At 40.7% G+C, this 114,823-nt stretch overlaps 4 protein-coding genes and 1 long non-coding RNA gene across 9 annotated transcripts; 3 read left to right on the plus strand and 2 right to left on the minus strand.

Moving 5' to 3' along the window:
* Positions 1-4,255: 4,255 nt before the first annotated feature.
* On the minus strand, positions 4,256-27,990 carry ccdc186 (coiled-coil domain-containing protein 186). Of its 3 annotated transcripts, none has more exons than XM_044013446.1 (16): positions 27,872-27,990; positions 25,520-26,528; positions 25,067-25,193; positions 23,071-23,199; positions 21,285-21,497; positions 20,298-20,417; positions 19,448-19,552; positions 18,489-18,587; positions 17,041-17,127; positions 16,815-16,957; positions 15,460-15,715; positions 14,980-15,169; positions 12,608-12,688; positions 12,170-12,398; positions 7,496-7,715; positions 4,256-4,638 (listed from the first exon to the last, which is right to left on the minus strand). In XM_044013446.1, exons 2-16 carry the CDS (start codon positions 26,506-26,508, stop codon positions 4,555-4,557), a joined length of 3,072 nt encoding a protein of 1,023 aa, XP_043869381.1. In that variant the 5' UTR covers positions 26,509-26,528; positions 27,872-27,990; the 3' UTR covers positions 4,256-4,554. The 3 variants fall into 3 exon arrangements, with proteins under 3 accessions (XP_043869381.1, XP_043869380.1, XP_043869382.1); XM_044013445.1 differs by having other exon boundaries at positions 12,590-12,688; XM_044013447.1 differs by lacking the exons at positions 4,256-4,638; positions 7,496-7,715 and adding an exon at positions 9,619-10,868 and having other exon boundaries at positions 12,590-12,688.
* Positions 27,991-28,213: 223 nt separating this feature from the next.
* Positions 28,214-41,125, plus strand: tdrd1 (tudor domain containing 1). Of its 3 annotated transcripts, none has more exons than XM_044013441.1 (26): positions 28,214-28,361; positions 28,666-28,841; positions 28,997-29,034; positions 30,135-30,195; positions 31,013-31,127; positions 31,258-31,324; positions 31,446-31,526; positions 31,624-31,803; positions 31,900-32,043; positions 32,190-32,355; positions 32,467-32,556; positions 33,260-33,436; positions 33,518-33,625; positions 34,814-34,984; positions 35,895-36,152; positions 36,254-36,385; positions 36,652-36,759; positions 36,854-37,021; positions 37,118-37,468; positions 37,568-37,684; positions 37,755-37,883; positions 39,091-39,258; positions 39,388-39,798; positions 39,917-39,970; positions 40,077-40,120; positions 40,714-41,125. In XM_044013441.1, the coding sequence occupies exons 2-26, from the start codon at positions 28,679-28,681 to the stop codon at positions 40,783-40,785; spliced, it is 3,573 nt and encodes a 1,190-aa protein (XP_043869376.1). In that variant the 5' UTR covers positions 28,214-28,361; positions 28,666-28,678; the 3' UTR covers positions 40,786-41,125. The 3 variants fall into 3 exon arrangements, with proteins under 3 accessions (XP_043869376.1, XP_043869377.1, XP_043869378.1); XM_044013442.1 differs by having other exon boundaries at positions 37,758-37,883; XM_044013443.1 differs by having other exon boundaries at positions 33,284-33,436.
* Positions 41,126-41,676: 551 nt separating this feature from the next.
* Positions 41,677-61,428, plus strand: vwa2 (von Willebrand factor A domain containing 2). Its single transcript, XM_044013452.1, has 14 exons — positions 41,677-41,839; positions 48,033-48,097; positions 51,551-51,625; positions 52,920-53,053; positions 53,137-53,246; positions 55,324-55,524; positions 55,845-55,978; positions 56,282-56,411; positions 56,598-56,653; positions 57,312-57,419; positions 57,982-58,563; positions 58,951-59,502; positions 60,219-60,341; positions 61,141-61,428. Exons 2-14 carry the CDS (start codon positions 48,043-48,045, stop codon positions 61,269-61,271), a joined length of 2,391 nt encoding a protein of 796 aa, XP_043869387.1. The 5' UTR covers positions 41,677-41,839; positions 48,033-48,042; the 3' UTR covers positions 61,272-61,428.
* A 560-nt stretch (positions 61,429-61,988) lies between these two features.
* afap1l2 (actin filament associated protein 1-like 2) lies at positions 61,989-106,242 on the minus strand. Its single transcript, XM_044013450.1, has 19 exons — positions 106,178-106,242; positions 90,371-90,499; positions 85,066-85,131; positions 82,529-82,620; positions 72,626-72,737; positions 70,419-70,624; positions 70,150-70,329; positions 69,403-69,480; positions 69,211-69,295; positions 69,033-69,137; positions 68,142-68,353; positions 66,398-66,543; positions 66,185-66,296; positions 64,875-65,135; positions 64,511-64,796; positions 63,716-63,889; positions 63,432-63,619; positions 62,608-62,811; positions 61,989-62,531 (listed from the first exon to the last, which is right to left on the minus strand). Exons 1-19 carry the CDS (start codon positions 106,191-106,193, stop codon positions 62,505-62,507), a joined length of 2,679 nt encoding a protein of 892 aa, XP_043869385.1. The 5' UTR covers positions 106,194-106,242; the 3' UTR covers positions 61,989-62,504.
* LOC122759035 lies at positions 92,739-106,272 on the plus strand. Its single transcript, XR_006358224.1, has 3 exons — positions 92,739-92,861; positions 93,896-93,934; positions 106,210-106,272. It is a non-coding gene; the product is annotated as an uncharacterized LOC122759035 (long non-coding RNA).
* Positions 106,273-114,823: the final 8,551 nt, after the last annotated feature.

Below are 114,823 nucleotides of genomic sequence, written 5' to 3' on the forward strand. Positions count from 1 at the left end.
TATTATTTCACCTCAGTTTGGTCTTTGTGAACAGAAATTATGTCATTATTTAGTTATTATTATTATTATTATTATTTTCTCCAACTCATATACATACAACTGTACTGTGTTTGCAACAGTACATCAGCACATCCGCCATCTTGGTACGGTAACGTCTGCCATGTGAGCCAATACAAGTAGACAGTTTTTTCAAAATAAAATGCACTCGCACAGACATATAGTTGATTTAGATGAAATGATTATTACTTGAAATGAGCCTGGTTATGACAGTCATTCTGCAAATCAAAATTTTAGCAGTAAAATGATGAAGAAAAATCATTATTTTTATTGTATATATTGTTACATTTCGTGGTAAAGACGTAAAAGTCCAGCATTGCCCAATGTATTCAAGTCAAATATCCATATTTGAGTTTGATATGTATCACATGAGGGTGAAGAGCTTGAGATGGTTTGATCTATTGAATAAAATAGATGCTTTAACTGTGTTGGAAGCAACGTGGACGCATTCTCCAGCAATCACCTGTTTGCAGCCGTCTTGCATTACTAACTCTTTGTCGCTGTTGGCTTCATCTGTCTTGAGATATATATATATATATATAATATGTGAACTAATTTGACAATGGTTTGAGTGTGATGGGACATTTTATCTATATTTAAAAGTTATGCCATGCAACTTCATTTATTCATTTTTTAATTTAGAGTCTAAATAAGTACCTTTTGAGGCCTGGGGCTGTAAGTAACTTTGGCCCTATTAATAAAACTTAATTAATGTTTATTTGCAGCCCCAGTGAGAACCTTTCCTCTTTTCTATTTATAGGTTTTATGCAACTCCAGTGCCCTTAATAATAAATCAGGTTATTTATGAAAGAGGGAGGCTTTCAATGACACTAAAAAGACAGGTTGCAGAGAGACGTTTGCCCTTGAGTTGTTTTGATGCAGACGTGTATTAGAGTATTCCCATAACACTTGTGTTTAAATCATCAAAACTGAGTGACAGCGGTGCGGTTATGTGCGTGACCTCACCTTGCAGTGTGACAGGTTATCGCCACAACCACGAAGCAGGGAAAACCACATGTTAAGTGTCAAACTGATCTTCACGTCGGTAGACAACGGCAAAAGAAGACGTGACAACTGCTCAACATTCAAGAGAAAGTTCAGACTTGTCTCCTTTTTTTTTTAATCCCTGGAAACACCTTTATATACAAACATCATCCAGAATCAGTGTGTTTTTTTTAAAAAACAGAATTATACAGAATGACATATCTACAAATGTATATATCATAATCACAGTTTGAATATTCCACCAAACAGAGCAAGAGGGAGTCATTGCACAGGAGGAAGGAAACAGGGGGGGAAAAAAGGGACAAACTTTTCATTTTATGTCACATTTTCTCTCTCTCTCTCTCTCTCTCTCACTCACTCACACACACACACACACACACACACACAGTGAATCTTCATATCCATCGGGTGAGACACAATGTTCTGTTCATTCATGCACACAGCGCAGCAGCGTTGTTTTGTTTCGAGGCTGTGGAAAACGCAGGTGGCACACAAATCAGGAGAAGCATATTAGCATTCCTCAGAGAATTAGGAAGAATAAATGAAGGTAATAATCCCATGCCAGTCTTCTTGCATAGGTTGTGTTTCTTTTTCACCTTTTTGCACCAGAAAGACACAAACACTCCCAACTCTCCTGCCGCACGCTCACTCTTGCTAACATGTGCATACAGAAACCTAAATGTAATGCGATGAAGTTGCATAAGTCTCTTTGTTTTTGTTTTTTTGGAGTGGAAAAGGTTTAAGTTTAAATATCAAGGAGAGCAAAACATGTTTGCCATTGGTAACATGGTAAGAGGTCAGTTTTTGATCAAATAAAAAAAAAAGCATTAATACATCAAACGCAGAGAAGCAGCAGCAGCAGCAGCAGCAGCACCAGGACGGCTCTGAGAACCCCGTGACCTCAATCCCGGAAACTTTCATCTCTCCTTACATAGCCTCGGGGTGAAACGCTGAGGGGATCGGCCTGTAAGCGTTCACGGGCCATAAAAGAAACCATCACGACTAGGGTGAAAAAGAGAAAGGGGCTTATTCTCTGTGACAGCTTCTGCGAGAAAGATCAAATTAAGACCAAGTTAAGTATTGATGAAATGGAGGTGGTGGAAGTGGCTGGATCATACCTTTTTGACCTCCTTTTGCGTTTTTGATAAACTTAACAGACAGGAGCATTGTTACGTACGGCTGCGAGGGGAGTGAGGCTGACAGGTGAATGGTGTTTACGCCTCTGGGAGGAAAAAAACTTCAAAAACCCTAACAGACAGCTGGAGTGTGCACACAAAAACAACGAGGGGTTAAAAAATGCTCACGTGCTTCACACACACACAAACACACAGTTTGGACACTTAAATATTCTAACAGCATACTGCTACACCATCACATTCACAACAGAGCGGAGCCGATAGCTTTCCTGACGCGAGAAAGAACAGAAAGATCAACAGGGATATCTTAACACTTCTTCCCTTTTCCCCCACCAGATCACATCCATCCACTGTAACTAAATAGTCATTCCAATTTACAGAGTCAAGCTTAGCCTCCAGGGGGCGACACTGCTTTTTGCTAAAAAATGAAAAAAAAAAGAGGAAACAATTTCAATGGAAAGGGAAAATGAGCCTGTTGCACACTTGATTTATGACGTCAGTAAAAACCTTTCCTGAGTTAATGTTCTCAATCGCTATTTTCAGGTCTTCAATAGAACATCATGTCACTTCTGTAAATGATGCTCCCATTTGGAGTGGAATAGACAATGAAGCACGAGTGGACACCAGCGTGATTGACAGCTGGTGTCGTGGAGTTTGTCTGGCAACTGGAGGACTACATCCATTTCTTTTAATACAGTCTATGATCAAGTTTGCAGTAGCATCTGCTAACATTTAGATTAGCTGTATAAATGAAGTGTTACGTCGTCATATTTCTGATGTTTTTGACCAACAATTCCACAATGATCCTTCAGCATCTCACAAATTTTAGTGTGAACGATGCTGTAATCTTCTGCACCATTTCTCGACTGTGTTTCCAGCCTTGGGGGAAATCTGGGCCACGATGGAAAACTTGGATATGCACGTGCCATTAGTGGAAAGGTTGCTATCGCAGTATTGGAAACAGCTGCAAAGAAGCATAAACAAGGAAAACTTGTTTAGTCTAAAATAGTGTCGGGCAGTAAATCCTACAAAACACATGTCGATGTGGGCGGAGCTTATCAGAGATGGAGATGTCAGCCTGCGCTAATCTGGTGTGAGCGAGCTGTGAGCCACAAACTCTGCAGCCGCAGCTTTAACGATGTCCACGACAGGAACGTTTCAGTCTAGTGGGGGAAAAGCAAAAAAAGGTTTAAGGCCTTAATCCAAACGTTCTAAATTAAAACTAAGCTCATCATGTAAAAAAAAAAAAATGGCTACAACTGAAAACTGACATTATGCAAATAAGAATTTGAAGCCAACAAAATTGGAAATAAATAAAAAAAAGAGAGAGAGAATGAAAGAAAAACAATCACATTCAAATTGGCCAAAATCAAGACCAGCTCTACATTTGAACCATCGCATGACATTACACGGCATCAAGATTCTTTCATACGGTGCTGCCGGCGGCGTGAAACATGGCAAAGACGCAGCGTGCTTGTGTATGTCGAGCACCTTGCGTTGTAAAGATGAGTTAGAAAAACGCCTCACCAACTTGGTCTTTTTAAGTGCTGTGCAGAGCAGCTGATGAAAAAATGACAGCACACAAGGTCCCTGCGAGCCGGGGTCACCCCCCGCCACCCCCCTCGTTTCTTCTTCACTCCTGTGACTTCTTCACACAAATACATGTGGTTTATTGGCAGACGGACATCAGGAGACAAGCAGAGCGCACATGCTGGCTGACAATCAGTTCAACTTTGATTCACTGTGAAGGAGTGAAAATGTACCAGGAGATACTTTTCTTTTTTTAATATATATGTATATATGTATATATGTATATATATATGTATGTATGTATATATATATATATATATATATATATATATATATATATATATATATATATATATATATATATATATACATATATATATATATATACATATATTTAGGATAAACTCATTTACTGATTATTTCCCAGCGAGATTTTACTTTACATTCACAATGTATGGCATCTTCGGTCAATCATTTTACAAGGCAGTCTGCGTTTCAAGCCTGAATAGTTTCGTGTTGGCAAAGGCTCAGAGGAGATGGATGTTAGCCAGAGGAGGATTTGTTTTTTTCAGAGGAGGAAATGGATGTGGAACAATGCAGATGGAGTAATTAAAGTTCAAGTAAATGTTCCACGGGACGGACAGAGATTGAGGACTTCCATACAGCAAACATGAGCTGCTACTGACACTTATCAATCCTTCATATGTTAAGGTGAATAATAGCTGTGTGTATATATTTAATCTCTCGGATTAGGTTGTCCGTTCAAGAAAGGTTGTGTTGGAGATTCCTCAGGTAGTTGTTTTCTCTTCCTTGCAATGCGATCGTGTCACTTCCTCCTCACGCCGTCATCGGGGTCTCTCTGCTGTTTTATGAGCCTCTCGATCTCGGCCCCGAGTGTCTGTAGATTCTCCTGTTCGACACAAATCAGACTTTTAGACTCAAATCCAACATTTTCAGTGACAAGTTCACGTTCTACAGAGATGCCACTTGAAGGTTTGACTGATATTTATTGTTTTAACACCAAAGGGCCTTCGCACATCAACAGTTACGCATTTACACTTGCAAACAACCAATGATTAAGATGAAGTTAAAATGAGGTATTTAAGACAATCTCGCTTCCATTTCCTTTCTGACAACTGTACACGCTGCTATCAGTTCTTATACCACATGAAAAGTAATGGTTACAAGCTTTGGTGAAACCACTTTTCCATATAAGTTAACATGAAGCCCTAATTAGGCCTTGTCAGTGTCATTTTTACTGTGTTCTTGTTAGTTATTTCTTTTTACTGCCAATCATCTTTCGTCCACGAGAAAAGAAAATACTCCCACACTCAAACTCAACATGTTTTTTTCTTTTTTTTAACGTGGGCCAAATGGAAGACAAGCCTGACACAAAATAAACATAACAGTCCACTGCATGTTTGCAAAACATGAATGTTCATTTAAGCGCCGAAAAGTAAGAACATAAAAACAATGCCTGCACAGAAAAAAGGGACAAATATAGGGAAGATGTAAGAATACATGCAGCCAGTTACATGAATTAATAAATACTTTCGAATTCACTTTATGTTATGTGTATGATAAGTATTTGACATTGATGAGAGTTAAGGTCACACCTGAAACTCGTCGTTAAGCAGAGATTGTATTCTAGTACATAAAATGATGCATTTGCACAGCGACTGTAAATGGACATTAAGACTAATGGATTGCAACTCACTGGTATTACTAAAGCAAAAACACAACACAACCTATGTTGTATACAACTCAAATAGAATAAATAAATGCAGCGTGAAGGGAAGAGAACTCTTATGAGTCATAAGTGTATGCCGTTGATCCAGTATGAACTAATGAAAAGACCAAATTTAGCAACGAGATGGGTGATAATTGTGGAGCATTTAGCAGCTAATGAGACAGATACTTAGCTCAGGGATTGATGTCAAATGTCTATTAGCAGGAGCAGATGAGATCACTCAAAAACAATAAGTGGCTCCTTTGCACTGGCAGAATATTTTATTTCTGGGGCTGTAAAAATCAATCAATCATTAAAGAATTGATGATTTGAGAAAACACTGTTTGAGATATTGCACCTTTTTCTGACATTTCATGGACAAAACAATAACCATGAGAATGAAATGTTGTTAGCTGAAGCCATGCTTGAAACTTAAATCCCAAAATGTCGACATAGAGTACATAGGACATGGTGGGACAAATGGTCCTTTTATGAATGTTTTGACACAACGCAGAGTGTTACATAGAGGCAACGGACATTTTTGAACTAAATATGTAAAAGGTAGAAAGTCCTGGGAAAAACATCAAGAATAAATAAAAACGTGAGCATGATGTGAAGAGAGCTAAATAATGGCGCACTAATTTGTATGGAAACATATCAAGCTATGACTTAAAGCCGTGTCTTACCACTGTTTATGTCTCGAGGTGTCACTGAGCACGGTTTGTTATGGTGATGGCAGCGCCTGCATAATCCAACACTCAGTATGTTTACGTGATATTAGAAAAAAGGAATTGTGTTAGTGTGACTAACGCCAGACTTTCAATATTGAAGTCAGACTAATACACCCAGATAATGCCATTGAGAGTCGAGTAACAGAAGAAGCTGGTACACAGAAGAATAAGACAATAGAGACAAAATCATGGTGAAATTCAGCCCAGTACATTTTTGTGTGAATGCTGTCAGCTTAAAGAATTCTATTTTTTAAGTTAATGATGGAAAAACTGAGAATGGTGCTCGACATAACAAACAACCGCAAGCTAAATTGGAAACGGCACAATACTAACAAGCTGAAAGGGGGCATCGGCCTCTCGCTTAGTGGACACAGACACACTGGCTGAAATAAATTGATTCCCAACTCAAGACTCTGTACTGGGACAACAACAGCAGTCCGACTGAATTTAACTGTGCATGGAAACCTACTCAATGTGTGGCTCATTGGTGAAGCGTGACACTGGCACAACCAATTCATTATCCAGCATGGTCATCAAAGTTTAAAGAAAGAAAAAAAAAAAAATTGCACGCACACACACTGTAAACATGAGCGGAACTTTTCAAGTCTGGTTCCTTTCCACCTTTGACTTTACGGAGCTCCCCTTAATGTTTTGGGGTAAATATTTTTACTACACCACCGTAAACATCCATCCATCATCAACAGTTTTATCCTCACCATCGTTAAAACTCACCGCTGACACCACCCTCTCTCCCTCCTAGCCATGTGCATTTGTTTTCAATGGACCTGGCAAACCTGTAGAGCCAGCTCCATCCATTTGGCGTGGTTTTTTTACAATTTTCGCCATTCAAAAACAAACAGTCTGATTTTTGCTCGCTCATGTGTGGCCCCTCGCTCGGTCAGTCATTCTTTCTTCCTCCGCTTCCTCTTTTCTGCCAGCTCTGCCCTGATGAACATCTAAAATAAGGCTATTGCTGCCTTGATCTACAGTAGTGCTGTGAAGCCATTCGTTTCTCCCGAGACCTTGCAGGACCTCCTGATTCTGAGGAATCTGAGTCGGCGGCCCTGACCATGCAAGGCTGGTTTTCCGGACAGCAAGGGGAGAGGAGACAGCCCCCAGTGTCTCTGTCTCCCCACAACGAGCCATTTAACCATCACAATGACTCTGAAGCTGTTAAAATGGGGTAAAAATCCTGCAAAGTTCCACCTAGATTCATTTGAATGAACCTTGTCACATAATCGGCAACCTTGGCGTATGTGTGAATCCAGTAATTATGGTTGGATGATGTCTGCAGGGGGACAACTTACTTTCAGAGTAATGTTCTTCAGCAGTGTGTCCTCCAGCACAGCCTGCAGCTTCCTGTTGATCTCCAGTGACAGATCCAGAGTCAGGCCGCTGTCTGCTGGGTGGGAGGTGTAAAGCGAAGCCATAATGCCTCCCCGCCGGCTCAGGTGGGCCTTGTTAATGTCGGATGCCTCCGACGACAGGGCCCCCGTCTCCTCTCTTAGCACGTAGCTCTGGATAATTCTGTGGAGAGTGAGGGGGAAACGAGTCAATCCATGTTTTGTTTTTTTTAAAAAAAAGAAGCAGAATTGGAAAGAATGTACGGCATCAACCGTAGAGTGCTGAGCAGAGAAAATTGAGAGGGGGGGGGGATTTATGGACGAGCACACGGAGAGCTACAGGGCAATAAAACCGTTTCCAGCAGCAAAAGCAGCGGACGCTGTTGGAATAGTAATTCATATGGGATGGCTGATTGAACTCATGTAAATGGGATACATCCATTTATAAAGATTATTTCCCTGCCAGAAGGGGGAAGGAAAGGAGGAGAAAACTGGCATTAACACCGACTACCAGGAAAAAATCATCTGAATATTTGACAGTGACCACATTTATTATAACATTTTGTAACATAACAAATAAAATGTACTTTTTTCCTACCACATGTAAAAGTATTTCAGCCCTGTATAAAAATGCTTGCAGATTTGTTTTGAAAAACATGTTAAGTCCACATGAACATATGTTGCCTCTACATTTCCCCACAACTATTAATGCTGAGTAATAATAATAATAATTAAAACATTTTATATCATATTTGTGCTGCAATTCTACATTGAATGGTGTTATTTCGTAGATGTAGTGTGATAACATGTGAGCTTGTTTTCCCATTTCTAACCTGTGACCTGATAACATTACCCATTAAAAATGTTAATTGTATATAGGCTGTATGACTTTGCACTGGGATTCAATTTTAATAATAGTTTTCATCCGATTCGAATCCGTCCCTGCGTGTCGCGTCATTGTTCCCGCCATAATGTGCAAACAAAGACAAAGGGAATGAACACAAAGCTCTCGTAAAAGCAAGGAGAGATAATTAAGTGCATTAGGGTTTGAAACTTGTGAGTGATGGGATTAAATAAAAGTGGAGCGTTGCTTTTGTAAAGTCTTTTTTTTAACAGTCACCCACCGAGTGGCATTGTTTATATATAATTCAGAGTTGTGTTTAAAGAGGATTTCTTTTGTAGCCTAGTAATTGCAGGAATGGATGAGGTGTGAGCAAAGGGACGTTCCTAAATGTTTACGGAGATCCTGCAGCAAGAATTCCACTCAGTAAATGTCTGTATTTCAGACTTTTAATGTGAGGATTCTCAAGGGAGTAACTGGATTACAGACTAATACTGAAATCACTACTGCAACTACTGCTAAAACAAATAAAAGCTAGTGAACCACATACTTCACTTCCTGTGCTATAATGGCCTTGCTTCTTAATGTCTGGCAAATACACAAAATGACAAAAACAGAACTTGCTGGGTTTTTTTTCTTCAACTGCAAGTTTTGGAAGTGCTGAAAACATGCCAGTGACTTTCTGTTAAAGACATTTCAGGACAACAGGAAGTAAACAGAATTGTGATTAGTGTTTAGCATGCGGCAGCATGAGACACTTGGGTATTAAACTTTCTTAAAATACGAAAGCAATTATTGTTTTGATTGGAATGATGATGTTATATTTGATTACCTCTCCAAATAGAGGACGGTATCAGACATCATTATATTAAAATGTATTTTAGGCTCTCTTGTCTTTCACAGAAGTCGACACAATATGTACGCACGGCGTTAACTTGCATGGCACGACAAATGCATTCAAAATGAACAAAGTTCAAGAAGCACTGCAAAGAAGCAACTGTCCCAATCCACACACGCACACACAGACACAAGCACCTGGCTCTGCACATGCATGAAATGAGACTTACCTCTAACTAGACTTGCCAGGGTCCATATTTGGACCCCAGTTCCATCACGACAGTGTTTAGTAAAAACAAAAAAAAGTGACAGAAATTAAAGATGTAGCCACATGGTGTGCTGACTGGCATGCACAGCCCGGCAGAGGGGCGGGGAATTTGTGAGTAATAAGTGCTGGGATTTTTTTTTCTTTTCTCTCGCTGACGGTGCATGAGCAATGAGGGCAGCAAGTCAAGCATGCATGAAGTAATGGAGGCGATGGGTCGAGTTACAGTAGATCTTGTGGATTTGGTGCGTCAGACCAAAATACAAAGCCTAACTCTTAAAACCGGTGCCCAAAACGTGGCAAGAGACTGAGGGAAAACATTTTTGGTTCTTAAATGTTCTCTTTGGTTAATTGTATTTCTAAATCAAATAAGAGTTTCATGCTTTGTTGATATTTGTACAACTGTTGTACATGTATATGATAATAAAAAATCACCGCACTAAAGTTTGGCTAAAATACAGATCAAACGGAAAATCAATTACAGTGCCAACTGATGTCAAAGTGGCACCTTGACTGAACGGATCCACGATAAGATATTTAGACACAATGAGCAGCTGTGGATCGTCAATAGCCTGCGACGGATCATAAATAGCTCTCATTTGCAGTTACCTACACTGGAAAAGAGGTTGCTCTGCAGATAAACACCCATGTACACTCCTCCTGCTTCCTGCTAAGCTCGCATCCTGTTTCATCTCCATAGTCTTCAAGTCGCAACAAAAGCCTATATATAATAAATGATCATAACCACCAGGTGTGGAGGTTTGAAGGACAGCCCTTGATATGATTTATTGACAAAATAACAATGATAATAATAATAATAATAATAATGAAACCCTTTAGTGAATTCTCAATAAAATGAAGGGAATACAAATGTATAGCTGCATGACTACCTAATTACAGTTTGTTTTTTTGTTTTTTTTACTTTTTGTTTGTTATTATGCCGTCATAGTTTTGGGATCAATAAAGTATGTCCATCAATTTACAGTCCAAGAAATCATCTAGTTTCTTAAGTTGGGCATGACCAACAGCACCAAAAACCAGGGTTTCAGCCACTGATGCTATGGAGAGAAGTCCACCAGGGGCATGAAATTATCTTAAACTGACCCAGGACAAATTCAATTTCACTGCAGATTATGTGATTAGTTTTATAAATGGCAACCTGGGAGATTCATGCATTTCAACTGTTGGAAAAGTACATAAGACCTTTTTTTCCAGAACAAGCTGTGTCCAAAGCAGCTCCTTTTGAGAAGTGAATGAGCCAAAAGATGCAGTGTGTTATATAACCTAATGAATTTCTGCTACTATGCTTCTACTGCTATATCTCTGTCCCTTTATTACTCCAAAGCTTCAGGCTTACAGTGTAGCTTAGCTCAACCAGTGTTCACCAGGCTGCCCTGGAAGCAGAAGGGAAAGAAAGGCAGAAAGGACAAATTCAAAACTCCTGTCTGCATTCTAGGTAGTGCAGCACGTCCCCCCGCCCCCACTTAGCTGAGATTTGACAGAGCTAATTTTAGCCCTGCAACCGTGGGATTCGTCCTCAATTTTAACTCTTGAATGTAGGTTGAGGCTAATGGACTCAATCCAAGTGTAAAGCTGGGAAACAAGTGAGAACATGAAAAGACAAGATCCAGAAATGGGGTTTGACACATTGTCGATTGAGTGGTCTTTACTCATCAATGTATTGATTTGGATTTATGAGATTATATTATGTAGAAAAGTTGTCTCCACAGCCTAGTTTATCCTGGCATTGGTAACTGATTCTAACTACAGAAAAGTGGTGTTGTGATTAAAATAGTCCAAAATGTCCTTCACTCTGTCACTGTGGTTTAGGTGACACTATGAATATGGAAGTAGGATCGTTAAGGATCAATACCGCCCCACAGACTAGTGAAGTTTGTCAGGTTTGCAGGTATTAAAATCTAAAGGCGAGAGAGGAAGAGAGATGCAGGGAGCCGTAAACTGTCTGTTTCAGCATAAAGTGCCAATCAAGGTCAAGGACTGCAGTGCAGTGAGCCTAAATATTTGCTAGGATATACAGAAAAATGATTATCAACAAAAAGTACGACATTGCAATGTAATGCGTCCGCAATATACACTTCTTGCAAGTGCTGAAACTATGTTTAACCTCGCAACTAAAAAGGCACTGAAGGCTCTTTACATTCAGTTGTGCATTTTTCCCTCTGACACTTTTACATAAGGCAGGAAATTGCCCTCACTTGTCAGCTACACTGGAGCGACGACTGACGTTATCACATGAAGTGTTGCCATTTCTGTTTAAATGGAGGTTTGTGGGAGCACAAGCACCCACAGAATGTCTGAGACCTTCTAGTGCTTCAACCTACGAAGGAATGAGTGGTAGTTGAACGGATCTTGCATCTGTCCTGGAGCGTTCTTTCATTATTACTGGGCAGCTGTTTAATGGCTGCTTTTTCTTCTGTACCTATTACACAAGTGATGAGATGGTGACAACCGGCATTACTAACACACTACTGCTAAATGAAAACTACATGTGAGGTTTGATGCGTTGTGTCAGATGTGCCACGTTTGTGAGTTTTTCTTTCGCGTTAGCAATGCTGTCAATTTCCGAACGTCATCCGTCCACTAGTCACGTTTGAGTTCAACCTGCTCCTCAAAACCTGAGCTGAAAGTGAAGAGTTCGCTCTCTACTCCCTCTGCTGCGGTCTGTGTCACTCACTTGGTCTTTTTGCGTATCTCTTCCACAAGTTGCTTGATGTGGTCTTCCATGAACTCCATTTTTTCCTGCTTGCGAGCCAAAGCCTTTTGCAGACGGACAATGCGCTCCACCAGCACAGCCTTGTCCACCTGTGGGAAACTGTCCACGACCATCACCGAAGGACCCGACTGGCTCTCTGGCGACCGCTCTTCGATGCCACTGCTCCCACTGGGACGTGCATTCAGAGAGCCTGAGGAACGGAGGGGTTAGAGACACGAGTTAACTTAGCTCAACTTTGTATGAACTTCTTAACGGGGTCATTCACCCCAGTAGAGCAAAAAAAAAATGTATAATGTATCTTATATATACTGTATATGTAACTTAAAACCCATATACCCAACTACTCTTTTGATAATACTACTGCATGTGTTAAATACTAACCAAATCCAGGAGCAGTACCTGAGGAACTAGAGCGACTGCCCATACTGCTGACATCCCGGTCACAGCCTCCATTCTCAGTCTGCTCTAGTCTCTTACGGGCTGTGAAAGAGGAAAAAGCAAATAATTATTATCTGTGGAAAGATATGTCAACACCAACAAATTTGTAATACGAGAAGTATTTTAAGGACAAAAGTGGTGAAAATGTCTTCTTTGTCTGGCCAGTGGTCAAAAACCCAAGTATTTGGGTTGAATTGCATTTAGAAAAATGACACAAACAAGGAAAAGGTTTTATTAAAGAGGCTGTAATGAGGGAAAAAATTAAGCAAATTAATGACTGAACTGGTAAATCCATTATCTGTAGAGTAATTTACCGATTTGTGGACTTGTTCCAAAAACCAGCCTTGGCTGAGCAAAAGACAGATAATACTGACTGGGACTAGGACTTTGAAAATGTTCTGTAGGCGGGCGAAAATTAACTGCATATAAAATTCTTCTGACAAATGATTAGAGTCAGAGGCTCACCAGAAGACACAGTGAAAGTCAAAGCTAAGCATCACTGCTTGACTGAACTCGGTCGACACCCTCTAAGAAGGTGTCCGTCTACCTCAATAAATGTGATGCAGGCTGATTTTCAAGAAGACTGCATATTCAGCAAACCCATCATGCATCAACAAAAAGGCTTAAGATGACTACTGAAGTTATAAAACATGACTGCAGTTTGCAACACTAATGAATAATAATAGGCTCTTGTGAGAAAGAGATTGCTCAGTCCCACGTTCCGACTGGAAGTGTGCATAAAAGATAATCGAGCCAAATTCCATGCTTTAATGTTACCGTGTGTGCCCAGAGAGCAAATAAAGGGAGGTTGCTCACGGTACAAAGTTTAATGCCAGCGTGAGTGATCATTAGCTTTCTCTAAACCACACCTAACTGTACACTCCCATCTCCTGTGATTCTAATCACCTTGCACTATCTGCTCTTGATCTAAATGTGTGACCTGACTTTAAATCCAAGAGTACAAACAGTCTCTTTTAACCAAGCCATTTTTTACATTACAGATAAATGACACCGTAAAGTCAAAGTAGATGCGTTTCTAATTTTAACCTAATTTTCAAAGATTTGGTAAAAAGAGAGCATGCATTAATCCATTTTTGTTCCGTCAACTGCAGTAAAGCAAATACTAGGCGTCGAGTCACTCAGACAAGCAGTAGGTGGTGCATAAGTCAATATCACCACATAACAAGGCGCAACTAGATAAATCTGAATAAATCATTATTTTATTAATATTTGCTTTTTCAACTAAGTGGAGGATTACTGATGTTTCTTATCAGTCCACACATTTCTAACCCTCCAAACTGTTGTTTCTTCCTTTTGCAGCTATTTTTCCAGCACAGCAGAATGTGCTAGCGTGAGGGAAGTTGTAGTCACATGATCTCTGCAACTACTGAAACATGTCAGTCTTTAGATTAGACGTTCAATTACACTCCTACCCAGGAAACTTTCAAAAATTGTCACTCTGCAGAGGTATCATGTTTTCAATTAGTGCTCCAACCAAAGGTTTTAATCCTGTCAGGATATTTGCGCACACACACCTAAAGCCACCTCTTTCTGTGGCTAGATTATTAGTATCATCTTGATTGATTCGGTCACCTTGTTTATTTACATCCACATCTGTGCGCCTTTTTCTTAGGTTTTAATAATGAATGAAATCCATTAAGATGTTGATATAACTGAGGGAGAAGAACGCAAGAAACGAAGGTGGTAGGAGCAGCAGTTGATCCAAGCAACAGAGCAACAGATCAAATATCTTAATGGAGAATGTGACTATCAAACATTTTGCCCAACGACAAAATATACAGTTGTGACATGAGGAAAAAAAAAAAAAGAGTAGAACGACACTTTTTTCTGTCCATTTTTGTTGCTCATCCATGTCACAAATGTTTCAAGTCACAGCCGACCAGACTAATCCCCATCATCACCACAAAGCTGAAATGTCACTTTTAAACTTCAGTAATTGCAGCTTCTCAGTTGCACTGCTTCGAATAGCTATCTGTTGTACTTACTTGTTACCTGCTAGAATACAAAGTGATTTCAGGAAAAAGACTGGACTTTACTGGGTTAGGAAGTTAAACGCAGCTTTACGGAGATGTCAAGAATAGTTTGCTGTGTCAGAGAATCACTTTGTGTAGCATCATTTTAAGCCGCTTATGGGGTGGGGCATCACTCACCTGCCCAAAACCAAATATTTGTGTTTTTCTTTCTCTCCACACCTATCAAGCAAACCCTATTTTATTATCTCACCCAGCCCTGAGAGGGTTGGGACAGGTGAGATTAAGAATCACTGGTCTAAGCGACATGACAGAAGTAGCCATATCTGGATGTTTCCTGACCTTGTGTTAGTTGTTTTGTCAGATCCTTTATGTTGGCAGCTTGTTTCCTTTTCTGAGTCACCAGTTCGTCCCTCAGTTCCTCCACTCTGGTTTTCAGCTGGGTCACCTCTGTCTGCAGAGAAGTCCGCTCCTGCTGCAGGCCCTGCACCTCCTGCTGCCTCAGCACCTCCTCCTGCTTCAGCTGCCGTGACTGGACAAGAAAAAATGGCACAAAGGATGCGTTAACTACCGTGACGGAGTAGAATGATATTATGAAAGTGGATGTTTGTTCAAAAAACACAGAGATCAATGTGATAAAAAACATATTTTTTTCCCCACATTTAACGAATACTATTTTTTAGATTTTAGCTTGAATGTCAAGCCAGAAAATATCAAATTGACAATGGATTCCAAAATAGACACATTTCAACATCTGTATTCATCACTAGTCATACGTCATTTCTACACTTTCATCACTCCATGTAAACACAGTTGCCCAACCTTGTCATCTAGAAGCCTGTTGGTCTCCTCCAGCTTTGCTTGGAGCTCGGTAAAGCTGCTGCTGAGCTGATCCAGCTGAGACTGAAGTGCGTTGCTCTCCGACTGGAGCTGGGCGTTTTTGCTGCTCAGCTTCTCAGTGAAGCCCAGCAGCTCAGCCTCGCGCTCCCTGCTGCCTTGTATGTCGCGCTGGAGGTCGGTCATCTGGTTGGAAAAGCTGTCCGCTTCCTCACGGAGCGACGCAATCTCCTGTTTGTCTCTGTGTGACCAAAAGAGTGATCGGATATTAATAAAAGCAGCAACTCCCATTAAAAAGGACAATGATTATAAACTTCCTTGAGCGAGTGCACACACAAGGGTTCAAGTATTGAAGGGAGAAGGAACAAATTAAAAAACATTATAGATTTGATTTGACATCATCTTTTCAATGATGTGCAATGATGATCAAATTAGCAAATTATCTACAAAGAATAAAGCACGAAATATGACAGTCAGACACTGTGGCACCAAACCATTTCTTCCTGCCAAGAACTAAAAAAAATGTTGCATGTGGTGAAGGAAAACTCTGCTGGTTGAAATGACAGCCAAAAGGAAGAAGCATTTGCAATAATCACTGTGAGCTGGTGCCACCTACTTATGGCACTCTGGCACACACACAAAACAGCATTTTAAATAGTGGAAAATAAAGTTTCTCTATCAAGTCACATGCTCACGGCCAACAGAGCCATAAATCCACAGAGGAGCCTGACTCCCTTCTCACCCTATGTGCTATATCCATCCCTGGCCTATATTTAAAAAGGAAACTGATTTACATCCCGCACAGTTCTACCAAACGTAGTTATGTCTGACCACAACACACAGGCTATTGAAACTTCCACGACGGATCTTAACCTTTTTCTTCACAATAACTCAAAATGAACCATAATGGTTGATTATGTAAATAGTTATCAGCGGTTACAGTTAACAAGAGTTTATCAAATTCAGATGAATTTATTAAATGCATTAGTGTTGGTGATAACTTGTTCGGTGTATGATATTGTGTGTATCTGTGCATGTGTGTGTGTGTGTGTCTGTTCATGTGGCTTGTAGTTGAAATAGTTTAGTTTGTCTTAAGCATAAATACAGGCTAACAACCACCTAGTCAGAGTGGTTATCAGGTCAGAGAATGCTTCATCTTACTCTAACTACGTCTGGCTGCGTTTAAAAAAAATACTGGACGCCTGTCAGATTTGGGTTGGGTTTGGTCTAAATTCTCTCTGGCTCAGTTGGGTTTGGACAGAAAAATTAGACCAAGTGTCTATGTGTGAGCTTCCACATGATCAATGTGTGTGTGTGTGTGTGTGTGTGTGTGTGTGTACCGTTCATGCTGCTCCTCGAGCGCGGTGACCTCATCCAGCTTATCTCTCTGGCGGCCGATCTCAGCTTTCTGCCGGTTGATGATCTCCCTGTACTTGCTCAGCTCGTCCTCCCAGCGTGGACGCTCGTCCTCTAAACACTTTAACTACACAACAAGAGCCACTCGTTGAGCTGGAGAGGAACTGATATTATAAGCACACAAAAATGGCACTTGTGTGTAAGACTAACCTTGGTGCGTAACGTACAGAGCTCATCCATGCCCTCTTTGTAACTCCTCTTCAGGTCGTCCAGCTCCCTGGCTTTTACTCGGTGCACCTGCAGAATGCAGTAGGTTCTACATTAGACATATAATGCCCGTTATAATGCATTTTAATTCTGCTGCTTCTGTCTCCAAATCCACTTAAGGTTAGCCTCTACACATGACATGTGTGATTACATGGATTTAGTTCACATTAATAATTCAGTTCAGTGGTTTTTACGCATCAACTCAAACCTCAGTCACACTTAATGGAACACATATATCGGTGGGGGAAATAAAAAAAGGAAAATGTGACAGCAGCATCACTTCACTGCAGGTACATTTCCTGGCAAACCAACTGATGAATTCATTAGTGTTATTTTGCTTATGCACTCATTAAGCATGTGAAAGCCAAGCTTAATAATGTTTCATGTCATGCTTTTAAATAAAGCCATTAATGGCACTAGAGCAAGTCAACTTTTCCATGAAGCCATTAGTAGCCTGCGGTATCCAAGACAACGCGCCAGTAAAGCAGATGCCAGCAAATTTACTATCCATTTACACACTTCATAGTGTTTTGATGTAAACGCCCAACACAGTAATGGAAACTCAGCTGATTTATAAGTGTTATCTATTACTGAGCTGCATCATCACTTGAGCATAAACAAAGACTTGGACCAGTTTCATCACCATCCATCAGCAGGGCAGAGGTATGTGCCAAAACAAGGTCCACTATTAAAATACCTTGTGATGTGTGAGTGATGTGCCAGAAACATACAATGTGTCATCACTAGAAACACACGCCTGATACCACAAGTTTAATGTTTTCAGCCAAAAACATATGAATTTGTAGGATTTTGGAAGGCTGAGCAATAGGATGATAGGATGATTTCTTCTAGCTTCATTTTGATCATTTCTAGGCCACTCACTATATTTTCCAAAGGGAGGCAAAGAAAAAACAAGCCATTGTTATTGGACCGCCTGCGTGTATGCATGCGTGTCTGCAGAGTTAAGACAATTTAACCTTCTAATTGATGAAAACAGCTAGAAAACATTATTATGAGAAGGGCTGGCATCTCGGCCATCAATAAGAGGCTGAATAATTCTTTAGTAGAACAGAATGAAGATTTTTTTTATTCTTATTATTATAGATGTACTATTGAAATAATAGCAGACCTACAACGCGGTTTAGTTTTTTGTGTTTCCAGGGTGTCATCACATTGATGCTAATAGAAATGCAATTCACTTAAGAGATATGCCCGGGGACACAAAGCAAGAACATAAACTACTGATGTTTATGTTATTGTCACTCAGCTTTTCACTGTGGACATGATGGAAAAATGGGTCAACCGGGGCTTTCATGAGAAAGTGGGTGGTTGAATTCATGGGTTTACATGTGTGAGAAAGAGTGTGTGTCTGTGTGCACAGCGGTTGTCACCTCTAATTGGTCTGTTTGTTCCTGCTTGTGTTTCTCCAGCTCTCCTTTGGTCTCTCTCAGTTTAGCATCCAGTGCATTGGACTTGAGCTCTTCTGATTCCTGGAAGGAGAGAACAGTGATCGGTGAGAAATAAAATAAAAGGAAAGAAAAGATGTTAAGCGCAGTGGGATTAGGATGAAGCATCGATGAGGCTCCAAGCCTTAGTTTCAACGACAAAAAACATCTGGGTGTCATTTTTGATTCAGTTTAGTGCAACCACGTTTCAGTTTTATGAGCTTTGTTGAAAAGTATGACTTTCCAGTTTCCATAAAATGGAATATGGAAAATACGCTAATAAACATTGTTGTTATGTCTGTACCCTTTTCTGTTTCTCTCGTACATTTTTGCTGGCGGGCAGACATGGCTGAGATGAGATGGCAGAGTGAACAGCATTAACCACCAAGAAGTACTCACATTATGTACTTTTACAAGGAGGTTTTTTTTTTGGTAAAGTAAATGTACACTTAAACAGTGTTCATCTGAATGTAATGATGTAATGTAACAAGTTATTTATTTTGCAATGTAATGAGTTACATTTAAAGAACACGTTAACCAAACACACAAGGCTGATAAGAGGATGCAACTGTGTGTGTATGCTCTGCACACAGCTCAAACTCATCTCACAACCACAGACAGAAAACTCCAGCAGCTCTTTACTACCATCACAAGGCACAAATAAAAACTGTGACTCCCCTGAAACAAAATCAGTCCTGTTCACCTGTTCATATTCTCTCACACGGTCATGCTTGCCTGATTACAGCTCCAAATTAAGATTTTGATGAGCTCACAAATGCATCCACAGTACAATATTTTTACCATCTACACAAACATAGACTTGCAGCTTGATTTTGGGACAATTGTTGTTTATTCGCTTACATCCATGCTTGTGAGGAACGGTCTAAGCCACAGACACCACTGACCTGGTATGTTCGGATTATGTCCTGGCAGTTCTTGCGGATCTGCTCGGTCTCTTCTTTGGCCTGGGCCAATTTGGATGTGGTCTCTCTCAGTTTATCTTTAGTCTCCTGCACAAAGATTGGACACAAGCATGCATTTGTTTAGAGTCTGTGAAAGAAAAATTAAACATGCACGTACACATCGTGTGATTTACACACGACCGATACACATAAATAATCAGAAAAAGAAACACTAGTGGCTCAGCTCCTGTAGCCTCCAGCGACTTCTTTGGTTTCCTTCTCCTCCGTTTATAGTTGTGTAACTTGCTTTGGGGCAGTTAAAAATAAAACCATTATGCAGTAATAGGTTTTTTTTTTTTCAAAAATAGCTAAAGTGGTAATGATGACTTCCTCGCGAGGTCATTACTGTACAATTTTCACCTCATTTCATTTCGCTCCTGATTCAAAACACCTATCTAATTGTGTTTTTTTTAATTATGGTGTGGTTGTAGATCAAAATGACTGAAGGGGATGTCATTTGTACCCTAGAAACAGTTTGCAGACGCACTGGTAAACACATGTGGTAAATGACGACAATCGACATTAGCCAGAAAATTGAATGTGAAATACATATGCTGTACACTAAAGTGGAGCTGCAAAAACTGTATGTTGCTATGCAAATGTGGAAATATACGACACACTGTGTATTCAGTGTTATCATTTATTAAAATTTGAATGCATCACATCCGGGCTTAACTGCATCAAAAGTAAATATAGTCCTTTCTTCATTGGGTTCCTGACAAGTTTACAACCACTTTTTCCTATGAGGTTTCCTATGTGTCTCAGCATGATTTGTAATCAACAGACACATTACCTTATGTGCATCCGCCTCACTCTTGAGTTTATTCTGGGCCCATTTGACCTTTATCAGGTACGAGTTGATCTCCTCCTTCAACTTTTCCCCCTCGCGAGTCAACCTGATAACCTCGCTTTCCTGAAAAGACACAAAGATGAGTGAAGCAGGCAAACACCCCAGAAAAGCACATTGATTTTTGACTGAGCTGAGAAACTGATTCAATCTAATTAGTTCACAAAATGTTCATTAAGCCTCATCAGCCCTATCAGTGGTGTTTAGATGCTGCACACAAGAAGCGATTTGTTTTATGTCGAAGGCAACAGTAACATTCAGCTAGTAAAGTGAGGTGACTGCAAACACACTGCAGTAAAGAGGAGTTTCAGAAGTGAATTATACGGCTTAAACACCCGAATGTTTAACAGTTTAATGAAACTAATGCTTCTGGGCCCGCCCCCGCCTTGTGCTGCTGTATACACACAAACACTCCCTGATAATAATGATTAACAGAGCCTGTTTTCAGATGGATACAAATAATTCCACGTTGTTTCTGTTCTCAGAGACTAAACGGAGGGAGAATAATAACATCACCAACAACAAAAGACACCATCTTGATGTTTCCCCCCCTTTATATTGTTTAGTATTCACACAATGCACACATACTGTATCTAATCTACAGATAAGACCGAAACCAGTGGGATAAACACAGGTAATATGTGCATGCTGCAAACACAGTTTACCGTGTCTTTTAAAAACTTATATAAAGTACAAACATTATAAACAAAGTACAAACTAATGAGGGAAAGCACTGTAAGTTTATGATTCTGGTAGCAAATTACAATTTAATGCCAAGAGCACACTGTAAGTTTAGTGTAAGTTTTTATTTTGTCAGACATTAACTTTCCAGCTCAGTGAAGATAAAACCTGGGTAAGCAGACTTGTTATTGAGTCTTTATTATGTCATTATGTCATTAGAGGCTTTAAAAACAACTCTGTGGCAGTATTCACCTTGGAATCAAAGAGCTGCTGCAGTCTGCCTTTCTCCTGAGCCAGCTGGTTTCCACGGATTGCCTGACGGTCCACCTCCTTGGTGGCTTCCCTCAGTCTTTTCTCCAAACTCTCCTTATCTCGTCTCAGGTCGAGCGCTTCTTTCTCCCCCCGCACATATTTCATCACCATGGTCTCCTTCTCTTGGCGTGCCTCGTCACATTTCTTGTTCGCCTAAGAGGGATGTTTATATCGTTAAAATAGGTGTAGAACATTTCCCATGCTTAAGACATTTATACTTTGGACCTAAATAGGGGATTGAGGAAAAAGAGTGATTTTCCTACAGGAATCCTTAAAAGGAGATGGCTCCATTTAGCCTGCTGAGACTTCAACCTGGACTGGTACTAGGGATGAAGCTTGAGTAAATGTCAATTAAAAGGATGTATAAAATAAATATTAAATACATGCAACAGGAAACTACTAGAAAAATAAAGTCCAGTGACTAAGCAACATTAATCAGTGCAGACAGTTCACCCTCAGTGACTGTCTGGTCTTTATTTTCATTGCCCTCCCTACAAGTCTCACACCTGAGTGTTCATTCCTCATCCCATCGAGATGCTCAGGTGCCCTAATTTCTCACTTTGTCCAGATAAAGGTTGTATGCACACCCTGCCCAGTAGATCGCTCCTACATGGAGGCAAAAAAAACTGTTCTAACCGTTACACAGATCCCGTGTGTGCATGTGTCTTATAACAATACAGCAGGAGATAAAAGAAATGCAATACAGGGCTGGTAGCACAGAGTTTCTATAAAAATGACATGAACAAAATGTTTGAAACCACTCGGGGAACAGCTGATTAGGACTGGGTCACTGTCTTAATACAAGGAAGGTCTGATAAATGGGATGATCTCCAGAGGGGACAACTGAGTGCAAAATCTACCTCATAATGTTCACTGAGCAGTGAAATTAAAAATAGTGAAGTGTGGCAAAAGTGTCAAGAGGAAAAAGTATTGTACATGGTGATGGTTTCAGCCAGGTGTGTCAACTATTGGATGAAAAATGTGGTCTCTGGCAATATTCGCCCGACAACTTATTAAAAATGCAATGACATGAGTTTGATGTGCAAACACTGTAACTGTTCAGCTGTTAGCTTTGTGTAAACATTTTCAAACGAACCTCTGAATAAGATGGTATTCTATGACAGCGAGGAGTGTGATTTATTTTAGCTATTTCAGCGTTAGAAAAATATGAACGAGACAGGCGGTTTCTCATTGGTAATAATGTTTTTTATGCAGAGACATTTACTCCAGTTATAGTTTGTAATCCTACTGATACCATAGATGGAGATACTCTGCAGTTTGTCAGGGACAAACAAAAACATTTAGCACACCACAGTACACAGAAACATACCTTATTCTTGTCTCAATGACAATTGACTTTCTGGTTTACAGAGTGCACACTACTCATACATTTATTGATGTTGTATGTGTTGTGGATGACGGGGAGTGTGCAGAGTGCTGCATTGTGGTTTGAAAATGTCTTCAAGCTGCTGGCTCAGTGTGGTCCTCACACCACAGAAACTGTGTGCCTGAGCTCAGATACAGTAAATAAATCATTAACACAAATAGTGAGTATTCATCATACTATCAACCTTAAATCCCTAAATATTCCTACATAGGTAGTATATTCTTAAATTTTTATATCATTGTCCACAGCAAATGCAAGAAGAAAAAAAAACACCTTGAACCTTTTATGTTGTTTTTCATCTTCTTTCAATGAGTGATATTTTCTTTTTCCCAGTTATACCTGTTCGATTCGGTGGGCCATCTCCTTCTGCATCTGCTTGAGAGTAGCCTTTGTAACCTGGTCCTGATGGGTAAGCTTATCCCGCGACTCATTCACTTCCTTTAGTAGCTCCTCCACCCTGCCCTCCAACTGCAGGAACAAAAAGCATCAGCAGATAAAGCAACTTGTTGGGCCACATGCAAGCTTGGAACACACCCGGGCTAACCTGCTCTATTAGGAGGATATATGACCAAACATGCTGGAGGCAAAACTACTGAACACAGCACATGAAGATGAAGCAGTTCATTCCGTGACTCAGAATTAGACATCTATTAACTGTAAAAGAAAGACATTTCGACCGTGCCTGCTCCTTGTTTCTTGTATGCTGTGAGTTGCAGGACCTTAAGTGGTATTGGGGGTATTGTTGGGTCACTGATTGGTATTGTTGCATGAACACCAAATGAACACAAAGAATAATAACGTAAAAAAAAATGTTGCACACTACTGAATATTTTAAAGCTGTAATTTGCAACATCTGTTGTTTTTTTTAAAAAAAACCTGTATTTATTAAATGTCTTTTTTTCATCTTGTGATTTTGTGTTTGGTTAGGGAATTTGATCTGCCTATGATCTTTGCCACCCATTCATCCGTATGTGAAGGTCTGCCTTTGATTTTTGATACCCATTCATTTGTATGAATAGGTAGCATTTTTCTTCACCATGCTTACTCAAAATGCTCAGACAATTCCAGTTCCTTCGCAGTGACATTGCACATTTTGATGTAATGATTAAAGCGCACTAAACTGTGGGACAATTTTGGCTGCAAAATTTGAAACATGATGGATTCCAATATGTATTTGTATAAATACATGACAGAAACATGATCACTGTTGATCTGACAGTTTCATGCTACAAGAACTTTAATAAAAACATGGGAAAAAGAAGATGGATCAAAGCATACATTTGAGCGTATGTAATAGAAATCCCTCCTCGCTGCCTTTGCTTAAACAATGCTCATACAAATGCTGTTACCAAGAAGGCAAGAGTCATTTATTGTCTCCTCTATGGCAACAGCGTTGCGAGAACAGACCCTATGAATAGAGAAGCACTTGAAGTGGAATGCCAGATGGATAGCGTGCTTATTAAATCAGAGTGCAATGAAAACACAAAACAAGGATGTCACCTAAATAAGTGCAGTTGACAGTGATTTTTGGAGTGATAACATGGTGGTACACATATAAAACAAAGGGTAGGGCACAAACAGAATTTGGAAATTAATTCCAACTGCTGAATACTAGCAATCAACCTTATTTACGAGCTATACTTTAGACTCTACTGAACGGTGACCAGTGCTAACTCATCATCCGTCCTCTGGTTTGTCCTCTTACAGCAAGTGTTGGCTAATCGCCAGGATTTTTTTTTACATGTAACTTTGAAGAAATAAATAAAAGAAACTATGATTTGTTGAGTGTTTTACAATATGTTTTTTTTCTTAATAATCACATTTTTAGCTCATTAAATCATTTTAAATGTGCAATTTGGAATCCTGGGGGAGGACACTGTACATAAGTGAATTCTTTTAGAATGCCAGTACATACATGGGCCAAAAACATTGCTGATCTAAATACATAATATTAAAAGTTTATCAGCTCGTATCACGTTGTATTGGTGACCTAAAACCGCTTTGATTTCTCTCCAGTCATTATAATCCATAGCAATAAACTGTACACTGAACTGTATATTTATCCAAACTCACAGGCACAATGCAAATCAGTGTCTGGTACAGACAGGAAGTGAGACAAACCATCACAATGGAGCACCTTCCTTGATGATGAAACATTGGGTCAAGAGGATTTCCATTGTTTGAAAACATCTTTGAACAATAGAGACATGCTGCTGTAATCCTGTACATAGCTAATTATTTTAGAATGTGTTTTTCTTTTGTCAAATGACAGACAAAGCCAGTGCCACGTGATGTGACCATGTTAAACATGAGAGAAACAGAGAATGAAATTAACCTTTTTAATGGTGGTGATGAGCTGTTTTTCTGCCTCTGTCCTCTTTTTCAGCTCGTCCCTCATGGTGTCCTTCTCTGAACAGATACCCAGGATCAGCTCCTGATGTCTTTTATTCTCCTCAAGTAACCTAGACACACAAATATGTGCCACACAATATTAGCACACAACACTGATTCAGGTCAAATCCACACAAAGCACTGAAGAATTTAGACTGATGTCATTCAGGGCAGGAGACAGATAATGACAGGGAAATGAGGGAAGGCCAGTTTCATTACAGATATATGTACACGTTTAAACAAATTTAAATAACAATTATATAAGTTATCAGTGCTCAGTTCTATAAAAGTGTGGTTGAACTAAAAAAACAAACAAAAAAAAACAACAATTAGCAAGTAGGTTAATCCCTTCCTAACCTGCCCCAACTCAAAGGAGGATAAGTGAACAGCACTTTACCTCTGAATAGCTTTCTCCTGTTGTGCATACTTGTACTGCACACATTTCTCCAAGACCACCATGCAGCCCTCCTGGTCTGTAGGGAGTCCGTTGACAGGTGACCTCCCTTTCCTCTCGCCTCCACTTTCACCCTCAGGCATTTGACAGTCCAAAAGCTCAGACTCAAGCTCATCCAACAGTGACTCCTGTGACAGCGAGCGCTGGATCTGGGAAATGAGCTTGCGGCTGCAGTCAGTATCATACGGGCTGGATGTAGAATGCGGGGGGGCTGAGGTTTTGGCACTGGTTTGTGGACTGGAAGCAAGTGAGGAGCTGACAGTGTCAGAATTGGGGGTTGACGGGCCATTAGAGATCCCAGACGTGGTTGTGGAGTCAGTAGGGGAGCTTTTGGAAGTGGATGATGGACTTTCAGCTGAATCATCATCAGCAGCAGCAGCAGGCAGTGGCTCATTAGAACAATTAGTAAATGAGACTGGTGGCTTCTCATTGCAGTTCGAAGCTGTGGCATGAGCATCCTTCATTTCATCAAAAGTCAACAAAGTTTCTATTGTATCTTCAAGAACAGAAGGAGAGTTTTCTGCCACATCATCTAAAGACGTTTCGAGGGCTAGCACAGCTCTGTCAGCCTCACCTGACAACAAAGATGTCCGGCCTTCCACAGAAACTGTATTGTTTTTAGAGCCAGTATCACCACACATCTCACTCTCCTCCACCTGGTCCTGGCTGCATATTTGAGCTTCCGGCTCTACCTTTGTGTGGATCTGAACATCTGTTGTACACTTGATTAACTCCCTTTCAGGCTGTTCTCCATCCTTTGGCAGGCTGCATCTTTCTGCTTCCTCTGCAGTATTGTGATTTATTTGTTCTTCATTTTCCATGTTGGCTTCGCTGTTGTTGAGCTGATTCACAATAGGAGATCCCTCAGACAAAGATTCAGCCTCCAACCCGTCCATCGTGTGGGCATCCGAAGCAGGACCAGGCTGGTCCATGGTCCTTCCCGAGGTTAAATCTGTGTCAATGACAGAAGCGGACACAGGGGAGAGAGGGAGACTGAGTGGGAGCAAAGACTGCTGGGTTTTTCAGACATTACCCTGTCACAATAGTTTTCCTATCACAGCCCTAAACCTTATGGATGTCACCAATACAGCAACTCTTTGCTCTGTGCATATATTGTGTTGTCTTGGTTGTGGTTATACATTCAACCTCCTGTCGAGTCAGGAAAGATCCTGACAAACCTGACCATAAACTACATATTTCCATCAGTTTGTTCATTGGTGAAGAGTATCTGACACATATCTCTAAGGCATGCTGAACACAAACAGAGTGAGGTGTGGTCAAGTCACCACCTGTGACGTAAAATTACGTGTGAAGGTGTGTGGTGCTGTATGTCATTCTGAACTATGACAGGTATTCAAGATTATCACACAGTCTTGTCTTCAGAATATATTACTATAATATTCACAAAAACTACCAAAAACTTATTTAGGACAGGGGCAGTTTTTAAGTATATTACCAACTTTACAGGCAATGTGAACATGACTGTTCATATGATGATGTTTGCTGAGATAACGAAGTGTAGCTGGAAGCCATGGAAACGTTAATATAAACATGCAGTATTACATTGACAGAAAGTATGTCTATTACACCATAATTCCTGTTCCAAAATCCCTGCAGGAACATTTTTCCTGTTACTTTATCTCTATCCTCCACTAAAGCTACATAGAAGAATCTTAATTTTAAGCCTAAAGCGACACCTGGGAGCCTCGTTGTTACAATGGTTTTACTGTGATAATGAGACACTGCTACATACAGCGACAATATCACGCTTTTCCTTGTTGAGCAATGAGAGCACAAGCAAGGCATGCAAATAGCCGTATTGTTGTGACAGGTGTCATTCCATGACACTGTCAAACCAAGTTCACGTAATACCAACAGAAATGTAACAGCATTACTATGTCATAGCTTTACGCTGCCCATGTAATGTATTAACGACTGGCATTTCTCTTCAGCGCTGCTTTAGTAACACCGGTTCGTTTGGAGTTAATGTTTAATGCTAACACCGACTTTAGCTCGCAAACTGTATAGTAGCCACGGCAATGGATTAAGCAAAAATGGAAAACACAGCACAGGGGAAGACTGACATACAGCAAACTGGAAACGATTCGATCGGGAGTCAAGGTAGATCGACAGCAGCCTGACATATTGTATGGAGACTGCCTTCTTTCGCTTGTTGCAAGCTAATGCTGCTAACTGAAGTGCAGTCAGCTCAGGCTTCAGCTAGCGCTGCTAATGCTAAGTTATATCACAACTGACAGACACGGATCAGTACAAAATCACTGTATTTTCACCCACCGAATGCGAATAATCCATGAAGTCGTTCGGTGCGGAGATAAACGATGTAAAGGCGAACTTCGGGGTCGCTGTCAAACCAGCTGATAGCCCCAACAAGTCACTTTGATATGACACATCAACAAATATGGCCACTGAGCGAGAAACGATGAGGCGACATTAACCAATCAGAAGTCAGTGAGGAGTTACGTTGGTGTGACGTCAACAGGTACGCCACCCTATGTTTTACAGAAAATGTAATAATATGACAATGGACACAGTGGACTGCACGCACCCTGCGTATCAGTTTATTAGGAACACCAAGCTGATTTTGAACTATACATTTTCACTGCACCACAGTATTTTGCATACGTTTTATTTTATTTGACGGTATTTATATACATTTACACTTTTAATACAGCATACACAATCTAGTTGACCTCAGTAGCAGGTGATTGCACAATGCGCATGCGCAGAACTACTAACAGGTCCCCCAACACGTGTCCTCGGCCAGGTAAAATATATACTACGCAACATAAAACCTTATCGTAATGTGAACGTTATATAGATATGATATGCATAGATAACGTTGTGTAGTGTATTATTTGTTATGTTTGCGGTTGTAAGCACAGTAATGAGCTCGTTGTGAGTTAATTAAGGAGCTAATTTGTCTGTGGCTAGCCTCATTAGCTCTTGTACGTTTAATTAGCCGCATTTGCAATTAAGAGCAAACGAAACTCTCGCGCACTATTCCACACTCGTATTACATGGCCGTTAACTACCTTGACTTGATACATTTTCCTTGACATTGTTTAAAGGCTAACAGTCGCCATGAACCGTTCATTGTCCCCAAACATGCTTCGACCGAACCTTCCCCTGAGGAAACCGTCATCGAGCCCCATGATGGCTGCTCCCACCGCAGCGACTTGTCCGAGACTCCCTGGGCCCGGTGCCGCTTCACCTCTCCGCCTGGCTTCCCCCATCACTGGAGATGGTTAATTATTAATCTGAAATGACTGATAGCAACAATTATTGTACACTCATTATACAAGTGTTTTTTCTCATTTATACATTTGCTGTCAAAATGACATGCACTTTGGAATATCTAATTATAATTTAATAATAAATATTTGTATTTGTTTTTTTTAGGTTCTGTGCAGTCACCAGTCAAGAGGAATCAATCTGCAGTAAGTGTCCAAACATACCTAATAGTAAAGGGACAGTTCAGGTCTTTGAAATGAGTCAGAGGTATTGACACTTTATGTCAATACATGTTGTTTTATAAATGACACAACCTAGTGATGAACAAATCAGTTTTCGGTGTACTGAATCAGTTGATTAAAAAGATTTGATTAAAAAGTGAATCGTTCAGTGCTTCCCGCGTGATCGGGAATGGGTTGTGATTTGGCACGCCATCACCGGCTTTTAGCAGTGCTGTCGCTATATACACCAGACTCCTCTGTTAAATATTGAGATTTTTGAAATTTCTTTGCTAAATGTTGGAGATTAATTAATTTCAGGATTTCAGAAGTCTTTTCAACTGATCTGCCGTCCGGTATTGTTTCGTTTGATTCTTCTGTCGAATGCCACGCTCATGACTCTTCCAGTGATGACAGTCTCTGCCAATCAGTGGCCTGCAGTCTGTTGACGTCACATTTTAGTATCAGCTCAGCTCGCTTGGGACCTCGCCATAGCAGGTACCAAAAAAGGTACCAGGTACTATCCCTAATTGAAAAGCCTGCCAAACAGGTAAAGCCGAGTTGAGTTGAGCTGAGTAGTGCTCAAACTGCATAATAGAAAAGCAGATAAGTGAATTCTTCTGCTCAAAATACAGGTCATGCAGCAGTTTGACAGGATGAAAGCTTGATATAAATATGTAGCCACCGCTACGATATCAACACTGACCAACATGCAATTCCTCCTTTTTCTAATGGTCAACATTTCATTTCATCTAACAGCAGCAGGAATCATGCTTTGCTGCTCAGCTACTCCCCACTGGGTTCTCTCTCTGCCCGTCGCTCCCACAGACAAGCACACAAACATTGACCTTTCAGTCAGACTCGTTACAAATGTAATTTTGTCCTTGTAAACAGAAATGTCCATGTGTACTGGCATACAGGGCAAAGATATGAGATGAGATCAGAAGTGGTCACAGGAGACGCATCCAGGACACAGCAATGTCAGGAATGAACAGTCCTACTTAACAGTGGATGTTAATATCTTGTTTGCACAGGGTCGGGGTTGCAGCTCAATATCATAAATCAGTGTTAAAATTCTGCCTTCACAGCTGTTTGGATCTGTGCCCCCGGAACTGACTGCACACTTCTGCAGCTATTGTGGTCAGCAAGGTAATATTTACACAGATGTTAAACAGTTAAAGCCTTCACACCAAAGAGTCCTCATGAACTGTACAGTGGTGATTGTCACTAAGTTTCTCTTGGTGCAGAGATATTTGCACCAATGACTATTACTGTTTTGAGATGTATTGAAACACAGCAACCGATGTGATGTTTTTAAGATAATTTATATATATGAAAAAATAGATTAAATTAATAATAGTTTTTTATTGATGAGCTGCATGTGTGTATCTGTGCTTTATTGTAAATGTAATGTATTAAATGTGATTTTCTTTCTGAAATATCATTCTGCTTGTACCAGTTGGTAAAAACAAAACAGCATTATATATTCATTGTTGGTTTACATTTTTATGCACCACAGCGATGTTTGCATTAAAAATCACACCAGGATGTTCCTGAGCAGAATTTCAGAGATGCAGCTTCTTCTGTACAGCCCAAATACTAGTTTTATGTGGAGTGGCAGTGTGTTTACAAATGCTGATATTTCAACCTGGTTTCCATGTTGAGGTTAGTCCACTCCTCCACTGAGTGTGTGCGAGGGGCTGCAACTGCTCACACACAAGATAGGGGAGAAGCTTTTGATTTAATATCAGGGAAGCGATTATGGCAGTTTTAATGGTTGCGAAATGTATATTGTGCATTTGATATCGTGATAACAGTAGGTTTATTGTGTGTATTATTAGTGTATTATTTTCTGTTGTGATTTTATCTGCACTGACTCTTTGGTTTAAGTTATGCAACACCATTTAATCCCTGTTGTTTTTTTCATTAATTTAGTTATGTCTAATTCACTGGTATTTACTGACAGGGAATTTTCGATGCAAACGTTGCAAGACGACGTCTTACTGCTCTGTGGTGTGCCAGACAGAAGACTGGAAGGCGCACAGACACATTTGCAAGTCTATTGATCCACAACCTGCAAAGTAAGCTGGCTCAAACCTGAGTGCCACTCACTGTCAGCTCTAAACAGGTTTTAATAATGTCAAGTCAATGCATCATGTGAAATAAGTAATGCAGCTGCTTGTTTGTGTTGTTGTTGTTTTTTAACAAAAGAGAGAACCCAAAGGACATCACAGCTCTGCCTGTTTCAAGTGATCAAACCTGTCAGCTGGATTTGAAGGTAATTTCTCTGCTTTGATCTTGTAGTTAGCATTTTCAAGCTCTTCATTTGTATTATTGGACACAATCTAAAAATGTAAAACTGTGATCCGATATCAGTCTTTTTTGTATGTTGATAAAAGCCTGTAGATGACACCAGCCTCCAGAGAGTGTATTTAAAAGACCTGAATATGGGTAAAGTCATGTCAGGAACAGAAATCCAGGTACAACATACTCGGTTTCTTCTAAATGTAAAAACTGATTTCTCTTCTGAAATACCAAAGTTCACTGTTTGTTGATTGTAACTGTGTGTGGTTTTAGGCATCCTTTTTAGAGTTCTACAGCCCTGCCAGGTTTTATGTTCTTGCCCAAAACCCTGAGCAGCTGGAAGCTATGCGGATTATCAGTACAGAGCTACAGAAAGCCTACAGCTGCCCCTCAGTTACTACATATGTACCCTGTGTTGGCGAGGTTTGTGGAGTGCAGTTCTCCTGTGATATGGTAAGCAGAGGTCCTTTCAGTGGATCAACAAGTGTCTTGAGATGTCATGTACAGACAAGTCTTTGACCATTGTTACTTGTGTTTTGGAATATGTAGAACTGGTACCGAGGGCTGGTCAAGACTTTGTCTGCTGATCAGAAGATGGCCAAAATTCTTTATATTGACTTTGGCAATGAAGAGGATGTCCCTGTGGAAAGAATCAGAACCCTGACTGCAAAAATACAGCCATTTTGTCCATGTGTGAGTGTACACTCAACACCATTCAAATGAGCTGTTTTCACTAGGGTCTATAGTGGCAATGATGTGTGATGATATCTCTCACCACATGGCGTTCATTATGACCGTTTGCAGTGTCTTAAATTAATGCTTGCTTCTGCCGTGTCCAGGCAATGGAGTGCCGTATTGGTGGAGTGGTGCCATCAGCTGGCAGCTGGTCAGGCGAGTGCTGTATGATGGTGAGACAGCTGCTGACTGGCAAGACAGTGGCTGTTAAGCTCCTGGAAACATTAGAGAATGGACGCATCTATGCTGTGGATATTCTGCTTTCACTTGGTGTGTTCTATAGTACTGCAAAGGCTAAAAAATTAAATCAGTTTAAATGATTTGCAAAAATCCAACTCAACAGCTCCTTTCTTGTCTTACTTGTTTATTTTTTGATTCAAGGAAACCGGCTCAGCACATTCCTCATTGAACATGGCTTTGCAGTCGAGGAACCGTCATCAGTCAATGTAAATCCAACTCGGCAAGAGATAAGTAAGACAGTCCACTCAGGAATTCTTGTCGTAGCAGCTTTTGTATTTCTTCCGAATCACATCACATCGCTTTATCTCAACTCAAATCATTGTACTTTTGTGCTCAGCTAATCACAGAGGCTGTTTCATCATTGGTTTGTTAGATCAGTCTTAAGAACTGCAAGACACTCTCATCACATGGAATAACTGTGAGCCCCCTCTTGTTTTTGTATTTGTTAAATATTGAACTCTCCAAAATGATAATTTAACCACATTGTTGCATACTTATCCTTTTCATATCACCTCATTTGAAGTTACTTTCCTCTTATTTATTGGTATTTTCTTCCTCCCCCATCTCCCTGTGTGTATCTCACTTACTGACTTTGTTCCAAAGGATAATTGGAATTCACTGATTTCATTGATGGCGTCACATGTGATATTTCAGCGTATGCAATTCTTCTTTTCTGCCATAGTGAAGTTCTGCTGTAATATGCACGTGTTCTTACTTTATATATTGGACCCGCAGATGAACTGAATGCATGCAAAAATTGTCAATCTAAAAATAAACAATTTTACAATTCTGTTTTTCAAATGCCATTACTTAAGAATCTATAAATTGTGTACAGTGGATAGACATTATTTCTGATTACAATAACTGTTTATACAAAGCACTGTAGATTTATAGCACTCTAGGCTTCTCTCAGAATATCTATGCTCCACTTTAGGCACCATGACGAATGTGTCTTTAGAAAACTTCAAGCGCTGCTCCAATGGGATGGATGACAACTCCTGGGCTCAGCCTCCTGAGCCACTGAAACATGTCGTTGGTGACTCCTTTTCTGTTGTCATCACCCACTTCCAGTCGCCAGATGAAATCATTGTACAGAAGGTGGAACATGCTGGTAAGAAACCTTTTATATCCTGCTGCATTCATCATAAAGCTGCTGACTTGGAGATTTAACTTGAGGGCTTTGGATTGACAGGTGTGATTCAGCAGATGCTGTTTAACCTAAGGGAGCATTGTTGTCAAGTTACAGCCCCCCACAACTTCAGACCAGCACCTAACACTGTTTGCTGTGCCCAGTTCTCAGGTAAAACACATGCATCCTAACACCTGACACTACTTTCCCATTGCTATGTCAACATTGCATACCAGAGGTCGACCAATATGGATTGAAGGATAGCAAATAATACATACAGTGTTCAACTTCAATAACCAGTTATTGAACCGCACTAATGGTCTGTTTCTCCATTCTGTAGTTTGTCTAAAATGTATTTTCAATACAAATGTATACATTAAATATTAAACACATAGCTAAATATCTACCCTGTATCTCTACCTCTATTACCGTAAATGTCAGCCTATTGAGCGCACCTGACTATAAGCCGCACCAGCTAAATTTGAAAAGAAAATACATTTTGTACATAGGCTGCACTTATATGCCGCAGGTTTTCATGTTGTAACCAGTAGCGGCGCCAGGATTCAATCTCTTATCAAAGGACTTTGTTAATGAATGCATTCACGAGTGAGTGCCCGTGACTAGCACTGAATGATGAGTCGCGATCACCATGGACAAAAGTGGGCCCATCTGTAGCGCCGCGTGTGGTTGTAACATGAGATTTTTACACAGAAGGACGCTACACCGAAGTTTTTCGTTATTGTTTTTATTAAAACAACGTAATTTAAACACGGCGTGAACATGCCTGCATGTTTAGAAAATAAAATAGCACCGACACGGCATCAACATGCCTGGATGGTTAGAAAATAAAACACTGCACCAACATGACAGTAACACGCCTGGTTAGAAAAGAAAACACTTTAGCCTACCAGAAATTGGTCATTGGTCGCTATCTTCATCTTGTGTACTAAAGCCACTGAAGTCTTTATCTTCAGTGCATAATCTTTCCCCACGTCTGTCTCACTTTTGCATTTACTGCTAGATAGTGCCCTCCGGTGGCCGTTAGCCAGTAAAAATCTGTAAATTAGTATAGGCCGCAGGGTTCAAAGCGTGGGGAAAAAAGTAGTGGCTTATAGGCCGAAATTTACGGTACATACATTGCATTATGAGTTTATTTGGTGATACTATGCTACATTGATTAATCAAAGAGGCACTATATGCTAGTATTGTTGCACATGATGCAAAAACAAAATCATTTTTCAAATGAACAAAGGTTTTTTTCATGAGTTCAGTTTGCCTTCGGTTTCCTCTGATTTTAAAACACTGTTTCATATCAGAATAGTCATTGTAATCATGGTTGACCCTGTGTGTCTCATCCAGAGGACAAGCAGTGGTACAGGGCCAAAATTCTGGCCTATCCATCAGAAGAACGCGTCTGCATTGGCTACCTGGATTTCGGCAACTCTGAGGTGGTGGAAGTGGGTTACCTGCGGCCTATCAGCCCTTCATTACTGGCACTGCCGATGCAGGCTATTCCTTGTGGTCTAGCAGGTAGGGACATAATATTTTTAAATTGGTTTAAAATGTATGTGTATACTGTATATATAATGTAATGTATAATGGCTCTGCATTATACATTAATGCAAGTCAGCGGATCCCAGTCTTCCCACCTTGCTTGACTTGAGAGTGTATACTGCTGTTTGGTGTAATAATTTCTTTACCCTCTCTGTGTTAACATTCACTTTGTTGGACAAGGACAGAAGGACAGGGGATGTTGACATTTCACTAAAGTTCAATAAAGTCTCACCACTTAGTGCTAGAGCTGCAACTAATGATTATTTTCAGAATTGATTAATCTGTCAATTATTTTCACGATTAGTCGAGCAATTGTTTGGTCCATCTGTCAGAAGACGTTAAAAAATGTTGATCAGTGTTTGTCAAACCCGGAAATGATGTTCACAAATGTCTTGTTTTGTCCTCAAAACAAAATTATTCACTTTTAATGATTTCTTTATTATTCACATTTAAGAAGCTAAAACAATCAGAAATCTTGTTTTAATAATGAAAAAAAGCTTCAAACTGATTAATCGATAGTCAGAATAGTTGACGGTTAATTTAGTAATCGATTAATCGAGTAATAGTTTCAGCTCTATAGTGCTATAGTTCTTGTAAAACAGAATAGGTACATATGCTGACCACAAGCATCATCAGAAAGTAAGACTTTGTAGCCAGTCTGACAAGGATTCTAGTTGATTTGCTGCTGATGACACTGGTATTAGTCCTGGCCAGAGGACTAGCATCTATCCTGATGTTATAGCAACAACTCCAACAACAAGCAATACATTTGAATAACTCACAGATATTGATACAAACATTGTGTGATAAACTGAAATGTCATATGAAAACACCATCCTGTTGTGTTGTCTTAGGACACCCATCTTTTTTGTGGTTTCCTTTCCAGGTGTGCAGCCTGTTGGTGAGAGATGGTCAGATAAGTGTCTGTTGGCCGTGCAGCAAAGAATCTCAAACAGAATACTGCGCATTGACATCCAGGGAGCTCAGGAGGGCAAGGCCCTGGTGGCCATGGTTGATGAGGCCAGTGATCCTCAGGCCAACATAGCTGAGCTACTGATTTCTGCTGGTTATGCTGCAGCCGTTACCATTACCACCAGTAGTGACCAGCAGGTTGACCAGACTGTTATTTCTGCAAAACCACATGGTGAGAAATGTCTGAAATAAGTCCCAGAAAATATACATCTTGAGGATTCTTAAGCCTGTTAAACACAAAGTATTTTTTGTGTGTTGAAATGTGCTCTTCAGTGCCCGCCCCTGCCTGTGAGCCTCTGGTGTGGTCTTTCAGTGAAATTCCCTGTGATGGCCAGACAGTGGCGCTGCAAACCACTTTTGTGGCAAACCCTGGAGAATTCTACTGCAGAATTGACAGTCCCACAGGTATTACTATTTCAGCCTAGAGAGCCACCGTTTTTAAGAAGTGAAATTAATCATCTCCTTTTCAAGTATTTCTACAAATTAGCCTTTTTCATATCAGACATGTTGACTTGTGACAAAAAGACATATGTTGCTGTTAAAGTCACAGGTGGCTCTGATCTGTTTTAACGTTCATTTATACCTCTGCTTTTCCTCTGTCAGTGTCTTCAGTTAAGTCCTGCAGTATTGATGTTGCTTTAATCCTCACTTTTTCTTTCTTCCTGTATCAGACCATCAGCGTCTGCTAGATCTTAGGGCTGAGTTGAAGCAGCATTGTGAGTCAGATAACTCACCATTTGAGCCCAAAGTGGGAGAGCCCTGTTGTGTCATGAGTCCTGGTGAGATTGACTGATCATGTTAATTATTACCATTTATAACAGGTCTCAGTATGTCTTTTTTTTTGTAGCGCTAATATGTGTCTTTGCTCCCCAGGTGATGGAGTATGGTATCGGGCTATGGTGAAAGCTCTGTCTGACAGTAGAGTGTCTGTGAACTTGGTGGATTATGGTTTCACCATTAAAGTAGAAAGACACCACCTTAGACCCATTAAACCCCAACTCCTCACTCTGCCCTTTCAGGCGATTTGTTGCTGGCTCTCAGGTATGTGTGGGCGTGCATAAGTAATATTTCTTTTCTTTTAATTATTCTCACATGAAAGTCAATCATGCATTGAGCATATGTTCTGTTTGGGCTCAGGTGTGGAGCCCCTGGGCTCAGAATGGAGCAGTGAAGCCTTGCTGTGGTTCCAGACTTTGGTGGATGGCAAGCAGCTCTCTGCACGCGTCCTTTCTGTCACTAAACAGGGTCATGGTGTGGAGCTGGAGAGCCGAGGTTGTAATGTGGCAGCTGCCTTGATTTCTGAGCAACTAGCCAAAGTTCCTGCTGAAATTCTGAGAGCGACGCATGCAAACGCAGGATCTGCAGCCGTCTACCAAGAGTGTGCAAAGGAAAATGAGCACAGTCATGGAAAGCCACTAGCCTCCAACCAAACTGGAGCCAAATCTGAAGAGCTGCCAAAGGAAGTGCAAGCTGCAGTGCCATCTGAAGGTCAGCAGGAGTGTCAGTGTTTCCAACAAGGAATGTGTAGTGGTGGATTTTAGGAGCCTGCTTGACTTAATGTGGGGGGTTTTTTTGGTTGTTTTTCAGCACCGTCTTTCCCAGTGGACTGGAAGACAGTGGAGCTGCCCCTCAACGAGACCTTTAAGCCGTACATTGCAGCTGCCATTAGTCCTTCCCTCTTCTACATACTGGCTGCCAGCCAGGGTCAGAACACTCACCTGTGGTTTGATATTTGATATCGTTCCTGTTGTAATTTGTGCATGTTTGTCTGCAGTAGACCAGCAGAAGCTTCAGCTGTTGATGAAGGAAGTTGCTGCCTACTGTAGCAACAACCAGGCCTCTCTTTCCTCTGATGCTCTGAGCAGACCAGGTCCAGGGGCTGCCTGCTGTGCCCAGTTCTCTGGTGAGGAAACTGTTATTATTCATTACATTACATTACATATGATGATAATTTTAACAGATCATCCTAACCACTTGGCTTTTGTTTTGTGGGTGTATCTGTTTTCTCAGTCATACGCCAGCCTGTTTGCAGCCATCTCTCTTTACAAGCACAGCTTTATTGTTTGCTGTTTTCTCCATCTGCCTTCACATAAAATAGATCCCTTCCTGTGTTAATATCACACGGTGACATAAAATAAACTCCACTATACTGAGAAACACAGACAGACGTGCGCCGATAATAGGCTTAATCAGCATTTCATAACGCATTTCACAGTGGTTTACTGTTGAAATGTACTGGGTTGGTTTAATAGGAAATTGTGTCCACTCTTAATGAGAGCAGGGGAAAGTCCCATCATCCAGACTTAATCGTCACTGCACATTGTTTAATAATTGCAGTACAGGGAACAGCTGATCTGTCATAGAGTTATTCCACACAAACAGTCCATCAAGATGAATGCTTTCCTCTAATTCTTGCGGTCAACTTTCAGGTTTGTTCTTAACTCATCTTATGACCCCACCTGTAGTTGTTACTCCTGCAGTCCTAAGCTGGTAATTTGGTGTCTGCTAGTAGATATAATTACACAGTGGGTGCTCTGTGGAGCGTAGGAGCGGCTCTTCTTTAAACACAGTATACAAGTAGGAGACCATACATTGGCATGCATTCCATAGTTCAGCTAACAACAGGGTCTGATTTTTAATGGAGTTTTTTTGTGGTGTCTGTTGATTCTTCGCTCGTAAGGTGTCAGCGGGTTTCAACAGCAGCTGTGTAGGTGGTTTCGTCTGTGTCACTTGGTAACTGATGCGTTTGTGTTTCACCTAATGATCAGTAAAGAAATGAAAGATCAGTGATGAAATGATTTTTGTTGTGTGACTATAATGATTGTTGTTACAGTTTGAATGCCTCTGCCACATATTTGGCCACATCCGATTGTTTGTGTGTGAGCAGCCAGCCATACATCAAAAAGTAAAGGACACATTTAGAGAAGATATTCATCACTCAAAGAATAAATTATTGGATTTGATGGTGATAGCAAAGTTGAATGTATGTTATTTTGTACACACTAAAAACAAGAGCACATTGTTTGTGACTTTATATTTGTTTTAAATTATGCTCAATTGTTCTCAGAAAGCTACCAAAATATTTGAAATAAACTTTTTTCCCCCTCCAGCTGATAATAACTGGTACCGTGCAGTGGTTTTAGACATTGGCGAGAATGAAATGAAGGTAATTTACGCAGATTATGGCAACAGGGAAACGGTGCCATTCTCCCGAGTGTTGCCAATCCCTCTGCACCTGCTGCAGCTTCCCTTTCAGATCACTCGATGCACCCTCACTGGTAAGGATTTAGGGCAGTTATATATGGCTAAGCTATTTTTGCCTGAAATCAATTTCACACAGGACTTCATCATTGGTCTATTGCGATTTACTCCCTCCCCCAACCCCTCTGACCTGTCCATGTTCCTAGGTAAGGAGCACTTTCCTGTGGACTGGCCAGAGGAAGTGCAGCAGTTGTTTCAAATCATCCTCTCAAACAGCGTGCTGGCCAGCGTTCAGTCCTTTGATGGATCAGCTAACATACTTTCGCTCACTCTACCCACTGAGAGTGGGGAGGGCCATGTTTCTGCCATGATACTGGATGCTCTACAAGCTCTTAACAATAGAAAGACTTGTCCAAGCCCCACCCAGAAGCCCGAGCACCCGGACAGCAGCTCACCCTCTGCCATCACTCCGGCTGAGCCTCCCCGTCCACTGCCCACACCTGAAACGCAAAAGGAGCAGAAACACCCAACTACCACCAGTCTAGTCGTCGCACCAGAACCTACAACCCAGACTCACCAACAGATTAAAAATGCCCCTGCAGAGAGTTTAGTCCCAGGTATTATGCGATATTGTTACAAGAAGTCCTTATTTAGATTCAAAATAATGAATGTGAGTGAGAATGTGAGTTGTAGGAATTGAAATAAATAAGCAGTTACAGCAATTTTGTATTTCAGAAGCTCCAGCGCAGAAGACTGAGGCAACATGCAGAATGAGCACAGACATCAGTGGTATGTACGCTTTTTAAACAAGGACACGATCCTTGACTGCTCATCTTAAATGGTTTTGTGTCACACGTGACAGTGTTGCTTTGAAGTCTTTCTGTTTGAATCCCAGATCCTCAGACATCTGGCTGCCGTTGTCTTAGCCTGGAGAGCAAGGTCAGCACTTCTTATTAGCACTCTGCCTTATTGTTCATGATAATACCTGCATACAACTGCCATGTTTTGATTGGTATAGCTACATGTTAAAGTAGTAGTCATCTCCATGACAACCAACACCTGTTCCAGCACTGCTGGTCTACTGCTGCCTTGTTTGATGAATGTGTGTCCCTGAGTAAAAAGGATAGTCAGCAAACAAGGATTTCGCTATGGACTTTGGTGTGGGGAGTGAGCAAATGACACATGCTTCAGACTAATTGCAAAGAAGAGAAGTTAAAACAAAATTCAGACAATATACACTTGGTGGCTAAGATGTATTTGTATGCCATGTTTTCAGTGAGCAACTATAATTTCACCATAACGCTGCTGCTGCCACCTTGTGGTTAAAGATGTACTATTAATGAGCTCATCGTCAGATCCTTGGGAAAAATATTGGGATACACGTAATTTCTTTGCCTGTCTGTTATCATGAAAACATCAACATCATTTTACCTTTCTGCATACACACACCCACTACCTCTACATTCATGTTAATTTCATACTTGTGAAGATAAAGTGCAACGTCATACTTTAATGATTGTTGTCTTCCACAGATTGATCGTCTGGAGCAGCTGCTACAGCTGCAGCTTTCTCTCATCAAGCAGTTAGCTGGACACACAAAATAAGATTCAACACATACGCATAATTTGACTCTCCTTGTTTGTCAACTTGTTTTTGTTGTTCCAGAAGTTGCCCTGTTCATTTTTATTTTGTAAGTAAGATAATGCACCTTTTGGACATTTGTGTTTTTAGCCCATAGTGAAATCATTTGAACTTTAGGTTTTAAATGTTTTGAGGTCGTCAAAAAAAAAAAAAAAAACTGTCAGGAAATAATCACTAGTTCAGGTAGGGTTGTTGGCCTTGTTCTTCTGTTTTGACACGTGTTTCACTCCATAAAGTTCCGTGATGGGAAATGAAAATGATTGTGTGGAGGTGATTTTTAGTTTGAATGCAGATTTCACACCACTACAGGCTGTCATTGTGACAGGTCACAGTAGGGAAATCATAGGTGTTAATAATTACATTAGTAATAATGACACCTGGGTTACTTTTAGCTTGCTTAATTCCAGGGTGCATGTTTGTTTAATGACTTTTCTACTAAAATATGTCAAAATGGCTGTTAAGGGAACTAAAAGTGACCAACATACAATTAAAGTAATGAATATGAAGTTAATAAATAAAGAAAGGGGTACTTTATACTGGATGCCTTCATTTATTGAGGCTGTTAAGTTTAGGTTTCTTGTTTTAAAAATTGTTTCATGCGTAATTACATAATTTCAGTAGGGTGTGGAGGATAATAAAGTCACTTTCTATTAGATTAGCATAGTGACATCTTCAAATATAAAGGTGGTAAACAGAATTGAAAATATGGCTACTTGGACAGAAAAGTGTGTGTATGGAAGCGGTTTTTCCTCGTGGAGATGAGAGATGATGAAGTTTGGAAGGCTGCAGTTTGGGCTCCTCCCTGTCTCCATACCTGCCCCGTGTTTGTGTACAGGCTGAGACAAATGAGAGTGAGCCGGTGCAGGAGCATCAGAGGTGGGCATGGCGAGGAGGAGGGGTCGCTGCTCTCCTGTCCGGACTCGGAGCAGAACACAGAGGTGCAGAAGCGCAGCAGAGAGGACTCGCGAGTGAGAGTGAGAGAAGCAACTGATATTCAAGGACTTGAAACTGCACAGGGTAAGAACGTGATGTTTTCTCTGGTGCTGCGGTAGTAACGTTTGTTTTGGTGGTGGAGAGCTCGGCCTGTTGTGACCCCTACATGCGTGTGCATGTAAAAACACCGGTGACTGCAAGACGCAACGTTTTATCATTCAATAACTATCAGTTTGGTTGCATTTTTCCATTGACAAAGGACGTCACTTTTTTTCCATTAATTTGAATGGGATTTCTACATTTCTCAATTACAGTAGAACTGCATGTATCTTGAACTGTAATTTTAAACTGCAGATAAATCTCAATTTTGAATCAATTTAATTCCAGATATAACTTGACATTGTGTTATGTACAATTTAATGAAAGATGTCTTTAATGACAAATTAATGGGAAAAGTGACTAATTTGTTTGAAGTTTTATTTTGGCTGAGATGAAATTATAGACATATGCAATACCTATTATGTAGTGTTAACGTGGGTTACCATAATGATTGTGATTGAGGAAAAGAGCCATTGAATGTCAGGAAAAGTGACACGTGATATGTGTTACAGGATGTCCCATTGGAACCACACATCTGTGTAAATGCAGAGGTGGGAATGCTACTAAGATCATCTCCTCAAGTAAAAGTACTTTTTACTTCCATGAAATGTTACTTAAAGGGATGGTTCAGACATGGGCAGAACTGAAGCACGATGTATGACAGCAGAGAAAAAACAACCTGTTGAAAAGGCCAAACTGGAAAAAAATAAATAAACAAGATAACTATGTTATGCTGTGAGACTGCTCCACATTTTCGGCTTAATCTAATGCACATAAGCACATTAGTGTATAAGCTGTGTTGCAATGTAGCAGATCAGCCATTTGAGTCACTGTCAAACAGCATGCTAGAATGAGAGTATTTCAAATGTAGTACACAGTGAGATTTAGATATTGATTTATTTATTTATTTTTCCCCAGTTAGGCCCTCTACAACACAACGTGTAAATCACGTTCCTGTTTTCTTGTCTCCATCTCCAAACAGGCAACATGTTGAAAACTGTCCACTGTTTTTAACACACTGTCTCTCACTTACTTGTAGTGGTTCATATATATATTATTTATATGAATTCTGTGGATTTTTATTGTGGGTTCTGTGTACAATAGACCATTTTCTTTCCCTTCACGTTTTTAAAAACTACAAGCACGCTAACAGTTAAGAACAGTTCATTTAATTCTTTACTTCTTACTTCTGCACAAATAAAGTCACAGCATCAGTTTAAGCTGTAAGTACAAGCAGTTGACATCAAAAGTGGATTCCATTAACCAATTTAGTCTTAAGCCTGTCGTCAGTGTGTTTGCCATTTTTTCAATCTTGGCTGCAGTTGCATTATAGGTTCTTGACCTTTCACCCCCCTCTTAAACCTGCCTTTGACCCTTGACACATTTTAAGAGTGAGCAGATGTTGACAAAGAGCCAGCAAAAAGTTAAGATGCTGGATAAACAAACTTGTTTAAATGTTAGCTTGTGTTCAACAGGGGTGTTTCAAATGTATTTGGGGGTCCTAGGCAAAAGGGGGCCCTACATCAAACTGAACTGATACAAGTCATTGGTGTATTGGGTCTAGTCAGGTGTCACAAAGCTGTTATTGCGGTGCACTAGTCAGCTGTTTTTTTTTGGAGGGGACCCTCCAAATAGAATAGCTTTTACCTGACCTTCATGTAATGTTTCACCTCTCATCAAAGAAGATTCCTCAGTTCTAAAGAAGAAGCCTCTTGGATGAGAGGTGAAACTTCTTCGACGTAACTCAAGTTCAGTAGCCTACAGCCAACTCCTGAAGATGACTGTGACCTGGAAAACTTGTGAGTGAGATCCTTCAGACCTCTAACCTGATTTGTGGTTTTATGAGGTGCAACACATTATGTCAACACATGTCAAACACTGCCTGAGGCGCTTGCTGAAAACTTATCTGTTAAACCAAGTGACAACTGGCATGACATCACCCATAAAAACTCCCCTTTTGATAATTTCGCTGGTGCCATGTTGCGGTTTTGCAACCAGAAATTCACATACATCACCTGCTGTCATCAATCACACTGGTGTCCACTTGTATGTGCCATGCTTTATTGCCCATTTCCCTCTAAATGGGAACATAATTCACAAAATCAACACCATGATATGTTGAAGATGACCTGAAATGAGCAATTTAAGGCATTAACTGAGACAGAGCTTCTCCATTGCAGCCCCCTCCCTCTGAAACTCACTACCCCCAACCATCCCTGACTGTTCTGACCTTTTCCTTATTCAAATTAACTTATTTGTATTTGTCTTTTGTTTTTCCATTTTTGTGCTTTTAATGTAAAGCGAATTTGTAATTATTATGAACTCATCAGGAAATGTTTACTGATGTAGTAAATCAGGTGAGAAGTAAAAAGACTGCCTTTTCCAGCCAGAAAAGGTTTAACAGCTCACGCACCTAAGTCCATTGGGAAATTCCATGTTTTAAGCTCACAGTGACACAGGAACTGCTAGTCTACTGCTGCCTCATTTTGTTTGAGTTTGAGTCACTTAGGTAAATCCAAACAAAGGATTTAAAAAACCGGAATATCAGAAAAACACATTTTACTTATTGCTGGAGGCAGAAGTGGATCAATGACTTCTGTGTGGTGACATGTAAAATCTCTAACGGACTAGGGTATGAGAGAAGGATGAGTTTATAAAGCAAAACTAATAAGTTTCCAGTCAGAAGAAAATTAGAACGTTTTCTTCAGGTATTAGACTTAAACAAACCTAGCGGTAAAAGTAAAAATATAACTTCATCAGATTTCTTTTTACTTCACTTTCCTCTTCACCTTCACCTTGCATCCTCTGTCTTTGCTCTCATGTTTAAATAATATACACCAGAACATTTTTGAATTACAGATAGTTGTGGCACTTAATCACACCCTTACTTGCACCTTGTGGTGGGAAAAAAGTTTCCACATTCTCCTGTTTTAAACGTGGTGATACTTCAGGTGAGTCATTCTTAAATCATTTAAAGAGGCAGGGTGTCAACATGACACAGCTCAAAGTACAGGTTAGGAGACTTGTGGATTTTTGTATGAAGTTGCTCCAAAAGCTCACACTCTTATCTAATGATAGACTACTAAGTGGAGCCACTTCCCAACCTGCCAACTAATTCAAATCAGAGAGCACATCCATGGTTGAGGCCCTTTTAATTTTTGGGAATATCCCCTTAACTGTAGTCTTTATTTGGTTTATTTTCCTATTGGTGGAAAATGTCATGTTTATACTTTCGTTCAAGTTGAGACACTGTACACTAATACTTCTACAAGGAAAAACCCATTCACAGCTCTAATTAAATTTATAATGGGTAGGATCATTAGATTAAGAATCCATTAAAACTTTTAAAGTTTTGTTTTTTTAATTGTATATTTTACTGTAGGAAATTGTGGATATTATTATTGAAGAGTGAGCTGACTTTTGCTTTTCACAGCTGATTGTTGAATTTGATTTGCAGGTTTGTTAAAATAGTCACATTTTGGGATTGCAACTCTAAGATCCTCTATGTCTGAAACTCTACTCTCTAATTTATTTATAGAATTTATAGAAGGACTGGTTACACCGATGTCATGAGTCTATTTTATTCCATTTTACAAGGTTACTATTCAATATGATTTCCAAATTGATCTGGTTTTATATCAGTTTATTTAGAGATAGGTACATGTTTATCTTGCACGGTTATTAAACAGACTTTCACACAATGGAGCCATCTAAACTTACATTACTGCAATTTTTATGTAAATGTGACCACAGTGCAACAGTTGTGGAAGATATTTCAAAGTCAGACCTTTAAAACCAAATTGATTTAGAAGCAAACGGCCTCGAACTGCATCAGACATTTTGAAGGAATCACCATTTTGTCCAGCAGAGGGTGCTGTGATGATACAAAGAAACTCCTGAGCAACAGCTTGTGGTCAAGCGAGAATTTTGTGGCCAAGTGTGGCATGAGATTTGTGCCGGGTATTCAGGACATGACATAATATTAAAAGATAGTTTTATGAACAGATATCAGATCTTTTTGGGGCTTTTGTTTCTTGGCAGCACAGGAAGTTGTTGGTTCAAAAGTATCTAATTGGATGATGGGAGGCTCAAGGAGATGATGATTCAGGTTCAGTTTCTTACTTTCATCTGTTGTCAGATGATGGTACTTCAGTTTTTGTCAACAGTATGAACATAGAATGAAGTGAAGGTTTGTCTCCACCACAGTCAGCACTGTAACAGGTGAACATACAGGAAACAGCTGGAACTGACCAAGCAGACGTTCAGTCAGGAGCAAAATGTGACTCCTCTAATGAACGTGTTACATGCTGTTACCACTACAAGTATTTACGCACTCTTAAATGTGGTCGTAGTCTGCTTCTCTTTCAGTTCATGTCATTTACATTTGCTGAAAGGTCGCTTATTTTTGTCTCTAAGTGTAGACAGAGAGGGAGGGAGACAGAGGAATGATGCAGAAGAATGCTTGTGAAGAGGCAGCCAACTTTTAGTAGGCAGGTGTGTGTAGTGCACACTTGTATAGTCTATACCATGTGTATACTTTATTTGTAGGCATGCATGACTGCTTCCCTCTTCTTCCTATTAGAGTCCCTGGTAGGATTGAAATCTCAGTTCATAGGAGTGAATACACAAATGGGGCATCAATAGTCCCCAGTGATGTTTATCAACGCAGGCCTCCTGCATGCTGCATGCCTGCTCTGTAGATCTGTATCAAGCGCGCACACACACAGACTAACACAGATGCACACAATCCTATCTCTGTTTCAGAAATACACACAGCCTGGAACGTCCGTCGTCTTTAGGCACAGACTTTTGAAACAGGCAGGGCATTATGGTCAAACTTATCAGCAGCCAGAGTTAATGAAACCTTATTTTTGACTTCATATCCAACAGTGAATATACAGAATAAGGCAGGTGACATTGATAACCCTGGGTTTAAATTACACGTCGGCCGATACTGGATTTCAAGGCTGATATAATTTTAATACCTAATAGTGTCCCACCCCCTTAGGACTAAAGTCACTGTGATGATATTTCTCTTACACAAGCTCTCATTTAATTTTCAATTAAAAATTAATTTTTGTTTTTGATTGAAAATCAATTTTTAATCAAATTTTGACCCCCTCAGCATAGGTTTTATTATTCAGCTGGAGACCTAATTTAAGTACATGGATACATCGTAAAGTAAAAAGGCACACCGTTTATCAGATATACTTTAATTCAAGCTGGAATAGACAACGTCTTGTCTTTAGTTTTTTTGCAAGCTTGTAGAATTATGGTGGTACGAACACAACACATCCACATTTATGCTGATCCCCCAATAAGCCTTGTTTTGACTGTGTTATCATCTTACCCACCACAATACTGTTTTTATGGGAAAGCAATGGACTTCACTTGTGTATTGAAGTGTGTTTCGTTCCATGTTAAAATCCCCAAGTTCCTCTATGGTGGCTGTCAGTCATCAAAAATCATTTGTTCTTGTTATAAGACCTATACTTAGCAAACATGTTAAGGATGTGCTCAAGAGTGCTTAATGACTTTTCTACTTAACCTGGTCTAGAGGCGAAATGTGTAGCCTGTGGCTAATAGCATGGCTGTTTCTGAAAAGCTCCCCCCGTGCAGCATACCTGAAATGTTATATCATGGACTCTTTACCTGAAGATTCCTCAATGACATTTCTAGTACACTTATTTATGCTTATTCAGTCATAATTCTTCTCCTGTTGCAGAATATGAGTGAAAGCATTAAACATTATGATCTGTGAAATGTTTGTTCAAATACATACAGTATACAAACTTTGTTTTGCACATTAAAAACACCTCCACAAATCAAATCAAGCAGGTATAAGTGCTGGTTGATTATCTGCTGTTCTGGAAAGATCATATCAAATGACTGTAGTTTGGGAAAAGGATGAAGTGTCGTCCTGAATATGAATTATCATCAAAACACAAATACAGAGTCCTGCAGTTTAAGATGATCAGACTGAAACACACTTATGTGAATCAATCCATCCTTAAAGTCAATAATGTGAAAGGATTTCTCTCTCTCTGCTGTGATTGTTCTGTGTAATGTGTGGTCAAATGTAATGTGTAATATTGTGTGACATTGCAAATAATGCTGGAAAGCAGGAAGTCTTGACCGTATTATTTTTCTAAACGTGTTCCTTGGCTTATCATTCCAGGTGTCACACCATGCACCCTGATATCCATCTCTCCCTCCTCGTAACTCTGCTGCTTCTTCTTCAAGGTCAGTGAAGTCATTTGTTTGAGTTTCACTTGAGTAGTACTCTCTGTGCTTCTCTGGTATTCAAAATATTCTCAGGGTTACTAACATTTGCATATTGAAAAGTATTTGTAGAGTGTAGGGCTGGGTGATACAGTTAATAAGGTTGCCATGAACTGTTTAAAAATGTATATGGTGATAAATATGATATTAAATATTGATTTTTGCTCATAAGCGACAGTTGAAGAATCAATCGGTGGCTTTAATGGTTAAACATCCCTGTCGCTCTTCATCCCCATCCTCTCTTGGAGTTGAGCTTCTGGTATCTGCTCCACTGTAAACTGATTGTCCTGCTCCCTCACTGTAATTAACTAGAGGATACAAATGGACTGGTTGCTGCCCAGAAACGTCTTGACCCAGAGCAAAACGACGAGATAACATTTAATACCATCAGAGGGCAGTGTCTCTGCAGATACAAACACCACCACCACACACTTTTAGAGGTGCATTAAGGATGATTTATAGGGATTCTTTTTGAATTTATCACAGAGACTGGAAACAGAAAAGAACATCAACCTTGACTCTTTACAAAAGCATTCGTTTTTGTTTCTGAACTTCAGAGCGAAAAGTGGCTGCTGTCATGTGTAGTTTGACTAAAGTTGTGATGAATATTAACATATAAATGTTATTTTGATACACATGTTGACAGGTACGCTTGTAATAGTGTAATAAAAATCACAAGCTCGGTGGTTGATGTGCCTGTGCTCAACCCGATATTTTTCACAGGACATTTTACAGCTTTAACCTGTCGACTCCTCCGAGTGCTGAAGAATTCCCATTATCTCTTCAAAGCCATTTCCTTCCTCTTGCGCTCAAAATGCTGCTCGTTTCCAAGCATCGTCTTTATAGCAAATCGACGGTTGTTCTCCTGGAGCCAAAAGTATTGGTATTTGCCTGTGGGGAGAGGCGGGAGTTTTGGGGCTGTACAATCTGTAAGTTGTTTTCAAAAATGACAGCTTTAGCACCACGTGAACTATTTATTACTGGCCACTTTAAGACTTTGAACCTGAGCAAACCAGACTGTTTTCACCTTGTCAAGACGCCCCATTCTTTCCCCTTGTGCTGACAACACAGATAACATGTTGCAGTGCTCTGCTGGCAGGGACTCCATGTAATCCAGCCTGTCAGATTAAAGTTCACACATACGAGGTAGGAGTTGATTTCATGCGAATGTTCCTTTCATCTCCCAGACTACAGCAGTGGAGGGAGAGACTGGTAGGATTAATGTCTATTAGATACTGTATAACCTCGTCAGCCTGAGGATTCCTGCTCATTATCTTGCACCTCACTTCCCTGCTATAGGTTTTCATTCACAGGCATGAAGGATACACGGTCAGTTTTGCTGGAGGCACTTTTGGCTGAACAGACAGAGTTTTTGTTCAGTGCAGTGGGGCCTCACTGACCACGAGAAAGCAGCTTGCCAAGACCCTAAAAACTTTCACTGTCAAGAAGACTTTAGGCTTTGAATGAGGTTGGAATTAGGGGCAGATGAAAGGGTCAGGATTGTAAAGAGGTCAAAGTGTTGGCCTCTGGGTTGCAGGTGCTACTTTGGTGTTATGCTTATTCTTAGTTTCTTTCTTCCTTTCCGTGATATGATTGATGATACTTTTTGTGAGGGTGTCATATAATATATATTTAATCCTAAAATAACAATAGTTTGTAACTTTAATTAGTGTGTAACTCTACATTGGCAGGAAAGACATTTTATTGTTTTTACTGTCCATTTCTCTTTCATACATTTTAGGTTTCTTTGCAGCATGGGTAGTTGTTGCTGGTGCTGGAGTAACAATTATGTCCAGGGAAGGGAACCTCTATGCAGAGCGGGTGTGGTGGATTAAAAAATGTTGCCTATACTGCACCTTTAAGACAGCAATCTTAATAAGACACCACCCTGTAAACAGCATTTTCTATTTATTTTCATCCAAATATGGTCTAATAATCAGATTAAGACATGCACAGCCCCATACAGTATACACCTTAATCAGATTACATCCTGTTGAGATTTCACTGCATGGATGGAGCCTAGCTGTGACTTTGTAAAATAAATAAAAAAAATAGGAATGTGAATGGGCTATTTTAAGGCAACTTATATAAACATCATCATTTGTATCAGATGAGACAGCTGACATCTGTACATGAAACTTTGATTTTTTTTGACATTACTCCTTTTTCAGCAGAGGAACAGGTGTTAAAACAACAGGAGGTGGACAGCAGAGACACTCCAGTAAAGTGGACAGGGACGTACTGACAATTTCTCTCTGTCCTGATTCAGAAGAAGAGAAGGGCTGTTCATGTTTCTAAAACCAGTGAAGCGCTCCGTCTCTCTCTCTGAGATGGACAAATATCTCTGGGGTTAGTGGGGACAGTGGGGACAGAACAGGAAGGTCACATGTCCCTGTGGCCGTCCTCTCTGGTCTGTATGTGTGCATGAACAGGGCGACGTCCTGCCAGTGAATGGAGCCAAAGAATGGCTTTCTTCGCTTGTCTGTTCTCATTAGCTTTAGATACTCAACTATCCACCTCGGATGGGGTCAAGTGGGAGTCACTGAAGTTCAGTGGTTTTGAACATCACAGCATCCCAGTTATTTTATTATTTTTTTAAATCTCTAATGATGAGCGACACGGCATTTATCCCGGTGTGCTTTTAATTTCATGTCAATGTGTATGTGCCGTACACATGAAGACTGACACAGACACTCATTTAGTATGAACAGAGTTGTATGGCTTGTACACACATGCACAATGTGACTCTCTGCGGACCCCACCCACAGTCACTGATATCTTAAGAATATGTTCACAGCTTTATCTTGCCGTCATCCTGGAAACAGAGGTTTGTAAACCTCTCACTCTCCCATACAAAGGCCAAAAAGAAAAGCTTTAAGCTCAGGGCTACAAGGGTGGTCTCCTGTGGCCTCATTTGGTACGTTTATGTCACTTAAGTAAATCCAAACAAAGGATTTCAAACAAAATAACACTGGAGCCAGTGTTTGATAAACAACTCCTGTGTGCCATGATGTAAAATCACTGATTTTCCTCTGGACTTTGGTGCCAGTTGGGAAATGCTCTCTTACAGAGTTAAATCAGCAAACATATTCTTATGCTGTTGTAGATTTAAATAAGTGTATATTTTATTTGCTGAGCCTTTTTTGGCTGGTTTTCGGCACAGAGGGTGCACACTGTGCAGTTAATGCTGACTGTGCATCAGTAACAGCCTTTGATGAAAGTTTCCAGCAAGTTCTAGAGTAACACTGAACTGAGTTCAGCTGCTTTCACCATGTTTGTCACAGAATCAGCAGAGGTACAGTATGAACTGTCCATCCCGCATCATGCTTGTGTATAACACCATGTATAGTGCAGACAGTATGTGTGTGGACATTGATTGAACTGACCGCCGTGTTTTTGTTGTGTCTCTTCTAGCTCAGCGGGGCGCCACAGTGCAGGAGATCCAAACCAGCCATGAGAACATCTTAAAAATCAAGTCTGCAGGAGAAAGTGAGTATGTTCCCAAAACTGCAGTGAACATGACATGATATTTAGGAAATGACAGCATTAGCAAGACGGAACGTGAAGGGCGTTGTAAAATACGACGCTGATGAGTTATAAATAGACAATTACCGTCATTTGAGTGACTGGATCCTTTAAGGTGGCGGGTGGTCTTCATTAGCCTGACCTCCACATGAACAAAGCCAGTGACTGACAGAGAGACAGACGGGACACACTCTCCACCTCTAATGGCCCCTCTCCCTGATCAGCTGCACATTCTAACAGGACAGAAACACTGGGGATTATTTGTGCCGCCGGCGAGTACAAACACGTCCAGGGAAGGAAGAGTAATGGTAATGGTTTTGTGGAAAAGAAAATTGAGCTCTGGCATGCTAAGCTTTTATTATGTGAAGGTATTATTTTCATCTGCAACAAGACATTTGATAAGTAACCGGGATTATCCCATAATATCACAGATAATATGTCAGAAAAGGAATCTTTGTGCCAGGAAATGTGTTGATTTGGACCAGGGCCTTGGATTTATTGCAGATGAGCCAAACAATTAGAGCTGTCAGCATTAGTACATTAATCACAATTTATTAAGGAGCAGACATTACAGTTTTATTATGTCTGAAAGAGAAGGGAGAGAGAGAAGGGGGGGTCAGTCACTGTGACACTTTTAAAAACAGTTGATGGTCTCCACTGTTTTTGTCCAATACAACACTCGCATCACAAACTGGCCCGCCAGCATCAGTATCTGGTCTTTAAATGATTTGCTTATCTTCACAAAAACAATGACATTTTAATATCGAGTTCAGAGCTTTTATTCTGAAAAAAAATTTGAACTGATGCAAATAGATTCTGTTTTATTAAGTTAATTGACAGTTAACTTAATAAATGTTTGGTTTGAAAAATAAAAACACCACTGTTGTCATGGACAGCCAGGTTTGGGGAGTAAATGTCCGTAAAATAACTACTTGCATGTGCTAGGCTCAAAGTAAAATTCTTCTTAAAATTCAAATGATGCACAATAAATATTGACAGTACGAGTACATATCTCACACACATTTGAATTCGTAAAAAGCTGGTGATTAAAGACAGTGTCCACTTTTTTGTTTCTGACGAAGATACAATGTTTTGGCCCAATATTCACTTGTTTACAAATTTACTTGCTGATCCCTGACCTAGAATATCTACTATAGTCTTCTACCTCTTTAAATGACTTGGATCTATGAGTTTGGATCTACATGTACAGATGTGGTGGGACTGACCTTTAATATCGTGTGTGTGTTTCCATGGAAAGTGATGCAGTGCTCAGCAGCTATGGATATGGTCTTTGTCATGGATGGTTCCTACAGCGTGGGGAAGGGCAGTTTTGAGAGGTCCAAACACTATGCCATCAAACTCAGTCAAGCACTTGACATTGGACCAGACAAGGTTTGCTCTTTTCTTTCCCTCCCTCTCTCTCTCTCTCTCTCTCCCTGTGTCATGTTGATCCATTCTCATATACCTGTGTCCAGGTGCGAGTGGGTGTGATTCAGTTTGGCTCCAGTCCTCGGTTGGAGTTTGCTCTCGACACGTACACGACAAGGCAAGAGCTGAAGAAGCACATGAAGAAGATTTCTTACAGGTATGAGCCTCACATACTGTATCACATGCAGTCGGACACCGTTTTAGGACGTGGGAGAGTTTATTTACAGTGTAATTCAGGGCTAAATCTGTGATTATCTCTGATAAAGTTTCCAAGAATTTAGAATACTAAATGTCTAATATATATAAAAGCGCAAATATAGTACAAACAATGTGAGGATTTGAGCAGTGTATTAACATCAAATTAACCTCGGTGTGTTCCATTTTCTAGTATATGAATAGAGGTGTAGTCTCTACTGAAAGTTCTCAGTTGGTGTATTTTCAGACTTATAACCAGTTTAAATGAGTTAGACATACAGAGATTTAATAGAAACTTGTTTAGACAGAACAGGATTTATGTCAAAGTGATGTTGACAGCAAACACACACACACACACACACACACACACATGCTCACCTCCAGAGGCCAAGTAATACCCAATGTTCCAAAAGGGGAAAAACAAATTAATTTCAGATTAGAGGCACAGCACAGGTGTTCACTGGATAAGAATGGAACCTGAGGAAGAGGTAGGTGATTAATTAGGCCTTGCATGTGTGTGTGCGCAGTGTAGAAGAATCATTTTGGTTTGCCATCTGGTTTGAAATGGCTCCTCAAGCTTAAAATGACCTCAGACACCTTTTAGAGTTTCAGAGTGACTTTTTAGGAGTGATTATTGGCAGACATTGAATATACTATGTATGTGTTTGTATAAGTGTATTATGCCTTTAAAATCTAAATTGCTTGACTTTCAAATGCGAGGGTCTTGTCATCATGTGTCGCCATGTTTCTACATGGATAACCCAGCTGCAGTGCACATTTCACGTGTGACATAAATGAAGAATATATAATATATAAACCATTGATACATCCATGGAAGAGTGGGGAGACTTGTAAAAGAGTCCTTGCATCTGTTTTGGTATATGAAGGCCACCGTAGTTCTCTGACACACTGGGGAGAGGGAGGGGTGAGCGGAGGAGTTTGTTGCATTCTGGAGTCTCGCCATTAGATGTCCCTAATAATTCCACACTGGACCTTTTAGTGCTTTGATTCATTTGAACTTTAATTACCCTTTTTGTGGTTCAAATAATTTATTATTTTTGTCTTGCATATTTCTGTTTGACTGTCTTGTTTTGATTTTACATCCTTTCTATTTTCGTATCTGTGGTTGTGTATGTGTCTCAGTTCTCAACCGTTTTTGAGATTTTCATACCTTTATTTTTTTCCAACTTTGTACCAAATGTTTGTATTGATGGTTCTGAAGGAACTTCAACACAAACCCTGTATTTATTCAAACAAACACATCTAATGTATACTGTATATAATAGGTTTATTTTAAAAAAGGTAATGTATTTTTCATACAAAACTCTTCCGGATGTTAATACTATTTTGTAGTTTTTTTAATTTATTTTCTAAAGATTCATGACTTAACCTGCCACATCATCAAAACTATTAACCTTTTTAACACACAGTGCTTATTGCACTAAACAGCTCTAGAGTGATTTTTTTTTAATGAAGATTAAAACTGTCAAAGCATAAATATTATTTATGGATAAGTTATCCAACTTGATTCATCAGTGTCGAAGATGAAACTTGTCCAAGATATGAGCACATGTTGTGTTTGTGCATGAAGGGGAAAAGGTCTGCACGTACGCGCTAAGAAACCAACACCTTGTGCTGGTGACATAAATCACTGGTTGAGAGTTAATAAAGTTATAAAGTTAAGCCTAAGGCACTTTTTTTTGTTTTGGCTCTCTTGTCTTGTAATTTCAGCCCCAGAGCAACTGAACAAAGTGATGGAAAATAAAGATAGCACATCACTGTCTTTGTTTAGATCACTGACTTTGTGTGAGCTTTTCACTGTCTTAGAGCTACACTTATCTCTCTTTGACAGAATGTATTTGTTTTTAAACTAGTTTCTTGTGTCTTTCGGTGATGATTCTTCATAGAGCCATTATCTCAGTCCAAAAAAAATGAGTTTTTTTTTTACCTTGGCCATGACTAGAACATGTTCTCTTCGGGCAGTATTGTTCCAGAAATGACACACACAAAATCACAATTTCATCCTGTCTAAATCCCAGAGGAGGCAGCACCCAGACGGGCCTCGCTCTCAAGTACATCCTGAGGAAGGGTTTCCCCGGTGGCCGTAACTCTTCCTCTTCTGTGGCCCGCATCGTCATCCTGTTATCAGATGGGATGTCTCAGGGAAACACAGCACAGACGGCTGCACAGCTCAAAGAAACAGGGGTGGTCTTGTTTGCCGTTGGCGTGCGATATCCCAGGTAAATTTGATAGGCAGTAACTACTCTGTTTCTCTGTTATCAGACTCTACCAAATATTTTTTTTTGGACTTTCCCATGATTATTTTCTCATTTATTTTATTTCTCTTTTTCCCTGACTTATTTTCTTTTTGGACAGGGACCTAACTCAATTTTAAAAATTCAAAAGTGCGTCATCCTGACCAAATTCTGTACAATAACCAGTAGTTCATTATACACTATACATAATACATAATAGAAAACATTGTGGCCAGTGTGTCTTCACTTTCTGCTAGTTATTAAACTTTATTTTTAAAGTGATGACTGTTTTCTCTATGTTACAGGTGGGAGGAGCTTCACACCCTGGCCAGCGAGCCAATGGAGAGCCACGTGTTCTTTGCCGAGCATTTCTACGATGCTGTCAATGGCCTGTACACGACACTGACCACCTTCTCTGTCTGCAATGCCACACCAGCAGGTGGGACTTTACCACTGTGGGTTATCGTGACGTCCTACTGTATATCAATAGGATGCCATTGGACTTTAAATGGATAGTGTAGGTGTTTGGAAGTGTGATTGTCTAGTCTACCATATCTTAAGAATGTCCTGGCAGCTTTATCTCACTGTTGGACAGTGTTTTCCAACCAAAAAAGGTGAAGTTTGTCAACTGAAATGAAATTAAAAAGCAAAGAATGATTTTAAAGAGAAGGACATGGGAACCTTAAAATAACTGTGGTTCTCCCTCTCCACAATACTTTCATATCTCTGTGTTCTCCTCCAGGCTGTCAGGTGGAGTCGTTTCCCTGTGAAAGGAAGACACTGGAGACGGTGAAGCAGCTGCAGGGGAATTTCATGTGTTGGAAAGGCAACAAAGGTTATTCTCCATACACGTCTCTCTGTCCATATTACAGGCAAGTGACACCGTTTTAATAGATACTTCACATCCAAACCACATTACACACACTCTGGTTGTGTAACAGAGCCCTCTGAGAGGTTTAACTTGAATACGTGATCAATGTTAGTCTCATCCTTTTAAAGAGGCAAAGTTTGTTTTTATAAATCTGATTCAAACTGACAAATTATGAACATTTTCCTAGGTATAACAAGGCTTACAGGAGACACCAGACAGTCTGCCATCGAACCATCTGTCCAGGTAACAATCTTGTCCTTCCCCTTTGATTCCAGATGGCGTTTTTGAGACATGTGGAGACAGAGTTGCAGGACTTGAGTCTGATTTGTTTATCTCTCCTGACTTGGACTTGGACTTCAGCATGGACTGCATTAGACTGACTTTTTTGTAATAGTCTATATTAATTTGGTATACTGAAAAGTTATCGCTGTAATACCACATGCACAAACAGATTGCAGGTCGTGGGTAAGTGTGTGTAGCCAGCCTACACAACTGAAACTAGTGACTGAGACCATTAAATCTCATGTTTACTAAGAGAATGTGAGAAGTACGCAAATTGGTGATTATGTCCATTTTCAGATGTCATTGATGTTGTGGTTATGTGTCTGCACAGGAATACATAGCCTGAATTTGCACATTTAATTGCCATTTTATTTTTCTACAAAATTTGATATACATCTGTCATCTTTTTAAATCCTTCAGAAGATGACGCTTATGTGACATTCAGATGGTTTTATTCAGCATTTTAGCATTTACCTGGTTTTTGCCCTGGCTATGACACCATTTAAAGGGAACTTGCATTTTGCTCTTGTGATTTTTGTGTTGTGTTGTTGCAATCGGATGATAATGACATTGCTTGTGGAGTTGTGACATCACTTTGTGCTTCTCTCTCTCTCTGTAGATCCCTGTGACTCTGAGCCCTGCATGAACGGTGGAACATGTGTATCAGAGGGTCCAGAGGGCTACCACTGTGTGTGTCCACCTGGCTATGGAGGAGACCCACACTGTGGTTTGTACACTGTTTGTTTTTTGAAGCATGTTTTTATACATACTGCGCTGTGTTTGCCCCCTGTGCTGAGCAACCTTGAGGCAAGACAGTTTCTTTTCACTGGAAACGTCTGTCAGTTGGGACAAATGGAAAAACAGATTTTACTGACATAACAAAAGACTCACCTTATAAAATAAATGCCTCCTTATGTCTACAATATATTACAAATATGTTTCATGCTTGTAAACAGTGTTTTCTGTCTGGAGACTTAAGTTTGTAAACTGCTTTCTCACCTGCATCAAAATCCATAGAGAAAATGTTGGTAAGTTTGTGTCACTTGTGTAAATCCCAACAAATGATTTCAAACACCAAAATCAAGGTAATAATAGAGGCAGCAGTGGATGAACATCTCCTGTGTGCCTTGATGTAAAATTGCTGATTTTCTCTATGGACTTTGGTGTGGCTGAACTGAGTGTGTCTTTGAGTCCCTGCTGGCAGCCACGTCTTCAGTGAGAGCGAGTCTGGTTCTCCGTGAAGGTGTAGCAACAGTATCTAAGTAACAGAACACTCCATCCCTCCTCAGCTCCTGCGTTATCCCTGGACTGCTCCGTGGACTTGCTCTTCCTGCTGGAGGGCTCTGCCTCTCTGACCTTGGAGGGCTTCCTCCGCCTCAAATCCTTCTTAAAGCGCGTCCTGCAGACAGTGATTGGCTCTGACAGCCCCAGTAAAGTGGGCCTGGCGGTGTTTGGTGGGGAGGTTCAGGTAGAAGCCCAGGTGGGTAAGTTCAAAGGAAACCTGAAGGGTCTGCTCAAGGCAGTGGAGGCGCTTCAGTCAGTCGGCGGCGAAACCAAGACAGGGCAGGCTCTGCGTTATGTCACGCGCCACGGCTTCATGAGTGCACCGGTCTTTGCCGATGTCGCGGATGACCTTCCGCGCGTGGTGGTGCTGCTCACTGCCACCCCTGCTGTCGACGAGGTGGTACAGCCTTCCAAATACGCCAGAGACAGAGAGATCTTTCTTATCGCGGTGGGACCAGACAACTTAAGGGGACAGCTGAATAATATCACAGGAAATCCCCAGAGAACCCTCACCTACGCGTCACCTGACAAGCTGAGTGCCAAGATCCCTGAGCTCAAGGCCAAGATCTGCAGTGTGGACACACAAGGTACGTAATGAGCAACACACAGTGATGGAATGTCAAATGATACCTTAGGTGGGCTATTCTGGTCAGACTGAGGTTTATTTGAATACAGTATATATAATACTATATACAGAATAGGCTGTTTATTGGCCAGATAAAGCAGCAAAGATATTCTTAAGATACTTTGCGTACATTTTATTCAGTGATTGGTGCCACGCTTTAGTTAGATCAAGCCTGCATTTCTCAAGCTGGATCTCAGTGTAGGGGACAGACGCTGACTTTGTGTCCATAATACTTCATACAATCATTCTCCTTTCAAAGTAAATGTCTCATATCGATGTTGTTGTCCCTCATGAATATTAAAATGTAATCTTCTAAGTCCTGTTTTGAACATTTGAACTCGTCGTCCAGGTTGTCTGGGCCAAGCAGTGGACCTGGTGTTCGCTGTGGACGCCTCTGGTGGAGTGAGCAGCGACAACTTCTCCATCCTGCTGGACTTTGTGCGCAGCCTCACCGTGCAGTTTGACATCAACCGCGACGTGGCCCAGGTGGCACTCGTGACGTACGGACGGAAACCCGCCACCGTCTTCCACCTGGACACCCACGAGACGGGTTCCGCCATCCTCAAGGCAGTGGACGAAGCCAACTACATGGGTGGAAAGGCTTCAACCGGCACAGCTTTGCTCCACATCCACTCCAGCGTCCTGACCATAGCCAAAGGTGCGCGGCACGGAGTCAACAAGGCCGTGGTGGTGCTGACTGACGGTTCAGGTGGAGGCGATGCCGTGGTGCCGGCACAAAAGCTCAGGGACAACGGCGTTTCACTGTTTGTGGTCGGTACTGGAGACATCCAGAGGGAGAGGCTGCTGCAGATTGCCGGTTCAGAAGAGCACCTGATCACTGCGTCATCTTATGAGGATCTCAAGTACTTTGAGGACGTTCTGGTACAGATGCTGTGTTCAGGTGAGCTGCATGCTGGGAAATGATTTATCTGGTGTGTAAACCGAAGCTTTTTTTGTCAGATATACCCAGACGTATGTTTATTTCAGTTTTAGGGCTGACTGATTTGGGTAAGATATTTGATATTTGATTGCAAGTTGAAAAGTGAACTTTTTAAGTCAAACTTCATATCACTATTTACTATCTTATAGATTTAAAACCACATGAGATATCATCAAATATTACTACCAAGCAAAGATATGATTGTTTCTGTCAGTTTGTATCCAACAAAGGACACATGACAGTCAAAAATACAATCAGTCTTTTGGGATTTTCTGAATTTTATATGTACTTTATGCAAAGGTCTTGCTTTACGTGGCCCGCCGTTTTGCACTGCCGTATTTCACCATGAACAGATGATCAATCGATAGATAGGTGTCCTGTACTTGTCCTGAAAAGAAGTTGTTGTTTTTTTCACCTATTTATAACTAGAACACTGATATTTAGTACATTGTTGTAAATATCCTTTGTCTGTGGTGTGTTTTGCTTGTGTTTGCTGGTGTATTGTTCTGTGTATTCATGCTGACGACATCCTGATTGTTTAAGTTTGGTTGAAGAAATAAAATAAGAAAAAAAAGAAGGACCCGAGGAGCCTCTAACAAACGTGATTTAAAAAAAATACGAATGTGAAACTTTACGTTGTGGTAATCAGCTGTTCTTTCTTCATTTCTTCCAATCAGAGATAAAGAAGCCAGTAAACCTGTGCAACCCGAACCCCTGTATGAACGAAGGGGTCTGCGTCCTCTCAGGGGGGAGCTTCCGCTGTCAGTGCCAAGGCTACGAAGGACCTCACTGTGAAACAAGTCAGTGGCTTTCATTTTAGCTGAAAAATAACATTTTCATTTTCTTTTCCTTTCTGGTTTAAATATTCCACAGGAAGAGCCTCAGGGGTTGGCAGGGGTTTTCCTGAGAGCACTTTCTTTTCAATTATTCCTCACCATGGGTGGAGGCGTTCTGTTTTCATATTGTTCAGCCATCTGTGTGTATGTTCAGGCATTATTTTAAGACAGTCATGAGGAAATCCTTTTGGGTTTTGCACAAGCTTTGAGTTGAGCTCAAGGATGAACTTATTAGATTTTGGTGGTCAAAGGTCAAGGTCATTGTGACCACAAAAAAATACCTTCTCTTAAGAGTGCCTCAGGAGAAACTTTGAATTACTTTAATCTGGTACAAATGTTCACATTAACTAACAGATTAACTGCATGTCATTGGCCTCTTAGATCATTGTTTAATGAGTTCATGCAATGCAGATGAAGGCTTTCTCTGTATAAGTTTGGATCCTGTCACTCCGGCAACAGCGATATCGTGCTAGTAAAGCAAGACGGTTGCAATCCAGGTTGGAGTTTGACTGTAAATGCAAAGCAGCACCAATGACAAATTAATTCTTAATTCATTTCATAAGATAAATACAGCATATGAGACCAAATGGAGGCAGAAGAACAACAACCCTAAATAATCACCCAAAAGTGACACGCTGCAGCTTTAAGTTATTTGGAAAGAAACTCGGTCGGCATCAGGGCGGTACTTTTAGTCAACCAAATGTTAATCATTTTTGCGTGTTTATGCAAAAGTCACAAATTCCTTTGTGTTTTGTGTTCATAGGAAGCAGGAGACCTTCATCCAGGGGAGATGTTCCGAGGCCCGCTGGTCTCAGGAGGAAGAGCAGGCAGAAGAAAAGCCACCAGGAGCTGCTGCACCACTACAAACTGAACCGCCGGAGAAACGCTGCCTGACACACTGGCTACACTGGTTTAAAGGGAAAATTAATGTAACTGTTTCAGTATTTAAATTTGAACACGTGCCTTCACACTGTATGTATCTCTGCTGTTGTCTCAACACGGGTGTCTTGTACTCAGAGATGTCAACTTTTATATTATATTATATATTGTATACGTGTGTCATGATTTTTATTCTCAGTGTTTATTCATCACAACATTCTTTCCTCGTGCAATTGAGAAAAAGACACCATATTTGTCTCAAGGATGTTTTATACTTGGTATTACATTTGAATTACTTTGGTGCAGGGGATGCATGATTTACAAACAGCATTCTCCAATCTAAGGAGCTAAAATCTGTTTGTTGCTCTTGTGTTCCTGTTGCCAGCCAAGTTTTCAGTGAGAGTGAGCTTTCATATCTCAGGCTGGGTCCCAGTGCAAAAAAACCCTTATCTCTTTAAACTGTGTTTTAAAGCTCTAATGAACAAAGTATTTGGATCTGTATTATGCATAGCTGGAAATGGTTATCGGTGGATGCAACAGCGATCCATTCAGAGGGGTTCTTCCGCCTGGTTCTTTCTGCGGAAAAGATGCGTTTTCTTGCTCTCTTCTAAACAACAGGTTATAATATTCCGACTTTATTCTTGTAAATTTATGACTTAAATCTCGTAAATTCAGACTTTATTCTTGAAGTGTGTCTTGCACAAACCCCCCCCCGAGTCATTTTCCAGCCAGTTTTGTTGTCGGTACATTTTTTTTATTTGAATAAAAAGTGCATTTCTAGCTAGCAATACAAGCCACAAGGCCAAAGAATGGTGTAAATATATTTACATCTTGGCTACCAGCATATATGAACCAAGCTACGAAAGTGTACACAGTGGCCATTTTTAGTAGAGGGGGAGTCTTACTGTCTCACACTTCATTGGTGTCAAATATTTGGCTGTTTGCAACATCCTTATGAAGAGCAATTGTTAAACTGGCCAAAATTCTCCTTCGTCAAATTCCTTCTTCGAGCAACGAGAGGAAACAAGGGAACTTGAAACATCATTAAAACCATGATTATCCAGTGGTATTTGAAAGGATAGATGGTGTCCGGCTCTGATTGGCTCTTCATACTCTTGGCAAGGAGGTGATGAGGACGAAGGATCCAGAAGAGGGAGGATGTGTATCTTTCAAACTTGTCTGTTCTTTGCGTAAGTGGGACAAATGTGTGGATTTCATCAGGTCACAGAAGACCAAATTGTTGCCCTCCTAAGTGGTGGATTTCTTTTCCCATTCCTGTAAAAAACCAAAGAAAAATCATGAAGGTTTTATTCAAAATATCTTACACTCTGAATGAAATCCACAGTCTCACCTTAGCTTTCTGCATAACGTTGCCTTTTGTGCCCATGATGGAGGAAGGTCTGCTCTTCAGTGCAGATGCTGAATTGACAGGTGAGACCTGGTCCACACTGAGGCTGCTGTTTGAGGGCTGGGATGAAGATGATGATGAGGAGGACGACGACGACATTGGCAAGGATAATGATGGCTGGGGAGTAGGCAGGGTTGCTGATTTAGACTGAGGACAAAAGGACAGAGAGGCAGTAGGTGAATCCCAATGAACACGGACGTCACAAAATAACACACCTGAAGCTTGTACGACATCTTAAGAGCATGCTTTCCTTGCCAGGTGGAAACTGACTTTGTAAACCGCTCACTCTCCTAAGAGAAAAAGAAAACCAGTGTTTTTAGTTCAGGGGGACAGTAGAGCTGCTGGTCTACTGCTGCCTGGATCCACTTGTGTAACTCAGTTAAATCCAAATGAAGGCTTTCAAAAACCAGTCACTGAAATAACACAATAACATTGTGAATCAACAGTTCCTGCTTCCTGTTAACCTTACATCGCTATTTTCATCACTGGACTCTGGTGCAGGGAGGGAGTGGTTTGCAAAGTGACACAATCTTTGGTTTCCTGTTGGAAAAAAGCTGTAAAGCAGTAAAGTAAAGTGATGAGCATATCTTTAAGATGGTGCACACCTAAGGTGAGGCTTTTGTTGAGTCGCTATAATCAGGGTTTTGTGCAGTTGCTCCCAGTCACAGACATGCTTTGCTGAGCTTACACCCTCCTGGGCTGGACACACACAGGACACAGGACAGTGATATCCACAGCATGTGTCTCTGCAGGTGTGCAACACTAACCGTGGGTGTGTCCTGGAGACTGCTGTCCAGCGTGGTTCCCAGTGTGAAAGGCCCTGACTCCACCTTCTTCAGACTCTCCTTCACCTCCATCAACCGAAGCTCCACCTCAACCCTGCGGCGCTCCGCCTCCCGACACGCCTCCTCCCTCTGCTTCAGACGAGCTTCTATTGAGGCCTGCTGTTTGGGATCTGAGGGCAGCAGAGAGCCACACAGTCAGTCATACGCATCGATTTCTGTTTGTTTGTTTTTTTAAATCACAAGTGCAACAGGAAGTACATGTGCACCTTGGCAGGCACTGAGCTCCTCTTTGGTCTCTCTCCTCTCCTTCTTCAGGTTGGCCAGGCTGCTCTTCACCTCCTCCCTTTCTTTCTCCAGGCGGTCGCGCTCATCGATGTAGCGCCGCATGTCCGCCTCTGTGCGGTTTTTACCCAGTTTCCCTTCGACTGTGCCAGAACCACCTGGGGATGGAATGTTGATTAATGTTGACGTTCATTTTAGTCACAAAAGGAGCATCGGGGAAGATTTTGCACATGCTTCTCAGATTTTTGGTGTTTGTCCCACAATTTTGACTGCTTCATTTATCCTAATTCCAGAGAAAAATTGGAATATTGCCTCTATGCCATCTTCCTGTCAGTTGTAGGATTGTCTTATATATTTGATTTAAATGAATTAATGTTGCCATGTGACATAAGCGTGGTCAATTATGCCCAGGACCATTTTATTTCAAATATTACAGACAGACTTTTCATTACTATGATGCAAATGAGTGGTTTCCCATATAAATGATGCATATTTTCTATGCACTATTTACACTCTGAGTATGTTTTTCTACTGAGACCTGAAAATACCATGTGGAAACTGTTTCTTATTTTTGTAATTAATAGAAATAATTTCTTTTTAAATCTGAATCTACCTTCCACTGTGAAGCTGTGTGTTCACCTGCAGAAGATGCAGCTTTTCACTAGGGGGAGCTGTAGTAGTAATTTTACAGAGACTGGGCAGCTGCTTGACTCATGTCACCATTGGAAATATAGTACAGTAACATATGAGCACTTATCATCCCAGGTTCACCCTCTCACCGATGGTATGAGCTTTGGGCCGCAGGGGCTGGGGACTGTGGGGGAACCCACTGGCCGTGAGAGCTGTTCCTCCTTTGTGGACAGAGGAGGTGAAGGCCTGTGGGATTTCCACACTCGTCCTCTTGGGAGTCTCCTGGCTTTGGGACGTGGTTTTCAGTGGTGGCGTTTGCTGTGGACTGGGACTCGGTGACGACACTTGCTCTGGTTTGCTGGCGGCAGAGGTCGAGCTCTGCGTCTCATTTGACGCAGGCATTGGCTCAGGCTCGGGGGAGTTACTGGAGCTGACCTGAAATCAGTCATTTCATGATAATTAGATACAGACACAGACGGACAGACAGACAGATAGAGTGCAGCTCCAAATCACCTCTTTAAGTGGACTCGAAAAGTCTCTCAGTTCTTCTGTCTGTGCTGGGGAATGGCTGATGGTTTCTTTGGTGGGCGGGGCTTTACTTCCACCAGATGAATGGAGAAATGAGCGCACAGTTACTAGATCCAGGTAAAGTCTGTGTTCAGTCTCCTGCTCTGCTCCCACTGAGTCCTTGGCATCCTGTGTGCATGATTCACTCTGTTCCTGGAGGTTGTTGTTGTCGTCCTGGGCGTCTGTCGGGCCGCTCTCATCGGCGTCCTGCATGACAACATGGACGACGTTAAGAGATGGAATGTGGCCAGATGGAGTGAGTCCATGTCACTGATTACAAAACAACAAGGGCAGAGGCCGGCGTGGTTTGTTTTTCTCGGGAAAAAGCAACCACGCCACATGATCCCACCCACATGAGCCCTTTGTCTGTTTTAGGTTTACGGTAATCAGAAGAGTTTGTCAACCTGGACTGTCTAAACCTCTCGGGTATGTAGTTTATTAATTTAAGTCTGGAACCATGGCTTTCCCCCCAGAGTCAGCTGTGATTAGAGTCATAGAGTCAAAAGCGGGGAGCTTTGGAGGATTCACAGCACAGATAATGGATGGATGGATGATGAAATCATTCATTCATTCATTCATTCCTTGTAAAGGACAGTGGAGAGCCTGTGCCGTGTGGGGTAAAAGGGCTCATTGCAGTGACCCGGATTTGATTCCACCCATGGTTCTTTGCTGCGTGTCTTCCTCTTTCTCTCTCTAATCCTTTTCAAGATATTCTTTCCTATCTCATGAAGGCAAAAAATCATAAAAATGAATCATAACGTAACCATCGCTGCATATAATTATAGACTTTTGTTGACATTTGAGCTGAAACCATCAATACATTTGTCATTAGGGAAGTCATTGGTCATCAATTATGTGTTCATTCTTTCAGAATAATGGTTGGACATAATGAAAATAATGTGAAAATGAGCTGCATTTGAATGAGATTATACATCATAATCTATCACAGATTAACTCACAATAATGACTTGTCCTTTCAATTTGAACACAAAATCAATCAAGATTAAGTGGAAGTCCAAAAGAAAGGCATGCACGATGCTGCATACTTGCAATTACTACTACAATATTTACAATTACAAAATGTATTCAAATTATACTCATTATATTACTGATGTTTTGTGTCCTAATGCACCATTCTCCTTAAAATAAAATAAACACTATGTCTCCCAGAATGATTCTACATTTAAAAATGTGGAAAATAAATTTAGCAGGCGTATAGACGATAAAGGACGACGATCGAGTCGTCCTGAACGTACCTCTGGATCAGCTAAAGATGCCACATCATCGTACAGTTCATCTGAGTTTTGAGCGACGGACGTTTCAGTGTCTATGTAGGTGTTTGGCTCTGAGAACCTTCTCTGCATCAAGCTGGAGACACACACGGATACACAGAGGCTTGAATTGTGTTCTCACATGTTCAACCTGTACAACTGTTTGCCCTTTAAATAAAAAGGATCTAAGAGTTTTACTATAAGGAAGTCTTGGCAGCATTAACGATGCTGGTGATCCGCTCCGCATTGACGTAGTCGTACGTCAGCTCCTCTGGGTCCGTCTTGGTGCCCATTTGTGACAGCAAGAGGCCGAGCCAGTGACCCATGTCTGCTGATGTCTTCGCCTGGAAGAGGTGGAGGAGAGGAGAGAGTGGGAGAGAGTGGAAGAGAGTGGCGTCAGTGCAACCTCTGGGGTTTCAAACTTGGAAGTAAATGCTGTGTGTCTGCTACAGAAAAGGTGCAGGAAACGAGACCCACCCATGCTCATGGTGTCAGATTGTAGGGAGATTAACCCTGTTCCGACAAATTCAGTGTTTTCACAGTGAAAGCTGCAACTGTGTAACTGTCATTTGTGTTGTTGCTGATGTCACACAATACTATCAGACCAGACTGAGGGAGCGTTTGCATTATTTCCATAAAACTGTTTTTTGTTTTTTTTTAAGCTTTTTCATGGGCATCGTTATGTGTTTTCAGTCATAGTCGCTGAACTAGCTCAGTGTTGGTGTTGCCTCTGTCTGTCTTGATATAAAACAAATCACTTCCTGTGTGCAGTGTGGGAATCTCGCTGGGTGATATGAGATCTAAACACCCCTAAACTGAGAAACACAGAGAGAGTCTTGTGGAGCTGATGGGCTTAATCAGCATTTTGTGAATAATGCTTTAAATGTAACAGACATTATATTTAAAGGTAACACAGTTACACTTTGTTTTTCTATCCATCCTTTCTGTGTTTGCATACATATGTATATATGTATATATATATATATATATATATATACTGTATATATATACTGTATATATATATATATATACATATATATATATATATATATACATATATATGGCTCCTACACAGTGACCTCAACAGCTGCTGGATGTTACATATATGTATATGTAACATCCAGCAGCTGTTGAGGTTCCCATAGAAACGGATGATTTTGAAAACTGTTGTGTGTAAAACGTCTCTTTCTTCATGGGGTTAATGCATCACATTTATGTCGCCGGACCTTTTTATTTTGTTTGCATAGTAAGCTTTCACTCACAAAATACAAAAGGCACGCAAGCTGCCATAAAAACATGGCACGGCATTATGGCATTATTGACAGAGCCAAAAGTACACATAATAAAGCTTATTCTAAGGCTATGAAAACCATACAAAAGTACCATTGTCAGTTGATTTCGGTGATTTAGTAAAGGGTGGACAAGTAATTTTAAAATCAGATTAGCTGAGCTGAATTTCAGTTTGTAAAATAATAATAAAAAAAAGGAAAACCGATTAAAAAAAAGCATAAATTTCGTCAGAAACAGCCCTCGAGACTAAACATAAAATTCTCTTGCCGATGACTAAATATGCACTACAGCAGGGTGGAACTGGAAGACTAATGAAAATGGGTGTAGCAGTTTGTAAAACACCCCCACCCTTCACACACACCCACACACACACGCATACCATGACTGCATACACACATAATGTATGTAAAGTAAAGGCAGCGTCTGACGTCAGGAACAAGTGGTGCGTTGAGGATTGTTATACACAGCTGTAGGCTGTTTTTCTTTTTAAAAAATGCATGTTAAGGTCCTGGTTATTTGTCATCCCTGAGTCACTCCAACAAGGCTGAGTTAAGACGACACACTTACTTCTAAGAATGTTGAGCACCTCTCTAGGCCCGTACAATTCTTTCAGCAAGACATTTAAAGCATTGACGCGACACCGGTCGTCTACCTCGAGTGTTGCAATCTGTGCGCCGTCCATGTCGATCCTGAAGGAGTACAGGTGGTCGGGGCTGGGGTCAGGCAACACACTGCAGCCCTCCAGCTTCAAAGCGGGCTGGCTCACTTTGTTTTTGCCCTTGTCCTGGTAAAACCACAGCTGGCCGTTCTTAATAAGACACCAGCACGTCCGCCATTGGCTGTTCACCAGCACGTTGAGGTAGCCTGACAGAGGAGGGAGGAGGTCGACTGTAGCTGATGATGTACATCGAATCGTAAAAAGGGATAGTACAGTTTTTATTCCACTGCACCGAAGTCCATAGAGAATATCACCGATTTTACGTCATGTCACACAGGTGTTGCTGAGCCACTGCTGCCTCCATCACTCGGTTAGAACATGTTATTTTGTGACTTTTGCTGTTTGAAATCCTTTGTGGCCCAAACTCACCAAATGATGCAGCAGCAGAGAGCAGCTCTAAACATGTAGAACGTCTGTATGGACTTTGGTGCAGAAGAGTCTTTAGTAAATCAAATATGGTTTTCTTTGCGTCCCATGGCCCCGTGTCTTAAACTGGACCTCGGTTCTTGTAGACAGCACCGTCAGAACCTCACTTTAAAAAATCTGGGCTATCGCTTTAACGCCATTAACCGATTGACTGTTACTGGTTATTCCGCTGCGAATAAGTAAGTAAGTATGTAAGTTAAGTTTAATTATATAGCAGGAAAAAATCACAGTAAGTGTAAAAACAGTAAAAAAAAATTAAATTACATATTAAACTGCAAATAGAACATGCTCAGCTACAAGCACAGACATCAAAAGGTGAAAAACAGATTGTATTAAAACAAACTCATACTAATACCATTGGCAGAGACAACAGCATACACAGTGGCACATAATAATCACCTGAGGTGTTGACACATTTCTCTGGGCTCTCCAGTGATGAAGGTTTTTTCTTGCCAATGTTCATGAGGTTGCTGAACTTGAGTCCTGCACCGTATTTCTTCTTTACTGTACAGACGAGAGGAATCACGTTACATTTACGTGGTTATGTACAACATTAAAACACATACTACAAACTCACCGTCTTTGTTTTCAGGGGTTTCAGCGTGACTGTCAGTGCTGCTGCCGCTCTCTGAAGCCACCGAGTGTCTCTCACTCAGCTCTCCCTGTGTGTTTATATCTATGTTTTAGTCATTTAGAAGCCACGCTCCGAAAAATGAATAGTATTAAAGGGTAACGCAGCTATTTAAACATGTCTTTGTGTTAAGCACACCTTAGTGCAGATCAGCTTCGGGGAGTCGGTGACACTGTCACAGTGTTCAGCTGGCTTTGGACTGATCTCCTGAATCACCTGATGAACAAATGAGAGTTTTAAACACAGCAAGGATTCGTACATTATATGTATCACTGATGCTAAACCAATCACAGCTGTCTGTTTTACTCTAAATGGGAACATCATTTACAAAATTTGACATCATGTACTATTTAAGACTTCATACTAGTCATTGGGACCATTACGTCCTCTGGAAAATGTTTAGTGACGTCATAAATCAAAGCTCATTTTCCAATAGACTTTTCAATATAGTTTCACTTCCTATTTGGCTTCAGGAGGAACCTAAACGACTAAATCCATTTCTTTACATACTCCAGATCAGAGTCATAGATGCACTGTGGACACTTGCACTGTCAATATTACATCATTATACGTGAACTGAGTAAATGGTTAAATAATCAACTCAAAGCAAGTGACTCAAAGGCACTGAAATCATCAATACACCCATTTAATTATGTTTAATTAAAATCCAAATAAATCAAAATAATACCAAGAATGAGCAGTGGACACTCAAATTATGATTGGTTAAATGGGCATCAACAAAACTAAGTACATTTGATTAGGCATGTATGTGTCTTTGTCTGTGTCTTATAATAAACTGTAAATAACAACAATAATATATTACTTATAGGAAAGGTTGTGCAGGAAACAATGCAAACGGTAGTGTTTCATGTGTGTGCAGCTCACCTTCAGCCACTGCTCTGTCTGCTCTTTGCTCTGCAGGCCCAGCACGATGGCCTCTCCTCCGACAGGAGTGATCTTCAGCTTGTGCTCCTTCCTCTTCAGCTGCTTCTCCTTGTAGACCACACTGCAGCCCAGCAGACTCACATCCAGCAGGGGCGTCTGCTCCTTGGAGCTTTTATAGCACTGATGGGAGCAGAGGTAACACTGACGTTTAAAATATAATATTAATAATCACAATTACGAGAGTGATTTTCACGCCGTCCTGTACCCACCAGCAGGCGATGGTCTCTGATGACGCACAGCTGTTTGGCCCACTGGCCGAGCCACTTCTTCCTCCACAGGAAGGCGCAGATTCTAGAATCCTTCATCAGCTCAATGGACGCCTCGGCCGATGGCCACTGATGCTGTGCCGACTTCCCTCTGGTCACTTCCTCCTCGTCGTAGGACTCGTACGAGCTGCTGACGACCTCGCCGTCATCTAAAAGCAGAAATCAATGATCACCATCGCTGCAGATGTTAAAGTAAAGGACGAGCTTTATGAATAAGAAGATGACAGTAATGTCACGAGGTTTAAATTGCAAGGTTAAAGGGATCGTTGGGGTCTTTCGAAGGATGGTAGTGTGAGGCTTTGACACATTATCAACAATGACTTTGCCAAACACTCCGACAAGAGTGTTTCTGTCAACTTTTCTGTCAACTCTTGGACCCGGACACTCGCTTTGTCTGCCAGAAAGAACATGTTCACTGCCTCATCCTGCCCTGAGACAGCCCTTTCCGACTGAGAACTGCAAATAGTAAAACCCTTCCACACCAAAGCCCATGGAGAAAATCAGTGGTTGTTGATCCACTGCTGCATCATTTAATACTAATAAACCAGCACTCCTGTGTCTCCATGAGCTAAAATCTCAGATTTTCTCTATGGAGTGTGGTGTGGGAGAGCGAGCGGTTTACTAAGCCTGATTTATGAGGAGAGACTTTTGTTAAGTGGCCAAAAGCTTTTTTATTTCTTCAGTAAGAGCTCAAGTGTGGAGTGTACACGTCCCAGACTGGTTCACGGAATTGGTGGAGCTTGGCGAAGTCAGTGTTGGTAATATATCAATATATACACAACAAGCACACTTCAAATACCTGAAAGATCCCTTTAAAGCCTGATTATTTCTCTACATTGATAAGTGGCTTTAATAGATGCCACATTATGTTCATAAAGGAAAATAATTAATAAAGGACATTTAAATTACGATGCAACTACTGGCTACAACTACAGTTGTTTCTGGTGGACAAAGGCCACCGCAGTTGTCGAGTCATGGCCTCTCTGTCTCAGTGCTTTTGTATTTAGAACAGGGTCAGTGTTGCACTGCAGGACACAGCACTTTCTTTTAGAAGCAAACATCTTTCCTTTACAGTCGACCACAGACACAAGTGTCACTGTCAGTTTCACCTTTGGTTAACAGCTCCAGTCTAAAAGGGACACTTTTCTACAGAACAGCAGACAGAACAGAAACGTCTGACACCACTGGTCTCATTTTCTGTCAACACTCAGCCACAAACACCCGCATTTCCATAATGAACTAGTTTCAAAGGTCTTAACGTTTAATTTTATCATGCTGTGCTCTCAGTTGTTTTTCCATTTGCACTCCCTCAGTACTGTTTTGCTGCTTTTCACCTTTACTCAGCTTTGGATTAATAGTTTAGCTTTGACTACTGGACTACTGCTTTTCTTTTGGGTTTGTAGCATAACGTGAATGTTTCTTTATTTATTCAGATGGAATATTAAAGCTCCACTGTGTAACTTCAGTGGTCTCTAGCGGTCTTTACCATTTAAAAGTTACACACTACAGCTTTAATGTCATCAATGAGAAACAGAAACGTGATTAAAAGCAGTGGAATTACACAAACGACATTGAACTACACGTGCAAATAAGCTATAAAGACACATTAACAACTGTTTTTAATGAAGAATTAAGAATTGCCCCAGTTACTTTTGCTATTTTGCCATTTTATTATTTACATTTCTGTTTTAGAATAAGTATGATCAGTTTAGTTGGTCATTATTCATTTGACTGAGGGCTAAATCCGTACAGACGTTGACACTGGTGAATCCATATACGCAGCGGAGAGCAGAGAGAGGAAGTGAAGGGAGAGAAAATGTGAAAAAAGGGGATTTTTTTTGACCAGTGCAAGACGGACGCCAAGTGTTTGTTTTCAAAATTCAACAATAAACCAGAAAGAATGCAGTTCTTCCTCACTAATTCCCCCTCAGTGGCCATTTGCTTTGACTTTAACATAATTATTAGTGATTTGTTTCCCCTTCTGTTTGGTCTTTGTGAACACAAATCAAACATTGTATGTGTTGTATGGCAACTGTTGTTTCAGCGACAACCCTTATGGCTCTAATCAACAAAACGATTTAATCTAATCTTGTGTCTTTATCAAGCAGGTATGGGGAAGAAGGAAGACGACACACAACCACATTTCTTACCATTGACCGTTTCCTCGTACGGCTGTGCCTCCTCATAGTAACTCTCTGAAGTGTCTGCACTGGCTGGAGCCGGAACTGCAGGTAAGGGGAACGGCTCCCGACCCACCACTCCCTGATGAGATTAAAGAGGGACGGGGAAAAGATGAGATGAGGGATTAAAAAAAAAACAAAAAAAAAAACAGAAGAATTGCTGCGGGATGATGAAATGATTGGAATAGATGGAATGATATCTATTTTATTTTAGTGAAGTGCCTGAAGACAATAGAGTAGTAGCCTCTGTGCGTGTAGGTTCTATGAATTCCCCGAACTATGACACAAACATTATTAACATGTGTTGTCCCTCTGGGCTAAAATATTACGGCTAATCCAGCCGTCACGTCAGGAGTAAGAAGGGAATTCCTCATGTAACCAATCCTGGGCTGATCCAGGGCATCGGAGAGTTAGGTTTGCCTTCAGGGAAAACTCTCTGTGTGTGTGTGTGTGTGTGGAAAAAAGAGGGGATATTTATATATGTGTGTGTTTGTGTCTGAAGTGTGAAAATGAGAGGGAGGGGAGTGTGTGTGTGTGTGTGTGTGTGTGTGTGTGGGCCCAGTGGCTTTCCTGAAATCAATCAGCAGTCTGGCTTCACTTCTGTCGCCCTTCTCGTCTCCTGTGTGGTAAAAACTGTCTGTCTGTCTGTCTGTTCCTGTCTATGTGAGTGGAAACCAGCAGACTCACTGTTGTTCGGCTGCTTCAGCAAGTCTCAATTCAATCAAACCCAATTAAAGACTCGTCACTGCTTATGAATATACATCTGACTAAAGTCAGCAAACCAAGCTCCACGCGGTCGTCTTTTAAATCTGTTTTGAACACATGTGTCGTCACCGGAGATCGTTATATATTCACTGTTTGGATTTGCCAGTGACGGACCGACAAAGACATGCAAAGACACGCACATTAAAATGAAACACAGGGTGCTGCTGGGGAGGAGTGACAAAAATGATTAAAAGCAGGAAGTACTCACATACCAAAATTCTTTATTACTGTCCAGGTGTTTATTGGGCAGTAATAAAGGGCCCGTTGATACCTGTTCACATGTGGCATCACAACGCACTCTGGATGAGTCTCTTGTGACGCGTTGTGTGATCGTATCTAACGTCCCCCTCCCTTTGACGTCATAAACTGGTGGAAGAATAAACTTAAATGATGTCTTTCATGAGTTTTTGCAGATCCTGTCCACTGTTTCCATATGTATCTGTGTGTGTGTGTGTGTGTGTCAAGCCCTACTTGCGCTGGTGTAACATGAAATATGATTTTATCCATTAAAAAGGAAATTCTAACAGACCAGTACTTAACATGATCTGCTAAGGACTGATGTTAATATCAGGTCTAAACTGCAGACCAAAGAATTTATACGTTTAAAATAAAATGAAATATTATATATCATCAACACATTTAAATGTGAAGGATGTAATATTTTAAATGACTTGTTGGTAGCGTTTCTCAGACTCACTTGAGGACCACCTTGAAGGTTTATTTTTCATTATAAATCATATACATCATGTACCGTCACATCTGGTAACTGCAAAAAAACAAAACAAGCGCCATCTAGAAAACCGTTCAGGTGTTTCCATTTCAGGGAAACCCTTTGTTATTTGGCAGATACAAATAATCTATATTTGGAATTGTCAGGTCATGTAGTGAGTAACACAATTAACGTCTGTTATTTAATCTTTACGAGACTCACCTTGTATTTATTTTTAAAGCTGGAGGCCGCCAGCTTTAAAAATAAACTTTGTCTTCACTTATCACTTAAAAAAAAGAGACAACTGGAGCAGGAAGTAAATAAAATGACGACGGGGAAAGTAAAAGAATTTCAGACCTGTCAGCGTGGCACACATGTCAGATAAGTCACCTGAGGACACAGCTCGCACACTGAGCTTGGACCTTGAGGAATAATTGATCTGCAAAGGTGAAACTTTTTAAAACAGAAAGTTAAGCTGTTAAAATGAACCCGATCAGAAGAGGAATCGCTCTGTTTGTTGTGTATTTTTTTGGTGTGGTTGAATTGTCACTGTTACTATGACAACAAAAGTGTTTTTGTTGTTTTTATATATGCATTAAAAACAATGACGTAATGACCCGGATGTCTTTGGCATTTCTTATCAAAACAACAGCAAAAATGGTGTCAAGTCTGTTATGCAATTAACAGACAGGCAGACAGACAGACATTTCTTTCCTTCATAGATAAACCATGTTGGAAAAGTCTGATGCTGTTGTTTACATTTTAAACCGTCTTCTCAGCTGAACTCTGTTTATGAGACCCTGAGTTTCTTAACGCTAAGGTTTCCTCCCATTCCTCCCTGTCTGTATTCCTTCATTCTGACTTTATTCCTCCCCCCTAAGGCTGTGTCATTCTCAGGAAGATCACAGGAATAAGAACTGTAACCTTTACACAGTGGATACTCGTATATCATGTGAACCATTCAAGAGCCATGTGGGTGGGTGGTTCTGTGGAAAAAGAGCTTTCTCTTAGTCAGACATCCATAAGTGAGATCATAGACTGAGGGCGATATATAATAAGATATAAGAAAGACTTTTAACCCCTGAACTCCTCTGTATAAAGCTTTTACTTTCTTAAATATTCAGAATTCTTTGTCACAAATATATCTGAAGAAGCATCTATGTCATGGTGTGTAACATCAATATTGGCTCAACCTGTTAATAGACCTCTCTGATTTGGAAAAATTAAATGTCCAAATGAAGTTTTTCAAAACCAAGCATCTAACAAAACATCTGCATATTATGTTAAAGCTGCAGTGGGAAAAACAGAATCTACAGGTTATTAAAATATAGTGCAATTGTGTAACTGTGTATACTGAAAAAAAAATCAAATATAACTCGACTTTGGGGGTTGATCATGTCCAGTACAACTGAAGTACAAGAAAAGTGAGTAACACTAAAGGAAAAAAGGTAGAATATTGTATTTGGTGGTCATCAGCCTGTAGTGGGTCAACACTACAACAACAAACTGTCAGACGAAAACCTCTGTTTGTATGACATTTGACAAACTCACAACTTCTGGCATGGGCCGCCAGTAAACAGGGAATCCCCCCGGCTTGTGAGTTCTTTTCCCACCATATCACTTCAGTGAAGTAACACACTTCCAGTAACGCGGAGCAGATGCCGTAAGCTGTCATAATAACAGGCGTCATGTCGTATGGCGGAGATTTGTTTGCGTGATTAGCCCACATGCCAGAAAAGTGCAGGAAAGGATCCACGAAAGAAATGTGTGGGACGGAGATGTTATCACTGCGGTTCAGGGGGAGCAACATCAGTTTTGCATTATGGGGCTGAAGAGGAAGAAGGAGTATCAGCAAAAATGAATATTAGAACGTGACATGAGTTATAATTGTATGTCTATGGAAGAGATTTTTTGTGACCTTATATTTAACAATTATTCCATTTAGGTGTGTCACTCACTCTTAATATGTTGTGCAAGCATTCTTCCTATAATGTAAATGACTTTTTGCTTTTCCACTAGCGATATCATTTTTTTTAGTACCTCAGCTGAGCTGATATTAAAATGTGACATCGACGGACTGCAGGACACTGATTGGTCATAAAGATTTGTCACCGGAAGAGTCACAAGACACAAGAATCAAACCGAACAATGCCGAAGTGTAGATCAGTTAAAAAAGACTTAAAAATCCTGAAAATGGACAAGGACATTTCTCAAATCTCAATATTTAACAGAGGAGTCTGGTGTATTTAGGGACAGCACTGCTGAAAGCCAACGATTGGGAGCCGAATCACAACCCAAGTCTTATTTCAGTTCAGTGACCGTGTCAGACGGAGTCTGCACTGCGTTCATTCACAAAGTACTCAACAACTGAGTGAACACATCTTTTCAAACTAATTCTAAATGACTCAGTACACTGAAAAGCGCTGCTTTGCTCCTCACTAGACTAGTTATAAATCAACATCACAGCATGTGCGTGCAGCTGTGGTGTGACGACCCCTCCCAGGTTGAGGAGGTACTATAGTAATGGAAAATGCCCCAAACCGTGCAGTCAAGCCGTGCTCCAACTGTACAGTGGAAAAACGCCACATGTTGCATCACAAGAGATCGGACACTCCCATTGGCTGCTCAAGTGAAACTACTCTGCATTTAGGTCCCTTCAGCTAATGACTTCCCCTCAAACACCTGCAACCTAAAAAAATATTATTCATTCAGGTAGATTGTGTGGTTGTGTGAATTTAGTTTTCTTTAAAGTTGTGTACATCTGAACATCCTGAAGGCAGAGCTTCCACAAAAACCTAACAGGGTCTTGAGTATAACGGGGGAGTGTATTTTAACAAGGTTGATAACAACACAGACAGTACTATACATTTAAGATAATATTTGTTTCCTGACATCCTGTAAGGCTGAATGTTGCATACTGGACCTTTAATCAACCATCCCTTATCCGTCATTCATTCCAGGCCTTTCCAGTAGGTGACGATGTCAGTGCAATACTGTTGTTTTAACCTTGATACAGAGCAATATGGACGATGCTATAATCACAAAAAAGAGCTGATGATCATGATGGAGATAAACAAGGATCCAGAAATCCAGCAATTTGTATCACTGCCTTTAACTTGGCATGGTTTAAGTCTGACAAAAGCTGGACTTAATCCATTTTTGTCCATGTTAAGGAGAAATCATTCGACTTCATGAGAAAGCACGAGAGGCAGCTTCAAAGCCTGAGAGGAGACTTTAGTGAAAATGACCCTTTAAAAAATATACACAACCGTCCTGACAGTGTAAACTGCTCTACAGCGAAAGAAAAACCCTGCGGTCTCAGCATCTGTTATTAATTAAAACAAAGAGCCAGGCATTCCAGAGCAGCAGCAGCAGCAGCAGCAGCAGCAGCAGCAGCAGCAGCAGACCCCCACAACACACCACCCACTCTTATCTCTGTCCTTTTTCCCCATTTTTTACTCATCATCAAAAAAAAATAACTACATCAGCATGTTGTTTGTGCCGAGGCTAAAGAGGAGCCATTCCACATGCCAGCTGGACTTATATTAAAAAAGACAAGGGAGGGACGACGTGCAAGGTGTGTGTCTGTGAGTGTATTTTGCGTGTCTTTGCGATCGCTCCAGCTCTGTAATAGCCACTTTAAACCTCAGGTTTCCACACACACACACACACACCCTCACCACAGAAACGCCGGGTAGAAGGAATGGATCGAGGAGTCAGAGCATTAATAACAAAGCAAGGTGTGTGTGTGGCAGAGGAGCTTAGAGTAACGAGTGGGAACGAGAGCCCAAAAACCGAGGAGTCAGAGGAACATGGAAAATCCCTGGTTCCCATGCCAAGAATCCGGTGCAGTGAATACACACACACACACACACACACAGCAAGAGAGAGACGCGTGTACATGTCTTCAGAGTACATGTATTTCCTGGAGATACATTCTAACCTTAACCATAACTTGCCTTTGCCCATAACGTAAACCCTAACCAACCGTATACAAGTATATATCTAACCTTGCACTAAACTGTAGTAGAAATAACGACATCTAACGGTGAGACTGCAGAAGAGGACACAAGGGACAGGGCTTAAGATGCAAAGAAGAAGAAGAATATCTACCTTATACAAACATAATTAGTAAATTCAATTTCTGTTGATAAATGTAACACACGGGACCTGTAACTTTTATTATGATAACTCATGTTACGGGGTTTAAGGTCATACCTGCAGTTTAAAAATGTATGTAATGTTTTGTTCTGTTTTCGTTTGAAAACTCAGGGGTTGACAAAGACGTAAATCCCCACGTTCACTGCAGGACCAAACAAAAATCTTTGCTCTTACTTTTCTCTATTCTACTTTTTTCATTATAGCTATAACGTGTGAAACTGAGAAACAACTGCTTCCTGTTTACACTGGCAAGCACCCGTCCAGTGTACCTGAACGTCACATGATATATGATTATAGGTGTGTTGGTGTGGATGCAGATTATTTTGATTGAAAGTGCTGTTGTGTACCTTTAATGTACACACAAGTGGGTTTTATGCACCCCCCTCCACACACACACACACACACACACACACACACACACACACACACACACACAGAACCCTAAGAAATCCATTTTGCCAACATGACCTCTCACGGTCAAAATGTCCTCTCAAAGCGAGGCATGAATGTGTCCTGACAGCACACTCCACACACACACACACACACACAGAGGAGAAGTGTGATCGTGATAAAAATATTTGTTGCAGCTCAGTTTCAGTGGAACTCTCCAGACCGTTGCTCTCTCTGCAGTCGTTGTACCACTGTAATTCACAAAAACTAAAATCATCATGAATAAGAGGGTAATAAATGTCAGCTGTATGGTGGGAGGAACATATGATATTTATTATTTTTGCCTTCTTGGGAACATTTTGACCTTTTGTGAAGCGTCATTGTTTTTCCTCCAGATTTAGCCCCCCCGCCCCCATACAGTATGTTGGCATAAATGTTTACCAGTAATCAACTTTAAAGTTTAACTATAAATAAAGAAGACCTCCGTGTGTACAACTGAAATAACCCCATAGAACAAAAGTGGATTTAAAGGGGAAATGCCTAATCATGAATAATTCAGTAACTACTGGTCTTGTGCTGGCCAATCATATCGTGGTTATGATAATCACCAGTTGCCGGCAGCCGCATTACCACTTGCTACGCTTGTCAACAGTGTTCCTTTCCCTGCCTGACGCCTGCGAGTGGCACAGCTGCTATCTATAGTTCAACTCTATTTTCAGCGCACGCAGACAGGACGCAATGGAAGTCGCACAATTCTTTATTTATCGTCCAGCTCTGGGGAAAAAATGACCAAGCTACACTCAAGTCAGATGCTGTTTAGTCACTTAAGAGGCAGTTTCCAGGAGAATAAAGGTCGAGGAGGTCATGGATTTGCTCGAAGGCCCGAGACTCCGCCGGGATATTCATTCAGAGAATGCAGCCCTTGATCCAGAGGAATGGGCGCACGGAGCGGGCCGGGTGAGAGTGAGGGTGGAGGAGAGCTGGTTCACTGTGGATCGAGGCTTTCTGGCGAGGTACAGCGACTACTTCTGTGCTCTCTTTCAGTCGGGGATGAGAGAGAGTTACCAGGATGAACTCCACCTGAAGGCCGGTGTGCGTGCGCGGGGCTTTCTCACCGCTCTCTCCGTCTGCAGGGGAGAGATTCCCACCATCACCGACCCGGATGAGCTTACAGATGCGGTGGAGTGCGCCGCCTTCCTGCAGGTCGCACGGCTGGTGCGTTATCTCTGTGACATCATCGATTCGGACAACTGCCTCTTGCTTTACCAAGCGGCCTCCATCTTTGGGGTCCAGCTACTGTTTCAGAGTGCGGCTCTGTTCCTCTGCGACGCTTTCTATGATTTAAAGGAAGAGGCGGAGAATACGATTCCAAATGAACTTCTTCAGTATTCTCAGTCGCTGTCTCCTCGTAGCTACATTGCTCTCGGCACTCACACTCCGTCCATGGAGCTGCTACAAGACTCCTTCAGATTTGTTAGCTATCTTGACGAAACAGAAGGAGAGTGGAAGCATTTAACACACCTCCCAACTCTCTGCAGCACCTCCAGGGCAGGTGTGGCAGTGCTGGACAATCGACTGTACATTGTAGGAGGGGTTCACGGTTACAATAAGAGCACAGTAGACAGCAGCTTTTGCTACGACCCTGACTCAGGGGTCTGGACTGTTCTTCCTGGTCCCCTGCAGTCACGGCACAACTTCACCCTGCTCGGACACGAGGGCCGACTCTATGCCGTTGGCGGCGAGTTTCAAAATCGGATCATTTCCACGGCGGAGAGTTACAACGTGTCGCACGGCGAGTGGACCTTTATACATCATGCGCCAAGGCCTGTGACGCACGCCGCTAGTGCAGTCGCACGACGGAGGATGTTCTTTTGTTTCTGGAAACCGCCACAAACCACAGACATCTACGAATATGTGCCGGGGAGAGACGAGTGGAGGCTCACCACCACGTTGATCAGACATCAAAGCTACGGCCACTGTATGGTAGCCCACAGTGACAACCTGTACGTGATGCGCAACGGGCCCTGCGACGACTTCCTGCGCTGCCTCATGGACTGCTACAACATCACCACAGGCCAGTGGACAGCCCTGAACGGACACTACATAAACAGCAAGGGGTCGCTGTTCACCGCCGCGATCCGGGGGTGCTCTGCGTTCACCGTCAAGCACCAGCTCACTCTCGAGTACGCCGTCCGTGGAGATGGATGGACGCCGCGCAGGCAGATGAAGGGCTTTCCAAAGAGTGGCTCACTGTGGACGTGTTTACTCAGGCTTCCCAAGACGGGACCAGTCACACCACAGCTGGATTCGGAAGGGAAGGAAGCAGAAATGGCTTTGCCAGACACATCTGAGGGATTTGTGGAAGCCACACCGCAACTGTGAAATTACAGCACGACTGAAAAACAACGTGTTGTTTTTGAGGGTTCCAAGACTATGAGTACACAAGTGTACAAAAAAAAAGAAAAGCGGCGCACTGATAGCTGAGCGGTGCCGGAGGTTGTTCCTCATTTCACTTTCTCATGCAGCCACACATGTGCACACACATGCTCACATGCTGACACTCGGCGTTTGTTCTGATGAGCAACAGCTGCTACTGTAGTTTTTATTAAGGGAGGCCACTGTGCGTGTGTGTGTGTGTGTGTGTGTGCAGTTCAAAGGCGCTGACGGGATGTTCGAAACCTCTCATTCCCCAACTTTTATTTTTTTCCCCCACTGAAGTCACACTGGGCCAGTTCAGGAGCCGCTGGTCCACCAGTGGACAGAAAACACAGCTACTCTCCCACACTCCTGCATGCATACTCGCTCAGGTTTGTTGCTCAATGAGTGATTAAATACCTGTTTCTATGGGAGAATACATTTCACTTGGCCTCAGGCCTGTGGCTAGTGGCCAGTGGGAAATGTTTTTTTGTCTTCCATGGCCACAGACTGCATTTATTTCAGTACATTAAAAGCCAGTGGAATTCTCTGGCAACATGTGATATCAATCCATAATACTTTATTTTGAATACTATTGAGTGCTTAGTGCTGGTAATGTTCTCACTGTAATAAAATACTGTAAATCTCATTTAAAGGTGGAATTTGTCTTTGGGCTCCTCTTGAATACACTGCACTGTACCTTGTGGAGTTGAGCACACATATAATGACAGAGGCTGAAAAGGCGACAGCATGTGTACGTTAAGCCACATACTTTTGTGTTAATCTCCTGTAATGGAATGAGGCACGTAATCACTTGCCCAAACATTTACCCATCACACGTAAACATAATGATATATCTTAGAGGCATTGTTCAGGGTTTTTTTTTTTAAAGGAGTGGTTGTATACCTGATACTCGGAGGCTCGCTTTTGTTGAAAACATGGAAAGAACTAATATCACAGCACACCTCCAAATTCATCAAATATGACAGACCAGCGGCTTGGCTAAAAACACTGATTTTCTCAATGGACTCAATGGTGATTGGAGTGAGTGTTTCTACAAAGCTATGCAAAACTCAATTTGGATATGTGGAGGCTAACTTATTCAAAAGATATTGTGGACTTAAAGAGGTATAGATCTTTTTGTTGAGTGGCTAAAGTCATTTTTGGTTATATTGTGATTGAACACATGTGGCGAATGTGTTTTTATATTTGTAAATATGTATGTGTGTGTGCGTTTATTCCACTATTAATGTCATTACCAGAAATGTTATTCCCCGTTGTCTGCCCAAGGCCTACAGATGTAAAATAGCTTATAGCAGCAGCAGCAGCAGCACTGTGCAGCTCAGGAGCCGAGCACTGTCGCTGTTAATCAAACATGATAAGAAGAAATAAATAAATAAATAAGTAAATAAATAAACAAGCAAATCACTTACTGTCCGGGGAGGCGGCAGGTCAGGAAGGCTCTTCTGTGGGACGGAAGCACTCTTAGCTGCCTTTCCATTGAGCAAGACATCTGATCGTTCAACTGTAGATCATGAAAAAGAAGTGGGGAGTCAGTGAATAAGAGCAGAAGTAAACGCACGGAAGAGTGCGATACATCGAACAAATGACTAATCATTTAAGTTTGAATTTAGATGCCATTTATAATATATTATTATATTTTATGTTTACATTCACTGCAAACATAAGACCCCTACATAACAACCATATGATAGAAAACACAGAACAGAAGACTCTGCCAAAAGAATGAAAGAAGTATGGGTTTTATGTTGTAATTATTGTTTGCCATTCATAATAGCATTACCACATCTGTAGATTTGACGTTCATTTAAGCTGTAGGGGCTTTAGATGAACCAACACTGGACAGTATGGAAGCATATCTTTATGGTGTCACTTTAATCATGTTCTAGTTTCCGCCATCCTGATGACGCAAGGTTTCAGAACATCATCAACAAGTTACAGTACAGACGAAAGCACTGTGACCACAAGAGCTTAACTTCACATCAGTATTGTTTAATTAGTGTTCACCTTCACATTAGCGTCTGAAAATGTCATAAAGTCATTTCGAAGCAGAGAGCGTGGCCTTATAACGCAGGGTAAACCTTGACTCTCACATCTGGGCCTCAGTCTGTGTGAAAGAAAATCTGTGGCTCTGTTAGTGTTGCTGCTGAAAGTATGTGCGTTAAGTCTCGGGCTCCTTGGAACCACATTCTTCATCACTGTCCAAACAAAACAGGTCAGTCTCTCAGATGGTGCACGGCTCTGAAGAAACAGACAGGAAATGGTGAGTGAGGGGAGGGGAGGGGGGAGCCGGGGGGGCCGCGGCTTACTTGCTGCAGCTCCTTCTCACGTCTGCTGCCCACTGCGATCTTATCAAAGTATGAGTGTGAGATGCAGCAACATGACAAGCATGCACTGGTGTTGCGACACCTCAAAATACCAGTGCAAAGGAAGTTTACAGTGGAAAAAAATGACTCAAATCAGATAAAGATAAATGGATGCATGTATAGCAGTATCTCTTTTACATGTTCTTAAATGCTTTCAAAAGAACAATTCCTTCATCATATTTTCAGCTTCAGAAAATATCAGCTTTGGCACAATGAACATTTTCTTTTACGATTATCTTTACCAAAAATAATGGTGATTCTTTAAGATTCTAGAGAAAGTATACAACCTTTTTTCAAAACATGCTGCAAAAACAATAGCTTACTTAACCAAAAAAAATATCATAATGTTGTAATGGTACAAAAACATGTTACATGTAACCAATGATTCATATATTTAGTGATTATTTTAAAGAAACAAACCCTTGTGACACCTCAAAATGTAAAATACTAAGACATTTCTCTATTCGTATATATCCCATTAATGGAAATTCACTATAATGAACTTGTTGTGATATAAGTATTTATATTATTATTGCATCCCAACAGCATATAACAATTGTATCCATTTCATGAAATGTTGGTTTTGGTTTAACTTGGTAGTTTATTTCCTGTTTTCCTTGAGTGTCATCTCCTGACATTACTTCCTGTGCTTCCCACTTCCCTGATTACGCTCACCTGCCCTAATAGGCTGCACCTGTGTCTTGTTATCTCTGCTTCCTCTTTTGTCCCTCAGTGTTTAAACATGTAACTCTGCGTCTGTGACCTCCGACCTGGACCTCTGTATTAAACCCGTGCCTTTGAGCCTGACTCAGCATCTCACTATCTCCATTTGGATCTTCCTTTCTGTTGGAAAGTGTGACAACTGAGGCTGACAGGTAGGTATTTAAATTGTGTCTGCTGTTAACATGAGTTCAGGTTATTTCAAGTGTGGCTGTGTGAGGTGCTGTCACTGAAAACATAGTGTGGATACTGAAGGCTAAAGGCTAAACTCATAAATAAAAAGTCCATGATATCTTAAGAATTTGGTCACCTCTTTATCTTATGATTAGACAGCACTTTCACTCTCCAGCACCAAAAATCTATAGAGAAAATCACAGTTTTTACCTCATGGGGACACTGGAGCTTTGTCTGATAAGTTTGTGTGAAAAGACTTTTACAGATAGATTAAATTAAAAGTTACACAATGACATGTTTGAATGTGCTGATCGAGCCAGGAGCAAATCTTAAACATTAGTTGTGCCGCAATGCAAAATTGGTGAATTTCTCAATGGATTCTAGTGCAGGAAGTGAGTTGTATACGAAACAAAACAAATGCCAGTTTACAGCTGAATAAATGCTGCCTCAGGTGAGATAAAGCTGCAGAGATTAATCTTTTCTTAGGATATCATAGACTTCAGCTTTATCCCTTTTGAATTATCCCTTAATAAGGAATAGCCAAAGTAATTTCATGTATCATGTTCGAAATCCAATTATTCATTGTACCGAAAATGTAAAATTAGAGCCAGTACTCCATGTTTTCAGTCACAATATTGTTCTTCATATATTGTTTCACACTTCAGAGAGGAAACGCTCAAAACTCACACCTTTGTCGCCTTTGTCGTTCACACCGACAGTCACTTTGTTCATGTAGATGTACTCCTCGTCTGCACCTGCATGGAGACAGAAAAAGTGGTTAACGGCTGACATGGGTGAACTTTATTTTCCACAAATGCCGACGGTCTCCTTGACTACGCAAACTATATGTGGAAACAATGTAATGACACCAAACGAAGCAGAACCAGGACAGAGGAGGACAGAGCTTTAAAAACCATGATGTATGAAGCATTATAGCTTGACTGAAACTAAACATAAACAACCTGTCAGGAGAACTCGTGTCTCACTAAAACCCCTGTTGGACAGGTGAGGGCCCAGCTGTTAAAAACATCAGTATTCCCAGACTCATTATAGTGTTCTTTGACTTCCAGAATCCTCTGGATTGGGACAAACCACAAACGTCTTGCCTAAGAATGATCAGCTGTCAGATTTGGTTTCATTTATATAATAAGGCAGATTGAATAAGAGCTCGTTTGACATTCGATCGCCAATCAAATACCTGCAGCGCTCTAAAACGTCCTTAAACTGGCGTCGCACCACGGTAAAAAGCTTCCAACAACTACACAGTCACATGGAGAACATGAATATTTAGCTTCCAGGGGAATTTACACAGAAAACGCTCGACTCCACCTATGTGCCAAACAAACTTTAATCATGTTTCTCAACAGACCAGGATTAAAGGAGAACTTCACCCAAACAAGGGGCCCATTGTGCGGACAGATGGGCCCATTATTGACACCCACTGTTACTGTGACGGGCATTCATCAGACTTTAGTCGGACAACTCCTTGGCTGCACAGATGGAGTACTGTATCACGTCTAACTTTGAAGTGTGCACAATGAGACATACAGTCCGAAACCTGATCTATAGACTTCAAAAGAGTTTACACACTTACACAAAAATGATGACTGCACTTGGGTATCGCATGATGTGTCCACTAGAGGCACACTAAGTCACACATGATACGGCTTTATATTAAACTAGGTACAGTCAAGGCTGGGAAGTTTTACACGATGAGAGGAGTTAAACACAGACAAGTAACTAAGTAACTTTTATCTTTTACTTGTATTTAAGCAAAATGTTATCAATGTAGTGATACTTTTACTTGAGTAGAGTATTTCAGTACTCTTTCCACCTCCTGATGTACACACACAATCATATGTAAGGGAGATATCACATACAGCTCTATGCAGCAATGAAGAGGTCTATTTTTTTATTTTTTTTGTCTTCCCGTTTTTAATAGTGAAGCCCAGAGTGGAGGACTGATGTCGCAGTTAGCCAGAAGAGGGCGCCCCTGTTGGGTGTGGGTGTAAAAATCACTAATTGAATATCACTGACAGCTGCCATCATCTGATAGGTTTCCTGGCCGCACGTGATGCCAGTGAAATTCCTGTTTAAAAGACGAAAGTGTGCATGTATTGTCCACACGTATCTGACTGATGACGTTTGTTAGACGAGCCCTAAAACACAATTAAACATGCTTTAATACGGTTTGCAGGATCAGAGAGCGTCAATCCCAACATACTATTATGTAACAACCTGGGGATGAGACTCAACAATATCAACTTTAGCTCGTGTTCTTGCCTCCTGCAGCTTTAACATGGTGCAATAATTCCAAACTATCAAAGACAATGTCATTACACAGCCACATCAAGAGTTGGAGCGTCTCCTCTGCAGTTGTGGGACAACAGAGTGCAGCTGGTTGCTCTAAAGTGAATTAGTTCCACAGCTGCGGTGCAGTTTTGAGGAAGGTTGTTTGATTGAATTAACAAACTTTAGCTGACTAAGATTTTACCCTGAGAGGAAATCAAACAGAACTCTAACCTTTTGGTGGTACTCTAGAGAAGGTTTCGCCTTTTGAAATGGAGATCGTGAGGTGAAATCAAACAGCGGCAGCAGAATGAAACCATGTTTTGCCGGTACAGTGAAACCAAATTTTAGGGGAACAGAGTTGAAATGCTATTAATAATCTGTTTCTCAAAGGAAGTGAGCATCCCTAGAGGATAAATGCAGCTTCGGAAAAATGATACAGCTTGGAGCCAGGAGAGGAAGTATGCAGAGACAAGTCCAGGACCTGAACATGGAAGTGTGTGTGTGTGTGTGCTCGATTGTATTTGTTCTTCTCTTTAGGACACGTTCAGGCATTAACACTGACCTTATCGGGGCCAAAACCTGGTCCTGATGAGGCAGAACCTAATTCCTGAGAAACTGGTAAAGTTTAGGTGTCAGATTTGAATTGTGGTTAGGGTTAGGGTTGCATACTCACTGGTTAGGGTTGGGGATAACACTTAGTTTAAGCTGTCTGAATGAATGGAAGTCAGTGCAGTACATTTTTATTTGAAAACAACTTCAGATCATAAAAGCTTTTCTGCTGCGCCTTTAGAAATACGTTGCATCCTAACACAACAGAAATGTGTGACCATTGTGCACATGATGTCAACAGGAAGCTTATTCTCCCCTCTGCGCCTGTTTACCTAGTTTCAGAGAGTATACAAGAAACATCAATGGTGAAATGTCAAAGCATGGACTTCTCTTGTGTGCAACGATGAGGTGAAAAGAGTTTTTCATAGTGGATCATCATGTTCAGAAGTCTCTTTTTCCTTCTCCCAGACTAAAAACACACAGCCATAAGCACTTTCCAACTGCACTGGTCGGGACAGTAATGTGGCCCGCAGGTGTATCCGGAGCAGAATCATGTGTTTTTAAATGAAAATGGGAGTCGCGCAGATGTAGCCTGAGGTTTCTGGGTCATTCATTATCCCACAAGTTAATCACACATTTAGCAGCTGAGGCTGAGACGAGGCCCACGTGTCACACCAGCTCACAGTGACACAGAGTGACTTCCAGGCATCATAAATCACAACGTGCCACCAGCAGTTGCGCCATGTTCATGTTGAGTCAGTGAGTAGAAAAATAAGCGTGTCATTTGTTGTCTGACAGGACGCTTTAACGGGCCATACATCATTTTATAATGAAGCAAGAGGTGCTTTGTCTGAGTTTAGATTCCTTGTCAGCGCCAGCTAATAACCACGATCGGTCACAGAATTGAAATGTCAATCTGATAATCTTGCAGTGGAGGTAAGAATGCACACAAAGAGGTTTAGCTCAGTGACCCCAAAGAGCTATTAGAGAGCCAAAAATGGGATAAAAAGCCCCACATGTATTAGTTAATAGAAGCCTGCGAGGGTTTCAGTGTAATCCTGAGAGTTTACAATAGCAAAATAATAACAGAGTGGGCTGCTTGATAGGCCAAAATGTCAGTAATGTAAGCTCAGTGAATTGTGGGAAAGAAAATCCTTGACCATATGTTACATAAGAGGACAGACTAACTGACAGTTTGTCTAACAAACATTTCAGTGACCAGTAGTAAAACATTTGTGGTGAGACCTCAACCAGAGCAACAGTCATGTAGACACATGAACCACAATATTAAATACGAGGAAGATTTATAGTGCGGAGAGCTTTCTGATTATTTTACTGGAAATATGACTTTGTCCAACGACACCAGCAGGGATTGTGGCAGATTACATACGTACATGTAGTCATTTGAACCCACAAGTGTATGCTGTGATCTGTTTGACCTTCCCAATAAATACTTTTAAGAGTGCATAAAAAGCCTGAACTATCCCATTAAATAATAAAAAAAAATACCATTACTATGTAAGTGATTGCCAACGCTACATGAATGTTCATAAATGCAAAGATCTACTCTTATTTCATAGAGCTGCTGGGCCTCTACATGCAGCCAAGATTTTATCAGCAAAGGCAAAAAGAAATGTTGCTGAATCATTGTTTACTTTTGAATCATTTACAATATACGTAGTGATTTTAATAAAAATGCTGACGTTTTTAACCTCGTTCAAACATATGTTGCTACAGGAGGGAGGACTAGTAGAAAAACAGTTGATTGTATTTGAGGTTACTCTGAACCATAGTACTACTATCCTGTCCATGTATAAAAGAAGAGTGTCCAACGCCGCCATAGCGGGAGATTTGTCCCTTTCAGCTTGTTAGGATAAGCTGCTTTATGCATAACCCTCTCCTCACCATCATGATAATCAGGCTGCCTGGATTTATTTCGATGTTATGGCAGGTAGAATTGTCAAACAATGTTCAATGAGCGAGTGCTTCTGCCGCATTTTTCCAGGATAACTTTCACTTTTCGATATCCATTTAGGAATAAGGGACTGAGAAGCTGACATCACCAACGTGTGACGCGCTGGTGAATCTGGAAGACGGCGGGGTCGCACCCTGGACATATCGCCAGTCTAGTTTTTGAATTTTAGATAACGGTCTAGGAGTTACGGTAATGAGATGTACGCATGCCAAATCCTATTGGCGACGATAACCTATGATGTCACTAACCAAAATGGGTAGTTGTTACCATGTCGACCGTTAACTTCAAAATATTGAATTATTTTGGCTGAATTTCAGTCTTTTTGTCCGTCCAGAAATGCACCAGTCTGGATTCTACACAGTTTTCTTCTTCTGTGTATTAATGGGTCCACATTATCTGGGTGTGTTAGTCCGACTTTGAGATGTTTGATTTAGCAAAGTTTCAGTCAGACTGACATGTTGACAGGTGCAGTGGAACTAACGAACTAATTCAATTTTTTGTATTTAATGTCATGTAAACATATTGACTGATCCTGAAAGCCAACAGGAGCGCCCTCTCTCTCTCTCTTATTAGTCTGAGTCTCCTGTCACAGGCCATATTTCCTCCTAAACCAGAGGATGTGCATAGGTCTGTTTCTGTCTCAGATCACTTAATTTACAGTAAACTGGAAGGCAATATGATCAAGATATGTGGGCAACTCTCTCTTCCTCTAATGTTATTCTCCACATGTCCATTTTATGTCACAATGACGTAAAAACCTGTTTCCAAAGTCAAAACAAAGGTAATATTCACCAACATCAGCCCGTGGATAAAACCGCAGCGACGACATGAAGTTTAGTCTGTTGTGTTTCTTGTTTTATTTCCTCACTACCAAGTTTTAATAGTTGTAATTCAAGTTCTGTTTTGTTTTTGTTGTTTTTTTTTTCAAAGGCAGCTTGTCATGATAAGCACTCCCCACAGGAAACTGGCTGCTCTGACACGTGTATCAGTAGAGCCCCTTTGATACAGTGGATGTTTTCCAGGCTGTAATTTGTCTTTGGGGAACTAAGCTGTGGAGCTTAGTCTAATCCACATTCTTAATGAAAAATCTCCTTTGTTGCATCGCCCTGCTGTGTTACTGTACACAGTACATCAGTCTATTTGCATGTATGTAGTATAGCTTTAGCTTTTCCTCATACCGTTGGAGATTCTGTAGGATTGGAGAAGATCAGAGAGCAAGCCCTTCTGGATGGTGGCGTTCCCGCTCAGGTTCTCCCCGTCCAGAATGAGCAGGAAGCGGTGGAGCTCCATCAGGATCTGGTCCAGCACTGGAAGCACAGACAGACACATGGACGGTAAAGTCTCAGAGGTGTTGCAACATAAAAACTCCTAAATTCAGAACGGTTATAAACATTTCTTGGTGTGGAAATATATGGACATCAGCATTAATGAAAAAAAAAAAAAAAAAGCACCTCTGATGTTTCTGTGCAGAAATATTGGGAGCATTTAATGGAAATTTATGGCTGAAGACACAGAGTTCAGCTGAAGGCCATGTCTTTTATCAGTGCTTTCAGCTGCTGGTTTGTGAGCGGTTTCATTCTCACTGTTTGGCTTCTTCTTCAGTTTTAGGCTCAGTGCTGTGAGCCAACATTTACCATGGGAGAAACCCTTCAGAGGTTTTCAGCTGGCAGCAGTCGATAAACAGTCAGACTTCATGTCATTCACTCGTGTCTCTCTGGCGGGGCGCAGATTGACAGTTGCGCGTCTTTCTGAGGTCGCATTGGGGAGTTGCAGGGGTTTAGTGAAAGGTCAAGTCCAGAGGGCGGAGCCTGGGTCGGAGTTGGCGGGGCCAGAGTGTCTGGGTGCATCCCACACACATCCTTCAGGGGTCAGAGCTGCGCTCACAGCCCTCTCCTGCGTGTGGGGAGCGCTTTGTATTTCCCGTCGCTCTCTCTTAAACTTCATGAATAGGCCCCTTGCTGCAGTGGGCCCCAGTGTGTAAGCACTTCAGCAGAAGATGAGACCGAGGGGAAATAAAGAGTTGTTTTGAGGGGAAAGGTGGGGAACACGTCAGTGACGGTGTGTAAAATCCCCACACAATCTAGGCCATCTGCTTTCTTACATGTGTCTGGCTAATGTTGAAGATATTACATTTTCTTCACTTAGAAGACTCCTGCTGTGAGGCTGCAGCTAACGATTACTTAAACCAAAGCATTGCGTCTCTAGATGTTTGATACCACAGTGTTTACAGTTAAATACTGACGGTTACATTACGTGTCATTTTAGCAGACTTACATGTAATGTAAATACGGACGCTTCAGCTGTTTTGGTCCCCACTAAATTGTCTGTTTATGTGTGCGCTCGCCTCCTCCTGTGGACACGCCCCCAGTGTTTCAGAGAAGAGAATGTTGCTGAATTTGACATGATTTGAATCCTCATTTTTAAACATTTAGTGACATTAAGTGACTTTAACTGAAGCATTTTCTTTTAACTTCTCTGACGTTTTGTTCCTGGATTCTGGGTTTGTGGTGATTCTTTGACCTCTCACGTCATTTGAGATTCACTTTCTAAAACTATGGAGAAGCAGCATACAGTTTGTACACATGTGTGAACAATGACAGTAATGCTAAAGCTAAGTTTTTCCATATTGACGCCCAAGACCTTCTTTCCTTGTCCTTATTTACTAAGTTTTTTTCTCTCTGTAACTTTTTGTGTTTATTTCTTAATTTCAATTATTTTAGTTTTAAATGCCTGTTTTACTTATATTAGCCAGAATAACGCTTTAATATAAACTAAGCTGTCTTGCCTTGCTGTTGAAATGTGCAGCATAAATACATTTGTAAATTAGTTCCCTTGTCTTGCCATGGGAACAAATCTACAGTCAGCACCGAGCCTTCTTATCCATGACAACCAAACTGCTCGAACTAAAATGGTAACTAAGTTAAAAAGGATTAAACAAACCCTTAAAGTAACGACCACTAAAGTGTGACCACTTTCACCTCCACATCAAATTAAAAAGCCATTACAAGGGTAATAAATCTGTTCCTCTGTGTTTAAACTCTTCTGAGATCTGTCAGTCTTGTCTTTAGTGGCTCCTTCCGGCTCAAACTGATCACAAACAAAACATTCATGCCCTCTCCATTCTTCTTCTTCTTCTTACACTCCCACGTATCAAGCGTTTTCAGCAAAGGGGGGACATTTCTGCAGCATAAGGCATCATGCCACGATCAGATTTGCCTTTCAGGGATGGGTGAGAGGCGTTCCCGAAGTGAACTGCCATCTTTTTTCACATCAGAGGACACTTTTGTGAGGGGGGACCTACAGCGTGGAAAACATCAGCAACTGTGACACACACACACTCAAACAAACACACTGAAAACAATAAAGACTCTCCAAACATTTATCGACTGCTCTTTGTGTTGACATGTGACTGTGATGCTTCTAACCGCACACATTGACTCTCATTGCGTTGTCTAATCGCTGTTTAGGCGCTAACGTTCAGTCATCTCCGTCCGAATGTAAACAATTTTTTTCCCTGCTTCTCCTCCAACTGTGTGTTTGCAGAGATTGACTCGGATGGCCTTTTGGATTGGAAGACCCTGGGAAAGCGAGTCAGCTGACAGGACAGGAAGGTCTGCAGCGGGCCGTCTCTGTGGGCTACGGGTTGGCCAGACGCCCACTGCACATCCAGTGAGTGACCGCAGCCTCCACAGCATAAACAATCCCCTTCTGTAGAATGGCCAAGAGGAATTTGAAAAACTCTCAGCCAGTCAGATTAGCCCACTGTTTTCTAACTGAAACAACGAAACAATGAATAATCAAGAAACAATAAAATCAAGCATCAAAATGAATTGAATTTAAATTTGATTGAATTTAAAGGGACTACATCACGCACAAGGAAAATGATTCTTCCTCATGCCCGGGGTTATACTTCCTGGTTTGTTCCACATTTAGTTTTGGCTTTACAGTGGCTGAGGGGAAAACAGAAGAATAAAACTCAAGAGGTGGATTTGTATCAACCTTATCTGGCTGCCTGAGCACCCATGTTGGACTCAAAAGAGACGAGAGCAGAGACTATACATATCTGATTGTTGTTTTATCAGTGCTGATCTGCCATCTGTTTGACCTTGTCTGACCCAGGCTGCAGTCAGTGGAGACGAGCTTGTTCGTTAAGTTCGACTTCAGATATTCAAAAAGAGCCGTCACCTCCCGCGTCTCTGCGAGCATGTGGGGGGCCATCATCAAGCAGCTGCTTCACTTCCTGACCCAAAAACATGAAAAGGTCTTATTTATAAACAGTTTTAAAAGGATCTTTTTTGAGCTCTAACTGTTATATATTACAACAGCAATATTTAAATGAGCTTGACCGATTATTAAAGACACTATGGCGTATGTGTTGGATTAAAGGTACCAAAGTCGATGGAGAAAATAATCGTTCACAAGGAAACGGGAGTTGCTGATCTGCTGCTGGTTAGTTTATGTCACTTAGATAAATACAAACACAGGATTTCAAACACTTTAATTGCAAGATAACAACATTTATAGTTACTATTGGAGGCAGCAGTCCATTAATAACACGTGTGCCCTGATGTTAAATGACTATGGACTTTGGTGCAGAGAGTGTGAGGTTTAAAGTCTAATAATGAGATGAAGTGATGAATATATTATCCTTAAGAAATTTCATGACATGAGTGTTTTGTTAAGTCTGTTTTTCCTTCTGTCAGCAGGTGGGTCAACAGGGATGGTGAGGTCAGGCTGATAAGGTAATACCTCATTCGACCACACTTCAAAAAAAACACAACTATCCCTTTAACAATAATATAGAGCTTTTAGATTTATTTTCCTTCCTTTCTTAAACAAATGCATGTAAAAAAAAAAATCTATACAGTTATAAAACTAAGATTAGAAATAACCCAATGAAACAAAGAATGGAGAAAAAACATGATGTCATGCACACACATAATAGTGTGTTTGTAAAACCCAAAAATAGAACCAAAGTGACATGAAAACTAACTGAAACAAGTCATAGAATAGGTCAATAGGCTAAGTGAGAATGACATTCACAAGAAAATAGGACTACGCTCAAGTCTGCATTGAAAAGAGCTTTTCATTCACAGAGGAAACTGAATTGGACTGCCCCACTATTCTCCATGTTAAACTGGAACAAATCTTCAGCTGAACAAGAGGGTCTTGTCAGGATCCTGGCAGCCCCTCCCGTCCCTAGAGGCTACTTGAGCCACATCATCATCACTGACAAGCAACATCTCAGAGCAACCGAGAAAATCCATTTCTTCTTATCAAATCAACAAGACAGACACGGCGTTCTGATTTCAGTCAAATGGCTTCTGGGTTCAATGCGACAACTGGGGGGATTATTCCCACAACTGTACTGGGTGGAATATAATCTCAAGTGAAACTACTTGCTGCCACAACTGCAAAGATAGACTATTCTGCTCCACATAGAAGAAATACTTATATTTAGACTTTTTGGATCAAATTGGAATATTATTTTTTTTCATTAAGGGGTCCAGTGAGTTTGACTAGTATCAAATCAATACCTTATATTGGCACATGGCTAATAATTTTACTATTTCGCTCTGTTTTCCTTTTGTTCTCTCTGAGTAAAAAGGGGCAAAAGTCAACTCTTTGTGTCCCAAATAGTTACAGTTTGGTGACTGTTGTAAAAAGCAACTAAAGACACATTCTTAGGATTCTTCTGATGTATACATCACTCCCTCCCCATCTGTCTACTTTCAAAACTCCTCACTTCCCAACATACCATATATTTATGGGCAGCCCATGACCTAGAAGAAAGGAATTGGGCTTTTAATTAGAGGGTTGCCAGTTTAAACGGGATGGGGTGAAGGGGTGAAGGGCTGCGGTGCCCCTGAGCAAGGCACCCAATCCCCATTGCTCCCAGGGCACAGATACGTGCTGCCCACTGATCCTGCATGTCATCACTAGGGATGGATTAAATTCACAGGTCAAATTCACTATCAATAATTGCTGTTTTCTGCAAAAAAGAACTCATTTCATGGAAATCTCCCGTTTTTCCACTGATCTCCAGACTTTGATCCGTAACCAGTAAAATGGGTGGAGAATGGAAGAAAAACAAAAATGAGATGAAATGTGAAATCAAAGCTGAGTATTGCTTCAGTGTGATGATGCAACAATGGTCGCTGAAATGAAAGCGGGGCCCCTCTTGCTTGTTCAGCTTGGAGCTGCCGGTTGAGGTCTGTTTGGGACACTTCCTTTGCTCTCTGAATCACAGAGTCATATTTTGGGATGTGGTGCAGATGTTGAAAATAGACGCAGATGTGCTCATAAGGTTTTCCTCACGTCTGTGAGTGAGTGCTACATTTACTGAGCGGGCTCCTTCCGCCTGTGTGCGCACCACTGTTTATTTTCATTATATATCTCATATAATGACAAGAGGTTAGGGGAAGGCATTTCTGTATGGAGTTGGTATATTCTGTGTGTGTGTGTGTCTTTTCTCCAGGAATTCCAGCTTCCTCCCACATTCCAAAGACATGCAGATTGAGGTTAGGTTAATTGGAGACTAAATTAACCATAGGTGTGAATGTAGACATGAGTGGTTGTTTGTCTCAGTATGTTGGCGTAACCACTGGCGACAAACGTCGTGTGCATTATTGTGTCATGTTGGGAAGAAAAAGGAAAAAAAAACAGGCCGTGGATACATTTGGAGGAGGTGCACATTTATTTTCAAGCCTGGCAGAGAAAAGTAAACAACAAAATCCTGCTCGGAGTGAAGACACTCATGCGGATTCAATATAACTTCTAACTCTGACTTTGGTTTAACGTTACCAACAAAAACTTAACGTGTAATGATGTCATTGTGCTTTAAGCACAAATGTTTCTGTCCCAAATAGAGTGTATTTGAAGAAACTCAAGCACCTTCTCATCAAAATTAAATTTAAAAAAGTAGATTTGCCTTATTAAAGAGGGGAGAAAAACAAGTTTCTCTCCTTAAGAGAGAAGACTGGGCTATAAATAGTCCTTCAAATGACAAGATAATAAAATATGATGCAGGGTTCATATGAGTGCTTGTATTCTTACATTTTAATGTTGTGATTCCATGGTTTGAAAAGTGCTTAATTCTAGAACTGTAATTCTTTAGGAACAAACATCTAACAGACTGAAAAGTTTGTGTTTTAGATCGAGGAATAAAATAAGTCCGTTGTTGTGTGGTTGTTCATAGCATATATGAATACTGATATTCAACAAGTAAAATATTAATTGGCAATATGAATGTACAATTAATGTAAGCTGTTTGGAAAAGGTGCAAAAGTTGACATTGAAAGTGCTTAAATTTGAACTTGGAAACGGTTTATAAACCCTAATGATGTCTCACTTCATGTAATTTAGTAATTCACATTTTCAATCGTGTGTTGTGTTTACAAAGAGAAAAACCTCTCAGTTATGTAACACAATGATGTTGTTGCATGTAGAGATTTTTACAATTATGGTAATAATGTCATTTATTTGAGCAATGACATGATATTCTGAATTTGGTCCATGAATAATACGTTTATTTAAACTGTTAAATAGCAAGCGATCATTCCTTTTTGTGGATTGTTCTTTTGTATTTTAATTGATTGCACTACATAAAGTGGACGTGGGTTGTTAGAGGTTCTGGAGACTTTTCAGGAGCCTCAACTCTCTGCAGTTTGGACATTTGTGATTATATTATTTTACTTTGTAGGTGCTCCATCAGCAAGTGTAATAACCACTGACACTCTGCACCTTGATAAACCAATTCAGTCTGGTACAAACATTCTCTTTTTGTGCATTTCAACAGTTAAAGACAACATATTGCACTTGACATCTTTCAAAGACAAACAAAAAGTTGATCTGTGTGAGTAATATAGAGCTTGAGCCACACTAATGATATATAAAAGAAACCTGTTATTGGTAACAGACGCTGCACTCACATTTATGCTTCACAAAATGCCCAGAAATATTTCAACTTTCCAAACTGTGGCCAATCAAATCAAATTATGCAAGTATTCCAACACAGATTCTGGCCAATCAAATCTCATTTGTGCATGTTTTAAAGATTTTCATCATGTGACTGAGTTACAACTACACTCAAAGGGAAGTGGTGGCAATAAAAATAGGAACCAGTGACCAACATATAAAAAAAAAAGCTTGGACGCCCACGACGTTTTTAACAACATTACAGATTTAAGGTGTTTCTGTTTGAGCAGACACAACAACCTGTCAGGAACAGAACTTTCTTCATTTCACTGAGTGACCTCAGGTCATTTTTAAAGTTTGAGTAGAAGGAGGAGCCATGTATGACTGGTTTGTTCCAGACTTGCCCCGCTCCGGTGATAGCGGCAGATAACTGGCTGATGCAGCGCCTGAAGGAAAGCATTGAGCATCGGCGTGATTTGTTTTTGAGCTGTATTGGCAGACGCTTGTCCGTCTCCCTGCAGCCCACTGGGTTCAGCTGTGGGGCAAGGCCTTTTTGGACATGGACAGATTAGTCCAAGCTGTGTTTTGCTGTTATTGCCATAGAAACGTGACGAGAGAAACAGCAAGTGTCAAGCTGATGATTTCAGAAAGGGCTCAGTCTGTCTGTGTGTGTGTGTGTGTGTGTGTGTGATAGCACCAGAGAAGTGAAGAAGGAAAGAAGTAGTCAGAGTGACAGGAAAAGGTCTTATACATACAGTAGGTAACAATTAATAAAAGCCTGTAATTAGAATTAGTCCTATTTGGATAGTGTTTTTTTTTCCTCTGCATTTAGGTATAGGAGCAGTGTGCAGCACTTTCTGGGGAGCAATGGGGGGTGGCTGCCCTGCTCAGGGGCAGGATTGAACCAGCAACCTTCCAGTTACGAGCCCAGTTCCTTTCCTCACGGTCATACAAGACACAAGTTTGAGTAACTTAGTTAATTACTGAGTAATTTTACATTGTGACACACAGGAGGTTTTGGTCAATTTCTGCCTCGACCACTACTCCACTCATGACACTGGAGCTGCTGATGTTAAGGGAACTTAGGTCAATCCAGATGCAGACTGTCAGTAACTGACAGTGGCAGTAAAAATGATTGATTTGCACTATGAAATTTGCAGTGAGGTCTGAATTGTTTACAGAAAGCGACATAAACTTCAGTTCCTGTTGGAAAAGGCTGTCTAATGGTGAAGATAAAGCTGAGAACATAGTCTTTGCAATAACACCACAGTGATAAACTCATCAGTCCCAGTGTGTCTCTGTCATGTGTCTCTTTTTCCTCTTATTGTCTTAGTCATCACCCACTTTTTATGGCGGTCTGAACGAGGCCAAAGTCCGTTCCCTTTAGGTATTTGGTTTTTTTTCTTGTTGTTTTTTGTTTTTTTTCTGAATCCTAATCCTATCTGCACTCGTTTCACTTCTCTAAATCACAGCTCTGTACATTCCTGACTGCATTGGTGTACATTTAAGATCCATCACGCCGCTCTAACTTTGTTTGAAGAACCTTGTGCGTGTGTCACAAACTACAGCCTCTGTGTAGACAGACTGACAACCTGATTGATTGACAAGCTGGTTTGACTTTATGATGTTCAGAGGTGGTGCTCAGAGCCTTATGGGTTTACACTACAGTAAAAAATACAGTCATAGCTGAGCGTCATTTGTCTATTCTTTTTTATGCTAAATGTACAATGGGGGAGACTGTATATGTCAAGGTCTTTAAAGGATAAAAGAAACTATGTGTGATGTCATTTGAGGTGAGAATGATGTCATCATTAAGCTGTCAGGAAGTGTGTTCACACACAGGAGGTTTTCCACTCTCTAGTTTTAACAAAGGCATCTTCTTACACTCTTTGTGACTTGTGTTCGACCGGTGATGAGGAATTAATCGGTGAAATCATTTGCTGTGTGTTAGTGTGAAATGAGAACCTGCTGTCTGGTCATGACAACTTTTTCTTCATTTCTTTTTTTTTTTGTGGATGAAACACAACATACTCCAGCTATGACACAGTTAAATATTAACCAGATTTGGCCAATTAAAGAAGGAGACAACATGAAAAGAGATGGAGGAATCAGCGTCATATGAGGAGAAAGAGGAGAAAAAAAGGAATCGATGGAGGCAAAGGATTAAGACACGAGTGACAGAGAGTGGAATGATCGTGTGAGCAGAGTTGCAGCCATAACTCTGTACAGTAGTGAAAACAGAAAGCAGTTAAGGCAGTTAGTTTCACTTCACTCCACTCTTTTTCAAGTGTCTTCTCTTTCTTCATTTTGCCAGCTCCATCTTGCATGTATTCATGCCACATTTCATTTTTCCCAACACCTGTTTCTTTCTTTTTTTTTAACCAAGTCTGTCTTTAAATCTGAGCCATCTCCATCACACTGACTCTTACTTTGAGCAACTTTGTCTGGATTAGGATGCAGAGCATGTTACATGTGTTTGTGTGTGTTCTTGTTTTTGTTGCCTCTTTATGTCCAGTAGTCTTCATGGAGACCAAAACCTGGTCCTAATGCTAATGCGAAACCTAATTTTTGAGGAACTGGTTATGTTTAGGTCTAAGATTTGAACGTGTTTAGCTTAAGTTTAGGCTTAGGCATTAACTGATGACGGTTAAGGTTTTGGATAAGGCTTGCCAAATTAATGCAATTCAATGCAGCGTCCTGAGAAGAATAGCCGCACAAACCTGAGTGTGTGTGTGTGAGATGAGGGAAGTGAAAAAGGGAGCACAGTGAATGAAAGTGAAGCTGAAGTAGTAAATAAATCAAATCAGTTCACTTATTTATAGATGTGGTAGCAATCAGACTAAACTTTTTGACTAATATTAACCTATTCATATTTTTTTGATTTTTTGACTAATATTAACCTATTGATATTTTTTTGATTTTTTTACATGTGTTCTCATATTTATATTTGACTGACGGGCGCCGACTGACGACTCGATGTGTGCTCCAGTTTTAAATTCACTGGAATGTTAACTATGATGAGGGCAACATTAGATAAGACACAAGACAGCTGTGGGACAAACGTCAACAACAACACTCTTCATTAAAGTAAAATGGGGACTCAAAAGGAAAGTGAAAGTATCTCTTGATTTGTTTTCATTAGTATTTCTACAGTTACCAAACTAAGAGGTGTCACTGTCTTAGAGACATGCAGTGAGACATAGGAAATGATACAGTTTCCCTTTGACATCAGTTTTCAAGAACTTTTATTGTTTTGGTTTTACAGTAACTTCATTTTGGTCGTTAGAGTCTCACAGATGTCAATTATCAGCAGTTGTTTTTAAGCTAAAGAATACTTGGATAAAAAGACTTTCTGCTGAGCTTCATACAGCAAATGGACAATATGGGGACCGGGGAACCCTACAACAAACCCTACAAATCAAACACACCCACCAGATCACATGATCAATCTATAAACTGAAAGTGATCGCCACTAAGCAAGTCAGCAAATGTAAAAACCTTCTTCGATACCTGCTTTATTTAATTTAATATAACTTTGACATGGTCGTCTTGATCGTTTATCATCATATACGTGCTGCCATATTTATGTGTCATCATAAAATATGTTTTCCGTTGACAAAAACAGAAAAATTTCCTTTTTTACGTAGCTGCAGAACGTAAACTTCAGAGGTAATCTGAGTGCATACTAATACACCTAAAAACTAGGGATGAGCTGATATGATAGTTAACAGTATTGGTAGTGGTTATGCAGATACACAGTGTTGTGCATTGATACATGGATGTAATATCAAAAGTGAATGTTGGCTTAATGAGACAGAAAGTGACAGATTACAGGCGGCTGCTGACTAATGAAAACTAACCAACAATGCCACCTCAGAGTCAGCCACATAAAAGCTTCTCTGCTTGGTTATTATCCCACAGATAAGTGGCTGCAGGGAGAGTAGGAACTGGAGAGAGTGCAGATGTGTGCGATTTCAACAGTTTGAGCTCCTGAACTCCTGTTCTCAGCACCTATTCCTACAGGTTAGATTAGGGGGGAAAAAACACTGTACAAGTCTAATCCAGACGATCTGTATCCAATAAACAAAGCAACGTTTGAAGAAAGACCCAGAGGGCGAACTGAGCCAAACTCACACTGAGCGCCCTGCTGCCACAGAGCAGGAAGACGCTCTTTCTTTTCATCATTTTTATAGCTCAGTCCAGCTTCCTGAATTACCTGCACTCCACTCACTCCCTGTTGACAAGAGCAGCTCATGACACACATACACATGAACTGGCAGATCCCAATGCCAGTCCCAGTGACCTACATCTAAGCCTGTCTCTCATGGGAGAGCTCATGACTCTGTCACCCACTCATCCCGCACTGAGAAACTCACATTTTAAACATGACACCAGGACTGCAACTAATGATTATTTTCATATTAGTTAATCTGTCGATTATTTTCACCAATTAATCTTAAGCCTTAAAATGTCAGAAAAATTGTGAAAAAAACAAAGACAATAGAATACTAATCCCCAAAATGATAATGTCCTCAAAATGACCACAAACCATATATATATTATAATTTTCCTGATTTATTTGTAACATGTAGCAAAAAATAATAACAAAACAATGTCACAGTGTTTTTCAGCATCTTAAATTTAAATATATTAAATAATGTAGTTAAATTTAAGATGCTAAAAAAAACACTGTGACATTGTTTTAATTATTATTAATTATTAAGAAAACACAAATTAACAAATGATCAAAGTAGTTAGTGTTTGTTCTGCCGTTCATAAAAGTTCACCACTTTTCAAAACTTCTTCAGTACAAACAGTAACTGGTCAGATGCCTCTTACAGTCATACATGTTATTTTGCCAGTAATAACTGGAGACAACATCATAGATGATGTCCTGTCTGAAGGGAAACACATCACAGAGAATTCAACATAGACATGCCTCGACCAGAAACTCCATAATAACATGGAGAGAAAAAACAATCAATGCTGTGATGTAAAAAAAGACAAAACAAGGAATTACAAGTACTAGTGATGGAAGTGTCCCGACTTGTAAATAATAATACAGGACAGAAAACTTCAAAACACAAAGCCACTGCTATTGCCAGAGGCGTAACAAACGTGTCTGTGTGTGTCCTCCCCCATTATTATTCCCAGAGAATATTTACATGTATGTAATGCAAGAAGTCCTCCCCTGCTGTGCTGATTGTCAAACATGTCCGATCACCGCCCAAACAAAGGTCACTGAAACTCGAAACACCTCTGGGCCCCGGGATTGGATTAGTCCAATCCCGGGGTTTCTGGCAGAAGGTGTGAGAACCGAGTGACATGAGATGCTGGAGCGTTTCTCTGCTGTGAAAAACCTGCGTGAGTCACGTTTGAGAAGCACAGAACACATCCAGAATACTAAACAATGCCTCTCCTTGTCATTGGCCTCCCTGAATTTTCCCAGGTTTCCCTTTACTGTACCCCTGGCCTCTGCTCGCTGCCCCCGGCTGTTAGTATCTGATTCAGTGTCCTGGTGCTGCTGCCAAAAGAGTAAACTCCCGTCCTTATTTCAGCTCGACATGACAGCTCATTCTCTATCGTGCAGTTTTCTTCCTCTGCCACCGTCTCTCATGACATGCTCATTGCTCACAATGTCACCAGTTGGTGAGTAAGGTATGTCTATGTTGAGATCAGGCATCTCACTGCGGTCTTTCATGCTTTCTGTTCACTTTGTCCCAACTGAATCCGTCCGTGTATGCTGAGATACTAGTCATTTATCAGGAATGGGCTCCGATATGTATTCAATTATTATTCAGAAATGAATCTTGGTGCCACAACACTGCCGTGGGCCTCACATAAGTGATGAGTTTTACCAGGGTCAGTGAATGCATCTCATTAGCTGCTCCTCTTCACAGCTCACAAATCCAAACACTGTGAGGCACGGATTACTCACACTAGCGCTCATGCGCTGCAGTTTGCTTTGGTTTGGAGTGGAGTGGAGTGATGGGGTGGGGTGAGTGTTAAAGTGTCAGAAATGACATATTTGGACACATCACACATGTGTAGAATTTGTCTGGATGTAAACATGTACCTTAACACTGACCATCTCCTTTTCATGCATTCATCCCAGCAGAAAGATATTTAAATCTCTTTGTCTTACATGAACCCAATCTCATCAAATAAATGAAGAATAGAAATTTGAAAAATGTAAAGCTTTTCTATTTGTGGTCTTTATCTGCATCTTTGTTTTTTTTAATGTACCAGACAGGGTTACTTGGGTTTTCTGTAAAATCAGACACATTGGCTTTGGATTGATATTCCAGTGATGATCTGCCTCTTTTGTGTATCTCATCTTGTGTTAACTTCCTGTTTTACTTTTCCTTTACCTGCCCTGATTACCCACACCTGTTACATGTTAGTTTTCCTTTGTTTCACCTGCGTCTTGTCCTCTCATCTACTCTTCATGTTTCCACTTTGCCAGGTCTCCTCGGTCTGTTCCAGCTACCTTCTCGGTTTGTTTAGGCCTTCTCCACACAGCCGTTTCTGTGTGGAGAAGGCCTAAACAAACCGAGAAGGTAGGCTTTCCCCAAACAATCTTTTTCTTTTCTAAAAAAAAAGTTTTCCATAAACATGGCACTGTTTCAAGAAATGTCTTCATCCGCACGACATGACCCCAAAACGACTCTATATGCCAGGCCTGTTCGTGGCACTGTAACGCGGCTATACACCAAAAATGGAGAAAAAGACATTGAGCGTGCCGTGTGCAAAACATTTCTTTCTTTATTTTTTAAATAAAGCTTTAATGGAACGAGTATACATTACGATGTATACAATCTCCGAAACAGACACAATGAAGAAAGCCAGGGTGACTAAGGAAAGAAACTTTGGAGGAAGAGGAAGAGGATGAAGACAATGACAACGATGAAGATAGCGACAGTGAATGCTAGCACAAGACAGAGAGCGGACTATGACATCATTGTTTTCCCAAAGTAGCGTAATGGTTGTGCACATGCCAAAATGATAAAAAAGAAAACTTGAACAAATTCACCTTGACTCATTCTCATGTGGACAGCCCAGCTTCTACCCTGTCTTCAGGTCCCTATACCTCAAGTGAAGATGATATCTGCACTTTGTATCCTCTTATTTTATTCTTTATCCTCTTATCCAAACAACAATGATGTGATACCAGTGTTTTTAATATTCAAATCAAATCCAGGACTTGTGACTCGACTAAGTCTCGAGAGCTGAAGACTCAGACTTGGACTCGGACCAATGACTGTAGAAGAACTTGGAATTTCGGGACAAGGACACAGAGTTTCTTTTTTTATTGAAAAAAATCTCTTTTGTTGTACGATTTTATAAAGTGCATCAGAGTTGATGCATCTCACCTAATGTCACGTGTTTCTGTCATTTTCCCACGGACCATTCTCTGGGAATGACGGCGGGCTGATGAATGAGGTGAACAGAGACCCGCCCACTGCTAATGAAATCCCCTCACAGAGAACACCTCTGCTTGCAACACAGGCTGTTTACTCAGTGTGGCAGTAAACAAACAGGCACATCCAGTCAGCAGGAGAATGTCGCGGCGTGATAGCCGTCTCCAGTTTGTCTGTCTCTGTTGTTCTCACGTTGCCTCACGCTGTTGCCTCACCACCTGTGAGTGAAGCTGAGATCTGATGCTGCACAATCGTGTTCCTCCTGAGTTACAAAGATTACTCGCCTCTCCTCTCTGACTCATCACAGTGAGACACAATGTTTTTTTCTACATTGATGTTCACACAGCAATTATTCTGCACTGACTTCTGAATTCCAACATTTGGACTCCAAAAACTTTGTCTGTCCCGATTAAGGAAGCATTAAACTGGCCTTGTTCATCCCTCGTGGACAAATAACCGCAGGAATTTGAGGAATGCTCTGAGAACAATGTTGCTGCTATTGGGACTCATCGGTGACCACAGTGTAAAACTGCTCTACAGAGGCCACAACTTGGAGGAGGAGAAGCAGCGAGGATTAAGATACATCTTCACATCTTTCACGAAGGGGACGGCCAGTCAAAGACACGCACACAGTCACTGTGTCTGTCAACTGGTGGTTTATTTACTGTTCTGTCAAGACAGACAGCCTAAGCCTCCTTTAAACCAGCAAATGGCTCTCAGTTTAATCTGGTAAATGGTCTGTATGTACTGTGTATAGCTCTTTTCTGGTCGTAATGACCACTCACAGCGTCTTTACACTACAGTTCTGCCATTCACACATTCACGTTTTTTCTATCACACATCTTTCATACCCATTCACAGGCTGCCGGCTCTGCCGCAGTGTGTCTTGCCCGAGGGCACATCAGCATGTAGACTAGCGGAGCCGGGAATCGAACCCACAACCTTCCAGTTGAAAGTCCAATTTTATTCTAAACCTTTGTTATTTATGCGTAATCTTATTTTCTATTGTTTCAAAATAAAATGTTAAGTTGTGTTACAAAATGTAATTTAGGGTCAAGTTGACTATAACTTTACTTTTACTTATCTGTAATATTAATTGCATGCTTGCCACTTGCCTTAAAATCACACTACATCAACATATTTGTTCAGAAATATCACATTTATTTGAACAACAACAATGATTCAGTATCATTACATTTTTTATAGTAGTGGTACTGTAATAGTAACATAACTTTTTGTGAACTAAAAATGTAAACTTTAGATTTAAAATCAGTGTTAAACAACAAATATCTGTCAGTTTAATGTCACAATAAGTGTTGTTAGTTGTCGCTTAATATCACAATAGCTATTCAGAAATAAAAAAAAACAAAAAAACATTTGATTTCTATGGTGGTGGCGTTGTTACCAACATAAACAACCCAAACATCTGGCTGCTGGCAAACATGCGAGTGACTCGTATGCATCCAAAAACAATAAATGTCACGTGGATGTGGGAAGAAGCAGACACTTTTGGAGCATTTCTCACCAAACCTCAGTTGAAAACCAGTCATTTCTTTCTCTTTTTTTCTCATCACGGTGCATTGTCAGCGATGAGCGCTCAGTGTCCTGTTACTGGCGCAAACGTGTAACTTGTAACAAACGTCTTACCTTTGTGCTTCTCCATTCTCTGACACTCGCAGTTTCACCTTCCAGTCCCGCGCGCTCATAAAAAGCCCAACAATCCCAACGAGAGAAAGAAAAACAACTTTGCTGCTGACAAGTTCGTGAGTGACGGGACAGCGGCTCGTGCGGAATGCAGCAGCACCAGCAGCAGCAGCGGCAGCGGCAGCAGCAGCAGCAGCCCGGCGTTCCCTCCCTCACTCCCTCACACAGTGTGAGCACGGAACAACAGCGCTCCTCTCCTCTTCTTCCTCCTCATCTGCACCTCCTCCAACCAACCAGCAGCAGGAGCAGCAGCATCCACGCAGCAGGTCCACGCCACTACTGCTGCTGCTGCTGCTGCTGCCACCTGTGGACTTCCAGGTGTTCCTCTGAGCACATCTGGACAAAGCCTTTAGCATCATTTCAAAACAATCAAGTGACGTCACGTAACCATAACCCTAACCCAAATGGACTGGCTGCTGCCTGGATTTCATTATAATGCCAAATTAAAATGAGAAATATAGTATATGTTTGCCTAATATTACTAATTGTAGCAATATATTTGCCATAATTGCTATAAACCTTTTATTTATTGTATTATTTTTTATGGTAAATGTTCTGTGTGGCCCACAAAACCAGCTATTTTCCTTTTTGTCCCACCTGCTTCTGAAGTTGAATAGCCCAGCTTTATAGGACCCTATCTCTACCTCCACTAATACTTGATTATTGTCAATATTTGATCATTCACACACACTGTGTGAAGACAGTGGCCAGAAATTGTTTTCAAGCTGCTGACATAATACTGTATGATGACCAGTGGGGCTGCAACAATTAATGATCCATGACTGAACCAACTGCAACTGCAAGTATTTTGATCATCAGCTTTTCTTCTCTCTCTGGTTTCTCAGCTTCTTAAATGTGAATATTTTCTCCATATAACAAAAAAAAGTCATTAAAACTGAAAAGTTTTAATCAACATTCAATCTTTTTTTTGACATTTTCTGAGATTATATGGCAAAAACAACTAATTTATTGATACAAATAAATTCCGAATAAATTGATTATAGCTGAAAATAATTAGTTGCTGCTCTGACCACCAGGAACATATATTTGTTTTTACCAAAAACTGTTGTGAGACATGTCAAGGACTCTTGAGGCCCCCTGGTGGCCACAGTGGCCCTTACTTAAACCAGCTTTGCATTTTAATGCCACTACCAAGGGGCCATTATATTCAAAATAGACCTCATTTTCTATTGAAGAAGAGCTGAAACTAGTGAGATCATTTACTTTATAGGAAAGTGCTTTCTGACATTATAAATTAAGTGAGAAGCAGGCTCATTTTCCCATAGACTTACATTCAGATGGCAACCAGAGTCGCCCCCTGGTGGCAATTCAATATGCTCATAAAGCCTGGTTGGCTTCAACCAGCAAATTGTAAGACTACTTCTGCTTTATGTGCAGTCTCCAATTCATGTTCATGCAAAAAAGAGTTTATTTTTATTGTTGTTGACCAAAAATACGTGTCCATAATGACAAAAAATTAGATTTTATTTTACATTTGTTTGTGTACAATTAGCAGCATTTCTAATTTATTTCCCCATCAGCTTTCAGAAAATGTGCACAGACAAAATAATTACATAATAACATTACAACTAACAATTGGTTTTAAGGGTGAGGCAGATTATTGTAAAATCAACATGCAGTTTGTTGTCTGCTAAAATGATTACAAGCGATCACTGAATGATTTGCCATATTGGAGTAGAAATAGAGGAAATGGTGCCTGAGAACAGAAAAATTCCATAGTTATCTTGATATATACAAGGACTGAGAGTTCACCGCTGTACTTTTACAACCAACACCGCCTTAACAACAGTGCATGACCCTGGGAGAGGCATGAGAGGAATGCAACATTTATGTTAATACAACTATCTCCAGAGGATAATTACAACGCATGACTGATGGTTTTATCTTGTTATCGTGTGCACAGAGGCACACAGCTAATTCATTTAGGCCCCACTGCTGCAGTGAGCACAGTCTGAAAAAAATAGAGCCAGCATGTGGTCACGTGATGTTGGCCGCTGATGTGATTTGCCTTATCTGATTTGTGGTGTAAATTTGTCTGTCTGTCTGTCTGTCTGTCTGTCTGTCTGTCTGTCTGTCTATTTGTCTATCTATCTATACATCTATACATCTATCTATACATCTATCCATCTATCCACCCCTTCCTTCCTTCCTTCCTATCAGATGGGTAGGTAGATAGGTAGGTACTGTAGGTAGGTTGGATGGATGGATGGACGTATAGATAGATGTATAGATAGATAGGATAGATAGATAGATAGATAGATAGATAGATAGATAGATAGATAGATAGATGGACAGATAGACAGCCTAACTTGTGAACAGATTTCGGTCCTCACAACATAAGGAATACCATGTACACACACACACTCTCTCACACACGAACCCATGTGTGTGTGTGTGTGTGTTTCGGTATTTGGGGGAATTTACACAGGCTATAAAAGCTACAAATTCCATTGGACATTTTCTCATGTGAAACTACACAGTTGTGGTCAACTTGAACTCTCAGTGATGTGTGTGTTATCATCATCTTTCTCCTTTGTAGTACCTGAGCAAGTGTTAATAAAGTGGGTTTTTTATAAGGACCTGGCAACATCTAAGACTAGAGAATAATGTACATCAGAGGCGGAGACCAAACAGACCAGGAAGAATGATTAAAATGGCTGATACAAGTAAAATGTGGTGCCACGAGATGCCGCTGACAAGCATCAGCTGAGTTTGCACATCTCTCCCTCAGGCTGTTTCAAATCTCTCGAGCAGCCATAACACACACACACACACACACTCAAACACTTTGCCTGACGTCCATGTTCATTCCCGACAGCTCAGTGCTTCACAAATGACCGAGGGACTGAACCAGGCGTCAGGAGGACTTCTTAAGATCCATTAGAAATTGTACTTGTCAGCCAGTGAAGCCAATAATGTGAGCTCATTTGGATTCTAAAAAGTCTCAGAGGTGCACTTTGAATAACCCATAAAGCTGCACTGGTGCTGCGTTGTGATGTGTCAACAGTGTCCACTCACATGTGCCATGCTCTATTCTTTATTTTTCCTCGAAATGGGAACATCATTTACAAAATTTACATAATATGCTATTGAAGAAGACCTGAAACATTGGGCCATTGACTTCTCAGGAAAATGTTTACTGATGAATCAGATAAATCATGTGAAAGTGACTCCCATTCAAACGGACTTCTTTTTGTCACCCCTGGTTGCTATGCAGTATTTTTGCATTATATTCTCATTTTTGGGTCGTCATCTTCCAACAAACCAGTAAGACTACGTCCAGTTTTAATATACAGTCTATGTTTTTAACCATGTCATGATTACAGACTATTTTTGGAGTCAATTACACATAAAAATAGTTTTAGTTGTTGACTAATGCAATCAGCTATAGTGAGGCCCCAGGCAATTATCTACTGTGTCCTGTTGCAACACCCTTGATTGTCAGCAGGGACTGTGCACATGGTGCTTTGAGTCTTATTTTATCACTTACTTCACTCAGAATCTGTGTCCATCGGCAGATTATATTTCCCAACTTATTTAAATTCGAAAAATGTATTTAAATAATACTCATTTAAATAAGTGATACACAGATATCAGTGTTTCCACTTGTGGCTTTTGTAACAAATGCTGACCCAGTATTTATTTATTTAATGCAGCCAAATGGTTCCTTTAAGTCTTCAGTGTTTGTCAGAATCACTTTGTCTGCCGCGCGGTTTCATACAAGTCGGGTAATTGTGGGATTATTGGTGGAATTTTGATTTCCTGGCTAAAATACATCAAGGCTGTTCTGTTCTGGTATGTATCTGCATTTCATTGCCTTCATCAGTGGGTGGAGTTGTCCTCGCCTGACCCTTTTAGAGTGCTTGGTAAGAAAAAAAACTCAAGTGAGACCACCTTGAAGTAAAACGTTTCCAAGAAACTTTCCAAAAATGCACTTTCTTCCTCAATATATTGCAGTTGTTGTCATGCACACTTTTAAAAGGAAATTTTGTTACAGCCTGTCTCACTTGGGACAAGGTTAAAATGAAGACTTGATGAAACCAGAAGTTCACAGCTGTCAATCACACTGGTGTGCACTCATATGTGCCGTGCTTTATCGTCTATTTTCCTCTAAATAGGAACATTTATCCATTCATCCATCTATTCACTTGAGTCTTTGTGCCAATCCCAGCTGAAAAACAACCAAAACAAACAACCATTCGCCCTCACACTCAATTTAGAGTGTCCAACTTAACTTCTGCATGTTTTTGGACTGTGGGAGGAAACCGGAGTACCCGGAGAAAACCCACCCAGGCAGAACATGCAAACTCCATGCAGAAAGGCCCTAGTTCCAACTGGGCCACGAACCCAGGTCTTTTTGCAACAGTGCTAACCACTTGCCATCTTTTACAGCAAAGGTTCTTGGCCTTGAACCTGTATCTATGAGACTGCAACACATGACATCCTTTTTTTTTCTCCCCTTATTCATAAAAGTCTTGAGTGAATGCTGAAAGGATGAATGTGAGTCAGGCATGAGGGGGTCAGTGTGAATTCAAAACAAGGGTGGTCTGGCCTTTCTCTCCTCCACTTTGTCCACAGCAAAAGAACTGTCTTGTTAATCCAACAGGGAAATTCCTACTGTGCAGCAGACCTTTGGAAACTCCTGGCACCGCAGGAGGTTTCAGGTCCTGAATGTTCAGATTTGGGTGATTTAGGGCTCCTGTGTGTGTGTGTGGTATTCGAATATAGGAGTGTTACAAGTTGAAAACGGGGTCAGACAGATACTTGAACTTTATTAGAGTGTGTGTTTGAATCAAAGGTGTGACTGTAGACTGGGCTTCTCTTTTCTGCTGATGGCTGGAGCACAAAGAGCATTCCTCTGCTGTGAATCACAGGACAAAGGTCACCGACTCAACTCTATATTAGCACTGGACCCTCTCTGATTCTGAGGACTCTCCCATGTTGTCACACACACACACACACACACATATACACAGACTACACCACCAAGTCTCTGAAAAGAGACCCCCCATTTATTTAGGCATTTTCATCTAATCCGGCCTAAACTGTGCTCCGTGTCTGGGAATTTCCAAAGAAAGTGAAATCCACTGACTGTGCTGCACCTCCCTGTTGTTTTAAGAACATTTAGACCAAGAATGCGGAGGGTTCTGCCTTCAGACACTTTGTAAAGATGATGCCTGTTTCACTCCTGTGGTGTGTGTGTGTGTGCGTGTGTGCACCTGACTAAACGCCAACAGGCTCTCCTGTGGCTAAGGTAGAGGAGTGTTAAGTCATAGCTAAATAATATTGTTCTTAGTTCTTGTGTGATCAGGTTCACCATAACCTCTGTGGAAGATAAACAGTGGTTCTTCAGATTTCAGATTGTACGCGGATGACTCATGTGGAGGCTGAGAAAATGCTGAGGGGGGATACTGAGGCCTTTTCCTGCCAGGTGTGGTGTGTTTAGGGAACACTGGGTGGGATTTTGGTGGTGAGAAGAGCACAGTCCTGTCTTATTAAGACTCTAATGATTCACTAAATACACAATATTTTAATGTTGAGTATTAGAGTCTGTGGGAGGCAAACTGTGACCACACAACAGACTCCAATGACTTTAAACTTCCATCCATCCACATACATGTCACTTGATTGTACAGGTGTAAACAACATCAAGAACTACTACTTCAATATTAATGATGATAATAATATTTATAAAAAAATAGTGATACTGTGCTATATGCTATTGCAGTGGCAAACATTGTAGCCTCACAGCAGGAAGGTCACCTGTTCAGATCCCAGTTGGACCAAAGGGCTCTCTCCGTGTGGAGTTTACATGTGTGAGAGTCAGCGATCTGTCCAGGGTGTACCCCACATTTTGCCCTGGGATTGGCTCCACCTGAACCTGCACCCTTCAAGTTGGGGATAAAGTGTTAAAAAACAAATGGATATTAGTCATAATAATTAATAATAAATAGAAAAAATGCTGAAAGTAATGTAATGTAAACCACTTCCAAGGCCACTCAGTGTCTGTACACTCCCCAATGTGGCAAAGGTAAACATCCTGGATCCAGATCTCTTTCCAGATCACTGCAAATATTTCATCACCTATTAAAAAATCACCATCCCCAAAACATTTCATAAAAATGCATTATTTTAATAATTAATGTACAAATCCATTACCTCATTGAGGAGGTTGATAATAGTATTAACAGTTCCACGTTCAGGGTGTTGCTCTTGTACACGATGGTTCAATTAAAAGACTAATATCACGCATTTTTCAATTACAGCTTCCTAAATAATAATTGTCTCAGTTAATTCAGTTACTAACATCAAACGAATATAAATTATAATCATTTTGGCACTACATGTTTATAGTGGGCGTGAAAGAAACATTGGTTAATTAATCCTTCAGGATTTCTTCTTGCCCTGTGCTCAGATCCTCTACCTCTGCCTCTGCCTGATTGTTGCTGCAACATCGCCACCTGCAGGTGCAGATATAAAAGTTAGGAGAGGCTCAGTTACAGCCAAAAAAAAGTAATTGTAATACCACTCGTAGGGTTAGTAAATAAAACAACGTAAATAAAAATGTGCATCATTTTCGTCTTTGTAAATTAATTTCAGGGTTCATATGAAGTGCATTTATTTTTTCTCTGCTGGCAATTTTGAAAGGTTGTATTTGTTTTTGTTTACAATGTGGGACATAAGGCTAGGCAAGTTAAACATTACATTTGTTATGTAGTGAATTGGGTTGAGTTGGTTCATCTAAGTAGCAAACCTTTAGTCTTTTTTATGACCTTGTTGAATCTTGCAACTGGCAAAAAATTACAAGTAACATTATAAAACGAATAAAAATGAATAAAAACTAGCAAACTCGCTCTATAACTAATGAAACATCAAAAACTATTATAACCTTGTCAACACATCACAATGTCACAGATTCAGAGTGATTTTAGCTGTTTTAAGCACTGAGCAGGGAATTAAAATACAAGGATGCGTCTGCAATTAAATCTTTTTGTCACTGAGTGGCAGATGCATCATCTCAACACATCTGAGATTTCCCTCGGCCATATACTATCAGACTCCTCAGCTTGGCAGCTGCCTGGCTCTCATCAGACAAAGATAAGATGTTCTGCAGCTGATGTTAGAGTCCAGTCTCAACTGAACCTGCTCAAAAACATATGAATGATGAAAGACCTTATTAAAAAAACAGGTCCAGTATCTCTCAGAGGTTGTTGCTCCCTCCCTCAAACATTAGAGTTGGCTTCTGAAATTGTGCCCTGACTTCATGCGCTATGACAGCATCATTGACCCAACATCAACATGCTGATACTTAAGTTCCGCAGAGCAATTGTGGCTGTTAAATCATGCCCTCCATCCTGAGCTTTGCTGAATCAGTCAGACAACATCACTCGCTATTTCGTGGCTTTGTTGACATCCTCCAGTTAAAGGGATAGTTCAGCTTTTTTCAAGTGTGGTTGTATGAGACACTGGCACATACTGTAGACATGGCTGTTATTTTGCAGTTGTAAAGTCTTTGACTAGAAACACAAGTTTGTGACACTTAACACAATAGGCTTACTTAATAATATATTAACTTGCTTTAGTTACATCTTAAGAATATGTTCACCCCTATTTCTCATTGGCAGCCCTGGAAACTAATGTTAGTAAAGCACCAAAGTCCCAGAAGTTGCGGGTCTACGGCTGCCTCTTTCAGTAAGTTTGTGTCACTTCAATAAATCCAAATAAAGGATTTTAAACATTAAAGTCACAAAATAACACATTTGAACTTACTGGTGGAGGCAACAGTGGATCAACAACTCCTATGTATTATGATATATACAAATCACAGATTCTTTCTAAGGGCTTTGGAGCGAGGATTTTTACAGTTTACAGAGTGAAGAAACTGTCGGATAAGGCTGTTTATCAGCAAGATAAGGGGGTGAATAAAATTCTTATGATAACGTACACTTAGTAGATTTTACAAGGTGAACTTTTATTTGGCTAAAATCTGTTTTCCTTATATCCCTGTTGGCAGCTATGTGAGTGAGCTTGATGGGCTTTAGAGGAAGTGGTGAAGGACTATAATGTTTACATGTGGATATGGAGTCTTCATTATTCATTTTGGAATGTGTTGTCAAGTATTATTTAGTAGATTGACACTTTCTAACACTGGAATAAAACTAATTTCTTTGGATTATTGATTTCTTGTGAATTAAAAGATAATGACATTGACGTATGTACCATTAATATGTCTGCTGATCATTTTTTAGATGTTTCCAAACTACGGCTAGAGTACCTCTGTGGTCAGATCTGTAGGTTTACACTAGATTTGCAAAGGTTCACACTCGAATATACATTTTACAAGGTCTCACTGATGAACGCCAATCATGTATTAATCAATTGACAGATGTTTTTTCTTTTTTATATTAACTATATTTATTAATTATTTTAATGCTTTTTATGTTAGCTGTCTAATTGTTTTGTTTTATTATTTTTTTAAACATTGTATAATGTTTTACCTAAGTTACTTGTTGCAACTCTAATCTAGTGATTGTGTGTGTATGTGTGTGTGTTTTTGTACTTTCTTTT

Source organism: Solea senegalensis, linkage group LG18 (assembly GCF_019176455.1).
Source record: "Solea senegalensis isolate Sse05_10M linkage group LG18, IFAPA_SoseM_1, whole genome shotgun sequence".
Taxonomy (NCBI): domain Eukaryota; kingdom Metazoa; phylum Chordata; class Actinopteri; order Pleuronectiformes; family Soleidae; genus Solea; species Solea senegalensis.

Bases quoted from the DNA above. Each gene is read 5' to 3' on its own strand.
- vwa2 (XM_044013452.1), top strand. From the start codon at position 48,043: ATGCACCCTGATATCCATCTCTCCCTCCTCGTAACTCTGCTGCTTCTT. The intron at 51,626-52,919 runs GTGAGTATGTTC...TTCCATGGAAAG, and splicing joins AATCAAGTCTGCAGGAGAAA to TGATGCAGTGCTCAGCAGCT. The intron at 53,247-55,323 runs GTATGAGCCTCA...TCTAAATCCCAG, and splicing joins ATGAAGAAGATTTCTTACAG to AGGAGGCAGCACCCAGACGG.
- afap1l2 (XM_044013450.1), bottom strand. The intron at 69,296-69,402 runs GTGTGCTTAACA...ATAAACACACAG, and splicing joins CGAAGCTGATCTGCACTAAG to GGAGAGCTGAGTGAGAGACA. The intron at 68,354-69,032 runs GTGATTATTATG...CTCCTCTGTCAG, and splicing joins GAAATGTGTCAACACCTCAG to GCTACCTCAACGTGCTGGTG.
- tdrd1 (XM_044013441.1), top strand. From the start codon at position 28,679: ATGAACCGTTCATTGTCCCCAAACATGCTTCGACCGAACCTTCCCCTG. The intron at 31,128-31,257 runs GTAAGCTGGCTC...TTTTAACAAAAG, and splicing joins ATTGATCCACAACCTGCAAA to AGAGAACCCAAAGGACATCA. The intron at 32,557-33,259 runs GTAAGACAGTCC...GCTCCACTTTAG, and splicing joins TCCAACTCGGCAAGAGATAA to GCACCATGACGAATGTGTCT.
- ccdc186 (XM_044013445.1), bottom strand. From the start codon at position 26,508: ATGGACCAGCCTGGTCCTGCTTCGGATGCCCACACGATGGACGGGTTG. The intron at 23,200-25,066 runs GTTAATTTCATT...TTGTTCCTGCAG, and splicing joins TCATCACCACCATTAAAAAG to TTGGAGGGCAGGGTGGAGGA. The intron at 12,689-14,979 runs GTCAGGAAACAT...CCTCTTTCACAG, and splicing joins GACAAAACAACTAACACAAG to CCCGTAAGAGACTAGAGCAG.